This window comes from Esox lucius, chromosome 13 (assembly GCF_011004845.1).
Source record: "Esox lucius isolate fEsoLuc1 chromosome 13, fEsoLuc1.pri, whole genome shotgun sequence".
In the NCBI taxonomy this organism is placed as follows: Eukaryota; Metazoa; Chordata; class Actinopteri; order Esociformes; family Esocidae; genus Esox; species Esox lucius.
In genome coordinates, this window is record NC_047581.1 from 8,750,697 (window position 1) to 8,894,875 (window position 144,179).

The following is a 144,179-nucleotide window of genomic DNA, read 5'->3' on the forward strand; positions in this document are numbered from 1 at the left end:
ATTTTTTTTCTGATACTAATAGCTAATGGTTACATGGCAATTGCAAATAGAAGCAGAAAACTCATAATAAAATGGTTTAGTAAGACAGTTCAATAAACAATTTGGTGTTTGGGGGCCCCTGAATGGTAAATTCACTGCCAGTGTTTGCAGTTAGTTGTTTTTGCCAGTGTTTGCAGTTAGAGATCAGGGTGTAAGAATATGACACAGGCAGGTGGTTCCAAGCGCAGAGCGCGTAGGTTTTATCACAGGACCAGGAACAGGCAAAACCTGAGGTCAATAACAGGCAACGTTGATAAAAGAGAAGCAGATCAGGGAAAAGTACAGGCAGAGATGAGAATAATAATATTTGGTAGGAAAAAACAGGCTTTAAAAGTAATAAATAAACATTTTGTTGACAATGAAACTACATTGTTTAATTGTTTCAAGTCATCAACAAAAAAACAGTAAAGAATGTAAATGTTACTCTGACCTTTCTTTTTAAAAGCATACATTACAAAACATACAAGACACGCTGCTCTCCGGCCGTTCGGATGAAAACATAATGAACTAGGTTTATATACAGCTGCTGGAATGTTGACTAGAAAAAGACGGAAATTATCATAATATTACAGTCCAGTTTCAGCTTCTCTCTAAAGGCTGCCTTTTAAGGTTTTGAGATGATTTCATGATTTTACTGCTATCGTACAATACACAGACGGACCTGCTAGATATCTCCCTGAATCAGCCCTGCGGTACATACCCATACTACTGTTAAAAGATGCAGGCCTCCTAAATGTTCCCAGACTTTCTAAGCGCAAACAGCCGAAGGCAACGCTTACTCTTATTGAGCTCAATGTTTGAAGAAAGATCTTCCGATCTATGTGAGAGACCATCTCATTCTCAAACCTATCTTGTCTAGCCTTGCTACTCTTTATCAGGGTCCGAGGTATTGCTACACTTAATCATAGATGTGAACGTCAAGGCACTGGATTAACAAATCTCCCTTGCTATATTTGCAGGCTCCACGTTCCCAACTGGGATATCCTCTCTTCAATGCTACCAGATGGGTATCTTGTTGGATCTTAGGAGACTAGGTCTCAGACCATGCCTCTTGACCAACTGATCTGATGACTTGTAGCTGTATCTGTTCGAGAACATTATCTGCTCCATAGGGGGTGCTACATAATGAAGCCACCTTTCAAATGTCCCTGTCTACAGCTGTTTTCTCTTCACCGACCTCTACACATCCCAATGTCTGTGGTAATAATAGTAAAAAATTGCAACTGAAAACACCATCTAGATACACAACAACATAATCATTAGTCATTCAGGATCTGGAGAGTCCCTTTTCACTCTAAAGTAGTCGATGATAGAAGGAGAGTGACACAGTGCCCTGGGAGAACAATACAGACTGACCCAAGTAAAATGATGACCCACTGGTAAGATTCAGCCTAAAAATAAACAAATTGGAAAGCCACTTTGCACTAAACAGAGACTACACAGTGGTAGATCCCCTGACAACAAAAATATGAAAACCCTGACTAGGTAAAGATGCTGTCAAGTGAGGAAAGCCAGGAACACAGGTTATCTGACAGGTTAATTCTGTTTCCACCCAATAAGGGAAACAGAGTTTCAACTCGTAACCTCCCACTAAATGAATGACCACATCTTTCTTTCAGATCATACAAAGCAACGAAGAATTGGACAACTCACTCTTAGGCAAATTACAGCAATCACAGCAACAAGATTTCTGACCTGTTGCTACTGTTAGCGCAAAGCTGAAACTGGTTGAGCATGAACAACATTGTAAACATGACCAATATAAATACATACTGGTCCACACTGTGCTTAGTTAAGATATGGAATTGCTTTGAGATACATTTTGTACAGAATATTTTGTATTTTGATATATACTACAGGACCTATGCAGCTTTCTCGAACAACGAATGGAAACTTATTTGATATGTAATTATGCATTTTTGTGTTATTGTGCATTTAAAGCGGATTATTCAAAATGTAACAAATGTTGATTTATTTTATTATTATTTACTGCTTTGCCAATTTTGAATATAATGTGAAAATTATACATTTTTATTTTATTGTTTGAGGAAAAAAGGGTTACCCTCAGTGTCCATTTTCCATTGTAGATCAGCCCATGGGTGCTATTATTTTTCAGCACCAACTGGTAATTTGTAAATAATTTATTTGTACAGTAAGTGCACCTTATGAGGCGGATTTTCCAATTACTTCTCGTCTTTTGGTTGATAACCTGACTCTCCCGATTCGAAAGGAGTCACATGAGTTTTTGGAGCTCCAACAATTTGGTCATGGTGATTGTCTTTATAAGACAACTGCCACTTGCGACTGGATGGATTTGGCAATCTGCCTCTCCCCCTTTGATTGATTTATTTCATGCATTTGTGTCACAAACGGTTCAATGTTTACAGACATGTTAGTAACGGATTATTGTTATGCAAATACTGCATTTACTGTAATGGCTGAAACCCCCTGAACACAGTCAAATGCAAAAAGGGTGCGGCCAGCACAAACACAAAGGGAATCAGGTAATACATTCATGACAGCCGGATTGGATTGAAGTGGCAATATGTAATATTTTCACTGTACTACTAATATAAATACAAAATGACATGACCAGAACACATCTGCAAGTTATGTTTTAAGTAACTGTTTCAATGATTGTTTTTGACAAAATTCCCCATGAAAACCTTGGCTGTCCGTCTAGAAATTTGCATTGACTTGTAGTCTCCTCATACTGATTTTTGACACAATACTATCCCCCCACCCTAAACCGTCCTAGACTAGCTAATACTATTCCAGTTTTATTCAGGAAGTACAATGAATTAGTTCCTACTCTATGGGTGGATTTTTTTCATTTAATCTCATGTAACATGTGACCAACACTTCACATGTGTTATTACTTTACATTGTTATAATTGTATGCATGTGGAATTCACCTACCAGAATGTTGTTGCTGGTGAATGCAGGAGCAGTTTTCAACAGTACAAGACACCATCTTCGTGACTGACACTGATATGATTCTGATTGTCATAATGCTTCCTGACCAGTGGGGAACCGTCAGGGTCCTCTACACCCTCAGAGAGGGCCAAAGGATAGATACAAATCTGTATATACGGTAATTTATATAATTGGCAATTTTGTTTTCATTTATTTAATATTTTTTTTGTTTTAACTGTAATGATCTTCTTATCGAATTTCTTCAATTTGTGTTGGAAAAAGAAGGGGGAAAATATCCAATCAGCATTTTCTTTGGTAGTTTCGATGGTTACTTTGGTAACCCCAGTTTTATGAGTGGAGCGTCACCCATAGGGGCTCCGCTCCTATTGGTTTACCCCTCTACCAATAGGCAGGCACTGAAAATGTAAATATGCAAATCGCATCTCTCATGGCCATCTGCCGCCATGGCTATAAAAGAGGTCGTCACACCCCAATCTGCCTCCCGATATACCTTTCTTCACGAGAAAAGAAGTCAGTGACAGGTCAGGGCATGAACTATATGGGTGACGCTCCACTCATAGAACTGGGGTTACGAAAGTAACCATCGTTCCATATCGTGAAGCTTTGCCCATAGGGGCTTCGCTCCTATTGGTTTAGGGCAAAATGAGCGAGCCCAAGATGTACTCCCTGCCTATCACCCACCTCACCAAAGAGATAAGTGCCAAAAAGGACGGCACAGGGGTGGAACCACGACACCGAGCCGCTTCCATCCGGCTCACACTAAGCACATACGGTTGCGCACTGACCACAGCCCCCAAATTAATGTACTCACGGCACCAACCCAACCGGTACCTCCTCAAGCAGTCTCGACTGAATCGGAGCGTCCAAGGCCGGCCCATAGAACATGCCGGACTCGGCGCACAAGTAGATGCTCAAGCACATACAATGCGAGCGTTACACACAAAAGCGCACAGGCACACCGGAGCAGCGGACGGACCCATGTCTAATACACCGTCCTAGTAGATCAACGGACCCAACTCATACCCCAGACTCAGCCACACTGAGCACAGAGTGAGCCAACGTGCCTGCGGCCATGTCACGCAAGTAAAACCGGACAAAAGGCAGCAGCATCCCCCAAGACACGGCAGCACAAATGTCCTCCACCCCCACGCCCCTAAACAGAGAGGCCGAGGCCACCACCCCACGTGTGGAGTGGGCCCCAAACCCCCTAGCCGTAGGAGTGCCACGTGACTTGTAGGCCAGATCAATCGCCTCACACAACCAGTGAGACAGACGCTGTTTCAACAACGGCTGGCCCGCCTTGGGGCCACCGTGACACACACAGAGCTGGACATATTGTGCCAAAGCGCGGACCGGACACAAATGATGCAACGATGCAAACTGAAAACGCCCACAACACCATCTTCATAGAACGAAACAACGCCTTGATCACCTTGGCCAGAACAGCGGGGTTAGGGAGCAACACGGCCCTGCTGCCATCGCCGTTGATGGCGAGACAGCCAGGCTGCGTCGAGAGCGCACAAAGGTCACTGACCCTCTTAGCAGAGGTCAGAGCCAACAAAAGCGCTGTTTTAAGGGACAGCATCTTCAACACTATCTGATCAATTGGTTTGAACAACGCGTCACACAGCGCCTCCAGAACCAACGCCAAATCCCACTGAGGCAACGTTCGCCGGGCCACTTGCTGGAGACGGCGGGACCCAGCCAGAAACCGTTTAACCAAGGGGTGACTAAACACAGACATTCATGAACCCCTCATGACACGCTGAGATTGCACATGCGTACACCTTGTGCATGCCAGGTACACCTTGCTGCTCAAAAAGACTCTGCAGGAACGACAGGACACTGCCTACTTCACAACAGAGGGGGTCAGCCCCCGCATCCTCACACCAGCGGGCAAAGATACCCCAACGGCTAGTATAGCTAGCCGACGTGGAGGCCGCCCTCACGCCCTGAATGCTCGCAACCACAGTCCCCGGTGCAGCAGCCTGGCCCTCTCAGGAGCCTGGCCCGCAGCGGCTGACCCAACACAGGGAACGCCCCGATCGAGCCGTTCGCCTGTGACAACGCCCCTTGGTGGTAAGGGATCGGCCACGGCGTCCCCACCGCCATCTGGGCCGCCTCTGCAAACCACAGGGCACCCGGGTGAAAGGGGGCGATCAGTATGAGCGACAACCCCTCTGAACGCACCCGAGACATGACAGGAAGAATGCACTGTTGAGGGGGAAACGCGTACAACAGCACTCTCGGCCATGGCCGGTGAGCCAACGCGTCCACGCCCAACAGGGGCCTGTCTTGCACTCAAAGAGAATATCACAGGGGGCAGTGCGTGTCCTCCCGGGACGCAAACAGATACACCTGCGCATTCCCGAAGAATCTCCAGACCTTGGCCACAATGTCGAGATGAAGACGCCGCTCTTCGTCCCCGGGACAGCAAGTCTGCGCCCACATTGAGCTCTCCGGGAATGTTTAGGGCCCTCAGAGACTGCTCCCATTCCCAAATCTGCACCGCCAACAGGTGGAGTGGCAGAGACTGTTAGGGAAATTTCTGAAACCTGATGCATTCTTACTGATTAAAGGACTGAGTCCCATTGTTTAGAAAAATAGAGGAGTGTGGGAGAGGGGATCTGGTATTTGTCCTAGGGGGCATTCTTGATTGGTAACGGTAGATTATAGGGTTAATCATCTGCCTATCTGTAGGTTGTCCAGATGCTTTAAGTCCCCCTCAAGGGTTGAGAAGGTTACCCAGATGGGGGAGGACAACATGTCCCTTGTGCCAAGCCCAGGACATGTGATAGAACAAAGGGCATGTGTTTTCTTGACATGGGACAGATGGGCAGCATCTTACCACACCTCTTTTTCCCTCCTTATATACTGACAATTGTCCTGTACTAATTTAGAGATTATTCATTGTTACTTTGTAACCTGTGTATTCTGTTTGCAAGAATAAACTGTTTATTGTGCATTTGAGTTTTCCTCTGTCTTACCCCAAATTCGTAAATCGTTTTGACTTTAGAAATTGCCATCACCAGACCTGACCCCGCCCTGCCTGTTCACATAAGCAACCGCCGTGCGGTTGTCTGACCACACCAACACGTCCCGACCCCGCAGGGCCAGTGCGAAGTATAGCAACGTGTCGGATTGTGTCCAACTCCAGCCAGTTGATGTGGCGCTCCGAAGGGGGCCACACACCTCTGACCGAGCGTGACTGGCATGTCCTGCCCCAGCCCGTCAGGGACGCGTCTGTAAACACAGGGACTCGAACCGAAACCCTGCCCATGGGGACCCCACGCAGCAGAGTGCGCGGATCTCTCCAGAACGCCAAATCCCGCTCCAGAGAGCCCGGGATTTTGACCAACCGTCGCCGGTGACGCACCGGGTCCAAACGGAGGCGGGTGAACCAGCGCTGAAGGCCTCTCGTGCAGCAGACCCAGCGGGACCACCGTTTGGGCCGACCACATCAAGCCCAGGAGAGACATAACCGCGTCCACCGACACTGTGTGTGATGGCCGGACATGAGCCAAGGCCCGCAGAGTGGCCTCCTTCCGCACCTTGGATATCCAAGCCCTCATAGAGACTGTGGATATCTGGAGCCCCAGAAATACCACCAGTTGACTGGGCTGAGGAGCACTCTTTTTCCAGTTCACTGCAAAGCCCAGGCGAGTGAGCCGAGTCACCAACCGGAACGTGTGAACCTTTGCCTGTTCCGCCGAATGCACCAGAACCAATAGGTCGTCCAGGTAGGCCAGAACCCTGACCCGCTGACACCTCAGTGGTCCCAACGCAGCCTCTATGCACTTAGTGAAAGTGGGGTGGGTCAACGCGTACCCAAATGGAATCCTCGTGTACTCGTATGCCCAACCCTGAAAGGCAAACCGCAGGAACTTCCTGTGGCACGGCAGTATAGGAACATAGAAGTAGGCATCCTTCAGATCGATACTGACGCAAAAATCCCCGGGGTGCACACACTCCAGAAGACGTTTCGTCGTGAGAATGCGAAACGGCCTCTTTGACACGCATTTGTTCAAAATGCACAGGTCTAGGATCGGCCTCATGCCCCCTGTCTTCTTGGGCACCAGGAAGTAAGGGGAGTACAGCCCCTTCTCCTTCTGCCCCAATGGGACCAGGGACACCGCCCCCTTTTCCAGAATGTCCGCAATCTCCCCCTGTAGGGCAATGACCTTCAAAGGAAATGTCATGACGGTCTCTACAACCCCTGAGAACGGGGGAGCAAAAAGTGAAACTACAGCGCATACCCCTTCCTCAGCGTCTTGTCTAGCCACCCCGGCAGAGTGCATAGCCGATGCCACTCTGAGTAGGACAGAGAGAGAGGGCGAGCACGCAGCTGAGGGGCCGTGGTCAGCCACTGATTGTACACGTCCTCGGACCCGACTGCCGCGGGAGGGCCGTCCGCGAACAGCTAATCCGCCCAAGGTGGGGCCAACCTGAAAGGGAGAGGAGGACCCACCGGTTATAGCCGTAACCAAGGAGACAGTGGCTTCAGCAAGCGGCGCAGCCGAGCACCGTAGACCTGACACCACAGAGGGGCGAGCAGAGAAGTCTGCCAGCCACCTCAGGGGCGGTAGGGAGGGAAGTCACAGACTTATGGAGTCGATCACCACTGACCTCAGGCAGAGACTGAGGGCAGGGAGCCCGCTCACTAAACATACCCAGGCCTACAGCGGCCGTTTGAAATGAAGGCTCACTCACAGGTAAATAAGGTGAACACTCAACTTTTTTTACCGAAACAGAGGAGCTCCCCACCAAACGCACACAGGGTGGGGAAGATTCCGAGGGATACCACCCCCCCCCCAAAGAGTCAGGTACGCCGCATCTTAAACGGTGGGGCCTTACGGCCCCCATCCTTCTGTCGGCGGAGAGGAGGAGGAGGGGACGACCTCTGGGGGCGAGGTTCCCTCACCTCACGCTGCGTCGGGCGCGGTGCGTCCGGTTCAGCTGGACCCGCCACTTTAGTGCGGCGATGTTGCGCCCGGCGACGTAGACGTCCCCCAGGCCTCCACGAGGCCTCAGGAGGAGCAGAGGACGCCGCAGATGAAGAAGGGACCGGCAAGAGGGGACCCAAACGGAGACCCTCCTCCCTGTCCTTCTTCTGACGCACCAGTGCCTCTGTGACCGCAGCGCCGAACAGCGTGTCCTCCTGAAGTGGCGCGTTCAAGAATGGAACCTTCTCCGGTTCCTTCAGGGAGGTTAACGCCAGCCATAAGTGCCGAACCTGCACCACTGACGTCGCCATCACCCGACCAGCCGAGAGGGAATTGGCCTGAGTCAGCTTCAAAATGGCAGCCGAGGCACGCGCCACCTCGCTCACGTGCGACCCTCCGTCATCCCGGCCACAGCTGCAGCCAGAAGGCCTACATTGTTGCAGGCCGTGAAAGACTGCACCGAAGGTAGGGCGGGGTGCTTGTCGGACTAGGTACTCAGGCCCGGAACCAGGGAGGACTCCAGTGCTGTTTCCAGGGGTGGAATGCCCCTGCTCAGCGCCTCCAACCTCCCCTTCACAGTAGTGAAGGCGTGATGCGCTAGTTCCCGAGTCATGAATGGAGCACTCTTTTTCACAATGTCATCAAATAATCGCTTCTCCTACATAGGTCTGCAAAAGAAAGGTGTCAGGTCATGCTCTGTATACACAGGCAACCGAGTTCTCAATCTATATATGTATGACATCAGATCTTTTTCCGCTACTGAGGACCTAGCTCCAACTGTCACGGTTTCCCACTGTGCCTGACAGTATATTCATGTGTATTGAGCCATTCAGAGTCAAGTGAAGCATAATTGTCATAATGCATCATGACAATGTCATAAAATGTATTAAGCAATTTAATTTAACCTTACAAAGAATGGTCATAACTCTTCTGACATTAATTAACAATATATGCCTATAACAATATAACAACGCCAGAAGAAGCATTACTATTGGTAATAATAGTGTGGGTTATAACACATTGTCAGCTGTTTTGACATTATCCTTCGAGCAATGAGTTACCCATATTTCCTACTTTAGTATACCTACACTACAGTACATGATTGGAAATAGAATTTCAGCGCATGTGAAAAAGTATTCCTAATTAATGTCAAATACACTCATCTAAAGGATTATTAGGAACACCATACTAATACTGTCTTTGACCCCCTTTCGCCTTCAGAACTGCCTTAATTCTTCGTGGCATTGATTCAACAAGGTGCTTAAAGCATTCTTTAGAAATTTTGGCCCATATTGATAGGATTGCATCTTGCAGTTGATGGAGATTTGTGGGATGCACATCCAGGGCACGAAGCTCCCGTTCCATCACATCCCAAAGATGCTCTATTGGGTTGAGCTCTGGTGACTGTGGGGGCCATTTCAGTACAGTGAACTCATTGTCATGTTCAAGAAACCAATTTGAAATTATTCGAGCTTTGTGACAAGGTGCATTATCCTGCTGGAAGTAGCCATCAGAGGATGGGTACATGGTGGTCATTAAGGGATGGACATGGTCAGAAACAATGCTCAGGTAGGCCGTGGCATTTAAACAATGCCCAATTGTCACTAAGGGGCCTAAAGTGTGCCAAGAAAACATCCCCCACAGCATTACACCACCACCACCAGCCTGCACAGTGGTAACAAGGCATGATGGATCCATGTTCTCATTCTGTTTACACCAAATTCTGACTCTACCATCTGAATGTCTCAACAGAAATCAAGACTCATCAGGCCAGGCAACATTTTTCCAGTCTTCAGCTGTCCAATTTTGGTGAGCTCGTGCAAATTGTAGCCTCTTTTTCCTATTTGTAGTGGAGATGAGTGGTACCCGGTGGGGTCTTCTGCTGTTGTAGACCATCCGCCTCAAGGTTGTGCATTTTGTGGCTTCACAAATGCTTTGCTGCATACATCGGTTGTAACGAGTGGTTATTTCAGTCAAAGTTGCTCTTCTATCAACTTGAATCAGTCGGCCCATTCTCCTCTGACCTCTAGCATCAACAAGGCATTTTCGCCCACAGGACTGCCGCATACTGGATGTTTTTCCCTTTTCACACCATTCTTTGTAACCCTAGAAATGGTTGTGCGTGAAAATCACAGTAACTGAGCAGATTGTGAAATACTCAGACCGGCCCGTCTGGCACCAACAACCATGCCACGCTCAAAATTGCTTAAATCACCTTTCTTTCCCATTCTGACATTCAGTTTGGAGTTCAGGAGATTGTCTTGAACAGGAGCACACACCTAAATGTATTGAAGCAACTGCCATGTGACTGGTTGATTAGATAATTGCATTAATGAGAAATTGAACAGGTGTTCCTGATAATCCTTTAGGTGAGTGTATATTAATCATCCATTTCCAATGTCTTCATAAAATGTTACAGATTTCATCTGCGCTCTGATTTCACTCTTTCCCTCCCTCCCACTACTCTTCCTCCTTCCCTCCCTCCCACTACCCGTCCTCCTTCCCTCTCTCCCACTACCCGTCCTCCTTCCCTCCCTCCCACTACCCGTCCTCCTTCTCTCCCTCCCACTACCCGTCCTCCCTCCCTCTCCTTCTTTCTCCCACCTGTTGTTGTATGGGTTTGTGTAATTGCGATGCTTGCTTGGCTGGCAGCGATAACAGGATTGTTTGTCAGGGGACGTTTTTGTGTGTTTGTCACATTTATACAGTGTGATGTGTGTTAAATTATGTACTGCCGTGACACAGATTTCAGTTAAATATGGAACAATGTTACGGGTGTATTTTTGCAAGGAAATATTGGCCCAGCCACTTTAACATATGCCCTGCAACGCAATGTCTACCTACGCCGCTGATTAGTCAGTAGAAACTCCAAACAACAAATCAGATGTATTTATTTTTCATGTGATTTATTATAATATATTTTCCAGGCTTCCTGATTGGGTATTCGATCTGCCTGGGCAGTGGCCCCACCAGGCCCACCCATGGTTACGCCTCCACATATGCCTTTTCCGTGACACGCGCACCTTTTCATGGTGCTTTAATCTCAGTCACAGATAATAAAGTCTCTAAGGAGGCACCCACACACAGTTTGGATGTCATGACAGCTTGTGAGCCCCTCAGTGTCGAGGGGATTACTCCTGGAGGAGGGAATATCACCCTGTTCTCCACACGCACGGGCGCGTGCACACACGCACACACGAACACTCAGATCCAGGAGGCTGTTGTTTCTCATCACATCTCAATCGGCTCTCGCAGCATCGGCGCCACATGTCCCAGGAATCGCATCCATGGTTACCTTGAAACTGCACTCAACTATAATTTGAGGAAAAAACCGGGCCTGTCGCTTCAGAACTGAGAGAGACATAGAGAGAGAGTGAGAGATGAACGGAGATGAGAAGGACAACGGCTATGGACGAAAGATAGAAAGAAATGCTTTACAGACTCAAACTCAAAAGTTGGGTGCTCGTTACAGAGGGAGGAGGCACAAGGGAAACAATGTTTGTTGAGGTAGGGAGTGTTATGTCTTTTGCCTCTCGAAGGCTATTGTTCATCACATTCAGTCAAAAGCAGGCAGCTTGATGAGAAGCCAGAGAAAAAGATGTGGCCATGAGAATAACTGCCTCAGATGGTCCCAGGCCTGCAGAGGGAATTTTATTTCCATTTATATATTTTTTTTAAAACTGTTTTCTGTACTCCTCTTTAACAGCAAAACGGTGTTCGACATAATATATGTGATTCAGAAAAGGCCTTTGGAGGGCAGGGTCATCTGGTGAATGGATTCTGTACATGAGATGATGAGGGAAATACTATTACACAGGACTATACAGCAGGGATTGGATTTTTCAGTAGGCTCTATCAGTCAGAGGTTTTATCTTGACCTGAGAAGCCCAGAGGAGGTTGTTTCAGTATCATTATTATTAAGTGACTGTATCATAGTGATCTGTAAGATTAACATTATGACTCCTGTATGCTGGACATCAATCGTTTTTAGTATGAGTGCAATTTAAATATGCTGTATTGTATTTTCTTCTTTCTCAAATAAACATATTGACAAGCCTTGACAGGTTTGGGATTCAGTTCATATTCAGTGAATTCATATTCATATTTTCTCATGTAGTATTTATGGTAATTTTGTGCTATGAATGTTCTGTTTTCCCATTTATCTATGAAAGCTTCTGTCGAGCTACACTTCTAATCTAAAAAAATCTATCACAAGGATCGGAGCGTCATGATCAATTGTCACTATTATATTTCGCAATTGGGGCTTTTCCACCCGTTTTGAGTGTGACTATTCCTCTCACGATCCTTCACTGCCCTCATGTGTTTACAGTAAGTAACACAACCATTATATTAACAAAACAGAAAGATTCAGAACAAGACAATTATAAAACATTAACTATAAAATAGTACAAATTACAATTTTACAAAAAAAGTTATTTTTGGAGCAGTTCATAATCCAGTATTACATTTTGCACAAGGTTGGCCACCTCCTCCTATATCTGCAAAGTAATTCCAACGTTGCATTTAAAAATTCACATTCTAGTCCGCAGTCACAGCTCATTTTCACGCCTTTATCTCCAAGTCATACCCATGCTTTCCCAGTCAGGAGAGGGTTAAGACAAGAAAACACTCCTGTTTCCTCTCTTCTTTTTTAGAAAATAAGATTTTGCAGAGAAACGCAATGAATGCATAGGGATTGGATTTAACTGTGCTATCAGTGCCAGCACACCGCTTTCTTTTACACATCACTGGTAGCATTCAATGGCAGTGAACGTTATTTGTGTGTGACGGCATAGGAAGAACAGCCCTGCCATAGTATGGCATGCCAAAGGCCGGGCTCAATCCTGCTGAGTGGAAGTGGTGATGGTTGAGGTGATGAAGGTTCTCCACCTCCCCAAATTGCCTGAGGTGAAACAGGAGGGTTAACTTCCTGGTCATAGCCCTGAGGAAGAGGAGAGATTACCGAAATATGACTGCACTGTGTTGTATTACATAATATTGCATGTTGGATATCAACGCTGTGCTGTCAAAACTGTTCAATAAAATATGCTAATTAAAATCCACAGTTCTCTCGATATGCTCCCCTGTGATTTACTCATTTGACAGTTCGGACCCTCATCAAGTCTTTATAACATTCCCCTGGAAAATCTTACCTGAGGGCGAAAAAGGCAGCCAGGAGCTCTAGGATGATGAAAAGGAGGTAGATGGAGTAGACAGCCCTTTCCAGAGGCAAGATGATGATGTCCTCATCAGTCAGAAAGAAGAGCAGAATGGGAAACTGGAAGAGGAAGGAGACCAGCCAGAACCCAGCCAATTCTGGCACCTGATCAGAGAGGGAGAAAAAGAAAGATAGGGAGGTGAGAGAGACACACAGAGGCTAGAGTAAACACACATGCACATTAGCAGGTATGCATCTGACATGTGCATGCTCGCACATACAAAGGGGCTCATGGGGGTATCCTAGCCAAGAGTGCACTCATTGGGAATGTTTACACACACACACACACACACAGTTTACTGAAATAGCATCAGATCAGTTATTCAAAGTTTGTCAGAGAGGGGTAGAGTAGGGGAACTAAGGAGAGGCATACACAGAAGCCTTGTTTCCAGAGAGGATGTCAGCTTCAGTAACCTTTTCTTTGAGGTTTCCAATATATCCCAGGTAGAGCCGGGTGATTTCACACACACTAAGAAGAACGATGCCAGTCACAAGTAGGGCTTGGTAGTACACAGGCAGGGAATAAAACTATGACAAGAAAGACAAAGAATGTGTTATTGGTCATTGGTTTAGATATGTTCTGCATAGTAGACGGAGAATGGGGGCGGGGGAGGGGGGTGTCTTTGTGCCACGTCTGTTGGTAGGAAGAACCAACCTTTAAATCCAACATAATAACAGCCGACGCCCACCAGCACGGGAAATAGATCACATTGAAGTACAGGAGCATCTGTAGAGGAAGGTGGGACACCAACTCATTGACTGAAAGGGGAAAAGGGAAAAGTCTGACCATAAACAGAGTAGAAATTCAATATACACAATTGAAATGTTAGAGAATATCCTGAACTGAAATGTCAAAAGGTATGTCAAACACTGTCTTAAAGTGCTTTTTCAAATTCGTCAAATTAAATGAGCATTTCCGAGTGGGTCTCCGAACTTTTCCTTAACTTCTTGAGAGCTGCTTTAAATATAATGAAATGTGACAAGCTACTGTCCTTTTTGTTTGGCTTTTAATTAGGCAAATATTTTCTCTTCTCCCATGCAACTTTTCCCTTTCATCGTAGGTGTAATAGAGAAAAAACTAGCACTGCGTTCTGTCATCATACCTGGTGAAATAATAGTTAAAAAAACAAATATGTTCGATTCTCGAGTTCTGTTTAACATTTTCCAAAAATAAATCTCAGTTTTTATGCCTGGTTTTGGCATTGAGGAAAATAACATCATTAGAGTTCACGTCAGTGAATAAATCACACCAGAATAATATGAGGAAAATGTATGATTTAAAAAAAATTGAATCTGGCCTTTAATTCTAGCAAGACAGGAATGTTCCAGTTGTTGATTGTTATGTCGTTTATTCTTACTGCTATTTCATGCATGTACTGTATAACACTATATAATAAGTACATCATTTTTATCTGTTACAAAAAGCAAGTAACAGATAAAAAGGATATACTTATTATATACTGTGTGTCTCAGATAGGCCTGCCGTGCATACTGAAGAAGGTTTTGTGGAAAGTTCAATGTATTTGTGTGAACTCACAAGACGTTTTTATCATTATTTGCAACGATCATCCCGCAGACAGACCGAAGGAGGCAACATGGAGATTAATTCAGGGATATTCTGTTTGATTTGGCTTTTTAAGCCAATCATTTCTGTCAAAGTTGCATTGATCTAACGGGAGCCTTCTGTGTAGAATACTCATCAGAGGGTTCACGACAGTTTGCATGGAACATTTTCGTGCGCTATTTATAAATGGTCAGCGAGCTACCAGTACGATCATCCTACCAGTTCGTTTGAGACCCCTGGTTGAGAATGAATGAATAAACTACCTCAGATATCAAAGAGCATTCTGTCCTATATTCTCATATTCAGGCCTACCTGTCTTGTCATCCTGCTCTTTGTTGTGATCAGTATTAAAATCCCCCGTCTTGTTGTTGGAGAACACTGACCCTCCGAGGGAAGCCAGGCCCATACGGAGATTCATGGGTATTGGAGAGTAGAACACAGGCATGATTGTTGTCCAGTACAACCCTAGCCTGCAACAAGTGTGTTCCTGATCAATGGAAAGGATAGAATGTACTTCGGGACAAAGAATTATAAAAAAAGAATCCTTCCACCAAATGACAAAAAAATATACGAACAACGAGAAACCGATTTGTATAAACAGAACAGTCCATCTAGCCTAAGAGCCTGTTTGTATAGCAGTGTGTCTCTGAGGACTACAGGGATTAGTTAGTTAACCAGGCTGCAGCATCTGTTAATCTTATTATCGGAGTGGAGAGAGGAGGGTTGACGGGGGATTAGTGGTCCATAGTCAAACTAAGCAGCACAACTCTGTGTCTCTACTATCTGTTGTTGGGATGACAAACAGCAGAGTGTGTGACAGGCTTATACTGTATATTCATTTACACAGTGCTGCTTGAAAGAATGTGAAGCCCAATTCTCAATTTTTATGTGTTATTTTTATCTGACATAACGGGCTTACCCACCTGGAGGATGCTGTTCATAGACTTTAGCTCAGCATTCAACACGGTCATCCTCTCTAGGCTGGTCAACAAACTCCATGACCTGGGGATCAACCCCTCTCTCTACAAATGGACTTTGGACTTCCTAACCAACAGATCCCAGTCTTCACCTCCTCCACCCTGATCCTGAACACTGTTGTTCCTCAAGGCTGTGTGCTGAGCCCCCTCCTGTACTCCCTATTCACTCACGACTGCGTTCCTATACACAGTTCCAACACCATTGTTAAGTTCGCAGACGACACCACGGTGGTAGGCCTGATCAGTGTCGGCCTACAAGGAAGGGGTCAAGTGCCTGGAGGCATGGTGCGCTGACAACAACCAGGCGCTCAGCACAAAGAAGACCAAGGAGCTCATTGTGGATTACAGGATGTCAAAAGGCAGCAGTCACGCCCAGTTCTCATCGATGGCACTGAGGTGGAGTGTGTGTCCAGCTTCAAATTCCTGGGTTTCCACCCCACCTCAACACTGCATCCCTGGTCAAAAAGGCGCAGAAAGCTCCTGTACTTTTTGTGGAGGCTGAGGAAGGCCCACCTGTCTCCCAAGATTCTTGTGAACTTTTACCGCTGCACAATTGAGAGCATTCTGACTGACTGTGACACAGTGTGGTTTAAAGTTTACTCCATAGCCAACCGGAAGGCCCATACTATCACTGGTGCCCAGCTCCCAGCCATCATAGACCTTTAGTGCAAGCAGTGTCTGCACTTGGCGCGCGGCATCATCAGGGACACTTCACAAACTGCTTGCCCTCCTACCATCGGGCAGGCGGCACAGGTGTCTTCGTTCCTCAGGAACAGGAACAGTTTCTTTCCATTTACTGTAACCCCGCTGAACTCTCTGACCCACCACTAACCATACCCCGCCTCTCAGGGACCTTGTTGCACTGCTCACTTTCTACTAGTGCAGTCTGACACTGCCTTACAAAGTCTGATAGTGGATATTTTCAGTTGATACAGGTAAGTGTCTACCTCGGGAACCTCACTGCTGATATCCCTGCATTTCAGTTGCGCATGCTACCTTACTCTTTCAATTTGCCTCGATTGCACTTTTAGAATGCCATTTCGAATCGCCATTTGTACCCGCACAATTTATCCCTCTTGTAACATACATTATACTTAATACTTATACTTAATACTACTTAGTACATTTTCTGCCCTCCTCTATTTGCCTTAATTGCACATTTACTATTGCCATTTGCACTGTATTTGCCTTCATTGCACATCTATACATTCCACTTAATATTTGTAAATTTTAGGCCTTCTTCTCTTTGCCCTTCTGATTGGATGCTAACTGCATTTCTTTGTTCTGTTCTTGTACTTGTTCAATGTCAATTACATTTAAATCTTATCTAATCTTATATTTACTGATTCAGTATGTTGGCATCAGAGGAAATCATGCATGCAGTAGGAAAGCTAAATCAAAAATGATTTACCTAGTGCAAAATGCGAAGAAGATGGCTAATGAAAGAACATCGTTCTGGGGAAGGTTATACTACCATCTCAAAAAGATTTGAGCTTCATCAGTCCACTGTGAGGGCATTTAACATGACAGCAACTCGGCCTAGAAGTTGATGCACTTCCAATATATCCCCAATAGCCACAAGAATAATAATAAATTGGATGAATGCCAACCCAAACAAAACATCTAGTGAACCATGAATAATGAGGGACTCTATACCAGGATATTCTTGAACAGAACGTCAGGCCATCAGTCAAGGGGGCAAAGATGGGCTGAAAAATGGTTTTCCGACAAGACAATTCAAGCAGGTCTACCGAAGAAGGGCTCAGGACCGGAGCGGCCAGATACCCCTCAAACCTTGTTTAATTGGTTGAGTTCAGTAAGGAGGAGTGGGCAAAAATCCCCCTAAAAGAATACAAAATGATTGCTAATGGTGGTGCCGCAAGCTGTTGAATGAGATTATTTTTATATTGAACATTGAACATCCCAGTAGGGTTGCCATAAATTCAAGCAGCACTGTTTATCAATAAATCAATCAAATGTATTTATAAAGCCCTTTTTACATCAACAGTTGTCACAAAGTGCTTTTACAAAACACCCGGCCTTAAACACCAAGGAGCAAACAACAGTAGTGTTGAATTTCAGTGGCTAGGAAAAACTCCCTAAGAAGGCCGAAATTTAGAAAGAAACCTAGAGAGGACCCAGGCTCAGAGGGGTGACCAGTCCTCTTCTGGCTGTGCTGGGTGAGATATTAAGAGTCCAATTAGAATAATTTATAAATACATGTGGGCTAAATCCAGAGTCAATTTAAATTTAGACTAGGTCAGAAGTATGACCAGATGGACAAGGATAGGGACAGCAACGGGCCCCCCAAACCAGGTACTCCGCAGGTGTGGACCAGGATCTCATGTCCTCCTAAAGTTTAAAATGGGAGGAGACTGGGATAATTCAGAAAATGCATTCCTCATATCAACAACGATTTATAGTGGAGAAGGAGAACTTAGTGGGGAAGGAGAACTGACCCAATCCCCCAGCACAATAGTATAGCGTAAGACATTGGGACTGAGACGGGGGGGTCCGGCGACACTGTGGCCCTACCCGGGGGAGGCCCCGGACAGGGCCCAACAGGCAGGAAATCAATCCACCCACATTGCCAGGCATCAACCAAAGGGACACCCACCAACCGCAACCACCCTGAGTGAATATATGCCGAGTATTGCCAGCATATATAGACAAAATAAATGATACAATCTATCAATGAATGTGAGGTGCCATGTCCCTTTTATTGTTATCAGGGTCAAGTCAGCATCACACAGTATTTTGTAAAAATCAAGCAAAAATACATCCTAGCAGAATCACCACACTCAGATTATCAGGGCTTTAACCATTTAATTAATTAAATGGGATTATCATTCATCTCTCAATATTTAAAGTGTACAATGCCACTAGATGCCAACAAGAAACATGTGGTTAAATCCATTGCAATTTTAATTAACAAATGTGTTTTTTATTTCATGTTTATTTCAGTAGCAGGTTCAATGTGACTGCATCCAGTCTTTGTGTTCTCAGACTGGGGCCTAGCTCATGGTGTGGCCTTGAAGCCCCACTCTTCATGAGTAACTGGGTGCAGTGACAGAGTCCCCCCACTAGATGTCCCTCTGCTCAAAGCTCATCCCTATGGGCATGGAGTGGAAAGTGTTGATACTCCTCTGGAACCTCCTCTCCCTTCTGAGATCTCTTGTAGAAGCCAAGCGAATTCAGGAGACTTTCGATCTCGTCCACCTTCATCTTATTCACGGGGACAATCTATTAGACAAAATGAAATTCAGATATTCAGTCATGAAAGTAACATATATAAAGGTGTTGTTTCACATCAGCAATGCCTTTGACTTTGAAATGGAGTGTGTCAGAGTACTCAAACTCCTTTGTTGCTTTATCAAGCATTTTGTCTGATCAATGACTACTTATATCTTACCTGAACAACTTCATCCTTCTCATTGTAAAAGATTAGATGTGGATTTTTCTCCTCTCCTGAATCATATTCTAGGTTGTGACTTCAATGGATGGGAGGGTAAAGGAAACGATTCAGATTCAGATGGGATTCAAAAGGACAACACTATCACAATATAGGAACACCATATAATTCAACACCAAGCAACTGTATATTTTTATTTCAAGTAAAGTCAAACCTGACAAATAGTTCACACGATTTAGAATATATATACACATAATGTGCTTGCTTACGCTGAAAGCAGTGTGACTGCAGTCTATGCTTTGGTTGGTTATATCTTTTGGCAGTTATTTCACAAGCTAATGTTAATGACTGCAATATGACACAAATACTATTGCGCATTAGGCTACAGCATTTGGTAAGAGCACAGTGAAGAAATGACTTGTCATACCTTGTCCGTCAACTGCTTTCAGAATGAGGAAACCAACATGTCATTTTGTCATTTGTGTGAACTATCCTATAAAGTGGAACATTTTAGCTCCAGTTTGGACCCAGTTGCAGTTTTGGGCTTATTGCTACATGCGTCCAACTGAGATATCACCAACAAACGCTTTGCGGTTTCTCTGGAAAGTCACGTTTGGGAAACAGTAAGTGTACCACGTAACCATGAGGTAATAGCAACTTATTCCCGTACAATGCAAACTTAATCTCACAAGAAAATTATTGGCCCTTAGGAGTAGAAACCACAATGAAACACTGGAAGAGTGCTGGTAACTCCATGCGACAACAACAGAAATTACAACTGAAGGATACTACAGTGCCCATCGCTCCATGAGAAACTTATAGAGCTCCGGCATCTTCTTGATGGCTCATCCGACGACGCTTGGAGCCTGAGGAAAAGATGAAAGCCAACGGTGAGTATTCAAAGGTGAGTATTTCGTAACTAAACCTTCCGATGTGTTTTGAAGATAGTGCTGCATTTCTGCATCAGCAACACATCTGTCCTGTTCAGCTGCAGAGTTGAACCAATGTAAGCTCTAATCTCACAGAATGTAGACTTTGGAATTGCTTACTACTAATCACTTTCTTCAGATGATTTCACATTTGACTTACCTTTAATATGCCCTTGGCTATTGCGGGTCTTTGTTCAATAGCTGTATCAGTGACATTTTCTGCTGTGGTTCCTGGAGCACAGAAGCCCAGCGTGATTATTAAGAAGACCCACATGTTTCTGTTTGAGCCTGAAATTCTGAAATGTCTGTGACTGTTAACTACCTTCAGGGTTAACCATTGACCAATGTCGTCAGGTTGGGCTGAACCAGGTGGACAAGCCAAGGGGTGAGGTGGTCCTTTCCAAAATATTACAGCTTGTTTATTACAACTGATTTTAGGTCTACTTTTGGTTTATGCTCATTCAGGAACAGTCAGCAGATGGTCTGAGTACTTGTTCAACTTGCAATAGCTTCTATTTCAATAAATATGGTAATATTGAAACCCCTGACAAACTAAAGTTTATCCCACATCATTGAGGTAGTTGTCCAAGTCTTTAGGACACCTGGGTCCTTATCTATTTTTCCCAGAGTGTGGTGCCAGAGATAAAAGAATGGCATGTACTGAAGTACATGTACTTGAACATATATTTTAGCTGCTCAGTAGTGTAAAAAAAATATAAAAAATGATTAATTATATATAAGAATATGTTATTATATTTTTTTGACAAACTTTCACTCCAGGAACCTAAAGAAACCTAAAGAAAATATGTAGTCAGCACTCCCATACATTTGTAATGATATGTTTATACATCGCATTAAGGTATCTATCAATATTCCACACATATTTATGTGTGGAATATAGCATGCTACCTACTGCTTCTGATCTAACATACAATCAAAAACAATACATTGTTTTCCCATTCCATTATAGCGAACGTGCTCTAGGATACAGCAGAATGTACAACAGGTCACCACTAGAGGCCGTGTATGTCTGCCTATTATCTCCTTACAGATTTGACGGTAAAAATGTAGGCCAACTTCCAAATCCTAGCCACAGACAATTATGTTTCCAAGAAAAATAAACCATTCCGGATTGGAATTCTGAAGCAGAACCATCTTTCTCGCTCTCTCTCTGTCTTTCTCTCTCTCTGTCTTTTTCAGGCTAGCGCTTAGAACTTGAGGTTCAGCCCATGACGTTCAGCAGTTTGACGTGTGCAAGCGATGATGTGTCAAATGGCAGAGCAGTCCCCATTTGAACAGACTTTAGTGGAGTTTACTCCCTTTGGCTGTAGATGTAAATCCCCTGCCCAAGCGGAACAGAACAGGACAGGCCCCCCTCCAACAAGGCCTCCGTTTGGAAAACACTTTTACATTACATCTTTACTTGGTCAACTCAGATCACTGCTCACAATTATATCTCTCTTCAAAGATCTCGGCATGTTGAATGTTTCTTTCCATGGAAGGTGGCTGAAATGTTATGCACAATAAAAAAACGGGAACGCACCCCCCTTCCACCACCCCCATTACACTACATGTCAAATACCCAACCAGATTTCTCACAATGTAAGTTTGCTGGCCAAGACTGAGTAAGCAGAAGAATCGGACTACAATTTGTTTCAAAACCCTGGGAGAAAGAATACAGAATGGAAAGAGAGAGAGAGAGAAAGAGAGAGGGAAAGAGAGAGGGAAAGGGGGTGGGGTATTCTTGGCATGTGAAAGTACTGTATATGTGTGAATCCATGCCATATGTATTCTCCTGGCTTGTGTGTTCTCGCGTACGTGTATGTGTGTGTGTGTGTGTGTGTGTGTGTGTAGGCTTCTCGTGTCGGAGAGCATGTCAGATAAATACGTTGCAGTCGTCGATCTGCTGACGACGATGATGATGATGATGAACGGAATGTGATGATCCAGAGACGTGGTGAGACAGGTCACATGGTAATCATTGATAGCCGTGAAAAAAAGAGTGTGTTCCCCCGCACAGGAACAGAAAGGCACAGATCCCTCCATTCATCACATATCCTGTCCTACATATCTACAACCAGGAGTTTCTACAGACCAAGTGACGTGGATGGGAGAACGCTGGTCCCTAGGGACAGTAAACCTTGTAAGGTCTCATTGACTACCGATCTAATACACTAAGCAACAGGCTGTTTTTTTCCACAGCGAGATCAAACATCCACCTCAACAGTCTCTTCCTCCATCCCCTCTGATGTCCAGCATGAGCCTAGTGGCCTCCCAGCACGCCGTCCTGTGCACCGTGCGTGAATGAGATGGACCAGACGGAAGCCCCTCTCTCTTCTCCGGCGGGGCCAAATCTGGAGGGCCCCTGTCTCCGTGTCTGCCTGTGTGTGTCTTTCTGTGTGTGTGTTCGTGCCGTCTCCTGTCTCTTAGTTTTCCTAACACTCAGCAGTCGCCGGGGCTTGTTATAGAGACCCACACTTCCTCTCCCCTAATGTGGTTCCGTGGCGGTGGGGAAGCTCCGCTGACTGTTAATAGGGTTTGGTTGTGCGTTTGATCCTGTCTGGACCCTGAGGGCAGTAGAGGGAACTGAGGCCTTCCTCCCTGGCTGTGTCTGTCTGCAGCAAACACAACCGCCTGGAAAACAGGGGGTTTTGGAAACAGGGTGGTATGTTGTTGTAGCGTCCTGGTCATGGGAGACAGACAGGGAAAACTCGCAGGCCCCTTCTAATGCTTAGGGACAGCAGCTCCTGTACCCTTTCGCAAACACAGAACTAGGAAAACGTCCATTCTTTGCGTGTTTATGCGACGTGATTTTCACAGACGACCAACATCCTGTGATAATGACATGAACGTCTTTGTTCGCAGTTCAGAACTGTGTAAGAGAATTTGCTTTACTTTTTAAACGTCTCTATACACTGGGTTACACTTTATTTGGATAATAAAGTTTGCCGTCTTTAGATACTCTTCAGGTACTCATACAGGTATTCATCAACAAAATATCAAAAAACGCTTGCTGAGGTTAAGGTAAGGATTACTATAGGAGTTAGGGTGAGGGTTACAGAAAGGGTAAAGGTTAAGTATAGGGGATGGGTAGGAACATAAATTTTTTCCCATCAGCCCTGGAGTACAACAACGATCGACAACACCTGTCCTTTAAGCAACATTTAGCAGACAGAATCATCCAGAGTTATTTACAGTTGTGAGGGCACAATTTTTCATGCTTGTTTGTACTGGGTCCACATGGAAAACTAGTGTTCAACTCTAGTTCTGTGAGCGTAATGTCCTACCTGACTGAGTTAGCACGGAGATAATAATGTCCTACCTGACCGAGTTAGCACGGAGATAATAATGTCCTATTCGGTCATGATCCGGATTCACACATCCATGGTAGAGTCTGTTTTCCTCTCCCCAATCCCGGTCTGGTTTCAGATTCACATGGTACACCCCCCAGGGCGGGTCATCGGAGGCCACCCGCCCTCCACTGAGGCCCAGTCTGACTATGGGGGAGGGAAGTGTGCAGGAAAGGTCATCACAGACCTGTCTCACACCAGTCACTCAATGTTCTACCAATTATCCTCCAGGAGGTGGGCGGTTCAGGTCACCAATGACGAGAAAACACCCCCCAGAACAGTTTCTTATTCCCATGCTGTGGCCCTCAGCAACTGGCCATCTGTTCCTTTGAGACTAATAGGAATATACTCAGTTCTTAACTGTAAGCTAAATAGCTGCACAAAAACTGCACTCGAAGGTTTACCTGATCTCCCTGCATCTAGATATGCTCAAACGGTTAATGTGCACATCTGCTGTAAATCCATATACATTATAAACCCACACCGTGTCACATTCTGAATGTTGTAAATTCTGATGTTATTGTCTGGACAAACAAATGAAACCTGCTATCTCTGACAAGGCCTGATCCAAATTAAATTACTGGATGGAAAAATATTATTGTCTGCTGGGTTGGATTGGATTACTAAACGTTGAGCAGTGTTTAATAAACCAACTATTTAATTGAGTGTGAAATAGCCAAAGTGGGTCTAACCACTTTGTTAGAGAGCATGCCATCCTATTGGAACTAGTCACCAGTCTCCAGCCAAATAAAAGCTTTATAATAGTTTAGGGAGAATATACTATTAATATTTTTTTAATGTTGGGGGGTTGGCGTGAACTTCAGTGTCTCCACATTTAGATTTGAGGATAGTGAGCGTTAGGACGCTGACTGGATGTGGCACGTTGCCGGATGCGGGAGATTTACGTTGATCGCTGCACAGCCGGTGACCACATCGGTGAGGTTACGGGGTAAAGAGGCTACCACTGCCGCTCAAACTGTTCTCTAATCTCAGCCTGCTAATGGAAAACACATGGCCTCAGTGTGTGTGTGTTTATGTGTGTTTGAAACACGTATTGGAGGGAGTGATGGCTTCAGAGTAACCACAGGAGACACACAGACACACACACACAGCAGTGACTACAGCCCTCCTCGTGCTCCAGTCAGAGGTAGAGAGCCAGGCGGCCATTATCAAACCCTGAAGTCCCAGACGGAACGCCAGGATGGCAGATTGGAGAGCACTATCGTCTCAGCAAATTAGTTTTGGGACGAAGTGGGTGTGAATAATGACCATGACTTGGCTGAAAAAAGGGAGAGAGGGAGAGAGAGAGATAGAGAGAGAGATGGTGCGATAAGGCAAGCTGGATCGAGTTAGGCCGAGGGAATGCCAGACAGGGGAAAGTCCATGGTGGCAACGTGTAGTGCATTTCTGTAATAACGCCTGCATCTCATACAATGCACACAGTGTCTAAAACCACTTGAGGCTTAGTATGCTTTTGGTTACATTGACTGTATAGAATCATTTGTTCGGTGCACAGAAATGAGTTTGTCTAAATCATTTCCCTCCTGGCCCTTTTTGGACAGGAGAGAGCTGAATCTTGTGACCATTACACTCTGGAGGGTAAAGAGGTTCTCCACTCCGGTTTGGAGAGGAAGTCTGAAAGCCTCTGGGTCTGACTCTGGAATATGTGAAAACTGAAACCTGGTTATACGCTGTTCAGCCTCCTCTGAATAGTAGACGGGGGTGTGGGAAGAGAGAGGGAAGAATGGAAAGAAGAGAGGACAAGAGGAAGAGAGGGAATGAGTAAGAGACAGAAGGAGAGAGAGAAGGAAAAGAGGAAAGGGAGGGTGTTTGACTAACCTATTTTCTATTAGACCCAGATCGCCTTAATACACTCTCAGCAAAATTATGCTGACAAAGGGGAAAAAGTAATTTAAGCAATTTAAAGTCCCAGACAACTGCATATCCATCATTTTCCACCAGAAAACCATTTTGATTTGGAGGGACTGTACATAGAATAATTACCTTCACAATAATTGACATGCATCCGTAATGACATGTTTACAACAAGACCAGACGATTACTAATAAATCAGCCATAACTACAAGCTAAGTGTCTATATTACAGAAGCAATGTAGTTTTATGTTGAATGTAGTTTTATGCTCAGTTCCCTGTTCCATTGCATAACCCTAAGTTTGCTAGACTATAATAAAAGGACTTGAACTGATATTAGTTGCACAATGACACCGAAATACTTACACGTTTAATACATGTATCACCCCATATGTTTTATCACTCACCCAATAGTATACTACCGTTCAAACATTTGGGGGCACATTTATTTTTTTCCATTAAAATAACATCAAATTGATCAAAATTGCAGTGTAGACATTTTTTATTATTTAAATGACTGTTGTAACTGGAAACAGCTGATTTTCAATGGAATATCTACATCGGCCCACTATCGGCAAAAACCAACGGCACGTGATGTTTGCTAATCCAAGTTTATCATTTGAAAAGGCTCATTGATCATTAGGAAACCCTTTTACAATTATGTTAGCAGAGGTGAAAACTGTTGTGCTGATTAAAGAAGCAATAAAACTCTCCCTCTTTAGAATAGTTGAGTATCTTCAGCATCAGCGTTTGTGGGTTTAATTTCTGGCTCAGAATGTCCAGAAACAAAGAACTTTCTTCTGAACCTTGTCACACTATTCTTGTTCTAAGAAATGCAGTCTATTTATGTGAGAAATTGCCAAGAAACTGAATATCTCATACAACACTCTCTTCACAGAACAGCGTACACTGGCTCTAACCAGAATAGAAAGAGAAGTGGGAGGCCCCGGTGCACAACTGAGAAAAAGGGCAAATACATTAGAGTGTCTAGTTTGAGAAACAGTCCTCAACTGGCAGCTTTATTAAATAGTACCCGCAAATCACCAGTCTCCACGTCAACAGTGAAGAGGTGACTCCTGGATGATGGCCTTCTAAGCAGAGTTCTTCCTCGGTCCTGTATGTGTTCTTTTGCTCATCTTTTCTTGTTATTGTCCAGTCTGAGATATGGCTTTTTCTTTGCAACACTGCCTAGAAGGCCGGCATCTCAGAGTCGCCTCTTCACTGTTCATGTTGACCCCAAACTTTTGAACGGTAGTTTATGTAATTTTTTTCTATTCTTATTCTTTCTGAAAGTTGGTGTGGCTGATTGTTGATTTGCAAGGTGCATTGTTCAACAAATGTCAGAATGTTTTATTTTGGTGTGGTGCCACTGAAGTGCCAGATTTGGGCGTTATCATTGTTATAAACTGGGTGTGAACGTACAGTAATAAGGCATCAATAGTAATAAGGCATCTCAGGCTGTTGTGGTATATTGCCAATATAAATATAACACGGCTAAGTGGTATAATGGCACTTGTATCACAAGGCGAGTAAATGTCACTGGAAATACATCAGATCACAGGACTATTTAATTAAGTGAAACACCTCAGCATGCAAGGATTAGAGTGTTTGTGGATGTGTAGGTTCAACTTTTAGAGATTAAAGATTGCATTTACATAACCGTGAATTAAAGAAAGTGTCCAATCAAAATGTGGTAGTGGTGACCAAAAATCCCCACATGGACAGTAAACAAGAAACATTTGACCTTGTGTTCATCCTGCAAGTCCCCATGAGACAGAAGGCTGTTTTTGGCTTAGGATGGACTTTCAGACCTGGCCATGCTGCGCTGCAAGGATGCATGACAAGAATTGAATGTATGTCCTCGAGAGAGGTTTAAAACAATTCCAGTTCTTCACTTTTCACAATACATTTTTTAATGGAAATAAGGATTAGGTCCCCACAAGTATAGAAAAACCTAAAAATGTGTGTCTATTGTGTGTGTGTGTGTGGTTCAGGGTGAGGAAAATGTCTTAACGTAATGACTTGAATTTAAAGAATAATAACCATTTTAGTCATTTGGGATAGTATACCTACATAATTTATCAATTGTTTAAGACAACTTACTCACACAAAATATTTTTCATAACGTAGAGATTAGTAAGCTTTTATGCTTGACTAAGATACTTTAAGTGTTACTATGTGTAGTTTCAACTCATTATTTACTCTGAAAACATATGGAGACAATGGCTTAGTGAACATATACTTCCACCTCATGGCTGAGATATTTTTGCTTAGTCCAATATGTCAGCTTAAGTAAGTAGTACATGTCAGAGGGTCACGCTCTTTCTAATATCCATATAACTTATGGGATATTATAAAAATGTCTTCATGCATTGTAGCCACAGAGAAATTAATATTTTCAACTCCTTTCAAGTGTAACTTTACCCCAGATTCATTTCTGCTTTGCATTGCAGAAAATATTTGTATTTTTTCCCCTCACTCATAAATTTCTTTCTTCCTGATTTTTTTTTGTTTCAGCTAGGACTGAAATGGCTACCAGATGTGGATACAATCTGTTCCTGTTACGGTGGTAACCAAGGGCTCTGAATGGGTCTTCTAGGTTCTAGGGCTGTTAGCTCGGCTGACTCGCTGCGCTCTCTCTAGTTTCTAAAATCTAGTTGCTGTTTCTGTAGACCTGGCACACAATTGGTCAAATGGGCCAAGATCCAAGTCGTGTTTAGACTGGCAGTTAAGTTGTCATTGCACTTCCTGCCCACTCTATTCCGCCCTAACAGTTTGACTTCCATAACTGGAAGTTAACTGTGGGGCTCTTTTATTTGTATTTTTATACTGTAACTTACAAATTGCACAGGAAGCTTCGGTAATCTGAATAATGAAATAACAAATATTTGCATATTTCTCAAATCAGTGTCTCACTTTGTAAAGAATCATCAACATGTCCAAAACCAAAATATGTTTATTCAGTACTTCAGTGCTCAGACCAACTACATTGTCTGAATTCATTGTCTGAGTCAAGAAACTATATACCTTTACTCTTAGAAATAAAAAACAAAAAAACATATAGTTTGGAAGATACATTTGTCCTGTCACTGTCAAATCCACTGACAATATGTAAATAGGTCTTCTGATTCTTTCTAGTCTTGTACAGCATTTTGAGGAAGAGTAACTGTACCACAAATGTTGTTATGCTGGGTTGAGAATTTCCGCAATCTGCACATTTCACAACAGCAAGTTATACCAGTAACATTTATCATCCTAACATTCAGTACCATTGTCATTGTTGACATTGACAATTGTAATGTTCTATGGCCATACATGTAATGTTCTATGGCCATACATGAAATACAGTATTTAAGGGAAAGTTCAAAGTCTACGCCATGGTAAGTTACTGTACTATGACAGACTAAATGTGGAGGTTTGTGGAAGGGTCTACTCGAGAAAAGGGCTCTAAGTAAAAAACACAACGAAGAAAGACCATCTGTCAGTTGAAACACATGAGACTGCTTTTTGAGGGATTTAATTGACTCAGGTGGTTTGGTTGTGGTCAAAGTGCGGTCTGAAGCTGCGGTCGACCTATGTGTCATGTATTGACCATGCCTCAGTTTGCAGTCTAGTTGAGCATCAAAGCACTTTGTTTAGTCTATGCCACACACACACACACACACACACACAAACACACACTTGTATTTCTATCCATATGGGGAACAGAAAACAAAAAAAGCCATATTTTCTAATGCTTACCTTAACCTTAACCTCAATAACCTAAAATGATTGCCTACATTTAAACTAGCCCTAATGTCTAACGTTAACCCTAAACCCAACCTCTAAGCTGGAAAATAAGTTGATCCTTGGCGAAATGTCCAAATAAGAGCAGAGTTTTTACATTTTACTATCCCCGCGAGGACACCTGGTCACAATATGTGAAACAAAAAAACACACAAAAATAAAAAACCTGCAGAAAGACATAGACAGGCTTGATTAACATACTTTATATTTATATTTTTTTAACATAGTGTATTAACATTGAAAATCTATTTTCTCTAACCCCTAACTCTAAAATTAACCAAACCAATAAAAAAAAGAAATCTAAATCCTAATGTAATCCTTACTCCCAGCCAGCTTCATCACCAGCCTCACAAGAGACAAGGACTGCACACATTTATGCAAACTCATCAGGCCTCCGAAAGATCTGAAATCTATTTTTGGATTTGGACCAAAAGACAGAGGCTAGTCCAAAACGACCTGGAGCAGCCCTAATGACGCCACTGCTCCCAACCCAACCCTACATTTAACCAATAAATCCTGTTCATAATACAAACCATAAACTAGCCATAGCAAATGTCTTTGCCTGACATGCCTCGGGTTACTACACTTGTGAGGACCTCTGGTTCTCACATGTACAGTAAAGGGCATGCACATCCACACATGCACATCCACTTGCAAGAAGAAATACATAGGATAGAAGTGGAGAACCATGTCAGCAGTGCAGGCCTAAGCCAACTGCCTGGTCCTCTGGATTCAATTAACCCACCTCATGATCCATCCATACACTCCTTCACAGCCTTCTGCCTCGCTCCTGGCTACAGCCCCATTCGCTCCCCCAGAAGAGTACAAATATGCAGCGCGTGATGCATTTACTCCAGGGTCTTCAGGCACAGAGTTCCCACTGTTTTCCCCCATGAAAGGAGCTCTTGTCCCCACCCCCCCCCCCAGGAGGAGCGCCACTGTGGGTCCCCTTCTACCCCTTTGATGATCCAGTGTGACCGTAAAAAATAATTTAAAAAAATAAAAAGGAGAGAATCTGGATGCTCGCCTATCTCCAGGAGTCACCGGAAACAGTAAACTATTGATTATTGCAGAGGCAACAGGGTATAGGTTCAAATAAAAGGGAGCTATGAGGCTGCTCTTAAAATGAATCTGCTTGGGATGCTTTGGGATGTTTGTGTCATATTAATGACCATATGTTGGTTAACTAAAAGACAGACTAAGGGATGGGTTCAGAGACACATGTGAGAGAGGTAAGAATGACCATATAGCTACACGTGTCGCTTTTATTTAAAAGAAGTAACAGGGAAAATAAAAATAAAAAAATCAGACAAACAGAATGACAGAGTTACAAATACATAATTTTGCTGATAATGTTTCTGCAGCGTTTTGAGGCCCTGCTTACAAATATAGGCCAGTCAGTCAGATATAAAATATACTTTGTGTCTGCTTGCTTAAATTGGTACTTTATAATCACACAACGTGTATGGTCTTAGTTACATGTACTGAATAACAGTGGTAACACAACAACGAACATACTGTACAATCCTTTGAAGTTTTGATATCAGATATTTCCTATGGACAAAATGGTAAGATAAAGAGAATAGGCTATGATGTTTCCTGTGAAGCCACTGCCATATCATTTGACTCTGCTTCATGCAGTTAAGTGTTAAACAAACCATAACATCAACAGAGAAAAGGGTAATGACAAGCCAAAGTCAACGTTACAAAATAAGTACTCTTACTATGGCCGCCAAGAGTCTGGCACAAACAATCAAACAGAACATGAAAGCCAGTTCATCAACAAATACAGAGTAAAAAGAAGTAGCAAAACAATTCATATAAGCACAGCTTACAAACATATTACATTTTACTGAGACAAAAGACATATTCACCTGTAGAAAAAGGACAATGGTATAACAAGGAGACTGGCTGTACCATAAAAGAAATGGAATGAAAACGAAATGGATGAAAACCACACCGACAAACAACATTGTAGGCAAGACAGAAAAAAAGACGAGTTCTGAACAATGGTGAAGTGTACGTCTGAATCCACAGTCCGAACCGCTGTCACTTTTGTACTACTTTATGATATGCGTATTGATAAAATGTTACATGCTGAATTGAAATAATGTATGTTGTATTTAAATTCCATCATCTTCCTTGTGTTTCCACCTGAAATGTACATATAAAGAAATGTGTACAACCTGTGAAACATAATGCAATATGAAATGTTGATTCAGCAGTACATCCCACTGGGTCAAGTGATACCCTTGATTAAGTACTGCCTTTTGATTAATTTGCAAAAAAAACTCAAAATAGCTAGCAATATTCATCTAATCAGCCACACTGAAATTCAAGTTCACAACAAAGAAACCATGTATCACGGCTAGACTGATTGTAATAGAGTTTGGCGATTCCTAAAGAAGTAAATCCGGTCTTAGTAGCTCGGTAATTTAACCATGATTTTAACTTCAGTAAACAATGTCATGATGAGAAAACCAGTTAAACCAATTTCGGTAACATACTTTCTAGTGGCCAATGCCTAAGGGCAACACATTTATCCCCATATGCTTCTTATGAAATAATGTCTGAAAGAATAATGGGCAGAAACATTTGGAATAATTAAAAACTTGCCTACTCACATTCATTAGTGGGTAAAAATCAAGCTGAAAAACATTGAATGGGAAATACCTGAAAGACATTTAGCTACACTAGCTGGTTAATAGGCCTGAAGAAAAGTATTAGCTTTTTAATACTGGTTTAACAGCATTGCCAGGTAGAGTGAGCCTTTTGTATACAGATTTTTTCTGTAAGGAATGACAACTAGAACTTAATTGAATTGATTGCTTATTTGAAAGTCAATAAATCAAAAAAGTCAATAATCTGTAAAGCCAAAACTATGAGAGAAAGTTGCTGTTTGATCAGCTACATAGATTTGTGCTCTAGACTTTGGACCTCATAACCATAAAAAATAGCAAAATATGTGTTACTGGCTTTTTAAAATCAAACAGACAAATACTATTCTCGCATTCTCAGTACCGTGGTTCAACTTCAGACCTCACTTTGCATAGATTTTACTTCATATGAGGAAAAACATTTTAAATTAAAATGATTGTCAGAAATTCCTATATAAATATAGTGGTGGGCATTGCAGATATACTATAGATGAAAGAAAAATGAGAGGATTGTTTGCCACTGTCACTACAGCCCCCACAGTTATGTCCAGCGTTGTGGTAAAAAACAGATTGCAGGTAAATTAAAATTAAAAGAGTCCATTAAATCCTTTTCACCTTCTGTCAATGTAATACTAGTCTGGTATACATTTCAGTTTAATACAAAACCATTCCTACACCAATGTGAATAAGCACACTTTAAAAAATTATGTTTGACCTGGACTTCCACTGGACCTGGGCAACAAGCACACGCCCAGAGATAATAAATTCCTTTGATGAACAACCAACAAGTCCATCGGCATGTCCCCTTTTAAAGAAGAGTCAGTCAGTTACTACTGTCACCACTGTCCTGTGTGAGAAACAATTCAAAAACGCTGGTCAGTAAATCTTGGAGTAAAAAGCTATCTATTTGACCATCTGCGGTGGCATAATCGCTGTCTTTGTCGGTGTCTTAGTTTCCACAGTAGTATCCAAAGTCCCATCCTTGCCTTTCTTTCTGGGAGGTTTTTTGATAGGAGTCTTCTTTGGTGTGGGGTCCCCTGTACCACCACTCTCAACCACCCTTGAGCCGTTCAAGTCCTGCTTCTCCGGGCTCTTTGGGACGACCTCTGGTGTGGTTGGGTCCACTGTGGGGACCCCTACCATCTTCTGGAGGCTGGGCGTGGTGGGCAACAGGGGCTTGGTGGAGCCCTGGTTGCCTGGGATGGGTGCAGTGGTCCGTTTGGCCTTCTGCGGAGGAGTGGGCTTCTCCCGGTCGCCTCGGTCCCGGAGGGTTGGTGTGGACAGACCATTGGTCTTTGCCAGGCCGGTGCCCTCATTCCGGTTAATACTCTGCGTTTTCTCCTTGAGCTGGGCAGCCAGCAGCGTAGCGGCCTCAGAGTTCATGTGGGGGTGGATCACTTTGGGACTCTTGGGGGGCTCCTTCAGGGGCTCCGCTGCTTTGTCGGCCGTCTTCTTGTCTGGGTTGGAGTTATGGAAGTTGCCGATCTTCTTCAGAGCGTTTTGCACCACCCCGTTGATGTGCTCCATGTGGTTGATGTCCTCCCCGGACCTGCCCAGCCAGTGGGCCTTGTGTTTGCTGGGGGAACCATTGACCTCCGTCCCCTTCCCGTCCTGGTTCTTCTTCTCGTTGGTCGTCTCCCTCAGCCTATGCCTCTCCTCGCTCTTGGCTGAGCTATCACTGGAGCTCCTGGTTGTCCTCTCCTTGGGCACCGCCAGCCCCTTGCCCCCATGGTTCGGCTGCTCCGCCTGGGGCGCGGTACCCCCGGTGTTCCCGTGGATCCATGACACCTTGGGCTTGGTGGACGGGTCTGGAGGGCGAGGTTTGGCGGTGGCGCATGTCTTCCCTCCAGGGGACGGCGGCTTGCCGTTACCTTTGACTTCGATCGTGACCGTGCTGCCGCCCCCGTCCTCTTCCTCCTTGGAGTTCTTGGACAGACGTTTAATTCGGGCGTAGAGGGCACCAATCGCCGTCTCCGACCCACTGGTGGAGCCCTCACTGCCAGAGGACTTGAGGAGGGGGGCTTGGCTTGCATCCCCAGCCTGGGTCTTAGAGGGGGTGGCGGTAGCGGCGGTGTCTTTCAGAGAGGTGTACTCTCCTGCGTCGTCCTCACTGGGAGCGGACGCTGTTGACGGCTTCTCAGCTGCCGGCTTCTCCTTACTCTCATTCAGCGACTCTATGGGACGTAAAAAGAGAGTCCGGATGAGAGGCTGACAGAATTATTCAGGAATGTCATGCCCTATGTAGGCTGGCGTAAAATTCATCACAATCAGGGACCAGCATTACAGATGTGATGCATGTTAAAAGTTATTGTGTTTCCTGTTTATTGTTTCACATCCGTACAGGACAAGGAACTGTGTTGGATGACACACAATAAGAACTACTTTTCTATACTTAGTTTTCCAGAAATGTATGACTCAGTTTCAAGTCATCCTAGGACCTATTTCTCCTGCATATTTTATGACGAATAAAGGCTAAGGTTAGTATTTTTGTGTTTTTTGGTCCTCATAAATCTAGTAATACCAACATGTTTGTATGTTTCTGTGTGTGTTTGTACAGGTTTCACTTTCCCTGCAAGGACAGTAAAAGGAGCAAAGGTGACATTTTGAGGATATTTGGCCGGTTATCATGACAAAAAGGGCTGTGGTTGGGGGAATGTAACGTTTAAAGCTTGTCCTTGTCTGGAAAAATAGGATTTCTGGGATGAGAACGTTCAGGGTCCCCACAAGGACATAAATGTGTGTGTGTATTCAAACACGCCTGAGAATGGGTCCGTACGTGCCTGAAAGTGTTTATTTGTGAACTAGCCGCGGCTAATCACAGTGTTTGTTGTTCTTCCCTGATGACTCGCCTCAAGGTGTTCACATCGTTTACACTGGGCAATCGTTACTGTGTGTGTGTGTGTGTGTGTCTGCATGCACGTGATGAACGTGATGACTTACCTTCGTGTGGCACACAGTACACTGGCCCGTCGTCACTAGGTTCTTCCTCAAATGAATCAAACGACTCCTGGGACGACCAGGAGGAGGGACAGGGCTGCTCGGCTGCGGAGGGGGGATCGATGAAGCTGCAGTTGAATGTGTTCTCAGGGTCATGGTGGGATACTGGGGGGGCAGGAGAAAAAACAAACACAAAGAAGCAGGGGTCAGAGATCAGAGAGATTCAGTTAGGTGGGACTCCTTTACAAGAACAACAGATCGAGAGAATTGGACTCACATTTTGCAGGGCATTAAGGTTGATAGGAAGGATGAAAATGTGGATGGGAAAGGATTTTGAATGTTTTCACTATGAATGTCAGCGAACACGTCCTTTATTTGTTCCTGGCATTTCGGGACTGTGATTGTTTCCACGTCGCTTTAGAAAACTACATTTTGCCAACAAATACTTGGTGTTTTCCTCCAGATATAATTTCAATACACAGAAAAGTAAGGGTTTCCTAAATGTACGCCATTAAATTCACTCATTTTATTCATTCATCTCTTGATCTCCCCCCCTTCTCCTTCACTTCCTCCTTTGTCTTCAGATGTTGCTGTATTCTGCTGACCTTTCAGTTTAGGGACAGCTGTGTTCTGTGTTAGACGTCTGTAGTTTCTCTCCCCATCTGGCTGTGGATTGACTGACTCTGTGTGTGTGTGTGTTTGTGTGTGTGTGTGTGGGGTCGGTGGGTGTTAACTGGACACTGACCACATCAGATATGTCTGTACACCCACGCCACTACTTAATGACACACGAGCCCCTTAGAATGTTCTCAGCTAACACTAAGCAAATCAAAACCCACTCTCTACTGGAAGTTCCCCTAAAGCTAAACTTGAGTCTCTGCGTATTGAAAACTGTTTGTTTGACCCTTTAAAATACAGTTCAAGTGGATTTACCACATTTGTCGGGGAAAATATGCGAACAAACAATTCCATTATGTTTCTTACTGCGGTAGGAGGCTACGCGATGAACGTCATCTTCTGAACTGTATAACAGCTGACCTCTGCTAACATCAACATAACTAAGTGTGGTACAGCTACAGCTAAATTAGAACCAGGAGAGATTTGAACGTGAGGGCAGCAGCATTCTATTACACTCACTGCGCTAGTTAAAATGTGTGGACTCTCTTTGTAGGTGGGAATTTCCACTGAAAACTGAATCCCTCCAGGAGTGCTTCTTGAGGTTATCCTTCAGCCCGCAGAGTCAATGTACTCAGACAAAATAAAAGCAAATCACTCTTATAGTACATTCTCACAATACTTATATCTGGTACAATCCTAATTCTATTCAGATATTGTTCAAATTCTGCAATACCACCGAAGGCATCCCTGAAGCTAATGGGCTGGTGCTAGTCAGTACCTGGATGGGACACAAGGTGCTGTTTGAAGTGGTGCTGGGGGGCCAGTAGGAGGCACTCTTTCCTCTGGTGTAGAAATCAAATCCCAATGCCACAGGACAGCCAAGGGGCCTGTGTTGGTTGCTGTCTTTCAGGTGGAAGGTTAAATGTGTGTACTGACTCTCTGGTCTGTAACTCCCAGTTATTAACCCTACAGTTATGGTAACATCTTCTGCCCTGGTTTCCAATTGGCTCATTCATCCCTCTGTAATTGCCAAGGTCAAATTTCTTATTCAACTTACATAATAAAATAAAAGTTCAAAGACAGTAAAAAGACTTCAAGGTTATACTCAATAGTGCCCAGCTAAACAAAAAAAAAAAGTTCATGAATATAATGTCATAGCTGCTTTCCTTATAGCTGAACTATAGGCTGCTGACATATACGTTCATGGACACACGTAAACATGGCTGACTTTCTGTCTAGACCGATGCGCTTTATATTAGCAGCCATTCTGCGCTGTGGTAAAGAACAGACAACATCACAGCCATGGCATCTGTGCTAAACTACATCACACAAGACTGACATACTGTAACAGATCGTAACACACCTAGACTTAACAACCGACCAACTGGCTCTCGGTTCCAAACATTCCCTTGCCACAGAAAAACAACTGCTGCTCTCGGATGTTCACACCAGACTAAATGTGAGGCCGGATGGATTCCTCAAGGAGAGGCAGGACGCCACTGAAAGCCCTGAGCCCCGGCCTGTCGAGACGGTCGGACAAACCGTGCATTCCTGACAGTCCCCAGCTGTATCGGGCTCTCGCAGCTGCCCGCGAGGAGAGCACTGTAGAGCAGGTGGTCCCTCTCCACACCGCTTTTCACTGGGAAGCACTCGGACACTCCACTGCTTCACAAATGGCACCCCGCCCCTTGTTTACTGCGCTACTTTCGCGCTGAGCTCTGGCCCGGGGTCGTGTGCTACACGGGGAATAAGGGTACCATTTAGGACACAAGCGCAGAAACACGGAGGGCCACGCAACCCGGAATGGGGGAAGGAGACCAGCCCAGCTTGAGATATCTATTAGTATAGGGCGTGGAATAAATAAGCTTAGAATGGAATGACAAAGCTGTAAGCATTGGAGAGTGTTTTATTAGTGGACGGGGAATTGGGGAAAGTTTACGCAAGGAGGAGCGGAGGAAGAATTACAGCTTCAGAATAGCTCCTCTTTCTCCTCCTCTCTTCCTCCTCCCTCGGTTTCTCTCTACTCTTGTCCTGGAATGGGTGAGAGTCTGTGTATGGAGGAGCTGAAACGAGTTTTGCAAAAGACAGCCTGAATGTGCTATGTGTTGTTCCTTACTATTCCTCCTCTTGCTACTCTTTCTCTTTGTCCTGCCACATCTCCTGTAGTGTGTTGAACCCAGTGTGAATAAATCATAGGTCTGACACGGACTGGGGTAAATTTGGCCACTTCCTGTTTCAAGTCCAGTGGGCCTCCTGTGGAATGTTACAGGGACTGACGGAGCCCCAGGGAGGGTAGAGTTTCAAAACGCTGGCAGGCAGGCCACACTTCTGTGGGCAGGCAACGATGAAAGCAGAGCAGAGCGGCTTGGCTATGGAGATGGAAGGAGGGGAGACTGTGAGAGAGAAACACAGACCGGTTTCTCTCTCTCTCTATGAACAAAAGTTGAGTATATATGCAACACTGGTAGAATGACCGTGAAGTCTATTCTTAAAATCCAGTCAGTTGTCATTTTATAGCTGTGTGTTGCCATAAATTCTTGAATGCGAGGGAAGAAAACTTAGAGGTAATGTTTTTTTGGCTAAACTGTTCTACTCAATCATGTACAAGCATTTTGGAAAAGGACCACAGCAAAACAGTCATGGTGAAATGCTTAAATACATATTATGAAGTTCTGATTCTTCTTTGCCTTTGCGCCTGGACTGCTTGACTTTGCAAAACTTTAAGCACAATTGTCATCAATTAATGTAAAATGAACTGCTAAGTGTTTCGTTCACATCACTTTGTTTTCATAGTAGAGAAGTTGCATATTCGTTCACTTTTCCAGTTCAGTAAACGCTGCTGCTCTAAAGTGTGAGACAAATGATCAGTAGCTAGTCAGGTACAACGTAGGGAAAGATCTACAGATTCTAGGCAACTGCCACATTTTGAAGGTTTTAGCGAGTCAACACTGCAATCTCCAATTACAGAGCTCTGTATTGAATACACTCAATTGGATTGGATTATTAGGTACACCTATCTAGTATCTGGTAGGACCCTCTTTACCTCCAGCTGCTTCAAGTTTAGACACATGCGTTAAGAGATACCCTCCTGCACACTGCCATTTTAAAGAGTCATTATTTGTGTATTTTTGGCCTTTCTGTCGGCTTGAACGATGCTCCTCTGACCTGATCTCTGTTCTAATTAACAAGGTGTTTTTATACCACAGAACTGCTACTCACTGGAATATTTTTGTTTGTTGCACCATTCTCTGTAAATTTGAGAGTCTGCAGTGTGAGAACATTCCCAGGTCGGTTTCTTAGATGCTGGAACCACCACGCCTGGCGCCAACAATCAGAGCACTGTCAAAGTTGCTTAGACTGCACATCCTCCCCTTTCTAATATGTGGTCGAACAAAAACTAAACCTCTTGACCATTTATACACTATACTGAGCAGCAGCCACATGGTGCGTTGCTTGGCAATTCTTGTTAACAAGCAGTTTTACCTAATAAAGTGACCGGTGAATGCATATTTGATTGCCATATCAAATATGCTGGCATACACTGTAATTGCTACATAGCTCTAAGTCAACATCATTGTTCCCAGACATGCTTGTACTCCATTGACAAAAACTGTAGCTCAAAAACCCTTTCTCATAATTCCCACAGTGGTAGTTGGGTCTCGTTGATTTGCCTGATTGCAATCCAGACATCGCACGACATGCTTTGTGCATAGAAGAATGAAAGGGCTTGTTTGTTTGAAAGGTCGAACTCTCTGACTTTAACAAAATGTCACTGCCATAGCCTCTGGTGGACTGTTTATAGATGTTACAGTAAACTTTGAGGGTGTTCATGAATAACGGCCCGGACACTGCTGACAAAGACAATAGTGTTCCAACGTGTGTTTCTTCAGGCAGGATGAAGACAGCTGAAATAATCAGCTGAAGGAGTAGGAAAGCACATGCTGCTCATCATGAAGGAGATGAAAAACAGTCGCATCTCTTTTTAACCCCCTGAAACACCGCCAGTGTAGTAAGTTATTGGTGCTTTTAGAAGTATCAAATTACACATTTAAGTTCATTTGTGAAAACTCTCATCCACATTGGCTGATTGTGGTGAGTGCACATAAGTGTGTATGTTTTTGGGTTGGCCGCCTTGGGAATTCAACCTAGAACCCAGGCATTGCAAGGAACATTCTTTACCAAGTGAGCCGTGCTTTATCGACTGACCCAACACACTGAAGCGTGACTGAGGTTACCTCCAATACCCCAAATCTGACATTTCTCGCCCAGGCCACTGTCGGAGTTGTCCAACGAATGCATTCATAACCTGTCTATATAGGATGCTTCCACTGAAAACCCTACATAGCGTAGCCAAAGCACCATGGGAAATGCAGGACTCAGAATGTGGCGCGGAATGTCCGGAGATCCCAAACGGCATCTGGGTTGACAAAGAAGATGTCCAGAGTGCGTAAGCTATGTGTAATATCCTAAAGCTTACCTGAAATGGGCCATGACACAAAGATCCTATCCCACACCACAAGACCTCCCTCCAGAGCAAACACACACAGACAGACAGAGATGACAGGAGCTACTCCTCTCCGCGCTGACACACACAGAGAAGCCTTTGATAGTGCATCACTCGTCGCCTCTCAAAGCTACCAGAGCACAACCGCGCCACACTGACCCTTTCTTCCTCAACATTACAACAGCCCGGCGGCACTCAAGTCTCCTTTTTCTCAGGGAGACGGGAAGGAGAGAAATTCGTAAAGAAAAGAGAAGTGGTGGAAAAAAAAGAGAAGGGTCCGTTTAGGGTTGTAATAATATGAACACATGGTATTTATGGGTGCCAGGAATAATAAGGCCTGCAAAAGGCACATTCCTCTCAGATGAAACCCAATACCTATTTGGCAGCCGCAGTACACTTTTCAACCCTATTAATTGCCTGAAAACCGTCCCGTGGAGAGTCACAGAGAAAGAGAGAGAGCGAGAGAGAGAGAGAGGGGGGGGGGGACAGAGAAAGATAGGGAAAATGAAAACTCTTGCTGGAGAGTTAAAGAGCCGCGCAATGACTAGGACGCAGAAACGATGGGATCATCAAGACACAAATGGAGCGTGAACACAAGCAAACAAGGGAGGATTGTATTTAAGACCGTGGCGGCTGTGGACCATCCCATAAACCGACACCCCACACTACTTACGTTAGTGGCCTTTGTAGTGAACAGGGCGCCATTTGAGACGTGGCAGGGAGGGTTTGGGGCTTACCGACTACTTTGGGCAGCTTCTGTCGTCTCAGTGGTATCCGGGGGAGTTTGGTGCTGATTCGGCTGAATCGTCCGCACAGGATCCGCTTGGCTTTATTGCTGTTGGTACAGTTGTCTTGGTCAGGACTGAGGGAAAGAGGGAGGAATGACGCCATGGAAAACACATACTAAATTACGAAACCACACAAATAGACTCAAACGGGGGGTGACACGCTCGCAGTACTAGCTACTTGCCATGGGCCACATGATGAGCCGGACCACACAATATCATTCTGACCCATTTTTCATTTGGAAACACAGTACAGAGTTTAATAGACAGAGCCAGCAGTTCTCGACCTGGGAAGCAACCGGGAAAGACTTCAGACCCTTAACCTGCAAAATCACGCAGTATTTCTTTATTGTTGTTTTTGACCACTGAATCAAGGGGCTTCAGGGTCATTATAATAATGAACCATAATATTCCTCCATCAGGTAACATGACAGGTAAAAACTCTAGGACCCAATTTTACTGGATATAACTACTGTAACACACAGCTGTGGAAGTAAACTGGAATGGTCGGGCATGATGTTTTAGCAAAATAAATAGTGCTGGTACTTTGTAAGCCTCAGGCAAGAGACCATCCCAATAATTCAAACGAAATGCATAGACAACTACAGGCAACTACACCCTTATTTAAGATCACTGCAAGTCAGCCATGGGAAAATCGACTTGTGCAGTGGTGAAGCCACTGTCTAGCAGTTAGCCGCGCCATCGCCAAACCTGAGATTGAATCCTGTTTGCGGATTAGCCCAAGGGGTCCCACGGAGGGAGGGTAAGGATTCTGGTATACACTTCCTGTTTAGATTACAGTACCGTACAACGCAATGCAGTTACACTTCCAGGTTAAGCGAGCCATGTGACAAGAACCAGAACACTATTGGATGTGCTCCGGAAGACAAATATCTCGGCATTGACTGTCCCGAGTCCACTGAGAGACGCCTTAATCACATAATGGACATCACAAAATTGGGACAGCAGGAAATAACCACCGCAGAGAGTTGTGGTTAGATGAGAACACTAATATATTGCCAGGGTGAAAGATAAGAAGGTAGAGACGTGAGCATCAGGTGTTGTCAAAATGACAGTCACCGAATGTCATTACACTTCTTTCTTCTGTAAATGATGGCTCATTCTATTTATCTAATTGCAGGTGCACTGTGTACTGTTAGAACCCTGTAATTATTCTGAAAGTGTACAAACAGTAAGTATCAAACAGGAGCGACCTGTTGTGTTCACGCTAAACTACGTGGTAATGATACCAGTTTTGAAAAATAGGCCCAGACCCACAGAGATCAAAGGCCAACAAATTAATGGGGACAAACTTTAATCCATGTAATGCCACCCTGTGCCCACATGTAGGTACCCAAACTGATGACAAATTGAATCATCCACCCCTGTCATCGAAATATACGATTTAACTCCTGCTGGGATAAAACCATGTAACTTCATTTTGGCTAATTTTTCATTTCTTTAAGGCCAAAAAAAAAAAGAAGGAATCCAAGGACGGAGCCTTCTTTTAAGGAGGGTGAAGGGCCCTCAGCTGACCTCCGCCCTCTTCCTCACCCCAGCCCGCTGTCTGTCACTCACCTGTGATCGTCTTTGTTTCGGCAGAGGCAGCAGCAGCAGAGGAGGGAGAGCAGCACAATGAGCAGAAAGGACACCAGGGTTCCTGCCGCGATCACGCCCATCCGCTGATTGGGCTCTGAAAAAGCAGAGGCGAGCAGGGCTTTAACGGGTGTGTCACGTTAGTATGGAGCCAATGCCAACCGGAGCCATTTGGATATACAGTGTCTGGTGCCAACTAGCATTACCCCGTGTCCAAACGGTGAACTCCCTAAAAGGACTGAAATTCAATCCGAACCCCACGCGAGTGAAATACAGAAGGCCTGTTGTTTGTAGTAAGGACTGACGGGATAGATATACAGACAATGCACTGTAAACTGGCTAAAACATTTACTTCCACACAGGTTTAGTCATAAATTGGGCTTCACTTGGATATTTAGGAAGGTTACCAGAATTTTGCAGCCCTGGTTTGTATTGATCATAAATGGCTTGTCCAGTCTGACTGAAATTTGTGTTAACTTTGGAACAATGTTTTTTATATATATATATATAATTAACCTTTTTATAATTAAAGTCACCCTCCTTATAGCACAATAATTAATTTAGGATTTCTTTATTACCACCTTCAGCAAGCTGATAATAAGTAGAATATCACGGTTTTACTTTTCATTTGATTTACATTTGAATCATTCAGCATGCACTCTTATGCAGAACTGCACTTACAGTTAAGTGACTTGGGGCACAACTTTCAACAAGTACAAAAAGAAAAAACACCCCAAAAGTAATAGAATATATAGGAAGCATGCATACATTTTTGTACATAACATTAGTCTATACAGTAACCATACGTAGACTGTGGTGGCCAGATTACATCACCGGTTAAATAACATACTGGTTAGCAGAGAAACACCGGAGTGTCTCCACTGTGGTAGAGGCTGTGGATGAATGGACGTGTGGCCTGGGTGGGGCGTGCGTTTGGCCGCTGTGTTAACAGCTGGATAAAGGGGAAGGGAACGGTCCAGCAGAACCCCAAAGGCCTGACCCAATGACATCATCCGTACTCCTTGACATGTCCGTTTGCCGAAAAACCCCTGGTGACCCCCCTGTCCCTCTCTTTTCCTCCCCCTCGCTCTCTCTCCCTTCCTCCACCACCCCCCTCCGCCTTCTCTTTCAGTCTCTCCAACGCTACAGGAACTGTGCCAACAAACACAGCTGTAAAAAAAAAAAGGACACTAGGCAGCCTGGAAACGCCATCAGGCGTCCCCCCATGTTAACTCTACAACAGTAACTTGAATGGACGTAAGGTCTGTGTTAGCGCTCAATGTCTCCCTCCAAGTCCAGGCTGCGTCCCAACTCTATACTATGCGGCGCACTACTTTCCACCAGGGCCTAAGGGGTCTTGTCAAACATAGGGAACATATAGGGTGCCATTTGGAATTCATTTCAAGTCACAGACATTCTACACAAGCAGTGTCGCCGCTAGCAACAAGGTATTTAGACAAACAGTTCACGACAGAGGTTTTGAGGTTGGGACCTCTGAGTCCAAATTTGATATGTTCTCTATGGTTTGGCGAAGACAGAAGCGTGTTAACTTTACGTCCCGCCTCCGTTTTCTGAAACGTAAGAATGGATTTATCAGAAGAAGCCCGGGGTGGGGTGGGGTGGCGGGGCTGGTGGGGGAGAGGGGCTGGAGCCAAAAGTACTGGAATACATGCGTACCTTTAGAAACAGTGACCTAACCTTCTCCCAGATCTGTGTGAATTGGTTAATACAGAGAGTGGATTGTTTCCTTACGCAGGTTACAGGCACCAGACGCTGGGTGGCAGTTCTTGTCATGACAGGAGCAGGTCTGGGCACAGTTCACGCCGTATTGGCCCATTTGACAGGTCATATTGCAGCTGGAAAAAAGACAAGGCGCTGTTAGTCTGTCCATGCGTGGCACTCACCATATAATTAAAGATCTTCTTTCTAGTCTAGTAGCGCTTAGTTTTTTGTGTACAGCCTCATCTTATTGTCGTTGCTTACTACATTTTGTTTGATATGCTACGTGACGAAGTTTATTTCATGATGTTACAAATCCAATTTTTAACTAAATATAAAACATGTTTCCTACATGTTTCTTTAAATTGACAGCAGGATTTGAAGACAAACAGCATTTTTCATGTTGTACAACAACAACCTGATACTACTTTCACCTCATGTATAATCAATGAGAACATCTAGGGTGTTTCCTCAAATGCTTGTCCTAACGTTGTCTCTACTCAGTCATCCATGAAAACATGATTTGTAGGAAATTAGATAGCCTTTCTCACGCGTCATCAAGCAGATTACGTTTACGGGGGTGGGTCCGGCAAATAAATGTGTACAGGGATATTAACTGATTATGTCATGCAACACATTTCAATGAAGATAAGTTGATTTTTGTTTTTTAACACAGAACCTTCCCAAAACTAAAGGTTATGCAAACTCTTTTGAGGTAGGATACATGATAAGCTTTGAATGAAAGTCAGATAAGGCAAAGAGGAAGACACCAGGCAACTAACAAAATTACATCTACTTCCCTTACTGGTTTTGGGGTCACAGAGGAAAGAGGACAAAGGATTTAGGATGAACTCTCACAGAATGAGAATACACCCAGGCATTTTACAGATTAAAAGACCGATCAGGGCACTGCTAGAGGACTAGGAGTATAAAGTGTTTCCGGTCACTTTAATTATTGGCATAAAGCACAAATGAGTGCAAAACAGAGTGAAAAAGCATGTAATGGAAGTGTAAACAAAACAATGTTTTGTTGAGATGTCTTTCCTCATGACTTACTAGGTTCCAAAGAAACCCGGGTCACACAGGCATTCTCCAGTAGCAACATGACACACGCCGTTAAAACAGTGGCTGCAGTCATTCTCGCAGTTGTCCCCATAAGTACCGTTGGGACAGCGCACCTCACACCTATCGACATGCAACAGGACACACAGGAATGTTCATGATTACAGTGATTTGTCAGGAGCACAAAACCATCACATGACATGGGAATCTGTGTCAGTATTGGAAATAGTCCTGGTAATCCAATATCTAAACAGTGCCTTAGTTCTCAGACCCCTTCACGTTCTTCAGTTTTTGTTGTTATATAGACTGAATTTGGTATTGAAAAAAAATTTCTAATAATGAAGAAGTCAAAACTTGTTTTTAGAAATGTGTTTTTGAATGTACATAAGAATTCAGATGCTTTATTCAGTACTTTGAAGTAACAACATTTGTCGGAAATCATAGCTTCAAGTCTTCTTGGGTATGCCTGTAGCTCTCTATCAGATTGGATGGGGAGGTTAAGAAACTTTAATCTTCAGGGCTCCCCATAGATGTTCAATTAGGTTCAAGTCCGGGCTTTGGCTGAACCACTAAAGGACATTCACATACTCGTCCCTGAAGCCACTTATTTTTTGTGTGCTTTGGGTCATTGTCACCTACACTCTGTATCAGGTTTTCTTCAAGGACCTCTCTGTATTTTGCTCCATTCATCATTCCCTCAATCCTAACCAGTCTCCCAGTCCTTTTTTTTCACCAAAGTAGCACTTGGCATTCGGGACTAATAGTTCGATTTTGGTCTCATCAGACCAGAAAATAATTTTCCTCATGCTCTCACAGTTCTTCAGGCGGCATGCCTTTTACTCTGGAGTAGCTTCTGTCTAGCCACTCCACCAAGAAGGCCTGATTGATGGAGTGCTGCAGAAATAGTTGTCTCTTTGGCAGGATCTCCCCTCTGTGTAGAGAAACTTTGAAGCTCTGTTTGAGTGGCCATTGTTTTTGGTCACCTCCCTGATAAAGGCCCTTCTTGCCTTTGCCCAGTTACTTAGTTTTGAGGGATGGCCAGCGCTAGAAATAATTTTGGTAGTTCCAAACTTCTTCCATTTCACAATGGTTGACCCCACTGTGATTCTGGGAATTTTCAAAGCTCTTGCAAATGTTTTATAAGCTACCTGAGATCTCAGCCTTGACACAGAATGTTTCTAAGCTGAATTTGGAGTGTCATGGTCAAGAATTTAAATACTTCTCAATGAATTGACACCAAATTATAAGTTTTTACTTGGTCATTAGGAGGTATTGTGACTTAATTATAATTTAAGCCTATTACACAACAACATATGGAGAAAGGTCTGAATACTTCTGTGTACGTATTTTTCTTTGAACACACCTGTCCCCGATCCAGCCAGGGTTGCAGTGGGTGCACTTTCCATCGATGCGGTTGCAGAAGTGACCGTCTTTACAGGGCGGACAAACCTCCAGGCAGTTTTCTCCAAAGAAGCCCGGCAGGCACATCTGATCACACTTGGTCCCATTCCAGCCACTCTCACAGGTCACACATCTCCCTTCTGTTATCTTACAGGGCTGCTGGCCTTTACACTGACCACACCTTGGGACAGGACAAGAAGGTAGTGAGCGTGCCAGGACCAGGGTTGGGAAATACACACAGAAAATACATTTTCGCCATATTCGCTACAGTGGACTGAATTTTTGGCCTACCCGGCCTGTGCTTTCATAGAGTACTTCTGTCCCTACTTTAGCTGTCACTGTATGAACATCAACACTGTACACCTCTGTATAACCCATTTGAATTTCTGCTACATTAAGGTTGGAAAAGTGTGGATGCTCACATATAAGATGAATGCTACAGACTTTCAGCAAGGTAAATCACTGAACCCGAACGGCTTCAGCATATTAGACGATAATGCAAACACTAATCATGCATTGTCACACAGGTACACCCTTGTTCCATTACCTTACAGGTTAAAAGGTTATCACATAAAGCTTATGACACGTCCTGTCAAAACACTGAAACAACAATAAAATACGCACCAGGGAACATACATGAAGAAAGTCTGCGAAACCAAAAACCTGGTTGGACCATAAATCCTAACATGCGCCGCACAATCATAAACACCCTATTACTCCTCGGTTCTAAAACCACTGAGCAACGTTCCCCGGCAGGTTCCTCACCTGTTCCGGCAGTTCTGTCCGTAGAACCCCGCGGGACACGGTTCCCTGCAGAACTTCCCCCTGTAGCCCGGCGTGCAGGTGCACGTGCCGTCGGCCTGGTTGCATTTCCCGTGGACGCACTGGCAATACCTCTCACAGCGCGGGCCCCACAATCTCTCCCGGCACTGGCAGCGGCCGGTGAACTGCTCGCACGGGGAGTTGTTACAGTTGCACTGGATGGCGCAGTTCCTCCCCGACCAGCCGGGACTACAGGTGCACCTCCCGGTGGCCTGGTCGCAGACCGAGTTGAGGCTGCAGTAGCAGTTGTTGGCACACTGCGGCCCCCAGAAGCCGTACTGACAAGTGCACGTACCCGTTTCCTGGTCACACTTGCCTTTCTGGCAGAGGCAGGGCTTCTCGCAGTTGGTCCCCCAGCGGTTGGAGTTGCACGTGCACTTGCCCGTCACGTCGTCGCATTGGCCATTGGGGAAACATTGGCACTTTCCCTTGCAGTCGGGACCCCAGAACTGGTTGGGGCATTCTGAGGAAAGTGGGGAGGAAGCAATGATGTTATGATCTTATGCCTTATCTCTAGGCGGAAAGTCCCAGAGAATGGTTCAGGAGGAAATAAAACGAGGCACTTACTTGTATCACAACTGGCCCCGAAGTATCCGTGGCGACAGCGACATTCGTTGGGCCTAACGCACACCTCATTCTCCTTACAGGTAAAGTTGCCTTCACAGAGAGCTATGTGGAGAGGATATTCTGAATTACTACAGGTCTGCATACTGAATGTTAATCATTTCAGCTGAATTTCAGTTGAAGGCTTTTCAGTTGAAGGCTTAGAATTTGTCCAGGAAACATGTCATGACTGCTATCATTTTGGTAAGCTCTATACATATGTATCAAACATGTAACGCCTGCTATGACGTCAGTAAGCTGTATACATATGTGTCAAACATGTAACAACTGCTATGATATTGGTAAGCTGTATACATATGTGTCAAATATGTAACGACTGCTATGATATTGGTAAGCTGTATACATATGTGTCAAACATGTAACGACTGCTATGATATTGGTAAGCTGTATACATATGTGTCAAACATGTAACGAAGGCTATGACGTCGGTAAGCTGCATACGTATGTGTCAAACATGTAACGACTGCTATGATGTTGGTAAGCTGTATACATACGTGTCAAACATTCCTCTCCTATCTGCGCCCACCCGCTGCAGCAAGCAAAGGCTGGAGTCCTGAGAGGGAGGAGAAAGAAAAAACAAGTGTCAGCCGTGGAACCAGATAAGGAAGGAGACGTAAACACCGGAGCACAACAATACGCCGCCGCCCTGCGTCCTTTCATCCCCCCAGTCCCCAGTGCGGTCAACACTGAACGCTCTCAAAGGCTGTGAAGCGTTTTCTTCTTTCCACCGTATGCTTTCCATGTGCAGAGAAAATGGGTAAATATGAAGAACGCACTTCTCCCATCAACGTCTTTCTCCCCAAAGCCCATTCACACCGAACATTCCCGCCTGGCCTGTCGGCAGTCAAGATTCGTAACAATAGTAGCTTTTGAAGTGCTAACCCAGGGAGATTAAATACTGTACAAGAGCAAAAGCTTCATGTGGCAGACAGTTAACCATGGCCAGCTACAACAGCATTTCACACTATATGTGTCTCTTATCAAATACTTTGAAGGTCTAATTAGGCTTGAATGGTGAAGGTAGGGGATGTTTAGCAATTTTAGGACTGTTCATTGATCCAGGATGTCGGTCAAGACGTGGTATCTAAAAGAAAACGAGAATTGTTTGAAGATAACCCCATGTCAAGTCTGGAAGGAGTGCGGAGTAGGGAGTGTGTTTAGAAAAGGCAGTCTTCGGTAGTCTCAGTTTGAAGCATCGCTAACTCTGTTCTGCTCGCCCTCTCAGCTCTATCAGGAAGGGACAGATGCTTCTCCTTGTCCTCCCACATCTCTGACCTCTTTGAGGCCCCTGCCTCACGTTTACTTCCTCTGAAGTGTTGGAGGCAGTATTTCAGCCTCTCTGGTTTGTCTCAGAGCTTGGTCTCTCACAGAGCGAGGCTCTGGTCTTATTCACAACAGTAAATTATATTTTAAAATGCAAGAATAAACTAATACACAGATTTGGGATCCTTTTTGACAGACCATAAGATTTAGTGAAGTATGAAGGGCATCTTTTAGTGAATCGTTTCCACAGTGGTATTTCCTCTGTAAGTATAGAGACTACATATATGGGGTTGACCCCCTCCGACCTTTGGCACATAGCTCAATCCATCGTAGCTCCGGAGAAGATACAGTGTTTAACAAATGTGATGTTTTGAGTTGAAGCAGAAACAACATTTGGAGTATTAAAGCAGGAACCACATTTGGTCTTTCAAAGAAAGCCCTACATTTTGTCTTTCAGAACAGGACCTACATTCCTCTTCTTTAAATGAGACAGCATTTTGCCACCACCAGTTCAGTTATTTTAAACGCTTTGAATGTGATGTCCTAGGAAGAATTAAATTTCAAGATACTTCCGCCCAAATACACAAGTAATTTAGCCTTCAAACAGTTCTGGAGGATATTAAGATTTGTTGAGGATAGACAAACACTTCGCCGGCAACACGATTCTCTTGTCTTTTCACTTGATGAAAGTCAGTTATCGTATCAATGTCATTTACGAATGGCTAATATGCTGCTAAAACGGCCAGTGGCAAAAGCCTTACAGTTCATAGATGCTATTTGTGGTGGAGGTAAACTTAATAAGAAAGGTTAGTCAGTTTAACACAATGCTTAATGATGTCAAGCGACATATTGAAACTCGGCTTGATGTTATTTTTTTATTTTGAAATACTATTCCAACACTCAACAGACATTTAGCTCCGTGGCGTAATGGTTAAGACACAGTCACTTATGTGGGCAACCCAGGTTGGAATCCAGGAACAGTAACAACGATTGTCACTTTTTATTGCAGGCCGGCTGAACTAGGCTGGCCTGGTTTCTTGTTTTAAAACTGGAATGAAGTCTTCAGAAACAACAGCTGAATTTGTATGTAGTCCCCAAGGGGCCTGAAAGTATTTGGACAATTGGCTTTACAGTGGTTTCTTATAGACTGGTGCATTTGATTGAACAATTAGTAGGTGCACAAGAGAGCTGTGAATGTCTATTGTTGTTTCAATGTTTTGTGTTTGCATTTGGAGTCGGTTGCTGGTATCTGACAACACAAGGACCATAAAAGAGCCAATGCAAGTCAAGCTGGCCATAGCGATGCAGATAAATTATGGTACAGCAGACACTGAAGTTAGCTGAAGTAGAGGCCTGGCAAAGCCTAACCAAGGAAGAACCCGGCATCTGATAATGTCTATGGGTCGCAGACTTCAGGCACTCTTCAAATGCAAAGGATTTGTAACCAAGTATTAAATATGACAATTTTATTTAAGATTTCTTTAATTTGTCCAATACATTTTGGTCCTCTTAAATATGTGGGTGTTTAGTGGGAGGGGACTGTATAAAAGGAATGTAATACCTTTACAGTTCATGGTTTATGTATGTACATACCTGTAAATTAAAGTTTAAACCAAAATGGTTAACCTCTTAGTCCTTGTTTAATTTCATTTGTGCTGGAGTGAAGTTCCAAAACAACAAGTCTTATGTCACTGACCAAATACTTGGGGACTGCGTTATAATTGAAGGAACATTATATTTAGTATGGTAGGCTATAAGCTGATAAGTGGTAATGACAGATCAAGGCTAATGAAAGTGATATTTACCATTATCAAACATCAGACACACTGCTCCACTAGGAGCCATGCCCTATAGTACTTTGATTCACTATAATAAAAACATGGAAACAATCTGGTCAGTAAGATCTTAACCTTCCAATGGTATTGTCACTCCCTCTATAATCCAATTTCAAATAGTAGCTTAGTTGGGCCAGGCTTGCACAATATCCTGTGAAAGAGGTTATTCCAGAAAGTTCTCAAATTCCTCATTCAACAACATCATACTTATTTCTTAACAGACAAAACTAAATCAGATACCACCTTTTTCTTCAATTTTATGGGTTTGCTCAGCAATTCTCAATGTCCCATAGGACTTCAAGATGCCTACAAACAATGATGCATGAACAAACATTGTTGATGTTGTCAGTGGCTCTGCTACAGTCACCAAACTGATAGAGTAACACTGGGACACAGAAAGGAAATGTTGAGCAGCAATGATAAATGACCAAGTACTTCCCTCTCTCCTTCCTGTGAACAATGAACCCAGTAAAAAAAGATCAAACAAGATCCACCACTGAAATAAAACAATCGGGCTGATGAACTACAATATATCAAGCATTGACACCCGTGAAAATACTAAGCGGGAAGGTGATTGAGAAGAAAAAGGATCAAAAGTAAATACTAAGATTTGTTGAGGAAGCTAAATGTCTGTATAATGACCTTCAAAACTACTCTTGACACTGGTGGCTACAACTTAAAGAACAATGGATCAGGTATGCACATTACTGTAGGTAATGAAAGTCAGCATCAATGTCTAAGTAGTCATGTTATTGGGGAATTCTGTTAGGAAAGGTATGGCAAAGGGCAGGAGTCTAGTTGTACTGTACAGTCATGTGAAAAAGTAAGTAGCCACCCTGGAAAGTTGTCTTTTTAATATATATTTGGACATAAGGATATTTCAGCTAAATTCCAACCACATTTCTTGATAAAAGCAACCTGATTGAACAAATCGCACGCCGAGACTTCAAAATAATTTATGCAATTAAAATAAACAGAAATGCAATTTCCTGGTGCTGAAAATTTCCCTAACTTCAGCGCTTGACATTAACTTTTTTACTTGCCAGCCACTGTGGTTGGTGGTTTTCCAAAGGAAATTACGTTTCATTTGATAAAAGTTGACTGAGGTGTGCTTCATCGTAGCCTGTCTTGTTCACGCTGTCATTCACTGGCGCACCTGAGCAAGGCCATAGGCATCCAGTAACACAAATGGACCAGAATAAAACACTGTATGCAGGTAGTGCTCATGGGAGTAGTAGGAACATAGCATGTAGAGTCATTCACATTGCAATGGGTTTATTACTTCAAATGTCTTTTGAGAAGACTACAATTAAATATTTAATTATACGCCCCTCTGTGATATACTTCATATAATATGTGGCTACACTATTATAGTGTTAAATCTGCCCTGTTGTCCATGTCCACTTGAGCAGCTTATGCACTCTACAATTACCTCCCTAATAGCAACCACAATATACAAGCAATATTTATTCTTAACATAGACCAATTAACATGTTACATATTCATAGAGAAATACCTAACTTTACAATAACATAAAGTGGCCTATGCATGGTAGACTTTTAACTTGCATTTGTGGATGCAGCGACAAGCTTTGTTCACAGACAATTGTTTTTGGAAGTGTTCCTGAGCCCATGCAATGATTTCCACTACAGAAGCATGTCTGTTGTGGGCTCACATATCAATATTGGTTGATATATTGTCCCTTGTCCCTCTGGATTCTCAGAATCTTTTAAAGATATTATGTAGCGTAGATTGAGATCCCCAAACTCTTGGCAATTTTACGTTGTGAAACATAATTCTTGAACTGTTGAACAATTTGCCTGTGCAGTCTTTCACAGAGGGGTAAACCCCTCCCCATCTTTACTTTGGAAAGATTAACCCTCTCTGGAATGCTCTTTTTATTCCCAATCATGTTACCGACCTGTTGCCAATTAACCTAATTAGTTGTGAGATGTTACACCATGGTCTTTTTTGTATTACACACATTTTCAAGCCTTTTCTTGTCCCTGTCCCAGCTTTTTTGAAAAGTGATGCGGCCATCAAATTCAAAGTGGGCATATATTTTCCAAGGAACCATCATATTTTTCATTTTCAACATTTGATATGGTACTATTTTCTATTGAATATAGGGTTTAAATAATTTGCATATCTTTGCATTCTGTTTTTATTTCCATATTTGATCACATATTTTTTGGAAAGGGGGTTGTATATGGGTGTTTGGTAACATATCATGCTGAGATATAAATTTCTATCCAAGGTCCTCAGAAAAATATTATTATTGATGCCCATGAATCAGGTAATCAAAAAAAAAGTCTAGACCACTGGAAATCTATAAAGGACAAGTCATCCCACAAAATTCAGCGTAAAGGTGACTGAAGGATACTCATAGAAGTACGTATCTAAGAACCCCAGGTTCAAAGGATGATCAGGCCTCTCTTGCCACAATCAATGCAGAAGTGCACAAGTCATCTGTCAGAAAGAGACTGCAAAACCTGGCCAACATGGGAGGTCAGGAAGGAAGTTCTCAAAAAAGGCCATGACAACACAATATTTGGGTAAAGTCTAAAGGACAGATGATTCAAAGGTGGAGTGTTTATCTGCAATGTCAAATGCCATGTTTCGAGAAAATGAAACACTGCCTCTGAAATGAAGAACCTCATACCAACCATAAAGATTGTCGGCAGTGGCATTATGGTTTGGGGCTGCTTTGCTGCCTCAGGGCCTGGCCAACTTGCCATTATTGAGGTAACCATGAATTCCACATTGTGACCATGTTGTGACCAAGCAAAGCAGCAACAGAATGGCTAAACAAGAGGACATGGCAGGTTATGGAATGGCAGAGTCAAAGCCCGGATTTCAATCCTATTTAAAAGGAGGGACTTGAAGCGAGCCATTGATGTTAGAAAACCCTCAAATATGATAAGGTTTTAAGCAGTATTGTAAAGCTGGGTAAAAAAGTGGGTGAACATTCCTCCCAGTCGATGTAAGGGACTGACAGATTGTGACGAATGAATCATTGCATTCTTTCAGTGTCATTTATTAAATTAATTACCTTAATCTGTCAGTAGTACTGAAATTAAGATTCCATATCCATATGTCTAGATAGGTAAATAAAATGCAACTTTCCATGGGGTGTATTTACTTTCACTACTACATACTTTCACATGACTTTAATTCTGTTGCCAGTGTAAGGCCTGACCCCGGAGGTGTTATGACCTCTGCATTGAAATGCCAAAATGTCAAGCAGTCCCACACACCCTGTGCCTGCACTAGACCTGCAGTTTTCAATGAGCATACTAACGGTGCTGCCTGTCGAAAGAAACGTATGCTTCCGCTAATATAGTGCTCCCATAACTTAAAGGGAACGTACACTTATCCATGCACAGACACACACACACACACACACATGCACACTGACACGCACCTTTACTTACCTATCTAAATGGGGACACCAAGGTTAATTGCCCTCAAAAATATCATAATTTCACTAATCCCAATCCTAAACCTTACCCTTAACTCATCCTTACCCTAACATTAATAACCTAACACTTGTGCCTAAACTTAACCTAGTCATAATGTCTAAACCTATTCTTAACCCTGACTACTAATCCTAACCCTAGTAATCATAATACTTACAATAATAGTATATTTTCTCTAACCATAACCCTTAACCTGTCTCTGAAATCCTTTACTCTAAACCAGAACTTAACCTATAACTCATACCTTTATCCCCATATCCACATCTAACCCAAGTTCTAACCCTGATCCTAATACTTCAAACAAAGATAGCTTTTCTTAAATTTAGACCTGGCATAAAGTCCTTACATGTCAGTGTAATCCTCGATTTACAATACTTTTTGAAAAATTCCCTTTATTTAAAAGCAATGAAATTGAAGTACACACATGGGCACACACCATGGGTGTTCTGAATTGATAACTTAGGGAGATAAAGCTTTCTATGAGTTCAGCCTACATTCTTTGTGTCTGGCAGTTGCAGCCATACAATTTAATGTGGTTATTTTCAGCCATATAGGTGATGCCACGACTTCAGGCCAGTTCCACGCTATATCGCCCCCTATGCATAATGACGGAGAACTATGCACGGTTCCAGACGTAGGTCGCAGCTGGATGGCTGCTGCTCAGATAGACTCCTCCTAGTGTAAGGAGAGGTAGTACATATCAAAGGAATAGAACAACTAGTACACAATACCAAAAATGAACTATTAGCCAAGTAGGAGGGCAAGAAACCTTCATACCGGAGTCTAAATCAAACTTCGCAATGTGAGCAGTGAATGACTACGCATTGTTTCAGAATATGACATGAACAATCAACAAGTAGCCAGTAGGCATAGCACAAGTCATGCAAATCGTATTCTTTTATATAAAAAAAGACGTTAGGCTATTCTGCGTCGGCTGTCCAATTACTTACCCTGGTAATTTGCATACATTCCTGCCTTTGGGATTGAGTTCTTGGCTGAAACTCGAACAAAAAAATAAACAAACCACCACAACTGCAAAAATGTTCTTCAATGCCATTTTACAAAAAGCAGCATCCTTCTAGACTTCTCTTTCTCTCCGCATTCCTCCTCTCCAGAAAACAACAGTCGCTTCTATACTGCTCTTTGGGGTTTCTTTGTAATCCACTGCAGTTTTTCGTTGCTGTTGTTGTTATTGTGGAAACATTGAAAAGGTTATCCAATTAGGCTATTCGGCTACAGTCCAGGTTCCAGATGAGGAGAAAAGGTTTGCCACCGCACTATCTACGCCATCGACGTACCCAAGAGTTGAAAGAAAGTATAGCGACACCAAACCAAACACATAACAGTTTCAAAGAACTTATAAAACCCAAACTTGAACACGGGTCTCCTTGAATAATGCCTCTGCTTCATTGCTGATTTGTACGTGTAAGCCTTTCGTTATTCCACACATTTTCGGAAGAATAAGGAAGAATGAGAAGGGCATCAGGAAAGTAGCGGAATCCAACAGGCATCCTCCTTCGACAATAAAAGCAGCCGTGTATTGCCACCAACCATAACTTGGCCACACATTTTATGTTTTGTGCCCAGCGCAATGGAATAAGTAAAAAAGAGAAAAGGAAAATAATTTTAAAAAGAAATCTTTCAACATGCCAAGGCAAAGTTTCAAAATTTATTTTTGTAATCAAAATATATCCCTAACTAAATATTACGTTATCTCCTCAGGAGCGGTCTTAGGAGATGCAGAGAGAAATTCCTGATTTGATCTATCGTGCTGTACAGAGACAAGTGAGCTTTCGTTGGACACATGATTTCTTGTTCGAAGAAGCCATAAGCAACTCACAAAAGTGGGTGTGCCACATGGGGACAATATGCCTAGTTCTGACAATATTACTGATAAAAGGCTGTACGTAGATAACGATAAAAATACGATGTTACATTATTTGAAATATTATTCATATTATTTTCATGAATATAAAATGTTGTATATACTTTTATTATGAACATTAGGCTATTATTATTATTGGTATTCTGTTAGTATCAATGTAGCAATTCGCATAATAATAATAGCCTAATAATAATCAGAATAATTACTATTACTGTTATTAATATAGGCTAATAATCATTCTTATTATTGTTATAGAATTTTAGGCATTCAATTATCAAAAGTATGTTATATGAAAAAAAGTTCATATAACAAATATAAGTCCCAATACGTTTTAAATTTCATCCCAGCAACGTTTGACTGAGTTTAGTTTTGCAAGACAATGGCTCCCCCATCTGTTTCATCAAAAGAACTGTCCCAATAAGCGTATTTTTTCCCACGTGCAATTAATAGAATACACAGTATATTTTCTGTTGTTGCATTAACTAGGAATATTGAATATTCAAAATACACAATTTTCCAAAGTAAGTCATAACAGTGCTCTGTAATAAACCTATTACCAGAACTAATATTGTTTGATTCACAGATTGTCCACTTCTATTCTGTTCTTAGGGGTTTTCCACGATTTTTCAAAATTAAACTGCTTTATAACTGATGGAGTGTGACATATCCCGGAAAACTTTCAAGTTTTATTGAATCTTCATTCTTCAACCAAAATCACCCTCACATTAGTCACATTCGCTGAAAGCAACTCAACACCTTCAAACTCGATCATGTCTTATGTCAAATCAGTACCTGTCATTGCACAGGCAGGCGTGGATATAAATGTCAGGAGACTGAATCTGCTCTCTAACCCGAGAACACGATCCGCTATGGTATTTGCACATGCAGACAAGGATAATGTCAAGAAGAGAGAGGACGCGGGCGCACAATTGGACTCTTCACAGAAAAGCTGCAGAAAGGCTTCCTGTTTTCAAAAGATCCATTTTGACTTTGGGAAAACACAGGAAGCATACAAGAGCAAAGACAATTTAGAAGTTTGGTGGTTTTCTAACTCTGCTCCTATGACCTTTTGGTTGACAAGTATAAGGAGGTATGGTAAAGTCATTTCTAAAAGGTTTCCTGCTGTGGATTCTGTGGACACTTTCTGATCTGTTTGTCCTTTGGAAAGATGCTGATTCGTTATAGAAGACAGCAAACGTCATCGCTCATGAATGATGCACCTCCATAGTGTTCCGCTATTGGCAAATGTCTGTAATTCTGTCTTTGTGTCTGTGATATCGTGGATTAGCAAAACTCTCATCTCTGAGCGCCACCTTGTAGTTAATTTGAATGTTGAGTCTGGACAGTGTTTGCAACATACACCGACCAGCCATGACTTTACAGTTTGACCACTGACAGGTGAACTGAATAACACTGATAATCTCTTATCACCTGTCAGTGGTTGGAATATATTTGGCAGCAACTGAACATTCTGTCCTCAAAGTTGATGTGTTACAAGCAGTATAAATGGGCAAACGTAAGGATCTGAGCAAATTTGACAAGGGCCAAATTATGTTGACTAGGCAGAGGATCTCCAAAACTGCAGCCCTTGTGGGGTGTTCCCGGTCTGCAGTGATCAGTACCTATCAAAATGGGTGCAACAAAGGAAAAGCGTTGAACTGGGCTACTACTGTAGCTCAAATTGCTTAAAAAGTTAATGCTGGTACTGATAGAAAGGTGTCAGAACACAGTGCATCGCAGTTTGTTGCATATGGGGCTGCGTAGCCACAGACCAGTCTGGGTGCCCATGTTGAACCCTGTCCACTGCCGAAAGCACCTACAATGGGCATGTGATCAGAACTGGACCACGGTGCAATGGAAGAAGGTGGACTGGTCTGATTAATCATGTTTTCTTTTACATCACATGGATGGCCGGGTGTGTGTGCGTCGCTTACCTGGAGAACACATGGCACCATGATGCACTATGGGAAGAAGGCAAACAAGTGGAGGCAGTGTGATGCTTTGGGCAATAATTGTTGTGTATATACAGTGGGGAGAACAAGTATTTGATACACTGCCGATTTTGCAGGTTTTCCTACTTACAAAGCATGTAAAGGTCTGTACGTTTTATCATAGGTATTCTTCAACTGCGAGAGATGGAATCTAAAACAAAAATCCTGAAAATCACACTGTATGATTTTTAAATAATTAATTTGCATTTTATTGCATGACATAGGTATTTGATCACCTACCAACCAGTAAGAGTTCCGGCTCTAACAGACCTGTTAATTTTTCTTTAAGAAGCCCTCCTGTTCTCCACTCATTACCTGTATTAACTGCACCTGTTTGAACTCGTTACCTGTATAAAAGACACCTGTCCACACACTCAATCAAACAGACTCCAACCTCTCCACAATGGCCGAGACCAGAGAGCTGTGTAAGGACATCAGGGATAAAATTGTAGACCTGCACAAGGCTGGGATGGGCTACAGGACAATAGGCAAGCAGCTTGGTGAGAGGGCATCAACTGTTGGCACAATTATTAGAAAATGGAAGATGTTCAAGATGACGGTCAATCTCCCTCAGTCTGGGGCTCCATGCAAGATCTCACCTCGTGGGGCATCAATGATCATGAGGAAGGTCAGTGATCAGCCCAGAACTACAAGGCAGGACCTGGTCTATGACCTGAAGAGAGCTGGGACCACAGTCTCAAAGAAAACCATTAGTAACACTTAAAATCCTGTAGCACACGCAAGGTCCCCCTGCTCAAGCCAACACATGTCCAGGCCTGTCCGAAGTTTGCCAGTGACCATCTGGATGATCCAGAGGAGGAATGGGAGAAGGTCATGTGGTCTGATGAAAGAAAAATTTAGCTTTTTGGTCTAAACTCCACTCGCTGTGTTTGGAGGAAGAAGAAGGATGAGTACAACCCCAAGAACACCATCCCAACCGTGAAGCATGGAGGTGGAAAGATCATATTCTTTGGGGATGCTTTTCTGCAAGGGGGACAGGACGATTGCAGCATATTGAGGGGAGGATGGATGGGGCCATGTATTGCGATATCTTGGCCAACAACCTCCTTCCCTCAATAAGAGCATTGAAGATGGGTCGTGGCTGGGTCTTCCAGCATGACAACGACCCGAAACACACATTCAGGGCAACTAAGGAGTGGCTCCATAACAAGCATCTCAAGGTCCTGGAGTGGCCTAGCCAGTCTCCAGACCTGAACCCAATAGAAAATCTTTGGAGGGAGCTGAAAGTCCGTATTGCCCAGTGACAGCCCCGAAACATGAAGGATCTGGAGAAGGTCTGTTTGGAGGAGGGGGCCAAAATCCCTGCTGCAGTGTGTGCAAACCTGGTCAAGAACTACAGGAAACGTATGATCTCGGTAATTGCAAACAAAGGTTTCTGTACCAAATATTAAGTTCTGCTTTTCTGATGTATCAAATACTTATGTCATGCAATAAAATGCAAATTAATTACTTACAAATCATACAATGTGATTTTCTGGATTTCTGTTTTGGATTCCGTCACTCACAGTTGAAGAGTACCTATGATAAAAAATTACAAACTTCTACATGCTTTGTAGGTGGGAAACACTGCCGATTTTGGAGGTTATCAAATACTTGTTCTCCCCACTGTATATTATGTAAAATCATTCTTGATTTCTAGGCATTTATGTGTAGAGTATTCTGGCACATTTAGTGCAGATGAAGATTTAATTTTTTTTTAAATCTAAAATAGCATAAAATGCTTGGGTTCCAGCTGACGTCATGGGTTCTTGAGACCAGTGTTATCCTTGTGAGGACAGGAACCTTTGAAAAATGTAATTACTTAATGACAGGGTGGCTAGCTTGATGTTTTACATTTAGTATTTTCAGCTACTTTAGTGCCACCACCTGGCACCTTCAGTGTATTTTTAAGTGATGGATGTCTGTGGCAATATGCATTATTCGACCACATGTAATCAAAATTGTACCAGTGAATATATGTTGTGTCACACTTTTTTTTCTCCTACTATGTTATTTGAATGAAAGATATTGGTTGGATTTGTCATCAACGTAGGGAAATTCAGGCATTTCTTCACCCAACATATGACATGACAAGGTGATTTCCTGTTGAAATTTTGATAGGTTTATTTGAAACTATACCAATTGTTAAACAGAACTAATCATTGTAAAGATGTACATGGCGGGAAATGTACTTTCTAAATGTCGGATGAGCTATGTAAGTATGAAACACTATTTCTGGTCTATTCTGATCAACTGTAATATTATTAAGATTTTGGGATGAAGGAAGCTCTGCTTTGATGTGGTTAAAGTAACAACCCCAAAGATTTAGTGAACCCAATAGGTTTGTGTGTGTGCCTACCACTAGATCACGTTACCATGGTACAATCTATTTAGAGTGTGGGCTTACCTCATTTAGGTACAGGAGTGTACCTGTTCTCTCTTACTGTACCACTGTTTGCCATTGCCTTAAGGTTATGTCTCTTTACAGTGGGCAGCTGTATTTAGCTATAACCTACTTTATACCCCACAAATATGCTAATACAGTAGCATGTTAAACTCCAAATGCATATTCATTTACATACTTGTGAAACAGTGGCTAAAGATAGGTAGTATTATATCAAAGTATTATGTTCTGGGTAGCATAGGTGAATCTTGTAGTTCTAAGTTAATCATAATACATATGGTAGGTGTAAACTCTATTATGTGTGCACTGCTTTTGTATTTCACAGCAACATTTCTAAACACTGTGAAAGATGGCATTCCTGGAAAAATGACTTAACATTTTATGTAGCATTTGGAATGCTTTATTTCCCCTATTATCAGGCAATCATGGGCTCAGTGGGGCGGGTTAGCATTTTAAGGCGTTTTATGTTTACGCATTCGCAGAGACTGCATTCCTTGTAAACGCTGCATATACCAGCTAAATTGGAAATAAGCTCTATATTTATCATGCAACAGTGCAGATCTGCAGCACTTAGGATTCCATCCAAACTTAAATGCATTTTTTTGTTTCTACCTACTGGATATAAGAAAGTTACTTGGAAAGTCAGCCTTTCAGCAGTTTATGAAGATGACATTCTACGGTCAGTTTGTAGCAGGATCACAAGTCCATCCAGCCTCTGATTCAGAAGAATGGTGCTTATGGAGTGGGCTCCATCCTGGACTACAGCGTTGAGGAGGACTTCACACAGCAGGAGGTGGAGACAAAAGAGATGGAGTAAGTAAGTTATATGCTGTCAGTTAGAACATGTTCCCCAATTTTAATCAGAAGGAATATGTGTGGTTCTTCATTTTCTTCCATCTGTTAGCTTATGAAAGGGACCAAGGGACATAAATTGTTCTGCTTTAAAAAAATTAAAAGTCACTCTTGAAAGCATCCGCACATCATTTTAAGCAAACCAAGATCTATTTTTCACACAGATTTCTTTCACCGAACTCAAGTAATTTTCTTATTTTGGATGACATCAAAGGCATCCAGATCTAACCAGAGTGAATTACCACAACCATGATTTTCCCCTCGTTTGAAGCCAGAGACAGGATATATTTTAATACCCCTCTCAGGATGTAAACACTGGAAGAGCCAGACCCCATTGGTCAGTTTGGTCAATGCCCTCCTCTTCTGAATGGCTTGCCTTTCGGAAGTCTCACTCTTCAGGAATTCTGTTACATGAGTTGAGGCAGAGTGTAGAGACCGTCTGATCCCTGCTCTGATATAAGCCTGTAAGACAGCCCAGAAAAAACTTGCAGAGCCGTTCTCTCTGAGGAGTACTGTAGACTTGTTGTGTGTGAGATAATGACACCATGTACTCCCACTGTTATGCTAAGAACATTTTTCTTTTCAGCAAACTTCCATTACTCCTCTTTGAAAGACAATTTAAACCTTGTGGTTATGCACCGAAGGCATTTGGTCAACATTTCGTCGAGTGAGAGAGACAGAAAGTGAGAGAACTGCCAAAGGACTGAGTTTCAGTCTTCTCTCTATGAAAGAGTTTACTCCAGTCAGGTAAATTTCAGAATGAGCAGTTTATCAGCTCTGTTAACACAGGCTTGGTAGCGGCATGCTGAAACAGGGATCATGGGTTTGGTGTGTGGTCGAAATTGGCTCAGAACCATCCTGCTTTGGTGCGGTTGGTCAGACCGGGCTGCCTTGCATCAATACACTCTGACTCCTTGTTGTGGGTCGGGCGCCTGCAAGTGGTATCGCAGTTGTTGTCACTTGAATGCCTTCTCCTTTAAATCATACAATAGGAAGAGGAAATTGGTCTACTTTGATACAAAAACAGCTGCCAAAAGAATGCTTGACACTACTATTATGATCCATCAAAAATAATTCTACTGGCCTACAGCTCAGTGTCTGGGGTAGGAGAATAGAATAGTTTTCACAAGCTTATTTCATGAGCAAGTCAACTACCAAACCATCCACCGGACATTAACAGATCCACCCCAAGCATGTTGCTCTCACAGCCCAGACAAGCCTTCATACTATTCAACCCCCTTTGTTTATGAATAGTAAGTCACGTCGAAACAGCAAGCTTAGTGTCAATACCAGCTAACATGTATGTCTTTTAGCAAACGCTCCTATCATGAGTGACTCATAGCAGTGAAGTGCACAGTTTTATGCTGACCACCGACTAGGCAAACTCAGTGTTTTGTCATGTGATGTGTGATGGTCATGTGTGTGAATGCCCATCCGGAAAGGTCGAAACATAATTAGTGAAACAGCAGAGGGCCAGCCTTGGGCCCCCCTGCTGGTGGATGCTTGCTGCATCCGATGACTTGTGCCTGAAGAGCAGTATGTTTCGTGGAATGGTGCGTTTATTAATAGAAAATGGAGCTTGATGTGCTAGTTCCCCAAGGAATTCAATGCAAATGGGTCTGTTTGTGGGCAAGCAACACTTTGCACCAATGGCATTACAATATTGTTGGAAACCATAGAATGAATCGATCTTGCTGTCTTTCATTTGGAGTGTATCCCACGTGGATAAAGAAAGCTTAGGTAAGGCTTTCCGTCGGGTTGTTTCGCTCTCTTATGCGCATTACTGCATGATGCAACTGGTTGCAATAGGAGGGATGCTAATGTTGTTGCTGCCCTCCTGCAGGCGCGGACCGCAGAGAGAACAAGTACAAGGCTCACCGACAGTTTGGGGATGGCCTAAGGGGAGAGACCGGCTCAAAGACATACTTTTATAATGATGAGGTCAAATGTGACCAACACTTGGAGACGTTCCATAGTTGTATCAAACATTTGGTACGCCCGCTGATATTCACGTCATGCAGTAAGACTTGGTAGCTGGGAAGGAGTTTTTGCATTTGATGACATTCTCTGAATGATAGTCACTATCACAAGACTTACTTATGGCCCATCAGTCATGAAAGCCAGATAGTAGTAATTACATAGCAGAACCTTGTCTATAGGAGGGATGTTTTGTTAGGTGTACCTGCTATATTTTCATGAAATTTCATTATATAGAGCTGACGGATGTAGATGTGGCATACACTACCTTTATGACCAAACAGTCTTTATAAAGATGGGATCTCAGTGGATTGCTTCTCTGCCGTCAAGATGACTTCACTGGGACGACCTCAGTTCTTGGTAAGAAGCATCAGAAAGGGGTTTGAATATCAATTTCATCAAGTGTAGTCACTGAATGGATTCAGATAGCCTTTCTTGCTCAGGGCTCTTTAGATAAGTGCTAAAGGGAGCTTGTCTGTTTAAAGCTAGCTGAAAGGGTTGTTTTATATAGAATGTAAATACTTGTTTATGGTGTTTTCTTATCTTTAGCTCCAGTTCTCTGAGGTGCTAGTGAAACTGAGGTGTTTTTTTCAGCTTCCTTGCAGCCCAGCAGGGCAGAAAAGGCAAAGACTCTGGAGCAAAGGCAGGAGTGGAGGCACTACAGGTGAACAGAACCACACACTGTCAAAGTCAATATGAAATCTGTTGTCAGTGTCAGTGCTTCAGTTGTCCATGTTTGGCCTATTGTGATATCAATGTCCATGTTGTGCACTATTCTGGGCATTAGCAAACAGCAATGCCAGTTTGTCCATACATGAGTTTTTGACCAAACTCGGGGCAACAGGTGACATTCATGGTTGGTTCACAGCAGAGAAAGGAGGATCTGGGTAATTGCAGTAGTTAGATATAATGGCTCACAAACGTATTTTAAAATATGTGAATGTTTCTAAAATATTATAAATATATATAATATTACAAATTATATACATAATATAAATGATTGCGTAACTATACACCCCATTTGCAATCATTCACCGGAATAACCTGTGGTGCAACCAGTTCTCTTTTGGAGTCCACCTGCGTGCAATCAAGGTGTTTCACAGGATTTCAGGTTAAATACAACTGTTGTAAAAAAACAAGCAGCACTCCAAAGTTGAGGATGCAAACGCACAAGTGACTTTACTTAACTTTCAAAGAAACAAACAAATCAAACATATACATTATCAAGGTACAAGATGTCACAACTGAAAGACAGGACTTTACACTGAGGCTTGGGTAGGGTACACCTAAGTTGTCTTCCTTGAGGAGCTCATTAGTGACAGGGGCATTCAATATTGTGGTGAGGCAGACAGGGGAAGCCTTCAAACCGTTGGGGACTCTGGGACTGTGACACCTGTCTCTGGGAGGTCCCACAGTTTGTTAGTACAATTCATAACAATAACTACCTCAAGAAGACAAGGAAAATTCTAAACATCTGAAATAAGGTTCTTCAAAAGCCCCGATTAGAGGTAGGATATAAGAAAATGTCCAAGGTATTGAATATCCCTTAAAACACCGTAAAATCCTTTATTAAGAAATGATTGAGATTATGACTCAAGTCGGAATCTGTCTAGAACTGGTGTTTTCAAAAACAGAGTTAATCGGCGAGAAGGACATTAGTCAGGGAGGGCACAAAAAGGCCTAAGGCAACTCTAAAGGAGTAACAGTTTTTCATGGTTGAATTTGTACACACTGTGCATACTGCAATAATAGCCTGGGTGCTTCGATCTGTTTAGCACAAGCCAAATTATCCTGAGAACACCATCTCCGCCACAAAGCATTTTGGTGGCAGCATCATGCTATGGGGGGGCTTCTCTGTTTCAGGGCTTAAAAAGCTTCTGAAGATGCTGCCACCATCTTGAAGGGCAAAATGAATGCAGCAATGTAAAATAAATCCAAGAAGATAGACTAAATGCTTTGTGTACTGTGTTAAAGAAACCATCAGTTTTAACTGGATTTACCTTAAAGTGCCCATATTATGACTGCTTTTCAACAAGTTAAAATAGGTCTATAAGTTCCATAAAACATGTTTCTGAAGTTGTTTGCTGGAAATAGATTGTAGGAAAAGATTCTTACCTCCCTCTATTACCCTCTGTTTCAGTCCCTTTCAAAATGTTCTGTTTTCTGCTGCTCATTGCATATTCATTAGCTGCTGCTCCTTTGCCCATGCCCACTCTAAATGTTACCATGGTAGCGGGGAGAGCGTAGTAACGGTCTAATGGTCTAAACAACGCTAACATATTCCCGTTTGTAAATACAATATTATAATAGCTAGAAGCTAGCGGTTAGCGTTACCTTGTACTATGTGGCAAAACACTAGCTAGCTAAAATGTTAGTTTGCCAAAACACTTCTTGGTTAGTTCGTGTAGAATTGCAAAATAAAGACAGCTAATTGTATAGAACTACTTGCATGTCCCTCGTCTGCAGGTATTCCACGCAAAATTGGAATTGCGCACTCTTTTAGCAAAAGTTTCTTGGCTAATCCTGCCTTGTGACGTCACAGTCCGAGGAGTTTTCGAACAGCTCACCCAGAGACTGAAAACAGAGGACATTCAGAAATCCATATCTCACTCGAAACAGCATGGATGGTTTTTTTTCAAAGTTTGTATGCGTGTGGAAGCACGAGAGACACAACAGAATACCCCAAAACCCAGAACAAGTATTTTTTTCATAATATGGGCACTTTAAAAATAAACTGTCTCTCTTTGTTCACTAGAAACATTGACATGCTGGACATTGAACAACCTGTTAGACGACAGAACAAAGACGCCAGATCTGCTGATCGTCCCAAATGTAGAGGTGGACAACACATACAAGGCGCGGCGAGGCACGATACTCATGAAGATGAGCCTCTCATTCTGTAAGCGCCCTCCAAAACCTGTGATGGACTTTCAGTTGTTTGAGTTAATAGGTTCATAACATTGACCGTTCCATTAAGAGTTGATCCCAGATCGGTGAATGGCTGTTTAATAGGAGTTACACCTTGTTGCTTTGTATGCCTGACATGGTTTACATTTTGCATTCCATGTGTGGGCAATCATAGACGAGGGACTGAGCGTCACCTCTGAATAACCGCACACTTCAGTGGGGCAAGAAGGCTCGAGACCAAAAAGGCCTTCTCACATGGTTGTGCGCTTAATCCCAGCCTTGCGAACACGTCTTACTTTAGACAAAGCCAATGTTTTGCAGGTAAAGTCCTAGCGATCACCACGTGTGAGCTGAAATATTTATTTTCTGTGTTCGACGGTTTGATTAATGCAGCCTCAGGTTAGGATTCTTATACTGTCCGTCATTTGTTTGTTCAGAGTGGCTGGAGCCTCTACTCAGTAGGTTCACAGAAGAGGAGGAGAAACACATGAACATGATGCTTCAGAGGCTGGATGTACAGGCCAAGGTAAAACGCAGTTTCATTAAAAGAAGAAGTCTAAACGAAAAGTCCCGACGTGTGGCCAGGAGCGATCCCTGAGACATACCGCTGCTCTATGTCACGCTAATTGAGGGCAGGTCATCCTACTGCCTCATTTCTTGCGACTACCTTTACAAGGTTCGGTGTACTTGAAGACCGTGTGTGAGATGCTAAGCGGGGCTCCCCTGTTGTGACTGTCCGTGCTGCAGCATGCGGATGAGAACGGTGTTCGTCTGATGGTGGATGCGGAGCACGCCTACTTCCCGCCCGCAATCAGGGGAGACGCAGAGCGCTACAACAGAGCGGCCATTGCGTGAAAGGAAACGGACATGCTGGACCGAACGTGGAAAGTTATTGGAAACTGGAGAACAATGTGGACCGCTTTCCGCTTGCGGCTGTGTAATATTGTCTCAAGTTGAGAGCGCCGCAGTCTACTTAACGTGGCTGTCATGCCTGTACTTTGCAACGTGTCTAGACTGCATCCTGGATGAGATTAGACTGAACAGAAACGCCAGTGTCATGGTGGCTTCTCACAACGAGGACACTGTGAAGTGCACCCTCAGGAGGCAAGTCTCATTACCACACCGCACAATCTCGGATTGGCACGGACACTGAGGATGGCTCCCTGCCCTGTCTCCCCGTTCACATTATGAACACGTGGTCATTGGCTTTCTATACAGCTTTTCTCGTGCTAAAAGCCCACTTGCAATATGAATAGGAAAACGTGCCCCTTTCGAATGTAGACCCACATTTTGCAGTGGCAGCTTGTCACGCATTGAGATACGTGAGTTCTAGGATCCTTTGAAGAAAAAGATAGAATGCAGATCATTTTGTTAAAAGGTATGTTTCTAAAAGAGATAATTTGTCTGCACCCTAAGGTCATTTAGTCATGCTGTGTTGCTTATAAATGTGGGTTATACCCACATGTGGGTTGATATGAAACTGACAACTTGGTACTGAACACTGAGAACAATGAGACATTTTGCTACTTTGGCTTCAGACTGTGGTTTTTCACAGATCAAGGTTTGGTTTGAGAGTTCTGTTTTCAGTGTGATATACAGGTGTTCCCAACCTTTTTCCCACAGGGCCCCATATATTATATTTGCTACTTTTTTCCAACCATATAATAATATCCACAAACCCAGCAATACATTTTCAGGGAGAACCATTGTGCCATCTCCGAATTTTTTTTTTGTAGGTGTGTCGACCTTAAAGGCAGCATGACTAGTTGGTTTTAATGTCTGCTGGTGTTGCTGTAATTCACCAAACCTCCACAAGATGGGAGAAAATTACAATTACTCCTTTACGCTTGCAAGGTTTTTAACATAGACGGGATGAGATTCAACTTTATTGTCAATGAACAGTACAAGTACAGTACAACAAAATACAGTTAGCATCTTACCAGAAGTGAAAATAGTGGGCCGAAAGTGTATAGTATTTACAAGTATTAAGTATATGTACATCACAAGTGGAATAATAGTTGTTCGGGTACAAATGGCTATTTCTAAATGGCATTCTAGATAAGATAATAAGATTAAAATGAATGAATTTGTGTAATTTCTCATGTCAGCACCTTTGAAGTGGATATAAGTAACTGTGTGTGTCTGTATTAGGGCTGTCACAATATCAGATTTTCACTACACAATTATCGTGGGCAAAATTAATTACTGTGTATGGAGGTGGAGAGGGTCTGTAACTATAAAATAAAAAAATAGAAGCGTACAAAACGTTAATGTACGCTTAATGGATAGTGAAAAGGCAACCAGATGAACTGATAAACAAAAGATGCACAAGGCCTATCACAGAGAGGAGGTTTTGGAAAAATACAAAACATTATATATATATATAAAACTTACATACACACCGTTGTGCTCAAAAGTTTGCATACCCTTGGCGAATCGATAATATATGTATCGTGTGTAAAGAAAACATGAGTAAGCAGGCAAAACACATCTTTTATTTCTTATGGGATTCATGTTCAACTGTAGGTCATAAGAGAATGGCACAATCATAAAACAAAACTCAGTTCTTAATACTGTGTGTTGCCTTTAGCATCAATTATAGCATGCTGTTTTTTGTAATAGTTGTCTATGAGGCAAAACATTTTGCAAGTGGTATAGCTGCCCATTTGTCTTGGCAAAATGAATCCAGGTCATGCTAAGTCTTTGGTTGTCTGGCAGTTTTGCGATCTCGCCAGAGTGGCTCGATGATATTAAGGTCAGACAATTGTGATGGCCACTCCAGAACCTTCACTTCTTTCTGCTGTAACCACTGGAGGGTCAACTTGGCCTTGTGCTTAGGGTCGTTGTCATGCTGGAAAGTCCAAGTGCGTCCCATGCACAGCTTTCGTGCAGAAGAATGCAAATTGTCTGCCAGTATTTTCTGATAGCATGCTGCATTCACCTTGCCATCAATTTTCTCAAGATTCCCCGTGCCTTTAGCACTCACACCCCCCTAAACATCAGTGAGCCACCACCATGCTTCACAGTGGGGATGGTATTCTTTTCACTATAGGTCTTGTTGACCCCACTCCAAACAAGGCACTTATGGTTGTGACCATAAAGCTCTATTTTGGTCTCGTCACTACAAATTACAGTGTGCCAGTAACTGTGAGGCATGTTAAGATGTTTTAAGGCATATTCTAAACTGGCTTTTTTTGGCATTGGAGCAGTAATGGTTTCTTTCTGGCAACTCATTTTCGTTCAAGTATCAACGTATTGTACTCCTTTAAACAACCAAGTCTTTTTCCAGAGCAGCCTGTATTTCTCCTGAGGTTACCTGTTTGTTTTTCTTTGTATCCCAAACAATTCTTCTGGCAGTTTTGGCTGATATCTTTCTTGGTCTACCTGACCTTTGCTTGGTAGAGATCCCTGAATTTTTCACTCCTTAATAAGTGATTGAACAGTACTGACTGGCATTTGCAAGGCTTTAGATATCTTTTTATATGCTTTTCCATCTTTATAAAGTTCCATTACCTTGTTACGCATGTCTTTTGACAATTATTTTCTGCTCTGTATGGCTCAGTATTTAGCCTGTGGGAAATTCACCTTTAATTGCCATTTTCACCTCTGTGTGTCACCGTGTGTATGTAACAACCTTTGATCAGGGCCATTTGGGTGATTTCTGTTATCATTCTGATTTAAAAAGGAGCCAAACAACTATGTGATATTAATGGCTTTATATGATCACTATCATTAAATAAACAAAAATGTTTTGCAGGATCAGTCATATATTCAAAATCAATGCCCAAATGTCACAATTTCTGCCAGGGTATGCAAACTTATGAGCTCAACTGTATATATAAACAAAACTCAGAAGTTAAGGCCCAGCCCCCTTAAATCACCTCTGATCTAGAACAGGTGTGATGGAAAAACACTGGAACTTTTCATCATGTTAACTGGTAAGTGGTTAAGCCGAATAATTTTATGATTATATGCAACAACAAACAAAAGACAGGATACAGTATGGTTTTCATCGATCTTGGTCGTTGTGTTCACATCTTGGGTTTTCCACACACACCCTAGTAATATTAGCTGTTTGTACATACAGTCACAACTACATCTCATACATCCCTTTTTTATTAGATTGTCTGCACTGCCACATACAGTGATAACTACTACAATTACATTTTCCTCCTCTATGTTGGCACAGGATGAATAAATTGGGCCTCATGCCCAGGGAGAACAAGGTTTACTTTGGATAGCTGCTGGGCATGTGAGACCAAATCAGTTTCCCGTTGGGTGAGACTAAATGACTAAATATTTGGTTCTATGATGGGTTGGTTAGGTTTCCAATAGTCTGACCTTTGCACTGAGCAGAAGAAGCTCTTGCGGTTGACTACTCTGACCTTCCCGCACTGCTGATTTGATGGCCAATTTGCTCACTGGCCACATCCCAAAAGCAGTCAGTTGTTTGGGTTGACACAAGGAGACTCATGGTTGTCTAACATCTGCATGGCGTTTTATGAGTTGCTGTGGCCGGTTGATTATGTTCTTGGACTTGCCCTGACACACTGTCAACACATTGGCCTTGACTGTTGTCAGCTTGCAGCACTAGTTGAAACATGATATTTGGAGGTGATAGATGCTTTCTGTTTACTTTGACCCTAATTAGAAATACTTCAGACTGAAAAAGCATAGACTAATAATTCCACAAACATTCGTTTTTATTTTCAATAATAAAATATTTTCTTCAAATTTATGGATTTGTTCTTACCTTTTTACTTTTATGGTGCTGAGAACACATTCTTATTTACAGCACCAAACAAAAGGCCATTTGGGTTAACAGTTAAAACATTTTTTTTTTGCCTTTTGGCTTAGGAATAAGTGCTAGTGGCCTTTCATTTAATGACCCATCATTCTTGACCACTAGGCTACCCTGCCATTGTAAAAGGACTAGAAAACTGTTACTGGGGAGGGATCTATAAAAACATTTAGCTAATATTACCATTAATCATATTTAGTCATTTTGAACCAAATTATTTATCAAATCACATTAGTATATTATTTTAGTATATTAGTATATCATAAGGATCTATGACCTTGTATTTTAGAATGCATGACCTGATTTTATTTACAATTGCCTGTAGGTGTTTTCGTCATTAGTGTTTCCACCAATAGTGTCTCCATCATTGGTGCCACCATCTTTAGTGTTTCTATCATTGTTGCCTCCATCTTTAGTGTTTCCATCATTGTTGCCACTATCTTCAGTGTTTTCATCATTGGTGCCACCATCTTCAGTGTTTCCATCATTGTTGCCTCCATCTTTAGTGTTTCCATCATTGTTGCCACCATCTTTAGTGTTTCCATCATTGGTGCCACCATCTTTAGTGTTTCCATCATTGGTGCCACCATCTTTAGTGTTTCCATCATTGGTGCCACCATCTTCAGTGTTTCCATCATTGGTGCCACCATCTTCAGTGTTTCCATCATTGTTGCCTCCATCTTTAGTGTTTCCATCATTGGTGCCACCATCTTCAGTGTTTCCATCATTGTTGCCTCCATCTTTAGTGTTTCCATCATTGGTGCCACCATCTTTAGTGTTTCCATCATTGGTGCCACCATCTTTAGTGTTTCCATCATTGGTGCCTCCATCTTTAGTGTTTCCATCATTGTTGCCACCATCTTTAGTGTTTCCATCATTGGTGCCACCATCTTTAGTGTTTTCATCATTGGTGTTACCATCAATAGCACTCCAAATACAATGCTCAAATTCCACCATAATTCAAGAATAACAAGACACTATATTGATCTACTAAGGTCTTGGGAAGCTGCAGGATGTACAGTCTTTTGTTCCAGCATTGCAGAAATACACGTTCTGTGGTTTAAATGGAATTGGATTAGTTATCCACACCCGTTCTTGTGCCTGCACTACCTGTGTATTATATATATTTGATTTGTGCTAATGAGCTGTCTCAGTAAATGTTCCTCTCTACCCTGCTGTCTGTCTTCCAAAGGCCAAGCCGGTTTCCCGGAGTATAAGTATGTTCCCTATGGGCCGGTGAACGAGATGATCGTATACCTGTCCTATCGTGCCCAGGAGAACAAGGGCTTCGTGAAAGGTTCCCGGAGGGAGCACGAGTTGCTGTGGAAGGAGCTGAAACGCAGGCTGGCCTCAGGGCAGGTCTTCTGCAGACCAGAGCCGGAGCTGTCTCTGTGTAGACCCTGCTGGTTCGCTGTCCCCTGCTCCCTGCCTCTCCCCCGGTGCTCTCTCTTGAAGTCGTCTCCTTTCTCTCTCTGTCTGTCTCGTTCTTATTTTACTGACTATTTGTTTGCTCTCTCGTTTCACCCCTCTCTTCCTCTTTTCATCTCTCCCTCTTGCCCCTGGCCATCTTACCCCCTCCCCTCTCTCCCCCACCATGCTTTCTCTCTTCATCGCTCTTGGCCTCTTCATCTCTGTCTCTCGCTCTCAATTCTCTCTCTGTAAGCGTTCCGCTTTGTGTCCTCTCAGCATCCTCAGAGCCCTGCATTCATCATACGGGCATCTTTACTACTCTGAAAAGACTCCCTAAAACGTTAGGCTGGCCGAGTCCGCCCACCGCTTGCTGCTTTTTATAGCTCTATTTATCCTGGAAGGGGACAACAATAATAAAAACATAACAGGCTTGATTTAAATGGCAGTAAATTATCCATCAACATCCCTTTTTTCTTTCTAATGCCTCTTGATTTAAGTGTACAAAAACCCTTTTGTGGTACTTTTGAAGCATTCTTTAGGAAATTGCCAAAAGTAGTATCGCCTGTAGTGTTCTTTGGAAACATACCCTGTAAATATGTCTATGGTTAGAATGCATACATGTCTGCACATTGGGTCCCCTGAAAAAAGTGTAACATGTTCACTGTCAGAGTAACTTATAGTGGGAACATACTAAATTGTGGTTAATGTACAATAAATAATTGCATGGTAATATACTTTTAAAGTGTATGTAGGGTTAGCTTTTTGTGGGTTTTCATATCATGGAATTACACCTTACTGTATAATTAATATTGAGTGCTATTTGTTTAATTGGCTTGTAATATTCTATTTTGAATGTTTTGCTGTAGCCTTCCAACATTTTTCTCTTGTAAGTGTTAACTCCCTTTGAAACGGGAGTTAGTGTTGTTTGTTCAAGATGTGTTTCACAAAGTGATTTTGTGATCAAAAGCACTGACAAAAAGATTGTATGGAAATGTGCTAACTAGTTGCAAGTAGAATGATTTCCATCAAACTCCTCCAACTCTCAAGACATCCAAGTCTTGTTAAAGTTCAATAAAATGTAGATGTCACGAAGTTATTCTTTTTTCATAGTCCAGTGTTTAAGTTAGAATGTCAGTGCGTGTCATTTCGTTTGATAATTGTAGGTTAGAGCCTGTTTCATTACTGACGGCCCATTAAAATCTCAATCAGAAACTAATCAGGCTTCCCAATAATTATCACCCAACGACTCCTTGACAGCAACAATCCTTCTGTAGATGATAATTAAATTGCCCGTGATATTGTGTTCTACCATTTGAATAGAGAAGAGAAAGGATGTGTAATTTCTTCACAAGCTGCTCCGAAGATCTTGAATGTGTTTTAGGAAGTAATTAAATGCACTTAATGTTAGTTCCTGCGGTAGGTTCTTCAAGAGAATTGTTCATTTATTTGTTGCCTATTTTTTGGTTTGCTAATGGCTCAAGCTGCATTTGGGTGCTCTCAGTTTGACCCATCAAATGCACTAATTCGATCGACAGTTCTTTGCGAGTTTCAGCTTTTATTTTTCTCTAATTAGAAAACAACGTTTTCTCACATCCAGACTACGTGTTATAAATTCAGCTACTCTTAATTTGGGTAGTGAATGCTGACGTTTCCCCTGCGAAGGTTGACGGTAACCACTTTACATGTGCGGCGTCGTCTCCTGAGGTTCCCTGTGGTGGTGGAACGACTCAGCCTCAGACTGTTTGTTTTGCTCGCCTTCTGTTTGCGGTTAGGATGTTAATGGATATCAGACAGCAATTTGGGCCTTTTTCTCATCTCAGCAACATTAAAGTACGTGCACTCTGACAAGGCAATGTCAGTGTTGATATGCGAGCACACGCGGACGCACGTTTCTGTGCATCTTTATGAATAAAACTTTTATTATAAAACGTCACACTTTGAGATCGTTGATCGGTTACTAAAAAAGAACAGTTGGTGAAAGGATTATTAGATAATGGGGATTATCTGTTAAAAGAGACTTATGTTATCAAAACAGAGTTTGATTTGGTCAAATATGGCAGCGTATTCACTATATGTTTATTGAAAGAAGAGAATATTTTACCCTATGTGATATGATCCTACCTATATAGCATAACTATTCTGCCAGGTCAAGTGTCCTATATGCAGTATCGTTTTGTATATTAGATCCGGAAAAGGTGTCAGACTGTAGGGATTGAAGAAGAATGCAGACACTTGCGTTGAGTAAAAAAAAAAGAAAAGGATATTTGCCATATCCCTTGTGATTCATTTATTGTGACAGGCCTACAATGTGATTACTTCAAAAAAAAAAAGATAATTTGTTATGTCCCACTGCTGGCATGCCCCAGGGCAATGATCGGGACATTGCCCTGCGTATGGTTCCATCTTTGAATTGGGATGTCAAACGTGTGTCCTTTATTATAATTACAATCTACTTACATTTTGTAGGTTGTACTAAATGTATGTCATTAAATCATGTACGTAATTTGCTCTGTATAGTAGCTTCAGCTAAATAACTAAAATCTATATACTGACTCCTGTGTCAATAAGCCATGGATGTGTGTTTAATTCCCATGGGAAGGGAGTGCAAAAACGAATGCACATTGTTTTTACTTGCAGTTAGATACGATTGTCTTCTAAATGACTGAATTGTAAAATGTTTAAAAGCCTCACACTCCGATTCTTATCTCAACATGGTACAGAAGTCCATAAATCTAGGTAAATTCTGCTGGGAAGCTAAACAGCAAATGTTTTTGGTCAACTTCCACAGACCCCTTTACCAACTGAGAGCATGAGGAAACTGAGAGCATGAGGAAGATTGCAAGAAAAAGGGGTAAGAGAAGTATGAGAGAGCATGAGTAGGACTGAGAGGGGCAAGAGAGACCTATGCCAGGCCCAGTCCAATTACACACAGTTCCCCTGGCTTGGCGGCTCTGATGTCAGCCACTGAGTAAACAAATGAGACATAAACACAACAGATGGGGCGGGCGCTAGCTAATCTGAGAGAGAGAGGCTTTTCACAGCCAGCAACGTTCCAGAGAACGAGACGGAGAGAGAATGACAGAGTTTTTGGCATCACATCCATGCCATTGCTCTCAGCCGTTACCATTTTACTATGAAAGCTGAGTCATTTGGATTGTCACAGGCTACAGATCTCCTGGGCACGTGTGTGCGCATGTGTGCGCGTGTGCGCCAGTTTGTATATGTTTCATATGAGAATCTTGGATAGATGTGAGTGGGGGTTGGTGGAGGGGAGGATCTAATAGAGCAGGCGACGCGTTGTTCGCGTCGCAGGTCTCGAGAAGAATGAATTGGCTTTTCTTCCACCGCTTCTGGTCGTTGGACTGGCTGGTTCTCTAATTTGGTTTCAGTTCAGTTTCAGAAGAGGTGAGAGACAGCTAATGCAACTGGCTTTGTCTCAAACCTCACACTATTTCCTATCCTGTCCACTCCTCTGGTAGTGCACTTTATTTGGGAATGGGGGTGCTTTAGGACTTACTCGCTGCCCCTAAAAACAAGACGCAAAAGTCCCAGCTCTTCAATCCTGCTCCATTCAAAGTAACCAACCTAGAAAAATGAATTTTGAATGGATTCCTTTTTGCCACTCTTTCTTCAACATCACCACTACCACCTTTTGTTCTAGCCAATGAATCGCGGCAGTGTATTATACATCATTAGGCTCCTTTCATCTTTATACTCTGAGATGTGTTCCGGTTTCCCTTTGAAAGTGATCGGCATGTTGGGAAGGAACACGCTTCTCGTGGATGAAAGACCGAAAGGGAATATAGTGTGTGTGTTCATATGTTCATGCTCCAGCGCTCGCGTGTGTAATTTGTAACGGAGGAGCATACCCACAGTTTTCCGAGCAACCCAGCAGAGAAACAGGCTAGTGGGTGGTCCATGGCGGTGTGGCCGTTTGGAAAACAACAACCATTCGGAAGTCATTTTGGAGCCTGGCTTTCTCCCCACCATCTATCTATCAGTCAGGGGCTGAGAAATGAATGGGACCAGGCACATGTTTGGATCATTAGTGTGCCCTCCTGCAGTTAAACCAAGGGGCCGAGGCTGATGAAATATTAGACTTATCTTACAGCACAGCCGCCCTAAATTGAAATAGAAAAAAAGATGAAATGACTGCACTGGAAGTGGATGGATTTCCTCCTTCCATTCCTGGTGCAATGGTAACTGGAACAGTGTTCATCAGCCCCAAATGGCACCCTATTCTATACGAAGTGCACTACTTTCAACCCAGGATCCATAAAGTTCTGATGACAAGGAGGGCACAATGTTGGGCGAAGGTTGTCATTTGAGATGCACGCCTACAGCAGTACCTGTAGGAAGACAGCAGGCTGCCACCTGCCACCACATCCGGATCATTATCCAACTAGCCGTTGGATGAAAGATGAAACAATAGAACTGAAAGCTGGAAGATTGGTTTTCTTAGCGAAGGTGGAAGCTGGGTCTACTGTATGTAATACTGCTTGTTGATTATTACAAAACATTTAGTTGTTTCTTCTCGCCCAGAAGATTTCAGAAGGGCTGTGGGCTGTTTTATAAGCAATGGGCAGATGTGTTTATGGAGGATGCAGAGAAGAGATACCTTCATCGCCGCTATTATCATGATCAACTTCACCGTCATCATGGTTGTCAGTTCCATCAACACTGTCATCATCATCACCATCATTCTCATCAGCACCACCACCAGCGACATCATCACCATCATCATTGTCATTCTCAACATTATCATAATCAAGGAAGCGGAATGAAAGAGAAGTTCCATCATTGTCGTCCTCATCACCGCAAAATACTTATTACGCCTCTAGATGTCCAAACAGGATATGAATAATTACTATTTTTATTTCAGTATGATGAGTCAGTGTGGAGATAGAGACCGCACAGTGCCTCCGCTCGTACTGCTCCTCATTTCTAACCCCAGGCAGAATGGTAGAATGCTGCGTATAAAAAAACGACTGTACAGCAGCCAAGTCTAAAACCTCTTCATTGATTTCTCTTCTGTGTGTGGGCTTCCAGAGATGCTGCGGGCGAGTGGCGTGTGATCCGCAAGAAAAGGATGTCCTTTCGTTTCTCTGTTGTGTTCGGCCGTCTACGCCCACGGCCGTATTGAAATCATGATTCATACCACTAAACCCACATGCTTCAGGCCGAGCAAATACAGATGTGAGCATCGCCCTGGATCGAAACCATTCTTGTGGAGGGATGGAGTACCAGAACTGAACAGCAAGTGGCAGTAGTGATCTTCCCTATTCTATGATCAGACCGTTCAGCCGAATAGAAAAACCTCACACGTCCCATCAAGCCTCTAGCCGTTCACCAGTCCACCAGCTAAAGCCACTTTCTACTGTAGGAAATTTCACGTTGACCTATTTTAGTTAAGGAAATACCAATATGTTTACATTTTTTTTCCTCAAGGGTCGGACCTACCTTTTAGGGCTAGTGCACGTCATGGTTCAGAACCTGCGGCCATTAAAGGAGATGGGCAGAATGCCAAACACATTTGACTTTAAAAGCAGTGGAGCAAAAACACAGGCGAACGTTTCTGTCTTATCTTGCACCATTTAAACTTTCCGGAGAATATATATGAGAATGAACAGTTACATGAAGCATGTTGTCCACCTCATTTCCTCCCACTTCTTCTTTCTTCTTCAGCCCATACCTTTAAATCTTCTTGAATTCACAATGTGAGAGCGTTGTGGAAATAAAATCATCCTATATTCTCTGATGTCGGCCGCCGTAAATGCCATAAGCCCAACCTTCATAGTTCAATGATTAACAATCTTTACATGGATATATGTAGATTGCACACAAACGTAAGGGCCAGAGCCATCGACTGAACATGTTTCACAGACGGCAGGTTGAAACACATGTTTACAAGGTGGCAGATTGGGTTGGCCCTGTCTGTGAGATAGAAATAGTGTTGTGAGAGACATAAGGGAGGGGTGCAGGATCCATGTCTCTCCGTGAGCTGATGGATTTAAGTCCGATTCAAAGAGACAGTCTTTGACACATGGGACCAAGCTTTTCCTTACTTTTGTCTGAGGAAATCAAACAACAGTGCCTCGCGCAGAAACACAACTGCTCATATTTCACTTCCCCCTTATCTCTTTTACACACTTTCCTTAAAAAAAAACAAGGGACCAACCCCAGGGTTTCCATTAGTCAAAGGAAAGCACCTCAAACTTCTCTCGTCTCTGCAGAAACAATGCGGTTGCTTCGCTATCAATCTGATCTCCTCTCAGATAGGTGGCAAAGTGGCTGAGGAATGTCATCGCACCTTGACGGGGCGAGGCCGGAGGTTACCTCTGTACAGCTGTCATTTCCTGCAGTGGAGATAAGTCGGTGGGGACTGGCGTCTGTGTGTCGTGTTAGTTGTTTTTAATTAAAATTGTTTAACACACGTGACGGTATTTGTGAGGGGACTGAGGCTCCCCCCCAGGCTAGGGTTATGGTGCTCCATAGATCGTCATCGGCAGCCACGGTAGAGATCATCCCAGCTTTGCCGTTGCTGCTCCCAGCCCATCTACAGCACTCTCTTTCTCGCTGCTAATAAACCAGTGCTCAGAGCTACACCGCTCAATACTGTAGGAGATATGGGCTGCTGTAAATTCTGATACCAGGCTGATACAGATCAACAAACACAGTAATGTTAGGGTAATACCCGGGACTGAAATATAAACAGTAACTCTCAAACGTAGTGCCCGGACACAAATAAACACACTCATTTTGAATTCTCTGAATTTGGCTAGATTACATTAGATTGAACTTTATTGTCATTGAACAAGTACAGTACAATGAAACACAGTTAGCATCTAACCAGAAGTGCAAATAGAATAGGGCAGAAAATGTACAAGTATTAAGGATTTGTATGTTATAAGTGGAATGCATAGATGTGCAATGAAGGCAAGTACAGCCCACATGGAAGTATTATATATTGACATATCTTTTGAAAATATATTTTTAATATGTGCCTATATTCTTTTAAACCTATACTACTATATGTATTACTAATGTGTGGCAATATATTTCATACATATATTTACATATTCGATTTTGTCTGTTTTCAAATATGTTTTAAAATGTCTTAAATACATGTAAATATATTTGGTAAAACTTTATTTGAAAGGGTGTGCATAAGAGTGACATGACATTGTCATCCTACTGTCATAGCCATGACATGACACATATAAGAATCATTATGAACGTCATTATTGCCCCTCTCACAATGTTTATGAATGTCATTTGGTGTCTTTCGGTTGATTATGTCATTTTTCATGCAAGGTTGACATTGTTTTGGATGTCTTTGTTATGACAACTTGACATTAACTGAGTCAACACAACCTGTCAATGTCTTTGTTATGACAACTTGACATTGACCCCGACAACATTAGATTTGATTCAACAAGCACAGTACAATGAAATCCCATGTGCAACTGAAATGCAAGGGATAGCAGCAATGAGGTTCCCAAGGTGGACATTTACCTGTAACAACTGAAAACTTCTGACTTTGCAAGGCAGTGTCAGAGTCCAGTAGTACAAAGGGTGGATATGGTTAGTGATGGGTCACAGAGTTCAGCAGGGTTACAGCAGATGGAAAGAAAGTGTTCCTGAGCCTGCTGGTGTGGGAACGAAGATACCTGTACCACCTGCCTGATGGAAGAAGGGCCAACAGTTTGTGGCATGGATGTGAAGTGTCCCTGATGATGCCGCACACCCTGTGCAGACACCGCTTGTGCTGGAGGTCTACGATGGCCGGGAGCTGGGTACCAGTGATGTGCTGGGCGGTTTCCACTGCCAGTTTCAGGGTCTTCCAATCGGCTACGGAGCACCCGCCAAACAATAGTGTGGCGCAGTTAGTCAGAAACATGTCATAGTCGGCCTGATTATCAAACTTCAAGAAACTATTTAGCTTTGTGTTAGCATTAAATACAACTGTCATATGTGGTTGGTTTTGACATTGGTTCTCATGAGACCATTGTGAGATAATTGTGTCATGAATATTTTTCTTGACCTCAAGTAAAGTGGTACAATTGGGACTTGTCAGAAAAGATGTCATGACATGTTATAACACTGTCAAAGACATTCATAACTGTGTTATGAATATTTTTCTTGACCTCAAGTACAGTGGTACAATTTGGACTTGTCATAAAGATGTCATTAAGTTTGTCAAATACTGTCAAAAAGATGTAATTAAGTCAAATGCTTTTAACAAAAGCAAGACATTTCCTTTATTGTTTTTGCACAACAAATGTAAAATGTAAATGTAAAAAAAACTACTTTCAACAATCCTACTTTGGTAACACTTTCCGATAAGGGTACATGAACCACCATTAACAAATGCAGTATTTACCTTGAACGAACATTGATGAACAATGATGAACAAGACATGAACAAATGGTTAAAAATGATAATCCCTTACTTTATTAATGGTTTACAAATGCATTAAAAAATAGAGTGTAGTGTCATTTGTTCATGTTGATACAGGACATAAACTCATGTCGTTTTTTGCAAGAACACAGTTAGTACTGTAATTTGTTAAGGTTGATACAGGACATCCATTCATGTACAGTACCTAGTTCTTTGCATGAACAATAGCTTAAGTAATATAAACTATTCATAATATAATCACATTGAAAGTATTATTTATAAAGTAGGCTAGATAGTGATAGTTTAGAAATTACATTAATGTTAACACAAATAGTACATGGCTGAGAAATTTTGCAAAGTGATACCCGGAACTGACTAACACTTGACTGGAGGTAACACACAGCTAACTGATGCCTGCTAATAACCAACCGAAGCCAGCTAACGACAAGGAACTAGCTAATTGCTAACCCTTTCAGTGCAACGATTGCAAAGTACCTAAACAATACAGTTACAAAATTCTATTATTTTAATCCTAGGGATATTGTCAGGAGTGTTGTTTTCAGAAAAGAAACTATGTGGTACAGGACAGTAACAAATATATATAGGATTGCACCACCATCATGACATTTTACATAGACATGGGTCTCTGTCATAGTCATAACATTACCATGCGTTTCCAACCCTCTACATACACTTTAACAGGCAAGTTATCAAACTGTATCTAAATGTTCAGTGTACTTTTGTACTTTACCAACCTAGAAAACAGGATAAATTATTAGAAAGCCATGGCTTTTCCTTGTAGAGTTTCGAGAATGCGAAGGTGTTTGGATCGTTAACAGTCCCAACGCAACACGACCACGTCAAACTGCCCCCTAATGGCCAACCGTAGTAAGTGTCCTTCAATATAAAAGTGTCCTTCAAAATTCTATATCAATCATGAATTGCATTCATGATACTGTGTTCTCTTTTAAAATGTGAACTTGGGAGTAAAAAGTGTTTCATTATATTGAAACTGAAAAAGGGGCAATATGCTGCTTGACAGTGACTGAAGTTAAAACTTTGGTGTATTTACTAAACATTTGTCATTATATTGTGACACAGTGGCAGTTGTATGATATTGTGAAAAAGGTCTTTATTAAATTAAGATGACTGACTCTAACCAGTTGTTTCTTTACTTGCAATGCCTATAATAGAGATTTGGTAAATTAAATATTGTACAATTTACAAATCGACTCTTGTTTTTTAAAAGAAAATAATTGTCTTTTTCACTGTAATTAATGTAATGCAGTATGGTCTAGACTGGAGGTTATGTTGGTTTGCTCCCCATTTTGCCAACAATAATAAGTAAAACTCACTATAACAAGGAGATTCTGTGGAAAATAATGTCTTGAAGGTTAATTCCATGATGTGTTGATGAGAAATGCTTTATGTACTGCATATTCATATCATTATTTTAACATGTAATATTCAATGTTAAAATATGACATGCATTGTATTATGATTTTGTGAGAAGCGCAAGTTATATATTTAATAAACATATTCAGGGCACATTTGTACATATATGTTTCGCATGAGTTTTCTGTGTGGGAAGTGGCAATTCTAAATGTGTAATTAAGGCAAATAGAGGAGGGCAGATCATTTACAAGTATTAAGTATAATGTATGTTACAAGTGGGATAAATAGTTGTGTGGGTACAAATGGCAATTCTAAATTGCATTCTAAATGGGCAATCAAGGCAAATTGAGCAAGGTACCATGTGCAACTGAAATGCAGGATAGAAGCAATGAAGTTACCGAGGTAGACATGTGTATGCAACAACTGAAAAATGCAAGTACAATGGCAATTCTAAATGTACAATGAAGGCAAATAGAAGGTGCAATGTGGCAAGTACAACTGAAATGCAGGGATAGCAGCAGTGAGGTTCCTAATTTAGACATGTACCTGTAATAACTGAAAACGTCCATTATCAGACTTTGCAAGACAGTGTCAGAGTCCAGTAGTACAAAGGGAGTAGTGCAACAAGGGTGGGTATAGTTGGTGATGGGATGGGTCACAGAGTTCAGCAGCGTACAGGCCTCTTTGTTCCTGCTGGTGCAGGAACAAAGAGGCCTGTACCACCTGCCTGATTGTAGGAGGGCAAACAGTTTGCGGCATGGACGTGAAGGGTCCATCACTCGTCATTGTCACTGATCAGGCCTACCACAGGGGTGTCGTCTGTGGACTTGGCAATGGTGAACTGTAAACAGGAGCGTAGTCGTGAAGAGGGTTACAGAAGAGGGTTTAGTATGCCGTTTTGTGGAACACCTATGTGCAGTATCAGGATGGAGGAGGTGAAGTTGTCTAACCTGACAGACCGGGGTCTGTTGATTACGAAGTCCAAAGTCCAGTTGCAGAGAGAGGGGCTGATCCCTAGGTCATGGAGTTTGTTGACGAGCCTAAAGATGATGACCGTGTTGAATGCTGAGCTAAAGTCAATGAATAGCATTCTCACATAGGTGTTGGTTTTGTCCAGACGGGTCAGGGCAGAGTATAAAGCTGTGGAGATGGCGTCCTCGGTAGACCTGTTCGATCGGTAGGCAAACTGGTAGGGAGGCCAGACTTAAGGTGGGCCAGAACGTCATGATCATGGGGGTGAGTGCGACAGGTCCTTCAGGCTAGATGCAGGCGAGTGCTTTGACACAGGCACAATGGTTGTGGTCTTGAAGCACGTTGGGACAACCACCTGGGCAAGTAACAGACCTCAGCCAGCAACCCCATCACATGCTCTGAGCACACACCCGGGGAGACCATCAGGATCAGCAGCCTTGCGTGCATTCACCCTGCTCAGTGCAGACAACACTTCTGTGGTGGATAGCCTGGGGGGGGGGGGGGGGGGGGTGGTCCGGTGGGAGTTCTGCTTTAATGGCTGGATCTTTGTTGTCCCTCTTGAAGCGGACATAGAGCCTGTTTAACTAGTCTGTGATGGAGACATAATTGGCTGTGGGGGTAGGGTTCTTTGGGCAGTAGTCTGTGATGGCTTGGATGCCCTGCCACATGAGCCGGCGTTCAGAGTTGATGTTGAAGTGCCCCTCAATCCGCAATGTGTGATCATTTTTAACCATCTTGATGCCCCTTTTTAGGTTGGCCCTGGATGAGTTGTTGGCCACTGCATTGTTGGATCTGCACACAGTGTTGCTTGCCTTCAGCAGTTGCCAGACTACTCTGTTCATCCAAGGTTGGGGAAGGTTTTTATTAGTTTATGGGTGGTGACATTGTTGGTGCAGATGTTGAATTCAGAATGGAGGAAGCAGATGTTTCAATGTCTGTATGGGAGTCAAGGGTGGCTTGAGTGGTAAACAATCTCCAGTCTGTGTGTTTAATCTTGTGATGTAGTAGTGAGTCTGCCCCATCTGGCCCCACTTTGACTGACATCACTGATGGTTACACATGTTTAATGAGGGGTAAATACTGAGGAAGTAAGAACAGTGAACGGTGACCAGACTATCCCAGGTGGGGGAGGGGAACGGGTTTGTAGACCTGGAATGTTTATATACGCCTGGTCTAATGTATTGTGTCCTCTGTTGGGGCAGAAGACGTTTCGTAAGTTTTGATGCAAGTAGGTGACTTAGTGTAGTATTTTTTGATTTTACAAATAAAATGTGTTAAGAATTAAGAACGTTTGTAATTATGGGCATGGTTTTGATAATGTTTAGAGTTTTAGAATTCACTTTCTCAAAACAGTATACATGCAGACCAAAACTAAATTGTTGGCCAAAATTGCTTATTGTACTTGCAAAATGCACTAAAACTCATTACGTACATGACACAAAAATAACTACTTGCATGAATAAACATACAACTTATCTCATGAAAAAATATTTTAATCAATCATTACACAATGGTCTAATAAATACTAATAACTATCAAAACGAACAACTGTCAATATACCCTTAAATGGTTAACCATCATTTACCATCATTATATGTGCTTTTCTTAATACCATAATTACGGTATGTACCATAAATGAATTGTAAATTTCAGCGTACCTTGTATCCCCCCCTAAAAAAATTACAAATAAAAAATGAATGTCACAAAAGATCATGAATTTCTTACCTTTTCTTTTTCCTTTTTGTGCTTTACAAATGAAATTGTATCACTACAAAAATAAACCTTTTCCTTTTATTGTGTGGTTAAGTGGTTTTATTACAAACCATGAAACATTTCAAAACATCTCAGGATGATATTTCAATACAAGCATTGCCAGCTCTAGCGAAAATGTCCAGCCCAATGACCACTCAAAACTCAAGGCCTGAAAACTAGCCTAGCAAACTTGACACATTTATAATGACATATCTCTTGGCGTGCTGGTCATTGAGCTATAAAAGAACAGCGCTGGCACTAAAACACACACTCACTACCCTCGTTCTTCCTCTCACTCAGCTGTCTACTGGGCCTGTAATGCTGTCTACAGCACTCTCCCAACACACACACACACACGCACGCGCACACACACACACACTCGCTCCACTGATCCCCCCTCGGCCTCACTCTTTCAGCACAATAGTCAGCAGGAGGTCATAGTGAAATTAATAGATTGTTTTGTTACACCATGGCGGCCATGGTTTAATTTACAAATAGCATAATATAGTAGGAAAATAGCAGATGTGGCATCACTGTTCAATACACCAGCAAAGATAAGGTTTTGTATCCTCATCTCATCTTCATCCGCTTATCCAGTATCGGGTCGCGGGGGCAGCAGCTCCAGCAGGGGACCCCGAGCCACATTTGCCAGCTCTGACTGGGGAATCCCGAGGCGTTCCCAGGCCAGAAATATAATCTCTCCTCCTAGTCCTGGGCCTACCCCGAGGTCTCCTCCCAGCTGGACATGCCTGGAACACCTCCCTAGGGAGATGTCCTGGGGGCATCCTTACCAGATGCCCGAACCACCTCAACTGGCTCCTTTCGATGCAAAGGAGCAGCGGCTCTACTCCGAGTTCCTCACGGATGACTGAGCTCCTCACCCTCTAAGGGAGAAGCCAGCCACCCTTCTGAGAAAACCCATTTCAGCTGCTTGGACTCCCAATCTAGTTCTTTCGGTCATGACCCAGCCTTCATGACCATAGGTGAGGGTAGCAATGAAAATTGAGCGGTATATCGAGAGCTTTGCCTTCCGGGCTCAGTTTTCTTTTCTTCACAACGGTGCGGTAAAGCGAATGCAATACCACTCCCGCTGCTCCGATTCTCCGGCCAATCTCCCGCTCCATTGTCCCCTCACTCGCGAACAAGACCCTGAGATACTTGAACTCCTTTACTTGGGGTAAAGCCTCATTCCTTACCCGGAGGAGGCACTCCATCAGTTTCCTGCTGATAACCATGGCCTCAGATTTAGAGGTGCTAATCCTCATCCCAACCGCTTCGCACTCGGCTGCGAACTGGTCCAGTGAGTGTTGAAGGTCACAGACCGATGATGCCATTCGGACCACATCATCCGCAAAAAGCAGCGATGAGATCCCCAGCCCACCGAACTGCAACTCCTCCCCAGCCCGACTATGCCTCGATATCCTGTCCATGAAAGTTACAAACAGGATTGCTTTTAAAGGAGAAAAATGTAGATTTCTTCAACGCAGGACTCTCATCATCTGTATGTGACATTTGGTGGATGTATGGTTTCTATTCTCGGTTTCCAAACTATTGACTAGAAAAAGACAAATATTCACAAAATGTCCCTTTTTAAACTATGTTTACATCACTGGAACTAGAGACAGTTGGTTTGAATGCAGACCACATTTGGATGTAGTGATCATTGGTTGGTGGCAGCTTAGTTGCAGCAAATTTTGATGTTTCCAAATGTTTTTGTTTTAACTATAAGTTCATGGACACTGTAGAAATAGGATAAGCGTTGCTGTGACACTACCTTTATTTCTCAAATTCAAATGAGCAGCATCTGTTGCACCTTTGTTTAACCAGAGGTTCTAGCAACACGCTAGTTTTGTCAAATTACCACTCAGCGAAGACACTGTATCAAGGGTCCTGTGTGATAGGTGGCTGTTTGCACTACTGCATATCCTTGGCAGTGGATAAGTATTTTGGGGAGTCCTAGCCATCAATAATTTGCTAACTAGCAACATGATCATGTTGACAGTTTGTCATTTGTCATCCGGCTTATGACCAGCCCAGTGAGATGCAGAGGTGAAACCAACTTTGTGCTTCATATTTCAAGCTGCTGCAACTCTACTAAAAAATGTACGCAAAGTTCAACCCACTCAAGTGTACTGGTGAAACTGGGTGACGCTATCACGTTCTGTAAAATACCTTTGCCTGCATAAGGCATTCATATATTGAGTTGCATATCTTGTGTCGTTTGCTGTGTTTGTAATTCAGCAACCTAGCTGGTAAGCTGTGTCTTCTGAATGGAGAACCAATTTGTTCAGTCATCGGCTGTTGTTTTCTCAAGACATCTTTTAAAAAAAAACACTGTGTGGAATAAGTTTTGCCTTCATTGATGGTTCATGTGGCATACAGGGACACAATCCTTTATCTAGTACTTACTTATGTACTTAATAGACATAACACTAGACATTGTTTGATTATGCCACCCGATACCCAGATGCCATACCGCTTAAGTCCACGAAAGGCATTAAGCTGGGGCTTCCCGGGAACCATCCTGACGGATCAAGAGGCACCCTTCATGTCGAGGCTTATGAAGGATCTATAGCGCCTACTTCATTTGAAACAAGTGGACCAGCCCAAACCCATGGTTTGTGTGGACATCTTATTAAAACCCTCTGAAGGTCTAAGTTGAGGAAGATGTTTGTGCACAATGGGAATAATTGGGGCGTGCTCCTTGACCCACCTCTTTTTTCCCCCCTTGATAAGCATCACAGATTTTTTCTGGTTTTCCTGTGTTTGATCTGCTCATGAAGGGATCTGGGACTTCGCAAAGGAGGCCTGGGAAGCTCAGCCTTGCCCCTGTTGTACACTGATAGACCAGGGGGACCGTGTTATGGCCTGTTTTGGACAAAGCTCTGCAGACTCAACAAAGGGCATACATAGCCTCATTACAGCCAACCCGAAGAAACAGAACTTGTGACTGTGAGGCTTGAGAATCTCGGCTACTCCATAGGGAGTGGCCTCATCAAGCCCTGAAAAGAGAATGCGGGGGCCATCCGGGAAGTCATCCCTAAGCATTACAAGGTAGTACCAAAGGTTGATTGCCAACTGCTTCAATAGCCTCCCCATTGACTTGAGGAAAGGCACTCCCCACAGAAGACATATACTCTCCAGACTCTAAAAGAGGCACTCTACTCTGAACTAACAATGAAGGCGCTAACTTCCAAAAACTCAAGCTTCTCCCCTCCCAGTTTACGGGCACAAAATCAGAAGAATAATAGCCTTTACTTGATGTCTTTTTAGCTTGCAACCTTTTAGTTTTGTTTTCGTCATATGTAGTGTCCCTTCCTGAAGCATACTCTGAGGCAGGTGCTGGTCCTGCTACTATAGGTCAGAGAAGGTGTGTAAGCACAAGGGCACCAGGAGGACTAAGAAGACCCAGAGAGAGCCAACACAGCCAACCCTCGAGCACATCCAGCTCCTTGATAGGTGCACAGGTGCCGCTCATCTGAGGAAACGTTTACGGGCTAGTCTTTGGAGAGGTGACAATGATCAGTCAGGCTTGCGGTAGTTCCTGAGTTCATGTTGATCATTGTTTAGCGTTTCTCATTTGTGCCTACCTCACAACAAGAGGTAGGGAAGAAATACAGTGCCTTCATAATGTATTCAGACCCCTTCCTTCATATTTTGTTGTGTTATAGACCTTATTCATAATTGATTACACGTTATTACCTTGCCATCAATCTACACACAATACCCCATAATGACAAAGCAAAAATAAAAACAATGTTTCATTTCAGTAGGAAAAAGGTACCATGGACATGAATGGGGACCAGACCAAACATTCTCGATATATCTTCTAACCTTTTCAATGGTCTCAAAACCAATGTTAAAATGTTCATACTAGCTCACTTTAAGTTGCTTCAATATGGATTTTTGTTTACTTTAGTAATAATGAGTGTTTTCAATTGGCATAAATTAACAGGCGTTTGAATGAGAGCGATAGAGATACATAAGATTATATTAAAAACGGACATGTTCTTGGCCAGTCCAGCTATAATACAAACAAATAGCTTTAAGGCTATCCTAAACTGAAATTCTATGAAACAATTATAAATTATAGACCATTTCAGTTACATAGCCTAATTGGCATTGTGTTAATTACCCCTAAAACTGTATCTCTTGAATAATTTAAGCTACAAAGACTAAACCAACTTTGTCTAACCTATCCCTATGTAGAGTTTGTAAATGCTTGAATAATAAATGGTATTTCCATGTAACAATAAGTCTATATTGTGTTAACTAAACAAATCTTACATTAAGAGGAAAAGACAGGCATGACTTGAAAGCACAATGACATGGTCCAAAATGATGTTATTGGTCTCATTTGAGGAAGAAATAATATCTTAGGTGGGTGTTAGGCAGCATTTTATTTGTATTTTTTGAAGCCTGAACACTTAGGCCGATAATTTCTCTGTTCACTTCGGATTGGTTCTGCGAGCTCTATGCATGTCTTTAACAATTAGATTCACAGAAATCATAGGTTGTGTTAAAACTCAATGTGCTCTACCCACTTTTTTTCCAATAGCCTACTTATAGCAAGGGTGATAACATATCACTCCAAACAAACCCAAACCCAAGCCTACACCTAACTTTTATCTGACTTGCTGTATTGCAAGACAGGATTGTTATTTTATTTACAATAAGTTACTGCTTTTCTCATCTGATCAACCATATGCTTCTAAAAACAGATGCGTAAAGCCCTATCCTACAGGCAAAGGAAACAAAGCTTCAACATTTGTTTTATAAAATATGTTAATGGCATACAATTTGGTTTATATTATACATAAAATGGACTAGTGTCACTAGTCTACTTGCACCTGGAAGGAATCAGTCAACACAACAGCTATATGAGCTTGTTAGACATCCCATTCCAACACCATGGGCATTAATATGGAGATGTATGACCCCCCCAAACCCCGCTGCTATAACGGCTGCCACTCTTCCGGGGAGGTGTCTCTGTGGGAATTTGTGCCCATTCAGCAAAAAATTGCATTTGTGAGGTCAGGCCCTGATTTTGGACGAGAAGGCCTGGTGGGCTATCACCGTTCCAATTCATCCCAAATGTGTTCAGTGGTGTTGAGGTCAGGGCTCTATGCAGGCCACTCGAGTCCCTCCACACCAACCTTGTCGAACCATATCTTTATGGATCCCGCTTTGTGCGCAGGGCCGCAGTCATGCTGGAACAGGTGCTTTACGCCACTCTACCCGACGCTTGGCATTGGGCATGTTGATGTGTGGTTTGCGTACAGCTGCTCAGCCATGGAAACCCATTTTGTGAAGCTGCCAACTCACAGTTCTGGTACTGATGTTGCTTCCAGAGGCAGTTTGGAACTCTGTGGTGAGTGATACAACAGATGATGGGGCGATTTCTATGCGACGCACACTTCAGCACTCGGTGGCCCCGCTCTGTAAATTTGCGTGGTCTACCACTTCATGGCTGGGCTGTTGTTGCTTCCATTTGACAATCACAGTTGACAAGGGCAGATCTATTAGGGCAGAAATTTCACAAACGTACTTGTGGCATCTTATGACAGTGCTATGTTTGAAGTCACTGAGCTCTTCAACATGACCCATTGTACGTGTATGTATGTATGTATGTGTATGGAGATGTCATGGCTATGTGCTGGATATTATGCCCCTGTGAGCAATGGGTGTGGCTGAAACACTTGAAATCAATAATTAGTAGAGTTGTCCACGTACCTTTGGCCATTTATTGGAAGACAGAGACTCCCAAACCAGCTGCTGCTAACACAGCCGACCTTGAAGGTGTTAGCCAGACACTCTGCCGTGTCCCAACTGGCACTTCACTTTAGACCAGAGCTGGTAGGGAATAGTGCACTATGAAGGGATTAGGGTGCCAGTTGTGAAACACCCAGATTGAATGAGTCTTAGCGCACCACAGGTGGTCTCTTTTGCTCTCAATCTCTCTAGCTCGGCACATCTCATCATTTGCTAACACACATAACAGAAGAGTCTTGACCTGCCATTACAGGGTGACATACGGCGTATTGGAGCGATGGCTCCTAAGCTGTATTGTATGACCTTAAAAGGTCAAGCTGATTAACGACCCCGGTACTGTCTGGTCTGGCTGATAGTGCATTAATCCAGGGACAGATAGACAGAGAAAAGGATTGACCCACACCTCTGGGAAAGGCCACTGACTGACAAAATGTGTTTGTATGTGTGTGTGTGTGTGTTACATTTAACATCAATGTCATTTCAAGAGACTTGCTGTGGTCGGTGCCTAGAATCAATAACTTTTGTTCATTCATTATTTATTTTTTTTTGTCCTTGGACCTTTTTCGATTTCACACCATAGTGCGTTTGTGATTGTGTCCTCGTGCAAACACAAGTGTGTGTGTGTTTGAGTGTGTTTGTGTGTAAACATGTTGTGTGTAAACATTTGTGCATGTTTTTGTTGGTTTGTGAACACATTAGGGTGAGTGTGTTTGTTTGGGGACTGGTAGGAGGATGCGTGTTGAGTCAGGAATCATATGGTGCCGATGATGTCAGACGACATTCCTAACACAGGTTGATGGAAATTACTAAACAATTAACTCATACCTCATCTGTCCAAAGCACTTCTGAGTATTCACAGTTGATAACTCAAATTTAAATCAACCACCAATCAAATGACCAAACATTCATTTGCGCATGAACAAATCATCCAATTGGTCAATTGATTATGAATAAACCATAAAACGTAATCATTCCATTATCTCTCTGTCATATTGGGTGTCTTGTGTGGCTCTTCGCTTTAATAACAATAGGAGCTGGGTCTATACAAATATAATTACTAGAACAGACATTCCCATTCCAGTCAATATTCTATTTTGAGTGAACCAGAAGCAATATCATTCCAGTCATTATATAGATAGGGGCCACACATCGTGTTAGATGCCATCCGTGGTCACAACAGGCAGCTCTGAGTGAGTCATACGTTTGATCGACAAAAGTGCAGCCCAGACTCTGTCTGTCACAGGCCAGAGATCGATAATGAAAACAGCTGACTGACAAATGGAAAGCCACACTGGAACTTAATGACTGTCACCCCGGTGGGTCGCTGGCCCGTGACGGCATCACAGCATAACTCCACACTTTCTGCATTTTGGTTCCTTGGCTGCGTGTGTATGTGTCACTCATCTTCTGGGCTGCCTCTTGTGTACTCACCCGTCAGTGCGCCTCCTACTCCGCCTCTCTCCAGCCTGTCGGCCACCCCCGCCGCCAGCGACAGGGAGTAGAATTGGCATGTTGTGTTGTGAAGAGCAAACAGTGCTTCGTACTTTCAGTGACAGAGAGATGCGTGCCGGCAGCTGATATTAGCGTGTTCTTTTCTGATCATGCCCGATATAAAGAAACAAAAAGGGTCTACTCATACTTGCGTTGTTTCCTCCACCAGTAATCCGCACTCTTCATCCGAAGCTGTGATGGATAATATAGAATATGTTACATGTTCTTGAACTGTATTTTGTAACAATACACATTAGAGAGCTGAATTTTTTATTTTACATTTATTGAAAATATAAATATAATATATGTGGTCTTGTTTAGGGGTAAAGCTCATTAAATTAATAATGACCAGAATGGTTTACAATTGATTGTTTCTATGATTACGTTAGCATATTGTTCATGTAGTTTTTTGGTGAACTCTGACCTCTCATTTCATACTTCAAAATATCTTCTTCATTACAATGCCTTAGGTAGCCTACGCGGCCCAGTTACTCAAAGGCAATGCCCTACGCATGTTTATTGTTATGGACGTAACTTTCTGGCTCTTCAGAAGCTTGTGTTGATCCCAGAGCAAACCAAGGAGACCTGGCCTGCTCCTTAGTCTGACTTTATCACGCTGTCACTCAAACTTTTTAAATCCAAAAATTATTTTACATTTATTAGATAACAAACAATATGAATTATGTGGTGGTTCAAATAATAAACTTCAAATTACTGCTACTGCTAACTAGCACTACCCCTGCTTTACCTAAGGTTGTGTATTACGTAGTTAGCTAATTGCTATCATTTCTTGACACTGACATCTAAGTTAGCTAATCAAAGGAGAATCTGAGAGATTTCACCTTTTCATCTCTGCAGCAGTTTGCCAGAGTGAAGCAGCTGCACATCTAATCTTCTTTCGACATTCAGTCTCGCAGGGAGCTACAGGGAGCTATCCTACTCTCCTCAAAACATCATCAAAATCTTCCTTGGCAAGTCAACTGCTTAGCTAGCTTACCAGCCATTGGCGCTACTGGGGGGCATTAGGGATAAATGCCCCACCTTAATTTATTTGTATGCACTCCTCTCAAAAAATCGACCTAATTAAATCTCATCTCATCTTCATCCGCTTATCTGGTATCGGGTCGTCGGGGACCAGCAGCTCCAGCAGGGGACCCCAAACTTCCCTTTCCCGAGCCACATTTGCCAGCTCTGACTGGGGGATCCCAATTAAATATAATATCAAAATAAAACACAAATGTTAAATGAATTACAACATATAATATGTATTTGAAATATTCTTGCAAGCAAGAACAATACAGATATAAGCTAAGATATTGGCCCAAGTTCATTGACAATTACTGAAATCAGTGGTTAGTAGTAATAGCCTGTAATGGCGAGGTATGCAGTATTCATATAATGCATTTGACTAAATCTATTTACTAGTAGGCAATACTACAGACAATATACAATCTTTGTCTAAACTCCATTGGCCCGGGCTATAGCCTGCCTGTGATGTTTGAAGGACAGCAAAAGAGACCGGTATGTGAATATAGAATCATAATAGAACAAGGCTGTTGCGCAGCTGCCTCTCCTATTTCAATTCATTTTGTGGGTTACATTGTTTTAACATGATCCTATGGGTTGTGATCCTGAATCTGATGTGCTCTTGTGTTGTAATTGGAAGGTCTGGCAGCTTCAATTTGTGGGTGTGTGCATGTGTCAGAAATATGTGAGTGGAGTGGAGCTGTGGTAGGGCAAGGAGATGAGCATGTGTAATTTGGCTATGCACCGAGTGGGTTTTTAAAATGTTTGAGTGGCGGCCATTTGTCCCACTCAAAATTTGCCCTGAGCCTACTTCTAAATCCAATTGCCTTGAATATCAAAAAGGTAGTTGGGTTGTTTAACTTGTTTTTGTAAACAAAACAATGCATAGAGTAATAGGAAGCTTTTCTTTCCTTTGAGTGTGGAACGATTTTAAGCACAGTGGGAAAATAGAGATTCAAAGCACACTGGCCTGTGTAATTTAAATAATTCTCAAAGGCTATATATTCTCCCCTAGACCTATGTACACCAATCAGCCATAACATTATTAGCACCTGCCTAATATTGTGTAGGTCCTCCTTTTGCCGCCAAAATAGCCCTGATTCGTCCAGGCATGGACTCCACTAGACCTCTGAAGGTGTGCTGTGATATCTGGCACCAAGACGTTAGCAGCAGATCCTTTAAGCCCTGTAAGTTGCAAGGTGGGGCCTTCATGGATTGGACTTGTTTGTCCAGCACATCCCACATATGCTTGTTTGGATTGAGATCTGGGGAATTTGAGGCCAAGTCAACACCTTAAACTCATTGTTGTGTTCCTCAAACCATTCCTGAATGATTTTTGCTTTGTGTCAGTGCACATTATCCTGTTGAAAGAATCCAATGCCATCAGGGAATACCATGGGCATGAAAGGGTGCACGTGGTCTACAACAATGCTTGGGTAGGTGGTACATATCAATGTAACATGTACATGAATGGCAGACCAGGCCACCTTCATCCATTGATCACGTTTCAGCAGTGGACAGGGGTCAGCATGGGCACCCTGACTGGTCTGCGGCTACTCAGCCCCTTACGCAACAAACTATGATGCACTGTGTGTTTTGACACCTTTTTGTCAGTACCAGCATTAACTTTTTCAGTAATTTGAGTTACAGTAGCTCGTCTGTAGGATCAGTACACATGGGCCAGCCTTCCCTCCCCATGTGCATCAATTGGTTCACCGGTTCACCACTTTTCCTTCCTTGGACCACTTTTGATAGGTACTGACCACTGCAGACCGGGAACACCAAACAAGGGCTGCAGTTTTGGAGATGTTCTGACCCACTCGTCTAGCAATCACAATTTGGCCCAAAGTCGCTCAGATCCTTACACTTGCCAATTTTTCCTGCTACCCATCAACTTTGAGGACAGAATGTTCACTTGCTGCCTAATATATCCCACCCACTGACAGGTGCCATGATAATATTGCGATTATCAGTTGTATTCACTTGTCAGTGGTCATAATGTTATGGCTGATTGGTATATTATATCTTTCTTAAACTAATACATTTCTGTCTTTTTATTTTGGACAGACAAACAAGGCATATTACACATTCAACAATGGGACATTCTAGTAGGCAGTTTATATGTAGAAAACACAAATCAAACAGTCTGTTTGTTATGCAGTGAAGTGTGAGGAACAAATATGAGAAGACAGTTTGACAACATTCATTTTTATTGTGCAAATTTTGCAACTTATGCCAGCTTACATGTGTCATTCTTACATTTTCACTTATAGTCTGGCAGATGCAGATAACTTATTAGCGGCTGCATGCAGGCCAAACAATATATCATGTTCTAAATCAAAATCTAAGTCAAATGAAAGAAAAACCTCTGATATAAGGAATGGATTGTGGGAGGGGATAATATGCTGTTGAAAGCCAAGGAAATGAAAGTCGAGGAAGTTTTGGATATTATAGGTTCATCAGAGATTGTTCTAGTGGATGAGGTGTTTTGGTGTCTGTGTAGCACTGAATTCTCTACAGATTAGTGGGAAACCAGATGTATGGAACACAGTTATTCTGACAGCATTGACAAGCTGGCACCATATTTATTTACCAAAACATACTCACACATACAAGGATCCAGCCCATCCCCCCAACCCACACACCCACACACACAAATCCACTATGCATAATGTGTATCAGTCAGATGGGCGTTTTTATATTTTAACCACACAAACTGGAAAACAGTGGAGAAAGCGGACATCCCAATTACTGTAATGTAGTCACTTCAATCCACTCTGAGCTCAAGGTAAAACCCCGTTCTGAGAAATAGCAATGTGGAAACATGAATGGGGTGACATTTTTGTTCCACTTGTGTAATAAATGTCTGTCCCAAATCCTTTATTTATTCTCTACCTTTCATTTCGCATCTGGAATCTACAGCGTTTACTCTACAATCATCTGGCCATGACTTATCATCACCCATTTCATGCTCAGATAAACATTCATTAGGGTGACATACCAACAGTGTTTCCAATCTAGTGTTTCTTTTTTTTTTGCAACATAAAATTATTTTTGGATAGAGATTTGAAGTTCCTAGGAAAAGACAGAATGTGAAAAGACAGAATCGTCTAATGTGTGATGTTGTTCTGGGACATGTAGGTGACAGCTAAAATGTAAACTAAACCGTTCAGTGTTGCAAAATAGATTTACACATACAGTACATACATACAGTATGATTGTGCAACTGTACGGCTCTGAGTGAACATTCTACAAAGATCCAGTATAAAACACTGACTAGTAGGCATTTTCAGGTCAAAATGACAACCCAGTGTTTATGTCCATATACGCAAAATTGGAATATTTTTCAATAAAACAGAAACATTTTAAATATATTGGTTGATTATATTTATAAAATACATTTAAATATATTAGGGAAATATACACTATCATTCAAAAATGTGTGGTCACAAAAAACATGCCCACTTTGTGTTTGATGCCAGCAACATGTTTCAAAAAAGTTGGGACAGGGTTAAAAAACTAAACCTGGTGGAATATCACACTACTAATTATGTCAACTGGCAACAGGTCAGTAACATACCTGGGTATTAAAAGATCATTACATAGAGGATGGGCTTGTCAGAAGTGTGGATGGAGAGGGGTTCACCACTCTGTGATAGACTGCGCAGGCAAATAGTGTAGTGTAATTTAAGAATATTGTTCATCAACATAGAATTGCTGTTTGAGTTTGGGGATCTCATCATATATTGTATGTACTATAATTAAAAGGTTCAGAGAACCTGGAGAAATCTTGGGACAAGGCCAAAAACCAAAATTGGATGATTGTGATCTTCAGGCTCTTTGGGCTTGATTGTGAACACAGTACATTGCAGCATCCACAAATGCAAGTGTAAACACTACCATGCAAAAAAGAAACCATACATTAACAACATCCAGAAAAGCGGCTGCATTCTCTGGGCCCAAGCTCATTTTTGTTGGACTGATTCAAAGTAGAAAACTGTCCTGTGGTTTGGCTAATCAAAATTTGAGATCATTTTTGGGAATCATGGACACTGTCATGGCACACATTTGTGGTTAACCAGGAATTAACTCAGTGTTCCAGTTTCTTTCCATGCGGTTGGACATCAAGTCATTGCTCTGTTTCTTTTACGTTTTATGCCTCGGAAAGGCTTTGCCTGTAAGTTTGTTACCTTTTTTCAATGTTTGCATGTATGTATGTTTATATATTCATATATATATTTGAAATGCATTAGTTTGAGTTAAAGACAACAAACTTTTCAACAGTGATGGCACTTTGTTAACAATGACACTAAGCAGAGCTGATTGTAACTTTTGGTATATGTGCTCAGAGAATATTGTAAATGTATGTGTTAATTTTGAGAACATGTTGTAACCAGACATTTGTTATATTTGTATATTTCAGTTTTACAAAAAAGAGAAAGAAGAGGAAAGACTATTACAGTAAAACGTTCAACTTTACTCCTGAGTCCGCCCCATTTCTGACTCCTGTTGCGTAGATGGAACACGCATCTAGGACAGAATAGTAAAAAGGCAACCGTACAGTGGGCACTAAAAGTTCAAGAAAAGCAAGCTCTCACCCCATCATTCCTCGTTCATCATCGCGCTCTGTACTACTAGACGGTATTAGCAATTCATGATGAAGTTGCGGAAGCTACAGAGCGAAGTCAAGCATTAGAAACAAGATCTATAGCCTCTCTTTCGACTAATAGATCTCGAAGCCCATCGGCTAGCATAGCTGCTGCCAGGGCTCGCGCTAAACTGGAAGCTGCACGGGCCAGGACTGAATACCTTAAAAAGGAATCTGAAATCTTGATTGAAAAGGCTCAACTAAAAGTTACAGAAGCACGCATGGAAGCGTCTCTGACAGCTATAAAGCATGAAAGTGAGGTGGCAGCAGCCATCGCTGAGGCGAAGGTTTTAGAGGCAGCAGCAGATGGTGAGCTCGGAGAAAGGATTTCTGATGTGAGAGAAGCTTCTGGTCTCAACTAAAATTATCTCCTGCTGGAGATGAACCATGTCAACCACCTCCACAGCCCATTGTCCAGACCCGAGACACCCCCAAGACAGCGTCACTTTACAGCTTGGGATGTCAGTGATGCCAACAATAAACCTGATACTGAGAGTATAACACAGCATCCTCAGAAGTCAGTGCAAACAACTTGTCATAAATACCAGATTCCAACGTTCACTTCTCCATATAAGACAACACCGCAACCAACGTTCAACGACGACACATGAGTGACGTCGCCAGGTACTTAGCACGCAGAGAGCTTGTTAAATCAGGTCTCTTCAAGTTTGACGATCGTCCTGAGAACTATTGGGCGTGGAAGTCTTCTTTTGGCAATGCAATTGAAGTTTTGCACCTGTCAGCTGCTGAGCAGTTAGACCTTCTGTCAAAATGGTTGGGGGATCAGTCTTAACATCATGTGCGAAGGATCAGAGCTGTGCACACAGGTAATGCAAACGAAGGCTTGAGAAAAGCTTGGGAGCGCTTGGAAGATTGCTATGGCTCTCCAGAGATTATTGAGAAATCGCTATTTGACAGGATTGATAGCTTTCCAAAAATCAGCAACAAAGACGTGAAAAAGCTTAGAGAACTTGGAGATCTTCTACAGGAAGTGGAGTCTGCGAAACATGAAGGCTACCGACCCGGACTTACTTATCTTGACACCGCTCGTGGTGTTGCTCCTATTGCAGATAAGTTACCTTACAGTCTTCAGGAGAGGTGGGTGGCTCGAGGTTCTCAATACAAAACGGCACATCAAGTCGCCTTTCCTCCATTCTCATTCTTCTGTGATTTCATCTGCAGAGAGGGTCGAACACGCAACGATCCAAGTTTTGCTCTGTCTTCAGGATTCCAGAGTGTGTTGAAACCAGAGCAGCCATTCGAGAGACAAATGAAAAGCCCAGTCTTTGCACACAAGACAGAAGTGTCATCAGGGACTGCGAGTCAGATGCGCAGTTCAATCCATGAGTTGGATGATGTGGATAAGACCTGCCCAATTCATAAGCCCACCCTCTCAATCGTTGTAGAGGTTTTAGGATGAAACCTTTGGATGAGCGCAAGACTTTCCTAAAGGAGAAAGGTGTTTGCTACAAGTGCTGTGCAACAACCACTCATCTGGCCAGGGACTGTAAGGCAGCTACTAAATGTAAGGAATGTGGCAGTGATGCTCATATTGCGGCACTTCATCCAGGACCGCCGCCTGCGAGCTTGTTTGATTATGGCAGGGAGGGAGAGATGGATACGCCTCAACCTGCTATCACTTCTAAGTGTACCGAAGTCTGTGGTTACGGCAAATGTTCACGGTCTTGCTCTAAGATTTGTTTAGCTATGGTTTATCCAGAAGGCCACCCAGAAGGAGCAATCAAGCTTTATGTGATCCTGGATGACCAGAGCAATAGATCGCTTGCTAGAACAAAGTTTTTCGACTTGCTGCATGTCAAAGGAGAGAACTCAACATATACTCTACGTACCTGTGCAGGTGTGACAGAGACAGCGGGAAGAAGAGCTACAGGTTTCATTATAGAGTCCCTGGATGGAGAGACGAAGGTGAAACTGCCAACATTGATCGAATGCAACAATATGCCGCTTGACCGGGCGGAGATACCAACACCTGACGCAGCACGTTGGCACACTCACCTAAAGCCCACCGCTCATTGCATTTCTCCTTTGGATCCAGAAGCCCAAATTCTTCTTCTTTTGAGTCGTGACATCCTTCAGGTTCATAAAGTACGGGAGCAACGTAATGGCCCTAATAACGCACCCTACGCGCAAAGACTAGACCTAGGATGGGTTGTAGTAGGAGACGTCTGCATAGGATCCGTGCACAGGTCTGCAGCACTTAGTGCTTACCGCACCCATGTACTCGAAAATGGACGTCCTTCTCTACTTCCTCCATGTCCCAACAAACTCAGCGTCAGGGAGAAGTTTGACATCAAGCCTCTGCCCAGGATATCTCTGGCACACGGCACCTTAATCCTTGATGAATATGCCATAGGGGACACCATCTTCCAGAGGACAATGGATGATAATAAAATCGGATTGTCTATTGAAGATAGTCGCTTTTTGGAAATCATTGATAAAGAGATGTTCATGGACAAGAGCAATAGTTGGGTTGCACCACTCCCATTTAGAACACCTCGCCAGCGACTCTCTAATAATAGAGAACAGGTATTAACAGGCCTAACTTCACTTTTGCGCACATTGGAGAAGAAGCCTGAGATGAAGTCTCATTTTGTTACCTTCATGCAGAACATCTTCAATTGTAACCATGCTGAAGTAGCCCCTCCTCTTCGAGAAGGCCAGGAATGTTGGTATTTACCTACCTTTGGGGTGTACCATCCACAGAAACCCGGTCAGATCAGAGTTGTCTTCGACTCCAGCGCGAGAAAGAAGAGCATCTCCTTGAACGATGTTCTTCTCTCTGGTCCTGACTTAATAGCCTCTTGGGAGTCTTATTGCGTTTTAGAAGGGAGCTGGTGGCTGTAACTGCGGACATCGAACAAATGTTTCACAGCTTCATTGTGAAAGAGGAAGACCGAGACTTCCTTCGTTTCCTATGGTTCAGGGATAATGACCCCAACAAAGAGATCATTGAATACCGCATGAGGGTGCACATGTTCGGTAATAGTCCATCTCCTGCTGTAGCCATTTATGGTCTCCGACAAGCAGTGGCTTATGATGAGGAGGAGTATGGTTCAGACGCTAAACACTTTGTAGAAAGAGAATTCTACGTTGATGATGGGCTCTTGGCGACACCAACAGCTGCAGGAACTATTGATCTGTTGACACGAACAAAGAAAATGCTGGCCAATTCGAATTTAAGACTGCACAAGTTTGCTTCTAATAGCAAGGAAGTAATGAACGCATTCCCGACCGAAGATCATGCTAAGGGACTCAAAGATCTTAACTTGGAAGTTGATCCTACACCCAACCAACGTAGTCTTGGACTAAGCTGGGATGTTAAAGGGGACACATTCACCTTTCATGTAACTGACATTAAGAAGCCCTTTACACGCAGAGGGATACTGGCTACTGTCAACAGTCTCTTCGACCCCCTTGGGTTCGTTACTCCTATCATCATTGAAGGGAAATTCCTGCTACAGGAACTCTCAGGTGAAGCCGTTGACTGGGATTCTCCTCTCCCTGAAGATAAGGAAGAAGCATGGAATGCATGGAGGAAATCCCTACAAGATCTGAAACAGCTGAAGATTCCCAGAACATATGTTTGTACCACTCTCTCTACAGCTCTGAGAAAGGAACTCCATATTTTCTCTGATGCTTCTGTCAGAGCGATTGCAGCAGTGGCATATCTTTGTGTCATCAATGGCGATGGAGCATGTCACACCGGGTTTATCCTAGGGAAGGCGAAATTAGCTCCGCAAGCTGCTCATACCATTCCCAGGCTGGAACTAGGAGCTGCGGTTTTAGCTGCAGAGATAGCAGAGTCAATCACGAACGAGCTGGACTTCACTCTAGATGCTGTGGAGTTTTACACGGACAGTAGAGTCGTCCTGGGGTACATCTATAACCAGACAAGGCGTTTCTACGTGTACGTAGCCAACAGGGTGCAGCGCATCCACAGAGTGTCAAGCCCAATGCAATGGCACTATGTGTCTACTAAGCACAACCCTGCAGACCACGCCACCCGCTCCGTTCCAGCAGCTCTGTTGGGCACCACCACCTGGCTTACAGGACCTGCTTTCCTGTCGCAAATTGATCAGAATCTGTCTCTGGAGGAGAAGGAGTTCGATCTCCTCGGGCCAGAGTTGGACACAGAAGTTCGTCCTCTTGCTACTACTGTATGCAAAGATTCTCATCTTGAATGTAAACGATTCGAGCGATTCTCTTCTTGGAGGTCATTAGTCAGAGCCATATCTTTACTCATACATGTCGCCCAGACTTACAGGTCGTCCGACGGTAGAGAAAGAGCCTGCTAATCATGGCACTATTGTGCTATGCCTCGTACAGTGACAGAGTTGTTACATGCAGAGGAAGTTGTAATCAAGAGCGTTCAGAGGGGAGCTTACCAAGAAGAGTTTACCTGCATCGCCAAAGGAAACAACATCCCGAGGCACAGCACTGTGAAAAAACTGAACCCTTACGTAGATGGTAGAGGCCTTCTCAGGATAGGAGGTCAGCTTGAAAAGGCAACTCTGGATCTCAAAGAGAAGTTTCCCTTGATTGTTCCAGGACGCTTTCATGCGAAGCTACTTGTGGGGCATTACCATGATTGAATTAACCATCAGGGTCGTGTGTTCACTGAATCAGCTATCCGCAATGCAGGGTATTGGATTGTTGGTGTTAGGAAGTTTATCAACAGCATTGTACACAAGTGTGTCATATGTAACAAGCTTCGTGGGAAGGTAACCGAGCAGAAGATGGCAGACTTACCCATCGATCGCCTAAGCACTGAACCTCCCTTCACGTATGTTGGTTTTGATGTTTTTGGACCTTGGACAGTCGTCGCAAGGCGCACGCGAGGAGGACAAGCTCAGAGCAAAAGATGGGCTATTCTTTTCACTTGTATGAGTGTTTGTGCCATACACATTGAGCTGATTGACAGCATGGATTCATCCACCTTTATAAACGCCCTGAGAAGGCTTTTTGCTCTGCGAGGACCTGTCAAACAAATCCGGTCTGACTGCGGGACCAATTTTGTAGGAGCCTGTTGTAAGGAGCTGGAAATTGTGTTAAAGTTCATGGGTCTTTAATCCACCTCACGCATCCCACATGGGCGGAGCCTGGGAGCGAATGATAGGAGTCTCCAGGCGCATACTAGATTCCATGCTCCAACAGATCAGTCCTTCCTGCTTGACACATGAAGTGTTGTCCACTTTGATGGCAGAGGTTACAGGAATTGTCAATTCAAGACCCCTTGTACCAATTTCCACAGACCCAGATTCCCCTTTTTTGTTGACGCCAGCCATGCTTCTAACTCAAAACGGTCATACACTCTTCCCAACTCCAGGTGACTTCAAGGAAACCAATCTCCATAAACAGCAATGGAGAAGGGTGCAACATCTCGCCAATACTTTCTGGGGCAGATGGAGGCGCGAATATCTTGCAAGGCTTCAGAACCGAAGTAAATGGCAAGAGGAACGACGAAATCTAAGAGTGTGATGTTGTCCTTCTTAAGGATGCTCAAAGTAAGCGCAATGAATGGCCTATGGCTCTCGTAACCAAGGTTTATACCAGCAGTGACAAAAGCGTCAGAACGGTTGAACTAAGAGTTGCTAGGAATGGGACAATCAAGACATTCCTCAGACCTATATCGGAAACACTTCTGCTCATGCTGACAGAGGACTGATATTTGTGAGGTCTTATGTGAACATTCTCAGGTTTTGTAAACAATACCAGGCGGGGAATGTCATGGCACACATTTGTGTTTTATTTCTTAGCACCATCTTGTGGCAGTTTGGTGCTACAACAAAGAAGTTGATGACTAAGATATTTCTTAGTGGTTGGTTTAGATCATGTGACACTTAGGTTAGAGGTTAACCAGGAATTAACTCAGTGTTCCAGTTTCTTTCCATGCGGTTGGACATCAAGCCATCGCTCTGTTTCTTTTACGTTTTATGCCTCGGAAAGGCTTTGCCTGTAAGTTTGTTACCTTTTTTCAATGTTTGCATGTATGTATGTTTATATATTTATATATATATTCGAAATGCATTAGTTTGAGTTAAAGACAACGAACTTTTCAACAGTGATGGCACTTTGTTAACAATGACACTAAGCAGAGCTGATTGTAACTTTTGGTATATGTGCTCAGAGAATATTGTAAATGTATGGGTTAATTTTGAGAACATGTTGTAACCAGACATTTGTTATATTTGTATATTTCAGTTTTACAAAAAAGAGAAAGAAGAGGAAAGACTATTACAGTAAAACGTTCAACTTTACTCCTGTGTCCGCCCCTTTTCTGCCTCCTGTTAGCTATCTGTCAGTGTTGGATAGTTGGAACACGCATCTAGGAAAGAATAGACCCTGTGTCCTCCAGGCTAAAGAGGAGAGGGAACATCTGGCTTGTTATCGGCACACAGTGCAAAAGCCAGCATCCGTGATGGTATGAGGGTGCATTAGTGAAAAATATACAATATACTGCCATTGGCAGTATATACTGCAACGTATACTACCGTATACTGCCACCCAGATGACAGCATGGCTTAATAGTAAAAGAGTCCCGGGGCTTAACTGGCCTGCCTGCTGTTCAGACCTGTTCCCCGTTGAAAATCTTTGGAGCATTATGAAGCAACAAATACTGCAAAGTAGACCCTGAACTGTTGAGCAGCTGGAATTGTATATCAAGCTAGAATGCGATGACAATCCACTTTCAAAACTACAGCAATTGTTCTCCTCAGTTCCCAAACATTTCCACTCTTAAAAGAAGAGGTGACGTGACAGTGGTAAAGATACCCCTGTCCAATTGTAAAGATGCCCCTGTCCTGTGGAAAAGATGCCCCTGTCCCAATTTATTTGACACGTGTTGTTGACATCAAATTTAAAATGTGCACAAAAAAATCTCAGTTTCAACATTTGATATTTTGTCTTGGCGCTCCATTCTATTGCACTTTTAAGGTTACCGCTTAGTACTACCAATGTCAGATCAGCAACTGTATCTTTCTCCATTTAACACTAATTCAATATTATTGTCTTATTGACCAAGGAGTCTTCATGTGCTACTTAAACTAGCCATGTCTGAATGATTCAATACAGGAATTTATTGCAATATTACAATTGCTTTTTTTCATATTGTCACTGGAGGTGTCCCTTTGTCTTGACAGTACAGTAGTTAGTGCTTGTTAACCAAATCTGTGCTAAAATGCTAGTGTTTCTAAACCTATATCATGTTCTCCGTAATCTTTCTAAATGTTTTAAAATGGTGCACTTAAAATATTGTTTCTCTGTGGCAGAGTAAGCAATAGGTTCAGAACATAGAACCAAATCACAAAATTTGCATTTGCAATTGAATAATGATATATTAACAATCCTGACACATACGATCTTATGATAATCGGGCGGTTACATGCTAACCCAAATTATTTTGGATTTCCTTCTACCAGATGGTTGACCTGAAACCTCTCTATGTGAAGAACTAAAACTGGCTTGTGGAAAAGCCAAAGAAACGGTGTTCAAATGTATGTGCTTTATGATTTCCCAGGGTTGTTGAATGAAGGAAATATTATAGGTGAAAATAGTGGGATATAGACTCTCCCAAAAACGTTGCAGTCCTACCAAACACCATTAAAACAAAACAAACTGCCTGGATTCAAAAAGCTGTATAAATCTACACATGCGCTGATAATGGAAACCCAATTGAAAAAAATCCCTGATAGAAAATACATTTAAAATAATTTATGCTATTAAAATAAACAAAACTACAGTTTGCTTATGTGGTAAAATTAAGTACAAGCTAACCCTAAGCCCATTTCCAAGCAATTCATAGTACATAATTCCACTGTCCGCCAAATTATTTACAAATGGAGAAAAGTCTAGGCCAATGGCAATCTACATCAACGGATCCGCAGGCCTATCTTGCCACAATGAATACATTAGTCAATTGTCAGAAAGAGACTGCACAAAGTTTACCTACACAGAAGGACAGTAAGGAAAATGCCTCTTGTTTCAAGAAAGAACATCAAGACACAACACCTGGAACAGTGTGTTCTGGACAGATGAGTCAAAGGTGGAGTTGTTTGGCCTCAATACCAGACACCATATTTGACAAAAACAAAACACTGTTGAAAATAATTATTGAAATACAGCCACTAGAACTTCATATTAACTGTAAAGAATGGAGGCAGTGGCTTTATGGATTAGGGCTACTTTGCCATCATTGAGTGAACCATGAATTCCATATTGTACACAAGAATAAATGAGGAGAATGTGAGGCCATCTGTCAAAAATCTGAAGCTGAACCAAACATGGATCTTGCAACAGGAAAATGATCCAAATAACACAAACAAAGCTTCAACAGGATGGTTCAGAACGAAGAAATGATGGGTTATGAAATGGCCGTCAGCCCAGATCTCAATCCTGTTGAAATGCTGTGGGGGGACTTGAAATGGACTGTGCATACAAGAATGCCATCGACCATCACACAGTTGAAGCTGTACTGTATAGAATACTGTAGTGGGAAAAAATTCCTTACCGTCAATGTAAGAATCTGAATCTGAAGTATCTGCTACATTAAGTTATTTCAGCCAAGGGGGATAATACCAGCTATTAAAGGCAGAAATGTACTTACTTTTTATGCACAATGAATATGCATTTCTCGTAATTTTTTTATGAATAAAGGATTGCAAGGGATTGTTCAGTGTAATTTTGTTACATATTAAATATCCATATGTTCAAATGTATAAAAAATACCACTTACCAGGGGATGTACATACTTAATCACATGACTGTACCTTTCACTAGAAACCAAGTCAACAGCTTCCACTGACCTAGATTCACACACTACAATAACAGCAGAGGATATTGTAGAATTAAGTACAAGCTGGGCAATTTTAGTGGAGCAGAATGCTCAGCCAGGGGGTGGGGGATGGTGTTCTCTTAGAGTAAATCTCTTTTGTGTCACTTTCTGTGTGTCACTGATCTGTTCACTGATTTACGGACAATAACAGTGTTCAAGGCAAGGTTTTTGAAGTGCTTGCAATGCTTGAACTTGGGTATCAAAAATGTCAGTACTGCAATCACCCATCTTTGGAGAGAGTGATGAAAACTCATTGAAATTAAAACACTGTATGTCTTATATCTTGAGAGAAAAATGTCACCCCTTGTTCTAAGTCTCAAAATTGTTCAATCGCTGGGGCTTTTTGGCTGAGTGTGACTTTCACGTGCAAGCTGCTTGCAGTATTTGCAGACTCACCAGTCTCCCTACCTCATAGCAACGATTTAGTTACAAATGCCCGATAGAAGTTATTCATTAATCTTTAATGGTCCTGGCGAGGTGAGCGTTAACTGTGAGGGAACTGTGCTATTATTGTGTTAACGCTCACAGTTATTATTGTGCATACAAGATTATAGAGCATGTGAATTATCTTCAGACATTCAACTATACTGCATGGGTTGTCTGTGTTTACCTAACAATATCTAGCTCATCTACAATTATCGTTCAAACATAGCATATATTTCTTAACCAGCTACCTGTCTGTCTTTATTCTGACAATATTAGCGAGTCAATTTGACTGCTTCACATTTCATGACTATTTCTTTTACTTTAAAAAAGGATACATCCAAGCCGTTTATAAAGAATAACATTTTGTTATTTTAGCTATAACGTAGCCAACATTTTTCATTGAAATCAGAGTTCCTAAAAGTGTTTCAGCAAGCTAGGCTCAAAGTCAAAGCCGGTAAGACAGCAAGCAATTTCTTTCAATATTGAGGCCAAAAAATAACTAATATTTTAAACAACACTTAGTTGGGTTAGGTTAGTTTAAATAATCAGTTAAACTTTCCACACTAATTATTGTTTTTACCTAGATATAGAGGTAACACTGCACAATAAAAGACGAAGAAAACTGGTCAGGGAGGCTTTAAAGAGGCATACAATAACATTAAAGGCACTGAATGAATCTCCTGTATTCTTCATATAAATGGGCTATGGGGTAGGGTGGCAAGACAGATGCCTTTTCTTACAAAGAAAAACATCCAAGCCCGGCTGAAGTTTGCAAAAACAAGTCCCCCAAAAGCACGTGGGAAAATGTGTTATGGTCTGATGAAACCAAGGTTGAACCAAGGTTGAAATTCCAAAAGGTATGTTTGGTGCAAAAACAACACTGCACATCACCCAAAGAACACCATACCCACAGTGAAGCATGGTGGTGGTAGCATCATGCTTTGGGGCTGTTTTTCTTCAGCTGGAAGCGGGGCCTTAGTCAGGGTGGAGGGAATTATGAACAGTTCTAAATACCAGGCAATTCAGCACAACAACGATCCAAAGCACACATCCAAATCCACAAAAGCTTCACCAGAAAAAAAAATCAGTTTTGGAATGGCCCAGCCAGAGCCCAGACCTGAATTAAATTGAATATATTTGGGGTGATCTGAAGAGGACTGTGCACAGGAGATGTCCTCACAATCTGACAGATTTGGAGCACTTTTGCAAAGAAGAGTGGGCAAATAGAGAGATGTGCCATGCTAATAGACTCCTACCCAAAAAGAGTGCTGTAATAAAATAAAAAGGTGCTTCAACATAGTATTATTTTATGGATGTACACACTTATGCAACCAGGTTATTGTCAGTTTTTTTTTTTTTTTCTTTTTTTCTCAAAGATTTCAGTTTGTTTTTCAATTGAATTGTTCACGTTATAGGTCACATTAAAGGTGGAAAAAGTTCTGACACGATGTATCTTTGTCTCATTATTTTACATTACAAGAACCTGGCATTTTAACAGGGGGGTGTAGACTTCTCCAATCCACTGTACACTTAGGTTGAAATCATTGAAACTCAATTTTCAACCACTCCACAGATTTCATGTAAACAAACTATAGTTTTGGCAAGTCGATGACAAACTATAGTTTTGGCAAGTCGTTTAGGACACGTAATTTTTGAAACAATTGTTTACTGACAGATTGTTGCACAATTCCTGTGGGTCAGAAGATTACTTGACTGTGCCACAGGCTAATTGACAAAATATGAGTAAATTGGAGGTGTAGCTTACATTCAAACTCAGTGCCTCTTTGCTTGTAACCATGAGAAAATCTCAAGAAATCAAAAGACCTCAGAAAATAAATTTTTGACATCCCCAAGTGTTGTTCATCCTTGGGAGCAATTTCCCAACGCCTAAAGGTACCACGTTCGTCTGTAAAAGCAATAGTGCGTAAATATAAACAACATGGGACCACGCAGCCGTCAAAACGCTTGGGAAGGAGATGCATTCTGTCTCAAATCAATCCTAAAAGTGCAAATCAATCCTAAAAGAACAGGAAAGGATCTTGTGAAGATGCTGGGGGAAACAGGTACAAAAGTATCTATATCCACAGTAAAACATGTCCTATATCAACATAACCTGAAAAGCCACTCAGCAAGGAAGAAGCCATTGCTCCAAAACCGCCATAAAAAAGCCAGACTCTGGTTTGCAACTGCACACGGGGACAAAGATTTTACTTTTTGGAGAAATGTCCTCTGGTCTGATGTAACTAAAATTCAACTGTTTGGCCATAATCACCATTGTTATGTTTGGAGGAAAAAGGGGGAGGCTTGCAAGCCTAAGATCATCATCCCAACTGTGAAGCACGGGAGTGGCATCATCACGTTGTGGGGGTGTTTTACTGCAGGAGGGATATTTTGAAGCAACATCTCAAGACATCAGTCAGGAGGTTTAAGCTTGCTCGTCTTCCAAATGGACAATGACCAAAAGCATACGTCCAAATTTGTGGCAAAATGGCTTTTAGGAAAACAACGATTTTTGGGCAGAACTGAAAAACCTGGTTTAACTTGGTTACACCAGTTCTGTCAGGAGGAATAGGCCAATAATCACCCAACTTATTGTGGGAAGCTTCCAGAAGGCTACCCGAAAAGTTTGATCCAAGTTTGAGTGTATGTAGACTAAATCATTATTTCTACTATTATTCTAACGTTTCACATTCTTAAAATAATGTGGTAATCCTACTGACCTAAGACAGGTAATTTTACTAGGATTAAATGTCAGGAATTGTGAACAACTGAGTTTAAAAAACCAGAGGGGACCGAGCTATGGACCTTTGAAAATGGCCCTGGAGAATAATAATAACAATAATAATAATAATAGTAAAAGATACAAACATAAAAGGGTTCCAGCAACTTCGTTGCTTGGCCCCCAAACAATCGGGGACCGTACCTACGGTACTTGGTCCCCTAATAAATGCATGTGGGCTGAGTCTAGAGTCTATTTAAACTTAGTCCAGGTCGGAAGCATGACCAGATGGACAAGGAAAGGGACAACACAGGGGAGGGTGAGTGTTGTTGTGTTCCTCAAACCATTCCTGAACGATTCTTGCTTTGTGGCAGGGCCAATTATCCTGCTGAAAGAGGCCAGTGCCATCAGGGAATCCCGTTGCCATGAAAGGGTGCATGTGATCTGCAACAATGCTTAGGTAGGTGGTATGTGTGAAAGTAACATTCACATGAATGGCAGGGACCAGCAGAACATTGCCCAAAGCATCACACTGCCTCCACTTGCTAGCCTTCTTCCCATAGTGCATCCTGGTGCCATGTATTCTCCAGGTAAGTGACGCACACCCACCCGTCCATCCATGTGATGTAAAATGAAACGTAATTCATCAGACCAGGCCACCTTCTTCCATTGCTCCGTAGTCCAGTTCTGATGCTCATGTGCCCATTCTAGGTGCTTTCGGCAGTGCAGCCTGACTGGTCTGCAGCTATGCCCCCCATACCGCGATGCAGTGTACTAACACCTTTCTATCAGTACCAGCATTAACTTTAAGTAACTACAGTAGCTCGTCTGTTTGATCGTAAAACACACAAGCCAGCCTTTGATCCCCACGCGCATCAAAGACTTTGCTGCCCATGACCCTGTTGCCAGTTCAAAGCTTTTCCTTCCTTGGACCAGTTTTGATAGGTACTGACCACTGCAGACCAGGAACAACCCACAAGGGATGTACTTTTAGAGATGCTCTGACCCAGGCGTTTAGCCATCACAATTTAACCCTTGTCAAAGTCGCTCAGATCTATACGTTTGCAAGTTTTTTCTACTTCTAACACATCAACTTTGAGGTCAGAATGTTCACTTGCTGCCTAATATATCCCACCCACTGACAGGTTTTATGATAAGATTATCAGTGTTATTCACTTCAGCTGTCAGTGGACATAATGTTATGGCTGATCTGTGTATTTTTACAGTGGATATAGAAAAGAATCACCTCCCTTTAAAATAATCACATTTTGTTGCTTTGCAGCCTGAAATGAAAACGGACAAAAACTTTTTTTGTTTTATTTAACTGTATTTACAATTTGTAACATCCAAGTGAAAGATATAATACCAACTTGTCAGAAAAAAATATATTAATTAAAAAACAGAATCACTGAGTTGGAAAATCACCCCCTCCTAAAAATTACTTGTAAACCCAAATAGGGGTAGTTAATCACCTTCTCAATAGCATACAAAGCCAATTGACTTTCAACCATGATCAGCTGTGGTCATTTTGATTAGCTCAGCATGAAACAAGCTTTCCTGAAGCATTTCAGTTATTGGTAGTGCAACTGAAGAAAATAATCAACTATGGGTGGCAAGGCATTGTCAAAAGATCTCCGGGATAAAGTTGTGGACAGGCACAAGTCAGGAGAGGGATACAAAAAATTGTCAAACTGGATGAAAGAGCCAGGAGGAAACTGGTCAGAGAGGCTACCAAGAGGCCTACAGCAACTCTGAAGCAGTTGAAGGAATTCATGACAAAGAGTGGTCATTGTGTGCTTGTGACAAAAATATCACAAATTCTCCACAAATGTGGCTTGTATGGGAGGGTTGCCAGAAAAAAGCCACTCCTCAAGAAAGGCCACATGCAGTCACGCCTGAGCTTTGCCAAAATGCACCTTGAAGATTCTAAGGCCATGTGGAAAAAGGTGTTATGGTCAGATGAGACTAAAATGTAATCATTTGGCCTTAACGCCAAACGATAAGTCTGGCGAAAATCCAATACAGCTTACCATCCAAATAACACCATTCTTACAGTAAAGCATGGAGGTGGTAATATCATGTTATGGGGTTGTTTCTCTGCAGCAGGGACTGGAGCAAAAATGGATGGGGCAAAATACTGTCAAATTCTTGAGGAAATTCTGCTGTTCTCTGCCAGAAAGTTGTCTATGGGAAGAAGGTTTACCTTCCAACATGACAATGACCCAAAGCACACAGCAAAACTGACCACACAGTGGTTGAAGGAGAAAAAGGTGAATGTCCTTGCATGGCCTAGTCAGAGCCCGGACTTAAACCCCATTGAAAACCTGTGGAATGACTTGAACACAGCAGTCCACAAATGGTCACCATCAAATTTAACTGAACTTGAGCAGTTGTGCAAAGAAGAGTGGTCAAATATTGCAACGTCTAGATGTGCAAAGTTAGTAGAGACATATCCCAACAGACTAAAGGCTGTAATTAAAGCAAAAGGTGGTTCAACAAAATACTGACACAAGGGGGTGATCCTTTTTCCAACTCGGTGATTATGTTTTATTATTATATATTTTTTTCTGACATGTTGTTGTTATATCTTTCACTTGGATGTTATAAGTTGCACTGAGTAAATACAGCTGAATGAAACAAAAACTGTGTCTGTCTTCATTTCAGGCTGCAAAGCAACAAAATGTGATTATTTTAAAGGCGGGTGATTCGTTTCTATACCCACTGTATATGGGTTGGGGCTGGGAACTATACAAGCTAGAATTGCTACTGAATACACAGGCTAGTTTACTTTCTAGATTATTGTACAGAGATAATGCTTGACATATAGTATGGTGTTTATATATACAGCTCCGGAAAAAATTAAGAGATCACAGCCCCTTATTTTCCCAAAAATATTTGAAAAGGAAAGTTCTGAGTGAGGAACAGAAGTGTTCAGTTTGCAGTGGTCTCTTAATTTTAACCCTTGTGTTCCTCACTCAAAATCTTCCTATTCAAATATTTTGGAAAGGAAAGAAAAATGTGCAGGGATCTCTTTACAGAGCTGTGTGTATATACTATATATATATATATATATATTATATATCAGTATCCTGTGACAATATTTGGTTTAGTTGAAGTCACTGAAAAGGAAGAAAATGAGGCTTAAAGTACTTTTGATTTGGTCAGGTTTGTATGAACCCAGCATGTCTTGTTGTTTGCTTACATTATATAGGACCGGTATGTAGTTCATCCTCCCAATAGGAACTCGAATCGATCCAATTACTTTGATTGGCAGAAGTAAGGGTCAGTGAGATTATGGGGTGGGGAGGAGGATCATTAGTTGAAGGTTGCACTGAACATATCAAACAAGTATGTAGTCCTTCCAGACATTGCTTTTTTTGACCTCACTGTGTATATGTCGATTAAACTGGTGTAACTTTCTGTGTCAGTCCAGCCTTTTATATGCTATTGACATCTGTACTCCCCAACTGCTTCACGATCACCAGCACAGTTGAAGTGGCCAGGTAAAACCAAGTGAACACATCCTAATGATTATTACCCCGTGACACTCACCCCTGTCATCACAAAGTACTTTGCGAGGCTTGTCGTGGCCACCATCAAAACCAGTCCAATAGGATCACTGAAAACACTCAAACATGACTACCGCCACGACAGGTCAGCCGAACTTGGAGAACTGGGTGAGGCACCATGCTTATTCTTCAGTTTTCAGATAACCAAGAATAATGCCGTACTATCAACACCAATACTGTTGTCAATGTCAATGTTTCGCTTGCAATCCTGGGTCCTTTCCAAATGCTAGTGACACACCATTGTGGCAATCTTAACATTTCGCTGCATTTCGGCCTGGTGGGAGAATGGCTCCACACTTTGCAACTAAGGCCGATAGCAGGAAATTTAGATGGCCTAGAACAACTGATTGAAATGCTAACAGTGACAACAGCTAGGCTAACTAACTACCCATTTCACAACTGTAACATAGTTGAGCCAATCTCCCACACTGGGCCAATCTCCCAAACATCCAGGACATTTATAATAAAGCAGTGCCTGACAAAGACCTGCAGCTGTAGGAAGGACTCCACACAGCCCAACTCATGTACAACCCCACTCATGCACAACCACATTTATTTACTGTTCATTTGTACTGTTCATTTGCTTACAGTCAGCTGGAGCATAAGATCTCATACCTAGTTTCAGATACAGCATCAAATCACAATCCTTTAGACTGGTTAATACTTGAACTGAACTGACACACACATACACACAGATTTCCATTCTTGCCATGTGCACACTTCAAAACTGCATCTTTCTGTCTACCTTTTACTATTAAATAATTCTCAGATTTGTACTATTACTGCTGCACTGATAACACTTCAGGTTTGAACTCTTCTCTTCATTCATATTACTATGTGTATTAGTATTGCGTTCTAAATGTGTTGCTTTGTGAGGGAACAGCTAAGTATTTAGTTGAATGGTCCTTGTTTGTTCTGTTCATGACAAAGAAAAAAAAAAACTTTAAACATGACATCTTTGTGGGACTATGAAAGTATAGACATCTTGTTGGCGTCTCTCAACCTCAAGGGGCACCCCATGTGGTTTGCAGCAAATTTCCACCGCTCACTACGCCTTCACAGAACCTCAGATGTCCCAGTCTCTTAGAACTGCAAGCCTTGCTGATCCAATCAACACCAACAAAGAAGCAACGTTATATAGAGATCTGGAACAGAGCGAGGGGAGACAATTTGGGGGAAGTAAAGAGGAGCTAACATAACTCCATCTTTTCTTTTCTTTCTGCCGTTCCGGCCTTGTCTTTGTGACTCTCGAGTTTCCTCTTTCTTCACTTGTCTGCCCCCTGGAGTAAGGTGCTGTTTTGCGCAACATGCCGGCCTGATGAATTGAAGGGCTGACCGTACTACAGAGGGGCCTAGGCAGCTGGCAGAGCACACAACACGCAGGGGGCTAAATTACCACCATTGATTGTGCTGCTTCGACGTTCTCACAAAGGCCATGATCACTCATCTGGTGAAAAGAGGATTATCAGGCCGTTTGTATCTTTTTACGCTAATAAAGATTTTTCTCTCTGGTTTAATGTGTTAACTGTTTTTCTTCTTGCCTAATTTGTAATCGGCGTTCATATGACTGGTTCTTATGACCTGGTTGAGCGGGGGTTTGGAGTGGGACGGGGCTGCGCCGGCTTATGTGTATGTTTGTTTTCGCTATACACGTTTAGGTGGGAGGTTTGAAGGAATACATTCACGGTTGTGGTGTTTTGAGAAAATGGTTCAAGACAGTATGAGTGGCTGTCTGGGTGTTCAAGAAGGCCTTTTGATTTATGCACTGTAGTGGCAAATATGACTGGTATTCAAAGAGCTATTCTATAAGTCACCCCTGCATTTCACTTCACCAAACAATGTAGCAACAATCATTTTCCCCTAACAATGTGAACGGGGCATAGCAAAGCGAAAACACATGTAAACGCTGTTTACTCACATTTCAATTTGTGAAATCATGTTCATTCACTTGTTATTGCATTCTTAACGCTCAGACCTCTGAGTTCTAGTCGCGTCTGCCTCCCTGTGAACAAGTGTGATGATTGTTATATCCCCCCGCTACGCCTGGATTTGCCTTGTTAGCAGCGTAGCCCTTCACTAGTCTGTGCAGTTTTACACCACCCACTGCACACAGCAAGGTGTGAAACAAACTGTGCCAGCCCTGACCATTGCTTTTGGTGGCAAGTAGCAATGATTAAACATCACTAAACTCCTGCATTGTTGCCACATATCCTCCGAACAAGAAACCCATAGTCTCCCTAAACACAAAAGTGTACAACTTATAAATAGTAGTTGACATTTCACACAGGTGGATAGCTCTTGTTGCTAGTGTACCAGAGTTAGGAATGTACTGTAAGCTTACTCCATGGCTAGCTTGAAATGTTGCTATACAAGTTTGCTAGGCATTGTAACTGACGGTTACAAGGTTGGGCTCTGCCCTGCTGTGGAGTTGCTGTCAAGGAGGTCAAAGAGGATAAGTGTTACAGTTACAGTGAAATGGCTAGTTAGTTAGCCCAGCTGTTGGTGCTGTTAGCATTTCAATCAGTTACATCACTTTCTCTTAATTAGCAAGGGCCAGGAGCTTCACTGGTTTAAGCCCTGGGTGGGGAAGTTGGAGCGAATCAGTTACACTAGGTAGCTAACTATAAAAATCTGTTGTTCTATATTTTAAGCTTTGCATTTATGTACAGCGAAAATATTTTTTTCATTATAGATGTTGTGAAACAATACATTCCACTATTTAAAGAACTATGCGCTGTTACTGCAGATATATCTTGGACATTTTCTCTTTTTTTCATGCAGATCAGTCAACCAAGTCAATGGTGAAAACTGTCATTATTAGCATCATTTCTGCACCCTATCTATTTTCCCTTTTTTTTCTTTTACTAATACCTCATTTCATACTCAATCACACTCCAACTCACACAAAGTACAGACAGACAAACACAATACTATGTAAGTGGTATGTCGTCCCTTGCTTTTATATCCAGGCGATATGAGAGGCCATTGCCACGAATCCCTCCGGCGCAGGTGCTCCTCTGTTGCACCGGATTCGGAGGTCTACATCACCAGCCTTCTAGGTACCACTGTTCCGGCTAATCACCTTCACCCCGGACTGTCCCCATATTGTCGCCCACATCTGTTTCCCATTCTCACTGATTTTCATGCCTATATATACTGTATATATTGCCCTGTTTCCCTGTGCTGTGTTGGTTATTATTTCCATGTCACCATGCAGTGTGTATGACTATTCTATGCGTATGTGTATTGTATCGTTCCGGCTTCGTCCGCATGTTCTGTTTTGGAGGCTTTTCACCTCACTTTACTTTGGCCTTGCCCAGTCAGTTTTTTGAGGTGCTTTGAGTTGTGTTATAGAAACCCTTACCACATTTCCTGCATCTGTCTCCACTCCCTACAACACTGTAACATCCATACTCCAGGAAAACCGCTAAAACAATCGGCACATGGGTTGGTGCACCAGTCTTGAGTGAGTCTGTAGCAATATGTGCAGTTGGGAATCCAGTGCATTTGTCTGAGTGACACTCGACAACCTCCCAGGACCTGGAAAGCACCACACCTTCTTGGTCTAGTTATTGTGCTATTTGTTCAGCACAGATCCTGTTTCTGGGTTACGTACACACATATACCAAAGGGATGTATATTGTGGATTGTGACCAGATGCATGACTGTGCCTGTCTTGGATGTCCCAATAACACAGTTGGTGTCTTGCCCGTCATTGGCTAACCAGTTGTTTTCAATGGCCACACTTCAGGTCACATATGGACATCTTATTTTGTAATGATATTTCTTATTAAAATCCTACATATAGCCCCTTTAAGATATTACTATGATGCCTGTCATTGTGAGAAAACTATTATAAATTCCCAAAACATCTTTATATAGACCTGGCTTTCATGTCATTGTATATTAGGATCAGACTACACAATGAATAAATGTAATAATTGGTGATTGCAAAAATATTTGTAGATGCTATGTTGATGTGTTTTCTATTGTCCAGTCTTAATTAACTATTTTGGATCATGCAATACATTACGCCATCCCCACAGATCTGAATTAAAATGCCATTAAACAACGCATTTCGAAAAATGTAATACATTTCATAAGTCTTTTCTAACGGCCACTGGAGTTTTGTTTTGTGAGATTGTTAATTTGCCTGTGAGATTGCTCACTGAATGTGAGGATGTACCCAGATTTTTCTCCAACCACTAGAATCATAGATTCCAATATGACCCTAATGACTACTGTTCTTAACCAAGCGCCAAGGAAAGCACAAATTACAGCATTCAGTCTGTCAGGTAACTCTGCACAGGTAGGATACATCATTCATTAACTCCACTGGAAATATGGCGACGCGCTGGTTTCATTATGATTTGATGATTTGTCTATATTTTATGAAAGAAATTCAATGCTCAGGCAGTTTACATACCTATAAAGACTTATTATCTTCATGGTCTCTTGTGGTTGAACAAGGAAATATTTTATTTAATAGTCTTGTGTAGCATTTGTATTGTAATGAGACAATGTGACATTAATAATCATCAAACAGATTTTCAAGGTCACTTATTTTTTAATCAGCAAAATTACTACAATGTATTTTTACTAATTGGCCTATTATGTCCTTCTGGTGTTGTCAAGCCGTTACATAATGCAAGTAAAACATTTCAAATGATTATATTGTATGTACAGTATTTGTTTATATACAGTGAACTTAATTAATACATTAAAATGAGACCTGAAACATAAAATAGATTTGGGGTTAACTAAATTGATTTATTATAACATGTTGTCACATTCATTGAAATGCAGAGCACTCTATGCTTCTGTCTCGATTGTCAGGCTGTGTATGGCTTTATTCGTTTTCGTTTTCTATCATGTGTCAGCAGTGACATGTCTAATAAAGGCTACAACACCATGTGAAATGGGCCTGTCATTACCTTTGCTGGGATTTGATGTTACAGGTTTTTTTCTGGCTGATTTTCTACCATTTATAGACCCATCAAATGTTTTTATTCTATGTACAGTATGATGTGTTCGGTATGTTCTGATGCTTGATGTGTTCTGTCACACAATTATGTGATTTACACAGGATGGTTTTTCACATGTGAGAAGAAAAATGCTTAACCAGTGAGCTCTAAAATGTAAATGAGAAGATGTGGTGTTAACAAGTAAACTGTAAATATTAAACATGTTGATAATATTCAGTGCAGTATTTGAAATAAGACAAAAGGCATGTTGTTTTGGCTGTGTACTCCAGCATGTTGAAATGAAACTGTGACTAAGAGGTTAAAATGCAGACTTTCAGCTTTGATGTAATCACATTTGCATCCACAAACCATGAACCGTGAAGGAATAACAGCCCTTTTTATACATTGCTCCACCCCATTTTGGGAAACTTAATGTAATTGGACAAATAAAATCAATCTTTTATTAAGTAAAGTTTTCATCTTGCATTTGATGACTGCTTGAAGTCTCTGGCCCATGGACATAACCCGAAACAGTATTGCAGGGTATCTTTGCAGGGTATCTTCTTGTACTGCAGCCATGTTCAGTTCCAGTTGGTTTTAGGGCATTTTTGCTTTTTGTCTTGCTTTGGCAGGTGAGACAGAGGTTCAGGTCAGCTCACTTGGATTCAAGTTGGGTTACAGTATTCCTCCAGCTATCCGTGGTTCCACATTCGCGAACTCAAGAATCTGCGAAAAAATTTCAAGAAAAACGCACTAATTTCAACAATCCAAGCGTTGATCCGGTTTATTTGTTGCTTTGCAGCCTGAAATGAAGACAGACGCAGATTGTTTCATTCAGCTGTATTAACTCAGTGCAACATATAACATCCAAGTGAAAGATATAACACCAACATGTCAGAAAAATAATAATAATAAAATAATTACTTAGTTGGAAAAAGGATCACCCCCTTGTGTCAGTATTTTGTTGAACCACCTTTTGCTTTAAATACAGCCTTTTGTCTGTTGGGATATGTCTCTACTAACTTTACACATCTAGATATTGCAATATTTGACCAAGTTCAGTTAAATTTGATGGTGACCATTTGTGGACTGCTGTCTTCAAGTCATTCCACAGATTTTCAATGGGCTTTAAGTCCGGGCTCTGACTAGGCCATTCAAGGACATTCACCTTTTTCTCCTTCAACCACTGTGTGGTCAGTTTTGTTGTGTGCTTTGGGTCATTGTCATGTTGGAAGGTAAATCTTCTTCCCATTGACAACTTTCTGGCAGAGAACAGCAGATTTTCCTCAAGAATTTGACAGTATTTTGCCCCATCCATTTTTCCTTCTATCCTGACAAGTGCTCCAGTCCCTGCTGCAGAGAAACAACCCCATAACATGATATTACCACCTCCATGCTTTACTGTAGGAATAATAATAATTACATTTTAGTCTCATCTGACCATAACACCTTTTTCCACATGGCCTTAGAATCTTCAAAGTGCATTTTGGCAAAGCTCAGGCATGACTGCATGTGGCCTTTCTTGAGGAGTGGCTTTTTTCTTGCAACCCTCCCATACAAGCCAAATTTGTGGAGAACTTGTGATATTGTTGTCACAAGCACACAATGACCACTCTTTGTCATGAATTCCTGCAACTGCTTCAGAGTTGCTGTAGGCCTCTTGGTAGGTTTCCTCCTGGCTCTTTCATCCAGTTTGGGTGACGTCCTGACCCAGGGAGGGTCTGTGTTGTACCAAATACCTTCCACTTCTTAATAATAGACTTCACTGTGCTTCTAGGCACTGATAAATCCTTTGCCATTTTTTTGTATCCATCTCCTGACTTGTGCTTGTCCACAACTTTATCCCGGAGATATTTTGACAATGCCTTGCCACCCATAGTTGATTGTTTTTTTCAGTTACACTACCAAGGACTGAAATGCTTCAGGCAAAGCTTGTTTCATGCTGAGCTAATCAAAATGACCAGAGCTGATCACAGTTGAAAGTCAGTTGGCTTTGTGTGCTATTGAGAAGGTGATTAACTACACCTGGTTGGGTTTACAAGTCATTTTTAGGAGGGGGGTAATAAAGATCAAAATCTTCGACTTGAACTTGACTTGAAAGTACGGTCAATGGAAATCAAAACCACCAACTAACTGAGGGGTGGATTCGGACTCACACCAAAAATCTAAGTAAAAAATTGCAATCACAGGCTGTTCCAACTTGCATGAATTTCATCACAGCAACTCAATGTGACTCAGTAGTGTGTATGGCCCCCACGTACCTGTATGCACTCTCGACAACGTCTGGGCATGCACCTTATGAGACGGTGGTGTCCTGGGGTATCTCCTCCCAGATCTGTATCAAGGCATCAGGGAGCTCCTGGACAGTCTGTTGCGCTACTTGGCAACATCAAATGCACTGATACATAACAACCCAAAGGTTCTCGGTTGGATTCAGGTCTGGGGAACGTGAGGGGCAGTCAGTGGCATCAATACCTTTGTCATCCAGGAACTGCCTACACACTCTGGCCACATGCACCAGCAGGAACCCAGGGCCACTGCACCAGTGTAAGGTCTGACGATGGGTCTGAGGATTTCATCCCAGTACCTAACAGCAGTAATGGTACCATTGGCTAGCAGTGGACGTCTGTGTGACCCTCCAAAAATATACCTCCCCAAACCATCACTGACGCAACGCCAAACTGGTCATGCTGCAGGAAGCATAACGTTCACCACAGCGTCTCCAGACTCTTTTACGTCTGTCACATGTGCTTAGTGTGAACCCGCTGTCAGCAGTGAAAAGAATGGGGCGCCAATGTTGGTCCTCAATGCCGATTGAGCTGTACGGTGCTGGGCTGTGAGCACAGGTACCACTAGAGGACATCGGGCCCTCATGATACCCTCATGGAGTTTGTTTCTGACAGTTTGGTCAAAAACATGCACATTAGTACCACTAGAAGTCATTTTGTAGGACGTGCTCCTCCTGTTCCTCCTCACAAAAGGAGAAGATACTGGTCCTGCTGCTTGGTTGATGCCCTTCTACGGCCCTGTGTCAGGCAGTCATTCATGCAATGGTATGCCCAAATCATGATCATACTAACCCGCTACTTCAATTAGGGTACAATCATTTAGCAATCAATTATTTATTTATTATTCATTGGACACCTATTTGGAAGTTGATAACAAACATTTTAGCACTTTGTCAACAATTACTAAATTATTATTATATTGTGATTTAAAATGTAGCCAGAAACGTTATCAGAAAGAAGAAACAGAACTTGTCAAGGTGTATTAACCCAACTCCCACTACTGAATCTATTGAGAGCCTCAGACTATAGGTATAGAGGACAAAAATACATCAATAGTGTAGTAAGAACATTTACTTGAACTCCAATAGAGAATACTACAGACCAGGTATTCCAAAACAGTTACAAAGTTCTAGAAAAAAACGTCAAACTTGTGTGAGTGTGGGTGAAAGAGTAAGTGTGTGATTGAGTGAGCGTTAAAGACAAGTTACACCACATTGTGGCATTATAATGTAATGTTGTACAACACTGAAACGCTTGATTAATTATTTTCATGCACAACCGACAAAAATATAGGCTGAAGGTAGCAAGCTAATGTTAACTGTGATGGCTGATACTCTGGTCAAATAGTAAGCTAGAACATTACATAAATTAGCAAATGATTTTGCTAAGGCTACTAAAATGAACTGTAAACAATTGCAGCAATACATGCTAAAAATTGGGGTAAAGCTGGCAACCTACACATTTCTCACCTTGACCTTCTTTGTGTATGGACCAATTTTCTGCCCTGATCTCAACAAGTCTGGGCAAATTACTGAGTAGGCACCAATCACAGGCAGCATTGTTATGATGTCATCATGTAGACTTCTCTCAAAGTATTTTACAGTGTTTTTTGATAGTAAATTTGAAGCCATTTTCATCAACCCTATCAAATACACATTACAAAATCTTATTTTGTATTTGAAATACGTATTTGAAATACATGTATCATAAATAATAGCCATCCCTGGTCCCAATAAGCACAAACTATTAAATAGTGTATCGCTCCAGAAGGCTGTGGTAGCGTTGCTAGTTGAGTGTACCTAAAATTGAAAATAAATCACAGAGAGTGTCACCTCCTAAGTACCCCCATACCTTCATACCTCCCCCTCCATGCTTCACAGTGGGAACCACAAATGCAGATATTATCTGTTCACTTAGCTTCTCATAAAGACATGACAGTTGGAACCAAAAATCTCAGATTTGGAGTCATCAGACCAAAGGACTGAGTTCTGCTGGTCTTATGTCGATTTCTTGTGTGTCCTGGCCAAAGCAAGTCTCTTTTTGTCAATAATGATCTTCAGTAGTGGTTTCTTTGTAGTAATTCAACCATGAAAACCTGATTCACACAGTCTCCTCTGAACAGTTGATGTTTAGATGTCTCTTTTACTCAAACTCTTAAAAGCATTTATTTGGGCTGCAATCTAATTGACGATTTCGGGGCTGGGAACTGTAATGGAGTTACTCCTTTCCTGTGGCGCTCCTCATGAGAACCAGTTTCATCATAGGGCTCAAAGGTTTTTGTGAGACCATTTGAATAAACTTTAAAAGTAAATTACAGAAATGTTTAAGATTGATTGACCTTCATGACTTAAAGTCATGATGGACTGTTGTTTCTCTTTGCCTGTTTGAGCTATTCTCGCCAAAGGATGGACTACTACAGTACAGACACAATGATCGTCTTTTGTATACCAACCTTACTTTGTCACAACACAGCTGATTGGCTCAAACGCATTATCAAGGAAACTAATTTCACAAATTAACTTTAACAAGACACACCTGTCAATTGAAATGCATTCCAGGTAACTACCTCATGAAGCTGCTGTATAAAAAGAGTTTGCAAAGCTGTCTTCAAGATTAAGGCTGGCTACTTTGAAATATACGATATAACATTTATTTTGGTCTGTTTAACACTTTTGGTTACTAAATGATTCCATATGTGTAATTTAATAGTGTTGATGTCTTTAATGTTATTCTCCAATGTGATGAAGTAGTAAATATACAGAAACACCCTAGAATGAGTAGGTGTGATCAGGCATGGTACTGTCTACCAGACAAAATTGCATGAAAGCAGAAAAAACTGCTTGATGTGAAAACAATAAGAATCCATTAACATCATCCCTACATGCATAATCTGCAGGAAACATAGAGAAATAGTTGACTCGTCATAGTCCCCATAACACCTTGCGGCAAATATTGGAAGTTTCTTTTTCTCGTTATTTCACCGTTCATTTATTCCATAGGGATTGTTCTGATCTACTTCAAATAAGGTTTCTGTTTCGTGTAGGCTTACACCCCCTGTGTGTTTTGATACTTAAGTAAATCTCTTCAGGACAATATGACGTTTGTCAGGATTTTTGCATCAATTCACAATGCACTTCATTTTGTGTGACTAGAAATATGCAATGCAATTCACTTTGAGATATTTACAGAGTAATCAAAACGCTGAGTTGGTGGATGTGTCTTTATTACATTCAATATTGTGTTTATTACAACAGACAAAACATAACATTAGGGTGACTCCAAAAGGTGAAGTCTAAATGAGACAATTATCTACAGCCTAGTTTTCCCCTGAAGTGGTGCTGAAATGATGGATAGCAGAAAGCTAATGGCAAATCCTTGCCAAATCCTAACCAAGTCATTTACCTTTTTAGACTTCAATGCAGCAGAGAAATGGAGGAGCAACACTTTGAACAAAGATTAGTAATAGTTAGACTCACTCTGCTCAATCCAATTACAAATGAATAGGGGCTTATAATTACTAAATAATATTATTACATAATTATCTACTGGCACTCTCCTCTGCTGAACCACATTATATACTGCCTCATGTTTATTTAAAGACATTCAGACCTGAGTTCAAATTATATTTAAAATTGTTCGAAGGCTCTTGCATTTGCTCTAGTCTGTCTGGAGTGGGAAAGGGGTGGACTTTCCACTTTGATACCTTCCATGGCTCCGATTGTCTCAACCAAGATCCGTGAATCGCAGATGGAGTATGTAAAACTATTTCAAATAAAATTTTGTAGAAAATTTGTCAAAACAGAGGATATCATATCCGCCCACGGACCAGGCCACTCCACTATTCTCTAACAACCCCAAAGGGCCTCTTTATGATTTTATAATCCTAATCACATTCAGCTAGAGGCCTGCCCTCATCTGTCTGTGTCACAACAGATATCACTCACTCTCTCCCTCTCGTTTTATCACAAGGGTTTAAGGGTGGGCGATTAAGCAAAATCAGCCATTATATAAACACCTCATAGTAGTGGGTATTATTATTATTATTGTTTTGAATTGCTGTGGACTGCAGTACATAGTGATCAAAATACACAAACTGCTGTAGCTATAGAAGCGTTTATTTGTATCCAACTATTTAGGCGGTGGCATCCACCAGCCCATTTATCTTTGCTGAAATATGACGGATGTGCTTAATTAATCTCATAAATTACTAAGCCGTATACTTTGGTTCACTTTGGATACTTTCATTTTAATTATTTGGCTGACATGATAGATGCCTACTTAATATAATATTAAGTACACTATATTACAAACTAACTACACACCATCACGAAAGATGATTTAAAAAGAATGCAAACATTTAAAGTGGAGAGAGAAAAGGAGTCTGGTAGCAGTAGTTAGAAAATGTGTGTGTACAGTCAGTCCAGTTCAAGTGTTGAGCAGTATAATTGCTTGCAATTAGAGCTGTCTCTGAGCCTCTTGGCATGGAATATCAAGCACCAATATAGACCCGTCTGTTCAATGATAAGCAAATGAATAGCCTTGCTGGGGTATGCCCTTGTGAAATTACAGGAGACAGTAAGTTGACAATGTCAAACTGGTAAACATATAATCATAAAGTAAAATCAAGAGCTGTCAGAATGAATTTGATTAACAGCCCAGTAATACTTTCAGTAATCCAAATGTAATTTACTCACACAGTGCATTCGGAAATTATTCAGACCCCTCAAATGTTTCAACATATGTTTATGTTAAAGACTTGTTCTAAACTTTATAAACTTTAATTTTTCCTCCTCAATCTACACACAATATGCCATAATGCAAACATATTTTTTTTATGTTTGCAAATGTCTGAACTTCTCCAGAAATATAAAATGTACATATGTATTCATATGCCTTCTCCAGATAAGTTTGATCAGATTCAAGTCCGGTCTCTGGTTGGGCCACCCAAGGGCATTATCTTACTTCGTCTTGGCTGTGTACTTAGGTTCGTTGTCCAGTTGGAAGAGGAACTTTCTCCCTAGTGTGAGGTCTTGAGCGCTCTGGAGAAGGTTTTCATCAAAGATCTGTCTACACATTTCCCCCTGTATCTTCCCCTCAAGCCTGACTAGTCTCTCATTACCTGCCACTGAAAAACATCCTCACAGCATAATGCTGCCACCACCTTGCTTTATAATAGGGATGGTATTGGCCAAGTGATGAGTAGTGCCTGGTTTCCCCTAGACGTAATGCTTGGAATTCAGGCAAATAGTCTTGTTTCTCTGAGAGTCCTTTAGGTGCCTTGTGGCGAACTCCAAGTGAGTTGTCATGTGCTTTTACTAAGGAGTGGCTTCCGTCTGGCCATGCTACCATAAAACCCTGATTGGATGAGTGCTGCAGAGATGATTGTCCTTCTGGAAGGTTCTCCTATCTCCACATATGAGCTCAAGCCTTTTCTGCCCCCATTTGCTCAGTTTTGTTAAGCAGACTCTAGGAAGAATGTTGGTGATTTTCAATTTTCCATTAAAGAATGATGGAGGCTACTATCTGAGATCACTTGTTACTCTTCCCCAGATCAGTGCCTCAGAGCTCTAAAACAATTACTTCAACCTCATGGCTTTTTTTTTCACTAACATGCAATGTGAAGTGTGGGCCCTTATATAGAAACAGGTGACAACTTAAAGGATACACCTAAATAAATGTGTGGGGGAACATAAATGTGGTCGCTTCCATGCAGGTGTACTACATGATACAATGAAGCAATTACATCCTATCATGCTCTGTGGCATGTATAAAAATGCTGAGTAGGCCTACTTGACTTGAATTCAAGATGGTTAGAGGAAGCACTCTCCAACACCATCATCCAAACACCAAATCTTTTGGATGAAGTCCTGGTAGAGCTCCAGAGACTCGTAGAATCAATGTCAAGGGATTTTAAGCTGTTCTGTCGGTTTTTCCTACAATCTGTAAACAGGTGGTGCCTTTCCAAATAATTTCCAAACAATTGAATTTACCATAGGCGGACTCTAATCAATTAGTTGAAACTTCTCAAGGATAAACAATGGAAACAGGATGCACCTGGCTCAATTTCATGCATCAAAGCAAATGGTCTGAATACTTTTGTGAATGTGAAATTTCACTTTTTTTTTTGAAAACTAGATTTTTCTTCAAATTATTTGGATGAATTAAACTATGTATTGAAGTGGACATTCAACCATTTTACAATGTTGCCTCATTGTCACTTTTTAATAATATGTTTTTTAAAATAACTTTTATTTTCACATTTTGCTATATCTTATAAACAATGCAGTTTGCAATTTTAGCTCACTGATTTTAGAAGTAACAATGTGGAGCCAAAAAATGTCCCAGAACCATGTGTAATTTCTGTTTTGTGCCACATGCCATCAAAGCCAATCATTGTAAGCTTGGAATTTAATGGTAAACAGTGGTAATAGTTTGAATCTTCTTATAAATTATGCACATATAAACCACATTTCACATCCAGCTCACACTGTGAGATTTAAGTAAATATTTTGTTAATCGCGAAAGGCCCGGGTTACATTCTCTTTTGACAGAAAGTATTCTTGCAGTATATAACAAAACACTGAAACATGTAAAGCAACTTCAGTAATTTTGAATGATAGTTGGGGAATTTTCTGATTCCATAAATCAGCAAATTTGAACAGTGATTGCCCTTTGGTGTCATAGGGCTTCAGTGTTTTCAAGAGATTAGCGAAAAGCCAGATATATGAAACATAGGTGAAACGCAGTTATTCTGAAAGCATTGAAGAACAGATGCAGTCAATGTTTTACATTAAACTACGCAAACACATGTCCACAAGCGCACAAACACACCCACACAGCAGTGTCACAAAGTAAGGCATACTGTAGAGCTGCTGTAGTATCTGTCAGTAAGTATAGGGGGATGGTTCAGTTAGCAACTAGACTGGGTAGATCTGTCACTGACATGGCTTCTCAGGGGCAGCCATTTGTTTTAATCCTGGGATTTTGTGAGCTTCTGGGTAAAAGATTATTCAGAGGTGGGTGAGACGGGATGCCTAAGGTCCGCAATCCCAGGTCTTTGCAAGCAGAGTTGTAAGAGGTGTATTGTAGTTGAGAGCCATGATGAGTTTGGTTGCACGAAATTTAACTTACACACCCTCGCTCGCGCACACACACACACACACGCACACACATACTCAAGCACTAATGCACGTACACATGCACCGAACTCATTGGACTAATCCATTTTCCAAGCTTTTTGATCCTCTTACACATAACCGCAGGTGACACAGATGTAAAAGACGAAGAAGGTGTTAGGCACGGCTTTACTTCTGCGGTGATAGAACAGGAACAGCAGACTAAATCAAAACGTCCTCCGGTTCCCTCTGACTTCTTTATGTAAAAGACGAAGAAGGTGTTAGGCACGGCTTTACTTCTGCGGTGATAGAACAGAAACAGCAGACTAAATGAAAACGTCCTCCGGTTCCCTCTGACTTATTTGCTCATACTCTAAGTTACTATCCCCAATTGGTGATGACTCCAGTGCTCCGCAGAGCCTCCTCTTTATCCAGGAGACCATATGGGCTGAAGATTATAGCAGAAAAAACCCAGATTAAAAGACTGCCATCCCAGATCCTATAGCCTGCGGAGTCCTAATAAAGGAAACGCTAGGTCTTTGAGCTTACAGAGAGAAGCAGAATTATTCCCCTTCCCAAGCCCAACAAGGCTCACATTTGCCATCATTTATGCATGACACACAGATTAATGGTTTTGGGAAGATTTTTATTTTGATGTAATAAAGGAAAATAATGTGTCTAAGGATGTGTGTGTGACTGAGAGAGAAGAAGGGAGCAAAGAATAGATTTTATGTGGAGGTCTGTAGGTGTGTGTGTGCTTGTTTTTATTACCTTGTGGGGACATATTGTCCAGGCATTGTTGGTTAAGTTTATGGTTAAGGTTTAGGGTTAAGGTTAGGCATTGGATCTAGGCAAAGTTTAGGAATAAATGTTTAGTTACAAATGTGTGTGTGTGTGTGTGTGCGCACACATTTGTAGAACTGAAACAGTGATTTAGTGATGTAACTGTGTAGTGGAAGGACACTGGGACCAGGACTGAATGAGAGAAATGGCCACCTTGAGATTGTGGACATGGGGGACGTTGATGCGTTTAATTTATTTATGAAGTATTCTAATGTTTTTTTTAAGGAAACTTAATTTTGGATTACAGTAATATTGGCACTTTCTTTCAGGGAGAGGAACCATCTCAAATGAAGCTGAAATAGTGAAATACTTTATGTTTACCACATATTGGATAAAGCCAGACTAGTGCCAAGAGAACTTTTGTGAAATCTGTCATGATAATGAGGTGATTAATGCATTTTCTTACCTGTAAATAAATTGTGGCCAACCATCTTGGTAAACAAGAAGTAAACGGTTAATGAGCAAAATAAAGTCAGCATTTCTGGGAAGGCCACTATTGCTGAAATGACACTGAAAAAATGCCAAAAAACCTAGAGCATCTCAGGCCATATGAAACCTTTTAATGGAGATTGCCAATGTAATGCCAAGATACAATGATCCTAAGCCTCCATAAACTTGCCTTTCCATGGGACAAGAACATATTTTCGGCAACAATATTGCTTCAATGGTTTAATCACTGAAATAGAGTTCATGGCACTTCCGCCATCACTTACAAATTGCCACTAGCAATTCATCAGGCTATCTACCTCTCCCCATGTCTTCTCTTAACAACTGCAACCCACCAGTAAGACATGGTCTCAATCTACCTATCACAAGGTACCATCCGGTGCATTGCTGGGAAAATGTAGAGCTACACAAACAACATTCCCGTCGTTATACTAGTTATTAATCAACTATATCCCCTACCCTACCCAACAATATATGTTAGCTAAGCAGTGTGTGTGAGTGGGTGTGTGTGAGGGCTAAAGAGAGAATAGGAGGAGAGGAAGCAGCAAAGCACAGCCTACACCGACAGAACTGTAGTTGTGTAATGCTGACGCAATCGCAGCTCTAGCATACGGGAGGATTAGCATGCCCCCATCCAGGGATGTAGGTTAATTAATTTTTGTGGTAGGACCCACTGTCGAGTGCCGTGTGAGGAGGCAACCCCATCTGTTTGGGACACGATAGAGCCCGGCCCAGTCGTCAGAACAGGGAGAATAGTGGGCCAGCAGGGCAGGAACTGGACAGTTGACGGGCCTGGCCTAGTTCTCACACAGGTTTCACATTTCCCTCTGTACCTCGCTGTACAAAGGAACAGGAAGACAGGTGGTCACTGTGTGCAGGCGAGAAAAGAGGGGATATGCACTCTGCAATTATCATATGACAGGAATTCAAAACCAGAGAAGCTAATTATTGTCCCCCAATACAGATGTAATTTGTACTTTGAAATATGCTTCCAAAGGTCAAATGGAGGGAAAAGGAGCTTATACAGCAACGGCACAACTTTTTCCAAATGTTAACTATTAGCATGGTCTATGTCAGATACATTTATTATTTGACACCTCTCAAAAGATGCTGAGGAGCAGATGCTTTCTTTCTTTCTCACTGTCTCTCTTTTTCCAGTGTTTCTTCTTTCCACTATATTTCCCTCAAAATGTTTTGTGTTTTGGCCTCACTCCTCTTTTTTCTGTCCCGCTCTCCAACCCCTTCATCTCCTGTTCTCTCTGTCTGCATGTTGGCTCTGATCCCTCTGTTCTCTGGTGTCTCTGAGGAGCAGACAGCTGATAGATGTCCATAGGACGGAGCCAAACAGGGCATTATTCCATGCTCTTGGTCTGTTTATTTAGTGAGATTACCACCGGTCCTTTCAGGCCAGAGCTTTGAGCCTGTCCCAAATAGCACCCTATTCAAACCATAATGTGTTCTTTTTTGCACCCGTGCTCTTTGGGTCCTGCTCAGAGGTTTCACACTATATAGGGAGTAGGGTGTCTTTTGTGATGCACACCTTGTCTGGCTGAGATGTGGATCGAGAATGTCCAAGAGGGCCTGAAGAAGCAGCCAAAAACACGACGAGAGTGACTTTGCGGGATATTGGTGCGCCTTCAGGTACTGAAGTACACCTGGATGAAAACTGCATGATGATTGAAGCCATGTGTCATGATACTAATAGCATCCCGATGCTTCCCCGGTGTCATTACAGACATCAGAGGACTTTCATGTTTCGCTCTCAAGGAATGGAGGAGGCTGTGATTCAATCTCTGTCAGGTCATGCTGTTGCAATCACTGCATGGTTCTTCCTCATTTACAAAATCAAATTGCTTTTTAAACACTTTTAGGTACGGTGCAATGCAAAAAAATAAGTATGCTCTCGGCTAAATCCCACAAATGTATGAAATAACATGGCATGACATGAATATGACTTACATTAACAGCATGTGCTGAGAAAAATTCCCAAGTCTTTACGAAAAAAAAAAATGAAATGTACTATCAGCTGCCTCGCTTGACTCTGCAAGGTTATTTGAATGAATGTTGCTCCTCCGTTTCCCAGCTGAATTGCAAATGTTCTCACGAAGTGAGGGACCGATTGGTTTTCCTGATGTATGGATCAAAACCTAACATTGGGATCTTTGTACTTGTGGTAGGAATATACTCGATGACTGGGGAAGGAGGAATTCCTTCTTGTTCAGTCACCTTGACTGTGTGTGAAGGTTTGGTTTGTGTGTGTGTGCACGTGCATGCAAGCTTGTATGGCTCTGCCATGAAATGCTCTGTCACATACGACAGTCCCTTTCACACTGTGAGGCATGTACGCATGACAGGCTTAACCACAGGCCAAACCATGAGCTGAAGCCGTGGGATACTGCCAGGTCTCCTCTAGGAAAATGAACAGTTGGAGGCTAGCGAAAGGGGATTATTTGCTGTTTTAAAATAGCCAGGAAACTGACAGCTGTTGCCCTGAACGCAATCAGTCACCTTACCGTATAAAAAAACCTCCCACAAAATTCAGGTGAAATATAAAAATTGATTTTGGTTTACATTTTGAAACGTATTTGTATAATTATAATTAGGACAATTTGTTATATTTCACACATAATTTGGAGATATTGGCTGGATCTGATTTTCTACATGAAAAACACATGAAAGACTAGCAATTAGGGATGACCATAAAAACTACTGGAGGCTAATAGCTAAAATAGCGCCTTTGCAGTTAACAGGTAAGACAAAGAGACTGGATGAGACAATTCAAATGATCACAGAAGACAGAAAAACAGTACCTCTTGGAATATGTACACAATGAATAATCATATGACATAATAAGTGACAAGTACCAAGTGGATGTGGCTTCATACAGTGCCAATAGCAAATGGATGTGGATGTATACTGTACCAGTACCAAGTGCAGGTGAATTTTTACAGCACCAGTACCAAGATGATGTGGCTTTATACAGTACCAGTACCCAGTTGCAGAAACTTTATACAGTACAGGTACCAAGTGAATGTGGCTTTATACTGTACCAGTACTAAGTTGATGTGGCTTTATACAGTACCACTACCATGTGGAGGTGGCTTTATACAGTACCACTACCAAGTGGAGGTGGCTTTATATAGAACCACTACCAAGTGGAGGTGGCTTTATAAAGTACCACAACCAAGTGGATGTACAAGGATAATAGGTAGGTAGGTTTTAGTAACATATAGTTGGGGACTGAGTGTTATTTTCACCGGGAGATTATGGGGTGTAGTATTTCTTGACAGAGCACTATGCACAAGCGCAGGACGATTACACAATGTGCTTGTTCCCAGACTTCAAACCAGAACAATTAATCGGTTTGCGAACAATGCATTTCTTAAGGACTGTTTTTCCTGACTCAGTGGTCATACTTGTTTTTCCAGACTGACTTATTCCTTTCTGTCTTTTCTTGATCTATGGGCCACAAAGAATTATCAGGCATTATGAAACGTGCTGTGGTTGGTAAATGATATTGTTCTACCCTTTGCATTGCTGCAGAGCAAGCAGTTGACAAATTCATCCCGCTACGTAGAAATGAAATGTTTAAATCATTTGTGTTTGTTTAATTTACCATACATTGGGGCAAGGTAACCAGGCAACAGGGTAAATAAACAGTAGCGGCATAATGTGATGACTGAAACATTATGTCTGTGTCCGTGTATGTGTGTAGCCTCAGTTTGCATGTCAGTGTGTGTTTGTGTGTTGGTAGAGTTCAGTGTGTGTGCATTAATTCAGTGCTAAAAGGGTTAGTGCAAAAAGGGCATAGCCCAGGTAGCTATTTAGTTATCATTTAGTCATTGTATTTAAGTATTATGGCTTGGAGGTGGATGCTTTACAGGTGCTTGTCGTTTCTTGACATGATGCACTGGCACAGCTTGGTAGCATAGGGAAAGAAGTCTGTGACTTGGGTGGCTGCAGTCTTTAACTGTGTTTAGGGCCTTACTCTGACTGGTGGACACGTGCACTGATGGACACCCTTATGCTTGAACATGGTGTTCGTTATGGACAAACTGTGACTATCAAAGAAGTCCAATAACTGAACACTGCTCGGGTTCAGATCAGGGTGGCTGTTCCTCCCAATCACGCCCCTCCAGGTGTCACTGTCATGGGTGTTGAAGTCCCCCAGTAGAACGATAGAGTCCACAGTCGGAGCACTTTCCAGCACCCCTCCCAGAGACTCCAAGAAGGTCGGGTACTCTGCACTGCCGTTCGGCCCGTAGACACAAACAACAGTGAGAGACCTATCCCCAACCCATAGGCGCAGGGAAACGACCCTCTTGTTCACCGGGGTAAACTCCAACACATGGCGGCAGAGCTGGGGAGCTATAAGCAAACCCACACCAGCCCGCCGCCTCTCACCATGGGCAACTCCAGAGTGGTGAAGAGTCCATCCTCTCTCAAGGAGTGTGGTTCCAGAGCCCAAGCCGTGCGTAGAGGTGATCCCGACTACCTCTAGTTGGAACCTCTCAACCTCACGCACGATCTCAGGCTCCTTCCCCACCAGCGAGGTGACGTTCCACGTCCCTAGAGCTAGTTTCCGTGTCCAGGGATTGGGTTGTCTAGGCCCCCGCCTTCGACTCTCCGCACTGGCCCCTTATGGTCCCTCCTGTAGGTGGTGAGCCCACGGGAAGGCGGCCCCACGTCGCTCCTTCGGGCTGAGCCCGGCCGGGCCCAATGGGGAAAGGCCCGGCCACCAGGAGCTCGCATACGAGCCCCAACCCCGGCTGTTGCAAACAGATACACTTAAAGCTCCAGTCACAAACTGTCGACGTAGACAGTGGACACGCTAGTTCATCCCTTTCCTGTAGTCCATGATCATCTCGTGGGGAGAGATCACTGCCAGGTCCCTGAACTACTCCCTGTAGGATGCCATCATCATCGGTCAACGTGCTTACTGTTGTTGTGTTATCAGCATGGCCACACAGTCATGAGTCAAGTCTCCACACCTGCTATTCATTCCCTCATCAGCCTGATTTCAAATACCCTGGTTTCCGTCCGTCCGGTGCTAGATTGTTTTTATTCACTACTAGGTAGTAACGTTCACATCCACTCCAAACCATAGTTTGAGCACCCAGTTTAGTTGTTACTTCCTACTAACCTGTTTGTTCCCCGTTACCAAGACCCACCTTACCCAGCCTCCAAACACCTCCACTTGTCCGCCTGTCAGCCACCTGCTCTGCCTACCCGCTGTCCTGTCTGCCTCGTCCTACCTACCTACCTACCTACCTGCCCAGCTCCAACCCCTCCCACCTGGCCTAGGTCCTTTCATCCCAGCCACCATTAAAACACCCTTTTCATTTCCCTGATTGTGTCTGGTGTCGTGCGCTTGGGCCCACTCGCGGCTACCCCCGTAACATTAGCAGCCCAAGCGTAGCAGTTTGGCCTGCTCTAAAGTGAACAGTACATCCTGTGCCACAGAGTTGTTGAAACAATATTCATAAACCAGATCAAACTGAGTGATCAAAGTTCGTCCTGATTGTAGAAAGATGTACTGACACATTTTACATAGCTGCCTGACCATACAGTAGTATCAAAATAATCCCTGATAATGATAGTTGACTTGCAAAAATATTTTTTAACAGTTAATATTAAAGGTGCCATGTGCAAGTTTTTATACCACCTATCAGCAATGAGTTGAATATCGGTTCTATAACTTCATTAGGATCTGTCACTATCGTTATTTACTATGAGCATACTGATGTAGTGTCACCTCCAGCCCTCGATTCTGGAGCAATGAACACAGACTTCAGTTTCAGATCGGGTCGAAGTTTGGATCGTTATCATATCTACTGAACACGGAATAAACAAAGTAAACAGCTAAACCAATTAAAACGTCACCTGGGTGATCTATTGCATTAGATGCTTTGCCATATTTCAGAGACTCATTGATGACTAGCTAGTGAACATGAAATCATAATCGTGCTAGCTAGCACCAGTTTGCACAATGCTAAATCTAGCTAAAAGGTAATGTCATTGCTTCTTCTGAGCAATAGCCAGTTTTTCTTTAGCTTTTACAGAAAACACCAAGTTGTAACACTATTTTCCAGCAGCAAATGGAATCAAGGAGTGTGTGCTCGGACACATAACTTAGCTAGCTAACATTAGCTTATCATCTCGACAAAAGACTTTTTTTAGTAACTTAAAAATAGCTTTCCTTGACTATCTAGTCAACTAGCTAAATGAGGTATGGAAGGTAACCTTACTTGTCAGGTAGAAAAGTAACTAACTCTCGCCATCTAATAAATGCCAAATACATCCCAGTTTTACTTTTTCTGATGCTCGCATTGCTTCTATATATTTTATTTTCTGGAGCGTTCAGTGTAGGCGTAACCCAAACAAAGCTGTTTTTTAACATTAACTGATGATATGGAAGGATTGTTATCAGATATTTTAAATGGAAAATGCTGAATAAGGCACCTTTAAATAAAAAAAACATACCCTACATTGTTAATTGAACACCTATAATCAGGACCGTGTTAGAATGCATCACAGAACAGGTCACTGGCAGAACCTACAGAGTTAGCTGGGCTACCATACTTAAATTTTTTCTCCCAACTTGCTTTGAACTTGACAACGCTAATTAGGGATTTAGAAGTATAAATCAGCAATCTATATCCATATACCTGCCTTGGGAGGGAGGGACTGTGACAGAGTGTATTGATGGTAATTCAATCTCAATTAGCAACTGGATGGGTGGCTGACCAGTGAAACTCGGAGAGGATGGAAGGCTATCGGCTGGCATCCACACTCCATACAACCAATTAAGGAGAGCTACTGTTAGACGGCCATGTTGGGCACCACCCAAACCTCAAAGCATTCTGGGACTGCTTCTCACCGAGAAATATGGAAAGTTGGTGTGGTTTTCACTTAAGCAGCACTGAGGAAACATTGTTTGTGTATGTGTAGAGTAGAGATCTTTTCAGGTGAACTCCAAAAGGCTTCAACTCAGAGAAGTTTTTAGTTCCTCACAAGGGAGAACTGTCAGTTTTCGTTGCCTGTGTGTGCTGCGTGGTAAGCCCAGATTTTAACTAATAAACCCTGAACATAAATTAGATAGCTTGATGCATTGTTCTAGGTGTGATATTGTGTTCTTTATTCCCGCTGTCTTCTTAAACACGAGCATATTCATGACTGTGACTTGTACTAACCCTGTGAGAGTTATATAGTATACTTAAAAGGCTTACTTGCTGCTGTCCCCTATATTTTCTTCATCGAGGGAGGACTTGAACATGAAACGAGTGATGCAGGTTCTCATTATTTTTCATTGGTGTGAATTCGTGTTGGAATGATCTAACGTGTCCCATATATTCTACATGTGTTAATGTGTGCACATGCGTCCATGCCCACGTGCACACGTGTTTGCAAGGGCTATGATGTGTATTTTTTTGACTGTATTGTAGAAGTCTTCTTGTATGAAAGACGGCCTTTGTGTCCATGCATGGCATGATGGAGAGCATATGCTTGTCTGGCTTTATTCAGTGACAAATCCCAGTTGATTGAGGCCAAAACATTTGACATGCTTAATTTCATTGGGTAGTTTAAACTCCTGGTACTGGAAATAAGTATAGAACCGTTTTTCTAGAATCAATAATATCATTGGTTGATCCAACCCATGTATTGTCACCGGCTATTAAACTTCATCTTCAGGTTTTATTTTCAAAACAAAACAAACTCGTAATATATCTCCCTTTAAGCTGTGTTGGTTTGTGACTCATAGTGTATTTGTGTATGTATGTGCTTGCATTGGTGTGCACCGTTGCACTGCTTTTTTCTGTCAACCAAAACAGAGACCACATTACAATAATATCCTTTCATATTTTACAATCCTACTCCAACAAATTATCATCCAAACCTCATTGCTGATTTTCTCAGATGACTGAACTCGGGCTCTTTTGGCATTCTCATGATTGAAAACAGATCTATTGAATGAAGATATGCATATTTAAGACACAGATGTTATGTATCAGACATTAGTTTGAATTCTATGTAGAGAATTTGGGGCAACATAAAGTGGTTTGAGCATCTGATCAGTAACAGAAAGGTTAATAGATGGAATGCCTGATCTAGCATGGTGAATATATTGTTTCTTCCACTGAGCATGGCAGTTCATTTTAATGACTCCCAGGCCGTTGATGCAAATAAGAATGTGCTCTTAGTCAACTCACCTGATCAAATAGAAGAAAAAAAAATCTCTCATGTCAATGTCTAAATAATTTGGTTATTATGTATAATAGAATATGGATTTGTTCATATTTTCCTATGTACAGAAGGGAACCAATCACAGCTTGCCTACAGGCTGTGAGAACTTCAGGTTTGCAACAACATATAGATATTGTAAAGTTGATTGTAGGAGGCAGGACACAGGTGCAGAGAGAATGGAGGATTCAAAAATAAACTAAGATGTTACAAAACTAAAACTAAACAAAAAAAGAACAATGTTTCAAAAGGAACAGTATCCAAATAATGACCAATAGAACCAATAGGAACATAGGGGAGGGCAATAACAACAAACTGGTGTCCGTTCTCCAAATGAGGGAGAGAGGGTGTTGGAGCTCACTGGCATGGCTGGCGCACCATGCTAAGAATTGAGGTCTCTATCACATAAATATGTCTGAATGAAACCTCCTGGTCCCCCTCAGTTGTAGACAACCGTAACAATATTTCGATCAGTGGGCCCTGCCAGGCCATGCATGCGCCCTGTGAATCAGTGGGCCCTGCCAGGCCAAGCGCCCTGTGAATCAGTGGGCCCTGTCAGGCTATGGGCCCTGTGAATCAGTGGGCCCTGCCAGGCCACGCGCCCTGTGAATCAGTGGGCCCTGCTAGGCTATGGGCCCTATGAATTAGTGTGCCATGCCAGGCTATGGGCCCTGTGAATCCTACCCACCTTTCCTCATGTTAGCTATGGCTCTGAATATGGATATGTAATCTTTACTTCAATACTGTAATATTTTCACAGAGGAGCAGGACACAATCATGGAATACATAAATATATGTTTTAAATCCAAAGATTTTAAAGGACCAAAAGCATAAGAACATGAAACAAGGAACAATGACTGACCTGGAGACTGGAAACTGGGAAGACTAAATAGGTTGGTGATAATGGAATAACGAGACACAGGTGAGGAGAATAAGAACACAGGTGAAAGCAATGAAACAGAAACAGAATGACCAAAACTTAAACACAATTAACATAGAAATGTAACAACCAGCATAACATAGGCCATGCTCGGCTGTTACATACACTATTGAAAGAAAAAGATAACCTAACTTAACGAATATACATTGCAATTATTAATTCATTGGAAATCTACAGAACTGCAATTTCATAGTGCAAAAATTAATACACCCCACTTCATGTAGCTGTTTCTTTTCTATCACTCTCTTACATCAACTGGGATGAATTTCTGCCTAGTCTTCTTGATGGTACTATAAGTGTGTATTGTTCCAAGGGCTTCTTCAAATCCCCCACAGCATTTTGATAGGATTGAGCTTTTGCCATTTCTTCTTTTTGAGCAGCTTTGTTGGAAATTTCTGTGTTTGGGATCATTGTCCTGTTGCAAGACTCGTGTTCAGATCAACTTCAGCTTTTTGACAGATGGCCTCACATTCTTGTCCACAAATTTCTGGTACACTTTTGGAAATCATGGTTGGTGATGGCAAGTTGTCCAGGCCATGAGGCAGCAAAGCATCCCCAAACCATAATGCCACCACCCAAATGCTGATAGATATCAAAACTCCGATACAAATGAAGGAATGGTGTCAGGTGGAGAGGTTTCATGGATATCTTTTATGTGATATATGTTTGTCTTCTCTCTCAAATTCACAAAGTGATAGTCTCCCTTATATGGAACAGTCTTATATAGAAGGCAGAGGAGGGAGCTATTATTCCCTGCATTGTGTTTGTATTCTTATCACCACCATCAACCTGTTTCCATACTTGAGGGCTGGTCTTGGCCGTGACTCTCCCACAAGAGTTGAATAACCACGTCTGCAACAAGTGCACCTCTATATAGAGAACAGGAATCGAAGAGACACAGAGACAGTGAGTAAAATGGAAAAGTACTATATACCGTGGTACTAAATAGTACTAAATACAAAGATAATTTCCCACCATGCCTTAAGGTTGGAATAATGTTTTTCTTTTCAAAGTTTACACAGAATATGGCATTGCAGTGAAACAACTCCACCTCGGTCTAAAGCACATTGTTCCAGTAGTTTTAGTCTTCACCTAGTTGTTGTCTGGCAAAAGTCAGTAGTCATCCTTCCTGACCTATCACATAGTCCAAGACTGTGCAGTCTCTATTGACAGTTCACTCATACACTTTGACATTCATTGTGGCAAGAGAGCCCTGGAAAAAAACTTAATGTTACACTGGGGTACATATAGAATATAAACATATTTCAGTCAGCTCTTGGGCTTAATTTATTAGGATGACCTCTCCTATCTAGATCGTCAGTAGTCTGGACTAGATGATCCATTCCACAATGGAATTATGCATTTTGAATTGCTTGGAAAAGTTTTTGTAACCCCTTCCAGACTCATGGGCATCAGTAGTCATTTTTCTGAGGGCCTCAGATAAGTCTTTTGGTTATGGCATAATGTGTAACCATACATCCATACAGTGGCGGCCCGAACATTGCAGAGGGCTCCTCACATGGTCGGAGCTCGTGGCACCCCAGGCAGTTATGTGATGCACTGTAAATCTTGGCACCCATTTAATTATGTTGTCTGGTTATAGTCATTTTGACAAATATATATTTCAATTTTAGACACATTTATTCCATTTGAATAAGGATTTTGTCTAGTATTTGTCAAAACAAAATGCCTTTTAGTCACATTTTTGTCCAATCATTATGCTATAGTAGCCTAAATATATCATCCTATTAAATAAGGCCAATGGAACATATCGTAATGTTTTGCTTACAATGTTCATATTATTTACAATTAGGCCTATTTATTACATTTTTAAGTATGTATGGAACTGTGAAATGTCCAAATTGTAATTAGCCAGAGGAAATTGCGAATCGCACAACCATAATAGTTCGAGTAGTTTAATTGACATGGATAGAAAAATCAGTTTGCAATGTAAGAACGATTTTTTGACAACTATTTTTGACTATTGTCACAAAGACAATTTTGTCTAATCTCGTTTTTGTCAACCAAAATGAATAATTCGTTTCGTTTCGTTAGTTTTTTCTGTTTGTTTTTAATCAGTTACCATTTTTGTCACTATTTCTGATGAAATTGGGATGGCATGGTTGACGTGCTAGCTACCGGCGGCGGCAGTGTTTCGTCTGTGGACGTGCTGATGATAACTTCATAGTTGGCTTATATAAACAAGGACGTAGTCTTTGGGTGTTTTACGTGAGCTTGTTTAGACAACACTATTACTGTGCTTTTGAACACTACTTGCACATTGCTAATGTATATGGTCATCTATCAAAGCCTAATGATTAGATATGTTGGAAGTGACGTAATGGCGAAATGCACGTAAGATATTCAAAGACCATTGTTGCCAGATCCAGATTTTTTTTTACTATTTAGACCTTTTTTTTTTTTTTTTTCAAGTGGGAGGAAAATCTGTTATCTAGGCTACTTCACGGGCTTCCTTCACCTGGCAGTCGACACTCAGGAGCTTCTCAATGAGCGGAGTTTTCTCAGACTCAGTGTTTTGCTTTTTTATGTACGGTTGTGCTCATAAGTTTGCATACCCTGGTAGAAATGGTGAAATGTTGGCATTGATTTTGAATATATGACTGATCTAGGCAAGCCTAGTTCAGCCGGCCCGCAGTAGAAAGTGTTGCCTTCTCAAGATTTAAACCCAGGTCGCCCACGTAAAAGGCTGTGTTGTTAACAACTACACCACAGAGCTGTACTGTTACTGGCTGTCAGTATAGCCTCTTGTCTCTATCCAGAACAAATCCTCTTTTGCCACTGGCCGTTTTAATAGTTAATTCGTGAATGCCATTCGTGAATGACATTGATACAGTTAAACTGACTAACGTTTCTTACTAAGTTTACCTCCACCACAAATAGCATCTATGTATGGCGTTTGCCACTGGCCGTTTAAACAGTGTATTAGCCAGTAATAAGCTTTACCGGTATCTACTAACTTACTGGAATAGTTATAAGAATTGAGAAATTGCTAGCGAGTCTGACAAAGCTTTCATTTCATGGCATAAGAACATATTTTTTCTTTTCTGGCAAAACAACGTACTTTCTTCATTCGTGAATTACATTTATACAATAATTATCAATAAAGGCAATGATAACTAACTTTTTCATAAAGTGAAAAGACAAGAGAATGGTTGAATCTAGCAGAATTAATAAATGTCGTTGCTCTCATAGATTCAAATGAAGGTCTTCCACATGAGAGGCACTGTCTTTAACCACTACACCACGGCATTACATGTTTCAGTAGTTGCTAGACTCCATTGAAGACTGTGTTAAACTGATTAACGTTTCTTACTATGTTTACCTCCACCAGAGTGTCTATGAACTCTATTGCTTTAGCCACTGACCATTTTAACAGCTTATTAGCCAGTAACAGGCTTACTAGTATCTTCCTAGGAATAATCATAAGAATTGACCAATTGCTAGCGAGACGGAAGATGAACTTTTCCATGCCAGAAAGTCGCAATATAATCGTATACAGTTTCAGTTAAGGCTTACTATAACGTAACTAATATATGTCAAGCCAGCAAATGTGTTTGTCTATCCTGACCCAAAACTTATGCACGGATGCATACTTCGAAAATGCACCAGAAACAGTCACAATATAATCGTAAACTGTTTTATTTCAGGCTTAATATAATATAGATACTAACGGTTTTAGCCAGCAAAGTATTCGTCTATACGGAATAATTCATAATGCATACTTCGCTTCGCCTGTGAAGAGATACAAACTCAGGACCTATAGTTCACAAGTCCACTTATCTAACCACTATACTATTTAACAAGGGGCAGGCAATCACCCACTCACTCACTCAGAAGGGACATTCGCTCTTCTTGGCTGGCTCCGCTTACGTGTTCCGTCAAAAACTTTTAAATAAACTTTTATATAAAAAGTATTTTATTTAAGGATAGTGATCATATGAAGCCATTTATTATCACATAGTTGTTTGGCTCCTTTATAAATCATATGATAACAGAAATCCCCTAAATGGCCCTGATAAAAAGTTTACATAGCCTTGAATGTTTGGCCTTGTTACAGACACACAAGGTGACACACACAGGTGAAAATGACAATTGATGGTGAATTTCCCACACCTGTTGCTTTTAAAAGTGTGATTAGTGTCTGTGTATAAATAAGCAATGATATTGTTAACGCTCACGTGGATGCACTGAGCAGGCTAGATACTGAGCCATTGGGACCGGAAAAGAACTGTAAAAAGACCTGCGTAACAAGATAATGCAACTTTATAAACATGGAAAAGGATATAAAAAGATATCCAAAGCCTTGCAAATGCCAGTGAGTAGTGTTCAATCACTTAGTAAGAAGTGGAAAATTCGGGGATCTCTTGATACCAAACCAAGGTCAGGTAGACCAAGAAAGATTTAAGCCAAAACCGCCAGAAGAATTGTTCGGGATACAAAGAAAAACCCACAGGTAAACTCAGGAGAAATACAGGCTGCTCTGGAAATATACAGTGTTTCAATGAGCATGATACAACGATACTTGAACCAAAAGTGCGTTGCCAGAAAGAAGGCTTTACTGCGCCAATGCCATAAAACAGCCTGGTTACAATATACTTGACAATACCTTGACAAGCCTCACAGCTTCTGGCACACTGTAATTTGGAGTGAGGAGATCAAAATAGAGCTTTATGGTCAGAACCATTAGCGCTATGTTTGGAGATGTGTCTAAAGTCTGCATTCTCTTAATTAAGAATTAAGAGAATGCAGACTTTTTTTCAGGGGTCAGTTAATTATTTTCATAATTATGATTGTGCCTTTCTGTTATGACCTACGGTTGAATGTGAATCCCATAAGAAATAAAAGACGTGTTTTGTCTGCATGTTCTCTTTACAAATGATAGTACATATACTATCAATTCTCCAAGGGTATGCAAACATTTGAGCCCAACTGTAGGCCTAGCTTACTATATGCTATGCAGGCCGGGGCCCTTGGGATGTGTGGGTCCCCCACCTTGTGGTGACTGCAGTGGTTTCCCAGCTGCCAGTGCATCTGTATAGTTAAGGCCAAACCAGATTAAATTTCTAATCTTTATGGAAGGCTGGACTCTTTAATGATTTTCTTATCATTTGCACGTTTTGGTGAGCCTGATTCTAATTTTAACAATTTTATTTGATGCTTAAGGATAAGGATGTGCTAACATTTTCTGCGAAAGGAAATTGCATTTCTGTTTATTTTAACTACATAAACATGCTTGTGTGCATTGTTAAATTGAGTTACCTTTATCAATGAATGTGATTACAATTCTCCTCAAATATCCACTGTTCCCTATTCTGTTCCCTAAAGGGATGCAGAATACACAAGCTACATATTCACCCACTCATCTCCCAGCCAACAGAACACTAAGAGCTAGGCAGGAAGCTGTGTCTTGGAGGGAATAAAACTTCTGATATGTCCAAAGTGATTCTCAGCTTGGCAGAGCACAATTAACCATCTCAGTTAAGTCTTTTATCATTGCCTGTTGATTCCACCACACCCCTCACGGAGGGAGTGGGCACAGGCAACCCTTTAATGTAATATGCCAAGGAGATAAGAGACTCCACAGTCCAGTGAGATAACATCAGCTTTATCCTCTCTGGACTGTTTGGCAAAGCACAGAAAGAGTTTATCGAAATCATTGGGTCCATTCCATCTATGTGCACAATGCATGCACAGGGCATATGAAAGCTTCATTGATCTGCAGATGTTAACAGGGGACTGAAAA

The 144,179-nt window shown here is 42.1% G+C and overlaps 4 protein-coding genes and 1 long non-coding RNA gene across 9 annotated transcripts; 2 read left to right on the plus strand and 3 right to left on the minus strand.

The window, feature by feature from the left end:
• Positions 1-10,806: 10,806 nt before the first annotated feature.
• zgc:112294 (transmembrane protein 17A) lies at positions 10,807-15,344 on the minus strand. Of its 3 annotated transcripts, none has more exons than XM_020052458.2 (5): positions 15,014-15,344; positions 13,793-13,896; positions 13,552-13,665; positions 13,073-13,242; positions 10,807-11,270 (listed from the first exon to the last, which is right to left on the minus strand). In XM_020052458.2, exons 1-5 carry the CDS (start codon positions 15,144-15,146, stop codon positions 11,228-11,230), a joined length of 564 nt encoding a protein of 187 aa, XP_019908017.1. In that variant the 5' UTR covers positions 15,147-15,344; the 3' UTR covers positions 10,807-11,227. The 3 variants fall into 3 exon arrangements, with proteins under 3 accessions (XP_019908017.1, XP_010893081.1, XP_019908018.1); XM_010894779.3 differs by having other exon boundaries at positions 10,807-12,861; XM_020052459.2 differs by having other exon boundaries at positions 10,807-12,861; positions 13,793-13,864; positions 15,014-15,105.
• Positions 15,345-18,385: 3,041 nt separating this feature from the next.
• On the minus strand, positions 18,386-20,634 carry selenoe (selenoprotein e). 2 transcript variants are annotated; one of them, XM_020052303.2, is made up of 5 exons: positions 20,342-20,634; positions 20,180-20,250; positions 19,880-19,956; positions 19,091-19,169; positions 18,386-18,921 (listed from the first exon to the last, which is right to left on the minus strand). In XM_020052303.2, the coding sequence occupies exons 1-5, from the start codon at positions 20,355-20,357 to the stop codon at positions 18,778-18,780; spliced, it is 387 nt and encodes a 128-aa protein (XP_019907862.2). In that variant the 5' UTR covers positions 20,358-20,634; the 3' UTR covers positions 18,386-18,777. The 2 variants fall into 2 exon arrangements, with proteins under 2 accessions (XP_019907862.2, XP_010893082.3); XM_010894780.3 differs by lacking the exon at positions 20,342-20,634 and having other exon boundaries at positions 20,180-20,320.
• Positions 20,635-30,270: 9,636 nt separating this feature from the next.
• Positions 30,271-56,140, minus strand: scarf2 (scavenger receptor class F, member 2). Of its 2 annotated transcripts, none has more exons than XM_010894783.4 (11): positions 55,280-56,140; positions 48,247-48,305; positions 47,696-47,797; positions 47,072-47,591; positions 46,269-46,487; positions 44,900-45,028; positions 43,877-43,980; positions 42,107-42,221; positions 40,481-40,578; positions 34,625-34,786; positions 30,271-33,858 (listed from the first exon to the last, which is right to left on the minus strand). In XM_010894783.4, exons 1-11 carry the CDS (start codon positions 55,384-55,386, stop codon positions 32,588-32,590), a joined length of 2,886 nt encoding a protein of 961 aa, XP_010893085.2. In that variant the 5' UTR covers positions 55,387-56,140; the 3' UTR covers positions 30,271-32,587. The 2 variants fall into 2 exon arrangements, with proteins under 2 accessions (XP_010893085.2, XP_010893083.2); XM_010894781.4 differs by having other exon boundaries at positions 40,481-40,605; positions 55,280-56,138.
• A 4,152-nt stretch (positions 56,141-60,292) lies between these two features.
• On the plus strand, positions 60,293-72,949 carry prodhb (proline dehydrogenase (oxidase) 1b). The gene is given in 18 exon segments (XM_034296493.1): positions 60,293-60,300; positions 61,236-61,301; positions 61,303-61,422; positions 62,552-62,557; positions 63,173-63,201; positions 63,305-63,491; positions 63,723-63,798; positions 63,988-64,020; positions 64,022-64,062; positions 64,064-64,087; positions 64,242-64,325; positions 66,194-66,212; positions 66,214-66,276; positions 66,785-66,871; positions 67,093-67,194; positions 67,235-67,449; positions 70,535-70,623; positions 72,339-72,949. Coding segments are annotated over 18 exon segments (1,719 nt in total). The 3' UTR covers positions 72,809-72,949.
• A 30,967-nt stretch (positions 72,950-103,916) lies between these two features.
• LOC114840734 lies at positions 103,917-104,290 on the plus strand. Its single transcript, XR_003782825.2, has 2 exons — positions 103,917-103,988; positions 104,235-104,290. It is a non-coding gene; the product is annotated as an uncharacterized LOC114840734 (long non-coding RNA).
• The last annotated feature ends 39,889 nt before the right edge of the window (positions 104,291-144,179 follow it).

Excerpts from the sequence above, each read along its gene's own strand:
- scarf2 (XM_010894781.4), bottom strand. The coding sequence starts at position 55,386 with ATGGCATTGAAGAACATTTTTGCAGTTGTGGTGGTTTGTTTATTTTTT. Across the intron at positions 47,592-47,695 it reads CGGGGCCAGTTGTGATACAA|AATGCCCCAACCAGTTCTGG; the intron begins GTAAGTGCCTCG and ends CACTTTCCTCAG. Across the intron at positions 46,488-47,071 it reads GGACAGAACTGCCGGAACAG|GTGTGGTCAGTGTAAAGGCC; the intron begins GTGAGGAACCTG and ends TCCTGTCCCAAG.
- zgc:112294 (XM_010894779.3), bottom strand. The coding sequence starts at position 15,146 with ATGCCTGTGTTCTACTCTCCAATACCCATGAATCTCCGTATGGGCCTG. Across the intron at positions 13,243-13,551 it reads TTGGAAACCTCAAAGAAAAG|GTGCCAGAATTGGCTGGGTT; the intron begins GTTACTGAAGCT and ends CTCTCTGATCAG. Across the intron at positions 12,862-13,072 it reads GCTGCCTTTTTCGCCCTCAG|GGCTATGACCAGGAAGTTAA; the intron begins GTAAGATTTTCC and ends CCTCTTCCTCAG.